Source organism: Coloeus monedula, assembly GCF_965178545.1.
Source record: "Coloeus monedula genome assembly, chromosome: 6".
Taxonomy (NCBI): Eukaryota; Metazoa; Chordata; class Aves; order Passeriformes; family Corvidae; genus Coloeus; species Coloeus monedula.
In genome coordinates this window covers 3121499-3261246 of record NC_138786.1, presented here as the reverse complement: position 1 = coordinate 3261246, position 139748 = coordinate 3121499, and the positions used below count along the sequence as shown (strand labels likewise).

General features: G+C 47.3%; 6 protein-coding genes and 2 long non-coding RNA genes across 12 annotated transcripts; 7 read left to right on the top strand and 1 right to left on the bottom strand.

The window, feature by feature from the left end:
* Positions 1-16045: 16045 nt before the first annotated feature.
* Positions 16046-17882, top strand: LOC309573871. The gene is made up of 3 exons (XR_014226469.1): positions 16046-16071; positions 16586-16719; positions 17101-17882. It is a non-coding gene; the product is annotated as an uncharacterized lncRNA (long non-coding RNA).
* A 9662-nt stretch (positions 17883-27544) lies between these two features.
* On the top strand, positions 27545-28897 carry LOC309574614 (serine/threonine-protein kinase pim-1-like; the record flags this gene model as incomplete). Its single annotated transcript, XM_082284395.1, has 3 exons — positions 27545-27890; positions 28293-28469; positions 28794-28897. 3 exons carry the CDS (start codon positions 27545-27547, stop codon positions 28895-28897), a joined length of 627 nt encoding a protein of 208 aa, XP_082140521.1.
* Positions 28898-32249: 3352 nt separating this feature from the next.
* On the top strand, positions 32250-34086 carry LOC309573934. The gene is made up of 3 exons (XR_014226475.1): positions 32250-32275; positions 32790-32923; positions 33305-34086. It is a non-coding gene; the product is annotated as an uncharacterized lncRNA (long non-coding RNA).
* A 9103-nt stretch (positions 34087-43189) lies between these two features.
* Positions 43190-45096, top strand: LOC309574613 (serine/threonine-protein kinase pim-1-like; the record flags this gene model as incomplete). Its single annotated transcript, XM_082284394.1, has 5 exons — positions 43190-43252; positions 43354-43404; positions 43723-44089; positions 44492-44668; positions 44993-45096. Exons 3-5 carry the CDS (start codon positions 43744-43746, stop codon positions 45094-45096), a joined length of 627 nt encoding a protein of 208 aa, XP_082140520.1. The 5' UTR covers positions 43190-43252; positions 43354-43404; positions 43723-43743.
* A 3357-nt stretch (positions 45097-48453) lies between these two features.
* On the top strand, positions 48454-50579 carry LOC309573808 (palmitoyltransferase ZDHHC13-like; the record flags this gene model as incomplete). The annotated part of the gene is made up of 4 exons (XM_082283011.1): positions 48454-48474; positions 48989-49122; positions 49504-49626; positions 50087-50579. 4 exons carry the CDS (start codon positions 48454-48456, stop codon positions 50166-50168), a joined length of 360 nt encoding a protein of 119 aa, XP_082139137.1. The 3' UTR covers positions 50169-50579.
* Positions 50580-55972: 5393 nt separating this feature from the next.
* Positions 55973-63952, bottom strand: DHCR7 (7-dehydrocholesterol reductase). The gene is made up of 8 exons (XM_082283298.1): positions 63855-63952; positions 62767-62870; positions 61688-61910; positions 61028-61118; positions 60141-60354; positions 59467-59671; positions 58787-58918; positions 55973-58195 (listed from the first exon to the last, which is right to left on the bottom strand). The coding sequence occupies exons 2-8, from the start codon at positions 62862-62864 to the stop codon at positions 57731-57733; spliced, it is 1428 nt and encodes a 475-aa protein (XP_082139424.1). The 5' UTR covers positions 62865-62870; positions 63855-63952; the 3' UTR covers positions 55973-57730.
* Positions 63953-65770: 1818 nt separating this feature from the next.
* Positions 65771-82221, top strand: NADSYN1 (NAD synthetase 1). Of its 3 annotated transcripts, none has more exons than XM_082283297.1 (21): positions 65771-65864; positions 66016-66076; positions 66542-66658; positions 67492-67545; positions 69220-69309; positions 70166-70217; positions 70945-71033; positions 71874-71991; positions 73061-73192; positions 73703-73777; positions 73944-74068; positions 74285-74333; positions 74898-75000; positions 75654-75822; positions 76190-76325; positions 77081-77187; positions 77954-78085; positions 78233-78302; positions 78892-79020; positions 79494-79670; positions 81796-82221. In XM_082283297.1, exons 1-21 carry the CDS (start codon positions 65780-65782, stop codon positions 81847-81849), a joined length of 2124 nt encoding a protein of 707 aa, XP_082139423.1. In that variant the 5' UTR covers positions 65771-65779; the 3' UTR covers positions 81850-82221. The 3 variants fall into 3 exon arrangements, 2 of the variants coding, with proteins under 2 accessions (XP_082139423.1, XP_082139422.1); XM_082283296.1 differs by having other exon boundaries at positions 74874-75000; XR_014226482.1 differs by lacking the exons at positions 78233-78302; positions 81796-82221 and having other exon boundaries at positions 74874-75000; positions 79494-79514.
* A 3645-nt stretch (positions 82222-85866) lies between these two features.
* Positions 85867-109769, top strand: TPCN2 (two pore segment channel 2; the record flags this gene model as incomplete). 3 transcript variants are annotated; one of them, XM_082282739.1, is made up of 25 exons in its annotated part: positions 85867-85972; positions 87953-88017; positions 89228-89304; positions 89926-90103; positions 90731-90847; positions 92279-92385; positions 92927-92999; positions 95305-95404; positions 95712-95777; positions 96153-96217; positions 97375-97472; positions 97759-97840; positions 98909-98995; positions 99766-99885; positions 100199-100258; positions 100346-100474; positions 101124-101173; positions 102991-103090; positions 103391-103462; positions 105387-105460; positions 105831-105921; positions 106044-106126; positions 106608-106689; positions 108140-108225; positions 108940-109769. In XM_082282739.1, the coding sequence occupies 25 exons, from the start codon at positions 85867-85869 to the stop codon at positions 109016-109018; spliced, it is 2247 nt and encodes a 748-aa protein (XP_082138865.1). In that variant the 3' UTR covers positions 109019-109769. The 3 variants fall into 3 exon arrangements, with proteins under 3 accessions (XP_082138865.1, XP_082138866.1, XP_082138867.1); XM_082282740.1 differs by lacking the exon at positions 106608-106689; XM_082282741.1 differs by lacking the exon at positions 85867-85972 and having other exon boundaries at positions 87984-88017; positions 89206-89304.
* Between the last annotated feature and the right edge of the window lie 29979 nt (positions 109770-139748).

The following is a 139748-nucleotide window of genomic DNA, read 5'->3' as shown; positions in this document are numbered from 1 at the left end:
GGTGCCGCCGGGGTCTGGCGGGCGCTGCCGGGCAAGAGCCGTCCGTGTCCTGCCCTGCGTGTGCCTCGTCTGTTGCCTCGCATGGGCTTTCAGGCTGCACGGGCGGCACTGCGGCTCCCAAGTGCGTTTAAAACCCTCCGCAAGGCCGTAGCTGTTGGTTCTGGTGTGGCAGCGCTGTTGTGGCTGAGGCTGCTGTGTCGAGAACCAGCTCTGCAGGCTGCTGAATAGAAGGATTGGTCTCTTGCCAGGTGGTTTTACCCGTGCTTTGAATTAACCTCTTCGTTTGTATTGACAGAAGCTGACACACACAGTGAGTGCTTCTGGTAAAGAGGGCGGTGTGTGTGGTGTGCAGCCGATAAATACCAGCGGTTAATAATTGTTTTGTTAACTGACAGTGTACAAGCCATTGCCACGGGCCTCATCGACCCCATATGCACAACAGGCAGAGCGCCCGTGGAGAGCAAGGTCTCCCAGGCCCATATCCCGTTGCTGAAGACCCCAGCAGCTGTGATATTGTCAAGGCTACACAGTAAGTACATATTCTGAGGGTGCAAAGTGTTGCAATGGATGGGAGTGTCCTCACATGTGAGCCAGGCTGGATATTTTACAAAGGAAACGTTTTCAGTTTCGTTTTCTCCCAGTAGTGGAAGAAGAGAAGTCACTTACAGTTGCTATTGTAAATAAAAGCATTCCAAGCAGCTTTCTTTAAATAGAAACTTCTCATCAAGGCACAGCCTCATTCTTTTTACAAGCCTTCCATTGAATGCAATGTGGAATTTGCTCAAGTAGGAGCTGCTGGGTGATCTTTCTCATATGTGTTTTTCCTCTAGGATGCAACTGTTTCCAGACTGGAGAATACTGAAGAGATGATAAGTAAATTGATTTTTTTTTTTTTTCCCCTCGTTTAAGGTATGGAATGCTAGAGCGATGCAAAGAATTGGTAGAAGCAGGATACGATGTTTGCCAACCAGACAAAGAAAATGTGACTCTTCTTCACTGGGCAGCAACAAACAACAGACAGGAGCTGGTGAAGTAAGCCGAGAGTCCCTGTGACAGTAACAGAGCGTATTCTGCCACTGTTACCTATAATCACTTTGTTGCTTTTGTACTGGAAAAGGAAGCCGGTGCCTGAGAAGAAAAGGGTAGAATTCAAATTTTGATGCGCTTAGCTTTGCGTCGATGTCACTGGAATGTAAAGACAGTGCGGTTTCTTCAGATGTGAAATCATGTATTGCATGAAATAATTTTATTTTCGTGGGTTTTTTTAACAAAGGTGAAAGCTGATCTTAGAAGTACCTTGCTAAAGACTGTATTGTTTCTTCAGCATTTTCTTGAAACAGTGTCATTTACTGCAAAAGCACTTCTGTCCGTTTGCTTCTCTAGTGAATTTTTTATTAGGAGTCATTTACTCCTTTAGCTGTGTTACCATTCGTATCATGTTTTGCTATTTTATTGTGCCTGTTCCTGACCTTCCTGTGTTGCTATTACACAGCTACTACATTTCCAAAGGTGCGGTAGTGGATCAGCTCGGTGGAGATTTGAATTCTACGCCCCTGCACTGGGCCATTAGGTAATGCTGCTTGCAACCGCTACTTGCAAATCTGTCGGTATTGACAGCTGTGGTAGCGTTTCCTGAGATCCGCAGAACAAAGCAGTGCTTGGCTGCAGAAAACATATGCTGAAATAATTCTTCTGGGAAAACTTGTCCCAGTGCAAATTCTCCCATTGGAAGATGAGTGCTTCCTTCTGGACCATCAGTCTTTTGCCAGAGTCAGAGACTTGGCTGACTGCTCAGAGGAGAAATTACTGTAGAATAACCTCTGTATTCTAAATGAACACTTTGCCCTAGGCTCAATCATTAAGGTATATATTGAATATGATTTGCTGAAAAAGCCATGAGAATCTGAGAGAAAACTGTTTTTTGTGCAGTCTCTAGGAGAACTCTAAGGGCAATGCTTTCAATAAAATATCAATTTTTAAAATCATCTCTATAGTTTCATTTCACGCCTCGTTATAAACAAGGACACCTTCCCAGGGGAAGGCAGCATCCAAAGGAGCTGTGCAGGGACGTGCAGATGCCAAAAGGGACTCTAGGACAGTTGGACAAGCTCCAGTGGGCTCAGCCCCCCGTGCTGGGGCAGGGAAAGAGCGCGAGGAGACCCCACTGCGGAGGAAGGAGCGGCAGGGACGGGGGATGAAGTGATGGCAGCAAATGTCGGGAAGGAGGGGACAGAGGGATATTGGTGGGGAAAAGGGAGACACAAGAGCTCTTGGGGGCCTGAAACCATTAACGCTGTCCTGAGAAAGCCCAGCACACTCCCCCCTGCATAGCCCAGCCCCTTACCCAGGGGAAGCCGTGGCTAAAATCCCAGAAAAACGGTGCTGTGGATCCAAGGAATCAGAAGCAGGATCTGTGTGGAGGGTGTCCCTCACGGGAGGCACAGGAATCGAGCTGAGCGAGGCTGGGACAGGAGGGTCACGCCCAGCAGAGAAGGGAGACCCTCTGTCCATGCCAAGGCCCAGGGCAGCCCTATCCCGGGAAGCGCGCAGGGAGCGGATCCTTGAGCCGCTGCACGTTCGCGCTGCCCTCGCTCGGCCGGGAGCCCCCTCGTTGCCCAGGGGGAGCTGGTGGCAGTGGGGAGTGGGAGAGGGAAAGAAGCGGACAACAAGGACCTGTCCTACACCTCCATGGACTCCGAGGCCGCGTTCATGGGCTGCGCCAAATGGCTGCCCTGTTGGGAACAGAACCAGAGACCTCCATCAACATCCTGATTTAGTGCTCCGGAAAAAGAGAAAAGAGAAAAGGAAAAAAGAGCAATAAAAACAAAGGAGGAAAAAAATTAGGAAGAGAAGATAAATAAAAAGACTGAGAATAAGACCTGGAAGGAGAAGAAGGAGGAGAAGAAAACCAGGGAGGTGCAGACAAACAAGAAGAAGGAGGAAGAAGAACAAGAAGGGGAGAAATGAGCCAGAGGACCAAAGCCCAGGTCAGAGCAGTGATCCCCACCACAAGTGCTCAGCACCCTCTGCCTGATGCCCAGTCAATCCCACCAGGGTTCAGCCTCTCCTGACCAGCTTCCCCAGTTGTTAGACTCAGCAGGACATCCTGCGGTCTGGAATATCCCTCTGGCCAGTCTGGGTCGGCTGTCCTGGACATGATCCCTCCAGGCTCTTTGGCACCTCCTCGACAGCAGAGTATGGCACATGCAGGGGCTTCTAGGACCCTGCAGAGTCCTTGAGGAGGGCAAGCCCTGCTTAGCAACAACCAAACTATCCACCTGTGATCCACAGCATTCCCATCCTGCATGCAAAGGCAGCGCTGTGCCAGTTGCTGGGAAGAAAGGAATCCCACTCAAATCCAGAACAGTGGGAACACTCAGACAGTTCTCTGGGAAAATCCAAATCCATTTAACACACATGCTCCTAAGAAGATCTGACCGCCATCCGTCAACATTTTCCTGGAAGTCAGAAGCCATGTCAGGGGAGCTTCCTGAAGATGGAGGAACCTCCTTGGTTTCATGTGGATCATGTCTGCTGCAAAGCACGGAGTGTTCCCTCCTTGGAACAGCCACAGTGCCACGGGAGCGCTGCGCTGACAATTAGTAGCTCCAAGACTCTTGCTACTGGGACACTTGTCCAGTAGCTCCCAGACATCTGGCACTGGCCTGACCTCTGCGTTTACTTCCAGGCCTTTCCTGGCCATCTGCATCCTCAGCCACAAGCAGGTTCTGCAGATGGACGTGGCTCTGGGGGAGCAGGGACTCCTGTCTGTGGGCAAAGAAAACAAAGACAACTTGTAAGAAGAGAACCTGGAGCTTCTAGTTAGAAGAGAAAGGACTATTCAATCAAGGCAGGGGCGACGGAGGAAACTTTCTAAAATGGAACAAGCAGCAGAAGCACAGTAGTTTTGCAGAAGAAATTCCCCTTCCAGCACTTGGCTTAGGGAAAAAGCCTGATGTTGCCATGAGAGACATGAGTTCGTGTCTAGTATTGGGTAGCAGACATCGGAACATTTAGACTATTGGCTGTCCAGGCTCACGCTATTCGAACCTGAGAGTGAAACTATTCTAAAAGCCAGAGATGCTTGGAAGAAATGTTTCTGCTCACACCACGACTGGGGACCGTGCACCATTCATACCTTGCACCTGTCCAAAGGCCTTCCTTCCTCCGTCTGTGCTCTGGAAGCCCTCACTGAGGCTCTGGCAGGGATGGAGGCTCTTGCCAGAAGTATCGCAAGCGTGGAGATCTTCCTCATCCTGCTCCTCCACTGCCGACCTCAGGGAATTCCCTGGAGCTGCCAACATCTGCCTTTCCTGCTGGAGGATCTTGTTTGGCAGTTCTCTGACGCTCTTCACCTTTGGCAGCGCCGCAGCCATGGAGGTGTAGGACAGATCTTTCCCTCTCCCACTCCCCACTGCCACCAGCTCCCCCTGGGCAACGAGGGGGCTCCCGGCTGAGCGAGGGCAGCGCGAACGTGCAGCGGCTCAAGGGTCCGCTCCCTGCGCGCTTCCCGGGATAGGGCTGCCCTGGGCCTTGGCATGGACAGAGGGTCCCCCTTCTCTGCTGGGCGTGACCCTCCTGCCCCAGCCTCGCGCAGCTCGATTCCTGTGCCTCCCGTGAGGGACACCCTCCACACAGATCCTGCTTCTGATTCCTTGGATCCACAGCACCGTTTTTCCAGGATTTTAGCCACGGCTTCCCCTGGGTAAAGGACAGGGATACATAGGAGGAGCGTGTTGGGCTCCCCTCCACCACTGTTAGTGGTTTCAGGCCCCCAAGAGCTCTTGTGTCTCCCTTTTTCCCAACGATATCCCCTCTGTCCCCTCCTTCCCGACGCTTCCCCTCAGCAGCACCCAGCCTTTTCCCGCCCTTTTTCCCCTCAGCGCTGGCCCCGCCCCCGCTCCGACCACGCCCCCTCGGCGCCGCCTAGGCCCTGGCCACGCCCATCGTCCTGGCCACGCCCCCTCGGCTGGGAACGGCTCCCCGCCCTCCCCTCCCTAATTAGCGCCCTTAGCTCCTCCCTCCTTAATACCTCACTAATTAGGCCCCTGGCGGCCAAGAGCAGGCCTTGGGAGGGGCTCTGTGGGACACCCTGGCTGCGTGGGGCAGGCCAGAGACGCCCAGTGTTGGCCCTCCCCTCAGGGCAGGGATCCGGGGCACCGCGGCCACCCGGGGAAGATGCTCCGTTGCCAGCCCACACCTCCACGGAAGGGAGAGGAGGAAAGCAGGCTGCCAGAGACACAGAACCCCTCAAGACTTCCCCGGCTGGCTCTTCTCCGCCCCGCCCCGCCCCGCCCCGCCCCGCCCCGCCCCGCCCCGCCCCGCCCCTTCCGGCTCCATGCCGTGTTTACAGGAGCTCAGTAAGAGGAAACAAAAGACAAACGAGCTCCACAGCGAATTCCTGAAAGAAAAATCCATCAATGGCCAGGAGGCTCCTGTGGCTCCTTCGTGAAAATCAGGGCTGTGGGGAACAGGGCGCAGGGTGTCCCAGGACACAGAGCTGGACACTGATCCCTCCTGGATCTCCTTGGCAGCCCTGTCCCAGGCAAGGATGGTCCTGAAGATCCTCCTGGAGCTGTCCCGGGAAGGTCCCTGCTCCCTGGTGCGGGATGGGAGGGGTAGAGGTGGTCCTCTCACACTCATCCCACTCATTCCCCCCTGCGCTGGCTTTGGCCCTGGGGTGTTGACCCCCCTTTTTAGGGTGTCCAGCCCTGTTCCCATGGGGAACCTTGGCAGCACCCGTGGGCATAAGCAACCTTTGTGGGAGGCTGGGAGCACTGGTGAGGGAGGGGGCTGTTCCTGGTGACCTGGAACTTGGCTCCTGCTGTGAGCCACGGGCTTTCTGCCTGCTGGGCTGCGGGAACACCCTCTCTGAGCTCTGTGACACCCCCAGCCCCACACCCACTCCTTGCCACAGCTCCTCCCAGACGGCATCCGCTACGGACACGTCCCCCGCTACCGTCCCTTGGCCAGGGGCCTTGTGGCTCATGCCAGACCCTTCTTCCTCCCCAGGGAGTCTCCTCCCAGGAAAGGGGGAAGCCCCCCACAGCCCAGGACTCTCCAGCTCAGCCCCCCTGGAGCCAGGCCGCCGTCTGAGTCCCACGTGCCCTGAGCCAGGTGGGGACTGGCGGCCGTCTTGGCCACAGCGACCACAGATAAATCGAGTTTCAAACCTGTGACAAGAGGAAAAGGGCCAGCAAAACCTCAGCTCGGGGCATGAGGAGAGCAGACTTCAGACTGCTCAGGGAACTGGTAAGCAGGGTCTCCAGGGACAATGTTTTTGCAGGTGCTGGGGTCCATCAGTGCTGGTCAATTTTGAAACATCACCTCCTAAGGGCACAGGAGCAGGCGATTCCCAAATGTCGGAAGCCAAGCAGGCGACGCAGAAGGCATCTTCTCTGGGAAAGAGGATGGAAAAGGAAGCTGTGTGCCCAGTGGAAGCAAGGTCACAAGAAGAATACGGATGTCAGGAAAATGAGTCCTCAAACACCACAGGTTTATGTCCAATCAAGAGACAGAGCAGTCCTGTTCCTTTAATCGAATAAAGGGAGAGGTCATGGGCATTTCCCACGGGATCTCTCAAGTTGATAGAGGACGCAGCTTCCTTTTTCTCCTAATTTCCCAGTTGCATTTCCCTCTCTCTTTCCCCACTGGCTGAGGTACTTGAGAGGTACAGACTTCCCGAATGGCTTAATACAAACCCCCTTTCTAATGTGTACCCCCCCCACCCCCATTCTTTTCCTCGTGTCTCTGTTCTTTTTCTCTAAATCCAGGGATTAGCAGAGTCTTGGGTGAGTAACAGTCTGTGTCAATTAGTGGAATTCCTATGGAGTTTATGGTTCCTCCCTTTGCTTCTTTCACCTATCAGTATCTGGCTTTATCTACCATCAGGCCCACAGATAGTTTGTAAAGACGCCTCCTTCTCATTCCTTCCACAGAGATGTTCCTTGCCACTGTAGGGAGAACTTTGGTGCGGTGAAAGCTCAGCTGGAGAGGAAGGTGGCCAGAAATGTGGGGCACAATAAAAGGAGTGTTTTAAAATATATTCATGGAAAGAAACATTGTAGAAATAATATTGTCCCCTTCCAGGATGTGGATGGTGTAGCGGGTTGAGTTCGAAAACCGGGCAGAAAACACCAATTAAATGTAGTGGTTTTGGTTCAAAATATTCATTACTTACTCATTTTCCTTCTGTGAGATAAGAATTAGGAGAAAAGCAAAGCAGGCACAAACCTTAAACAGTTGCAGTACAATGAAAGAGTTTTATTACTAATAGAATTAAAAGTAAAGAGACAATAACAAAACAAAATTAAAGCAAATCCCCCCCCCCCCCAGCACTTCTCTCCTTTTACCTAGCTCACACAAGGGATAACAGAACATGGGATGTTAGTCAGCGTTCCAGTTCTTGAAAAGTCTCTCTCTTATGCTTAAGGGAAAAAAGGGTTTTTCCTTCAGTTGCACGTGGTTCCCAAACTGCCACTAACAGCAGATCCGCCCGGAAACAATCAATCTGCTGTGTGTAGAACATCTCTCCCATGAAAAATCTCACAGTTCCTTCACACTGCAAAACATGGGCCATCACATGGGGTTATTCATCTTTTTTAAGGATAAGTTCTTTTGGCCTGCACACAAAGGCTCTTCTTCGCCACAAGTCTCTAACAGCCTCTTACTACTATATAGCCTGGCATCGGGCATTCTTCACAATCTTCACAGGCACACGAAGATACTCCATCCCCCCATGTTCTTCAAATGGATTAAAGAGACAAACAGTTTGTGGTATTACAATTTCTTACCACGGCATGCAAGAAGGTTTCTTTTAAGCTGCGCGCCAGAATCGCGGCACCGCCCTCTTTTCTCCCGCCGCCATTTCCAGCTCCGTCCCACGGGACTCACTTCTCTTTCTCTCTGACTCTGACGCCGCCATGCTGAAGGGTGTTCTTGTTCGGCCTTTACGGTGGGGAAAGCCTCGCTCCCTCTGTGCTGCTGGCTGCGTGGTGTCTTCTTCAGTTCAGCACGAAGTGTGCTGGCTGCGGACAGGAGGCTCTGCCGGCTCCCGTTGACTCCGCCGGCTTCGCATGGAGAGGAGAGGGACCCGCCGGTCCCCAGAAGCCGCGCTGGATGGGTTTAGCTGTGAGCACTCCATGGCTGGTTTTAGCTGTGAGCACTCCATGGCTGGTTTTAGCTGTGAGCAGTCCATGGCTGGTTTTAGCTGCCTGTGGCTCTGAAGCAGTCCCCCCCCAGCCACCCAGGGTCCGTGCCACAGCGTTGGGAAAGGGGGAAAGGGGCAGTGGCCCCGGCCCGGCCCGGCCCGGCGGGGCCGGGAGGCTCCGGAACCCCCACCTCCCAGCAAGCGAGCTCCGACCAAAGGGGAAGTCCCGCCTTTCTGTGCAGTTTAAATATGTAAATTGTGAGAAGCGTAATTGGTCTTAAAGACTGTCCATCAACTCAGGGTCAACCCAATACAGATGGTCACCTCACAAACAGGGACAGGGACACAGCACAGGTGTTTAATGCATTCTTTGCCTCTGTCTTCAATACTCCTCCCTCCCTTCCCAGTGGAAAACATGCACTGTACCAAGGGACACTGCAAAGTCCTTGAAGAGGGCAAGCCCTGCTCAGCAGAAACCAAACCACCCCTGTTTGATCCACAGCATTCCCATCGTGAAGCTGAACCCAGCGTGTGCCAGCAAGTGGGAAAAAGGGAACCCTATGCCCGTCAAAACCAGAGCAGTGGGAGCACCATGAGCGCTCCTTGGGAAATCCTGACTTGTTTAGAACAGAGGCAAGGCAGAAGTCGGTGAGCTGTTACACAAAACTCTTCCTGCCCTCGACAGCCAGCTCAGGAGAGCTCCCCAGAGACACAGGAACTTCAACTCCCTTTGTCTCTGGAAGATCTTCTCAGGCACAGAGTAGTGGGTGTTGCCAGTTGGTACCGCTGCAGCGTCCTGGGAGCCATGGGCTTGACACTGGTGGCAGCAGCACTCTTCCTGATGTGCCACTTGCTGCAGGGAACGATTCGCTGCAGCAGGCTGAGCTCCTGGTCTTACTGCCAGGCTTTTTGTGGCCATGTGCATCCTTAGGCATGAGCTGGTTCTGCTGCTCCCTGAGGTGGGCCCAGGGCTGTGACGGCACAAAGGGGCTGAGCGCTGGCGAGAGGCAGGGCTGGGATGTCACACGGCTGTCCTGGCCCACAGCACTGTGACATCACCGCGCAGTCGCTGTGTAACACGGGCCAGCACCTGCAGCTGCCAGTGCAGTCGCGATGGGACGTGCCGGAGCCATGTGTGACGGTGTTGTCCCGGTGATTGTGCTTGTCCTGCTGCTGGCCACTGTGGCTGTCTGGTGGGCCGTTGGCCACTGGCAACCACGGAGGCGGCAGACAAGGACAGCGAAGAGGCGCAAGCGCCCCGGGGTGCAGCCCAGAGGCTCACGGAGGAAGCGAGGAGCCCCTGCGGCTCCCAGGTCCTCCAGGCCTCGGGCGACCCCTGGCAAGCGGCCACGTGCTCCCGCGAGCCCCCTGCACAGCCCCTGCAGCTGCGGCCCCTGCGTGGCAGTGGCCCAGGAGCTGCAGGAACTGATGCTGCTGCTCTGGGCTCGCAATGGGACATGGGTGCCGCTCTACTCTGGGATGTGGCAGGCGTTGTGGAAAGAACTGGAGGAGCTGCTGAAGCGAGGCCACCTGCCCTGCTGTGGCTCGTCCAGCTCCTCCAGGAGCCTCCATCCCTTCAAGAGGCTGCTCCCAGCAAGATTCTCCATCCCTGGGAGAGCCTCAAGCCCTGCAAGGACGGCACACCATCAGAGACCCGCCACCCAGGCAAGAAGCTCAGGCTGTCAGAGATCCTCCATCCTGCCAGGAGCGTCCGCTATCTCTGACAGCCTCCATCCCCCGCAGACGCTCAGTGAGACCTGTCAGCCTGCAGAAGGTGCAGAGCCTGTGCACAGGTCTCCCAGCTCCCTTGGACTCAGGGACTTCGACAACACGGGCGCAACCCTGACAACTGACGTTGCCACGGAAAGCCCAGGAGTCCAAGTGGGAGCCCAGCCCGATCCAGGGGAGCCTTCTCAGGAGCAGGTGGCGGAGCAGCGAGTGAGCTGGAGCCAGCAGTTGCCGGCCCACAGCTCCCAGGACGCTGTGCCGGCTGTGCCAGCTGGCAACAGCCCGTGCCTGGTGGCGGAAACGACCCTCAAGACACCCAGGAGGTCCCTCCATCTCCAGGAAGCTGCTCCGAGACGGCCACCGACTACCACGAAGGCCTTTTTGGTAGCAGGTGAGATCTTGTGAGGAGCTGTCTGAGGCTCTCCCAGGGCTCTTGAGGGGCATGCCCAGGCCAGGCCAGGGCCCTTGAGAGCAGCCGAGTCCCTGGCTGCTTCCAGTGCTTCTGATGCCACGGCTTCAAAAAACCCCTCGCTGGTTTGCAGCTGCTCCTGACACCCCCCTGTGCGAGTCCTCGGGCTGTAGCCCCGGCCGTCCTCAACAGCAGAGTCCAGCCCACGACGCCGGGGACAGCGACGGTGCCGCCCTGCCCCGCTGCCCTCCGGCTCCTGCAGCCGCCTCTGCGCGCTCCCCTGCCCCAGCTCTGCCGCTCGCCAGCCCGACGGCTGCAAGGCGGTGGCCGCTGCCCGGCGCGCAGCAGCAAGCAGGTCAGAGCAACGTGGCCCGCGCTGGCTCGGCCCGCTTCACTCGCGGGCACTCGGCCGGGGGGGCCCTGGGCGCAAGGCTGATGGCTCGGTCTCGGTCGCAGGGCAAAAGAAGAAGCTGCAGGAGCTGTACCAGCTGGGCCCGCAGCTGGGCAGCGGTGGCTTCGGCACCGTTTTCTCGGGCATCCGCCTCTCGGACGGGAGCCCGGTAGGTGGCCGGGACGGCGGGGCGCGGGAGGAGGGCCAGGGGCGGGGCGGGGCGGGGCGGGGCAGGGCTTGAGCTCAGCCCCGTCTCTCGTGGCCTTGCAGGTGGCCATCAAACGCGTGGCCCGGGAGAGCGTCCTGCAGTGGTACGAGCTGGTGAGTGAGCGGGGCCACCGCGACAGAGCGGGCCGTGGCGGGCGGGGATAAGGCCGGGGCCCCGAGGGCGGGAGGCGGCGCAGGGCGGGGGGAGCGGGCGTGGGCTCAGCGTGCGAGCCGGAGCATGGCGGGCCCGGGGATGCCAAACACCGGAGGTGGGGCCGGGCAGGGGGGCACCCCCCAAGCATCCCCTGGGCGGGAGGAAGCCCAAGCACCAGGGAGGCTGCCCGAGGGGGGGCACTGGGGCATCCCAGGCACGGGGCAGCGCAGCCACAGGGCGGCATCAGGCCTGCTGCAGGCACTGTCTCCTCCTCACAGCCCGACGGCACCCGTGTTCCCATGGAGATTGTGCTCATGGAGAAGGTGGGCTCTGGCTGCCACAACATCATCCAGCTCCTCGACTGGTTTGAGCTGCCTGACAGCTTCCTGCTGGTGATGGAGCGTCCGGAGTCATCGCAGGATCTCCTGGCCTTCCTGCTGGAGCAGGGGTTCCTGTGCGAGGAGATGGCGCGCTGGCTTTTCTGCCAGGTGCTGGAGGCCGTGCGGCACTGCACCGCCTGCGGCGTCCTGCACCGGGACATCAAGCCGGAGAACCTCCTCGTGGACCCGGAGAGTGGCGACCTGAAGCTCATCGACTTCGGCTGCGGCACCTTCCTCCAGGAGCAGGCCTTCACGCGATTTGCCGGTGAGCCCACAGGCCGGGCCCCGCTCCCAGTGCCCGGCACTGCACGGCCCCGTTCCCTCCTGGGCTGCGGGGTGCGGCATTCAGCCGGCTGCCGGCTGCCCTTTGGCACGGGCCAGATGCTGTGCCCCAGGAGCCGGCTGCCGGCCCTGCCCACAGAGGGGGGCTGCCAAAGCCAGGCCCCGGCCGCTCGGCTTGGCAGGCCCGCAAGGGCTTGGGCTGCTCCGCTGGCCTTGTTTGCCTCGCAGAATGGTTTCCTGGCTTTGGCCAATTGGCTGGGGGACGCCGGGCGGCCCCGGGGGGAAGTTGTGGCCACCGGCGCAGCCCCTGCTTCCGCCAGGAGGCTGGCACCAGGCTCTGGAAGGCAGCAGCCTGCGCCTGGACAGCGCCGCCTGTGTCTCCTAGGAACACACATGTACAGCCCGCCCGAGTGGATCTGCCTTGGCTGCTACCACGGCCATTCGGCGACCATCTGGTCCCTGGGCGTGCTGCTGTACGTCATGGTCTGCGGGAACACGCCCTTCCAGGAGGACCGTGCCATCGTGTCGGGGCAGCTCTTCTTCTGGCAGCAGGTCTCTCCAGGTTGGTGTCCGGCCTCAAGAAGGCAGGCTTTGGCAGATGGCACCGCGCAGCCCAGCGTGGCCCTCACGCAGCTGCGCGGGAGGTCGATCTGCCCTCAAGGGCTGGCCGCAGGCGGCGGCCCGTGACCACGGGGTCGGCGTGGCCCGCTCGGCTGAAGGAGGTGGCGCGTGTCCTGCCGTGCCGCTGTCCCGCAAAGGGCAGAGTCAGCCGGGAGGCCGGCACAGCTCTGAGCACACGCAGCACGGCCCGGGCCCTGCGGGCGCCGGGAGCAGCTGGGCAGGAGCCTTCTGCAAGTGACGGGCGCTTTCTGGCTTCTCTCCCCAGAGTGCCAACATCTGATCCGCTGGTGTTTGTCCAAGCACCCCGCGGACAGGCCAGCGCTGGAGGAGATCTTGCGCCACCCTTGGGTGCGGGGCAGGCGTCTTTGATGCCTTGCCGGAGCCTCTGCAGCGCCCGGTGACCGAGTCCCACGCAGGACTGAGGACTCGAGTGTCATACCTGAAATCCCTAATTAGCTTCGTCTTTGCATGTTAAGTGCTTTAATTAGTTAATTTTGAGTTAAATATGTTTTAATTGAATGTTAAAATTAACCCATCAGCCCGGGTACAGAAATCAAGTTCTGTTATTAGTGTTCTAAATGGTTCAAAGCAGTTTATTTGCACCATTCCCAGTTAAAAATCCCCCAGTTAAAAGTTTCCCAGTTAAAACCCCTTTTCAAACTGTAAGCCACTTGTACACGATAAGAGTTATTTTTCCCATGTTCATTGTATACTTCTACAAATGTTTTAAGATGTATGAGATGTATGTTAATATTTTTTTAAGGCACGCTTCAGAGCAAGCGCAGAGATCACTGCAGATTAGATGTAGTGGACGCCAGTGCTGGGTGTTAAAGCCTTACTCCTATTAAGGAGCTTTTAATAGTTTTTCCTTGACTTTTGGATTAGCTAAAAGTCAGCCCAGCACTGCAAGTTCTTCCACCAGAGGTCCAGTGCTGTCTAAGCCTGAAGATCTCTAATCCCTGCGCTCCTGGGGCATACCTCCTGAGCCACTAGGACCCCAAATTTTTATAGTTTTCTAATTTTTGTAATTTTTCAATTTTTCTGTTTTTAATAAATTATTTTAATTTTTCTAAGAGTTGTCTCGTTCCTCACACGAGAAATAAAAGCACCACAAAGCCATGCGGGGGTGTCAAGGCTGGTCCTGGTTAGCAACTTCAGCTAAAGAACCCTCTTGGGAAAAGGGGTAATCAGAGTGTTCCCTTCAGCCTTTGTCAAGCTTTTGATGCCTTTCCTCCAGGCATCATGGCAGTTTTGTGTCTTCAAGCACAGGCTGTAGTACAGGCAGGAGGGGCTGTAACAAGCCAAGAAATGAAACAACAGTGAAACAACAGCCGCCCTGTCAAACTGACGCGGCCACTTGGGTTCACCTGAAGTGATAGCTGGGCTCGTGTGTGCATTCCAAGGGCCAGCGGGTGGCAGGCACAGAGATGCTGCTCCTCTCCAATGCTGGGAGAAGAATCAGAAATGGCAAAAGGTCATTTCAGGTTGAGCCCTGACAAAATTCTTCCTCTTTCCTCCACTGAAATGGGAGGCAGGGCTGGGCCTTTGACCAGCTGGGTCTGCAGCCTCGTAAGCCATGGGCATGGAGCCCATGGGAAATGTTGAGATGCTGGAGTTGCTCCCATGGTGCTGGGCTCATTGTAGCCCCCAAGTAATCTTTCTCTACCCTCAAAACAAATGATGGCCCCACCTCCGGTGTTTGGCATCCCCGGGCCCGCCATGCTCCGGCTCGCACGCTGAGCCCACGCCCGCTCCCCCCGCCCTGCGCCGCCTCCCGCCCTCGGGGCCCCGGCCTTATCCCCGCCCGCCACGGCCCGCTCTGTCGCGGTGGCCCCGCTCACTCACCAGCTCGTACCACTGCAGGACGCTCTCCCGGGCCACGCGTTTGATGGCCACCTGCAAGGCCACGAGATGGAGATGGAAAGTGCAGTAACCAGTCTAGCCACAGGAAAGCACCCAGGTGCCTTCCCTGGCCCTGTGGGCAGGTGCCAGCTGCTAACCTGCGCCACCTTCTGTCTACTGCCCTGACCTACCAATACAGGCTTTGGGAAAAAACCATCCTTTTTCATAAATGAGGAAGGGGCAGTCAATAGCTAACTCATGTAAGCACAAGTTAACTATTGGGAGACAGCAAATGTTAGTTCAGACAGCAGATGTTAATTACAAAACCTAAGAAACCGAAGTCGCCCTAATCTTGTCAAGATTGAGGGCACAAGGATTATCTCAGAGCCCGCTGAATCATTCCTCAAAGGACTACGCATGCCCAGGGAGAAAGCTGAAAAGTGCACTGTGAGGAGGACTAGTGGTCTTCGTCAGAAAGACCCCCGAGGAAGAGGAGAGGCCTTCCTCGGCGCGACCACCAGGACACACAGCGCATGCGGGACCCGTATGCTAATGATATTAATGACTCCCGAGAAATCATTTGTACAACCATGCCTGTCCCAAGGAATGTGATGAATATTCATAATTTAACCCATAATACTGTGTTGTAGGGAGCACCGGTGTGCGTGTTTGGAGGAGCGATCCCCACACACCCGGCGTGCGGAATAAAGCAAATACCCACTTCTCTGACTCTGTCTCTGAAGTGTCTCCTGGCCCGGTTTTGGCACGATTCATAAATGTGCCTGCTCTTTCAATTTTCTTCCCTTTTATTTGGGCTGCTGACCCTCTTGTGCCTTGAATGGCTCTCCAAGCCTCTACCTGAAGGCCTGACCTGAGCTGTGATCCTTCCAGCCAGGACCCCGCTGTGAGGGGATGGCGAGAGTCCTGTGTGTCAGCCCTGGTCTGGGGGCTGAGCTGGGGGTGATAATTACCCCTTTTCTGATGGCCTGTGAGTGATGACTTCCAATTCTCCAAGAGCCATGGTACGTTTCCTCCAGGAGCAGGAGGCCCCCATGTCCTCCACAGCCCTGGGACACCTCAGGCCCTTCCCTGCTCTGCCCAGGCCCAGAGCCATCGAGAGCTGGCGGTCTCCGGTCACCCCATGCCGGGGTTTGTCCTCAGGCCAGAGGAGCTGGCATCGCTCTGGGGGCTGCCAGGGTCCCACCTCACCTGGGAAGCTTGTGGGTGTTTGACACCTGTGGGTGTTTTCCCAGGTTATCCCCATTTCTTCGCGGGGTGACCACTTGCCCCTCACAGACTGCCCTAAAATGGCAGCTCCTCCCTCACCCTGCGCTCATTATGAGGGGACACTGGGGCTCGGCCACGGGTGGAAACGCTCCCAAATGGCCTTGAACTCCTGTGGCAACCGTGCCAGCAGGGAGGTGGCACTACTACTCCTTGCAGGGAATTGTGGAGAGCCAGGAGGTCCCCCTTGTACCTCCTTTTCTCCAGGCTGAGCCCCCCCAGCTCCCTCAGCCGCTCCTCATCAGACTTGTGCTCCAGAGCCTTCACCAAGGGACCGCTTCCAGCTGCAGAGGCACAACCCCCCGAAAACTTCGCCAGCAGAAAAGGGTCCTTGTCTGACACAAGCCGGGGGGATCCTGTGCAAAAACGAGAGAGTTTTTCGCTGTGGCTGCCTCGGTAAAAGGGAAGGAGCCATTTCAGGCACAGCTCAACAAGCCTGGCAGCCGCCGATCTGCCCGCCCAAGCGGCTCCGCAGCGGCCGGGGCAGCTCAGGAATGGCTCCCCTGGGCTTCCCCGGTCCCGCCCCGCCCGGGCCGTGAGTGCCCGGCCCCGCCCCGCAGGCGTGCCCAGGAAGCGGGAGCAGGAAGCTGCGGGGCCGCGGGGATGGCGGGCAGCGGCCCGGCGGTGAGCGGGGAGCCCGCGGGCAGTGCCGGGGCTGGAGCGGGGCTGGGACCCGGCGCTGCCCGGGCCGGGGGTGCGGAGCGCGGCCGCGGGCCCCTGGCAGGCGGCGAGGGCCGGGCCGCGGTGCCGCCGGGGTCTGGCGGGCGCTGCCGGGCAAGAGCCGTCCGTGTCCTGCCCTGCGTGTGCCTCGTCTGTTGCCTCGCATGGGCTTTCAGGCTGCACGGGCGGCACTGCGGCTCCCAAGTGCGTTTAAAACCCTCCGCAAGGCCGTAGCTGTTGGTTCTGGTGTGGCAGCGCTGTTGTGGCTGAGGCTGCTGTGTCGGGAACCAGCTCTGCAGGCTGCTGAATAGAAGGATTGGTCTCTTGCCAGGTGGTTTTACCCGTGCTTTGAATTAACCTCTTCGTTTGTATTGACAGAAGCTGACACACACAGTGAGTGCTTCTGGTAAAGAGGGCGGTGTGTGTGGTGTGCAGCCGATAAATACCAGCGGTTAATAATTGTTTTGTTAACTGACAGTGTACAAGCCATTGCCACGGGCCTCATCGACCCCATATGCACAACAGGCAGAGCGCCCGTGGAGAGCAAGGTCTCCCAGGCCCATATCCCGTTGCTGAAGACCCCAGCAGCTGTGATATTGTCAAGGCTACACAGTAAGTACATATTCTGAGGGTGCAAAGTGTTGCAATGGATGGGAGTGTCCTCACATGTGAGCCAGGCTGGATATTTTACAAAGGAAACGTTTTCAGTTTCGTTTTCTCCCAGTAGTGGAAGAAGAGAAGTCACTTACAGTTGCTATTGTGAATAAAAGCATTCCAAGCAGCTTTCTTTAAATAGAAACTTCTCATCAAGGCACAGCCTCATTCTTTTTACAAGCCTTCCATTGAATGCAATGTGGAATTTGCTCAAGTAGGAGCTGCTGGGTGATCTTTCTCATATGTGTTTTTCCTCTAGGATGCAACTGTTTCCAGACTGGAGAATACTGAAGAGATGATAAGTAAATTGATTTTTTTTTTTTTTTCCCCTCGTTTAAGGTATGGAATGCTAGAGCGATGCAAAGAATTGGTAGAAGCAGGATACGATGTTTGCCAACCAGACAAAGAAAATGTGACTCTTCTTCACTGGGCAGCAACAAACAACAGACAGGAGCTGGTGAAGTAAGCCGGGAGTCCCTGTGACAGTAACAGAGCGTATTCTGCCACTGTTACCTATAATCACTTTGTTGCTTTTGTACTGGAAAAGGAAGCCGGTGCCTGAGAAGAAAAGGGTAGAATTCAAATTTTGATGCGCTTAGCTTTGCGTCGATGTCACTGGAATGTAAAGACAGTGCGGTTTCTTCAGATGTGAAATCATGTATTGCATGAAATAATTTTATTTTCGTGGGTTTTTTTAACAAAGGTGAAAGCTGATCTTAGAAGTACCTTGCTAAAGACTGTATTGTTTCTTCAGCATTTTCTTGAAACAGTGTCATTTACTGCAAAAGCACTTCTGTCCGTTTGCTTCTCTAGTGAATTTTTTATTAGGAGTCATTTACTCCTTTAGCTGTGTTACCATTCGTATCATGTTTTGCTATTTTATTGTGCCTGTTCCTGACCTTCCTGTGTTGCTATTACACAGCTACTACATTTCCAAAGGTGCGGTAGTGGATCAGCTCGGTGGAGATTTGAATTCTACGCCCCTGCACTGGGCCATTAGGTAATGCTGCTTGCAACCGCTACTTGCAAATCTGTCGGTATTGACAGCTGTGGTAGCGTTTCCTGAGATCCGCAGAACAAAGCAGTGCTTGGCTGCAGAAAACATATGCTGAAATAATTCTTCTGGGAAAACTTGTCCGAGTGCAAATTCTCCCATTGGAAGATCAGTGCTTCCTTCTGGACCATCAGTCTTTTGCCAGAGTCAGAGACTTGGCTGACTGCTCAGAGGAGAAATTACTGTAGAATAACCTCTGTATTCTAAATGAACACTTTGCCCTAGGCTCAATCATTAAGGTATATATTGAATATGATTTGCTGAAAAAGCCATGAGAATCTGAGAGAAAACTGTTTTTTGTGCGGTCTCTAGGAGAACTCTAAGGGCAATGCTTTCAATAAAATATCAATTTTTAAAATCATCTCTATAGTTTCATTTCACGCCTCGTTATAAACAAGGACACCTTCCCAGGGGAAGGCAGCATCCAAAGGAGCTGTGCAGGGACGTGCAGATGCCAAAAGGGACTCTAGGACAGTTGGACAAGCTCCAGTGGGCTCAGCCCCCCGTGCTGGGGCAGGGAAAGAGCGTGAGGAGACCCCGCTGCGGAGGAAGGAGCGGCAGGGACGGGGGATGAAGTGATGGCAGCAAATGTCGGGAAGGAGGGGACAGAGGGATATTGGTGGGGAAAAGGGAGACACAAGAGCTCTTGGGGGCCTGAAGCCATTAACGCTGTCCTGAGAAAGCCCAGCACACTCCCCCCTGCATAGCCCAGCCCCTTACCCAGGGGAAGCCGTGGCTAAAATCCCGGAAAAACAGTGCTGTGGATCCAAGGAATCAGAAGCAGGATCTGTGTGGAGGGTGTCCCTCACGGGAGGCACAGGAATCGAAGTGAGCGAGGCTGGGGCAGGAGGGTCACGCCCAGCAGAGAAGGGGGACCCTCTGTCCATGCCAAGGCCCAGGGCAGCCCTATCCCGGGAAGCGCGCAGGGAGCGGATCCTTGAGCCGCTGCACGTTCGCGCTGCCCTCGCTCAGCCGGGAGCCCCCTCGTTGCCCAGGGGGAGCTGGTGGCAGTGGGGAGTGGGAGAGGGAAAGAAGCGGACAACAAGGACCTGTCCTACACCTCCATGGACTCCGAGGCCGCGTTCATGGGCTGCGCCAAATGGCTGCCCTGTTGGGAACAGAACCAGAGACCTCCATCAACATCCTGATTTAGTGCTCCGGAAAAAGAGAAAAGAGAAAAGGAAAAAAGAGCAATAAAAACAAAGGAGGAAAAAAATTAGGAAGAGAAGATAAATAAAAAGACTGAGAATAAGACCTGGAAGGAGAAGAAGGAGGAGAAGAAAACCAGGGAGGTGCAGACAAACAAGAAGAAGGAGGAAGAAGAACAAGAAGGGGAGAAATGAGCCAGAGGACCAAAGCCCAGGTCAGAGCAGTGATCCCCACCACAAGTGCTCAGCACCCTCTGCCTGATGCCCAGTCAATCCCACCAGGGTTCAGCCTCTCCTGACCAGCTTCCCCAGTTGTTAGACTCAGCAGGACATCCTGCGGTCTGGAATATCCCTCTGGCCAGTCTGGGTCGGCTGTCCTGGACATGATCCCTCCAGGCTCTTTGGCACCTCCTCGACAGCAGAGTATGGCACATGCAGGGGCTTCTAGGACCCTGCAGAGTCCTTGAGGAGGGCAAGCCCTGCTTAGCAACAACCAAACTATCCACCTGTGATCCACAGCATTCCCATCCTGCATGCAAAGGCAGCGCTGTGCCAGTTGCTGGGAAGAAAGGAATCCCACTCAAATCCAGAACAGTGGGAACACTCAGACAGTTCTCTGGGAAAATCCAAATCCATTTAACACACATGCTCCTAAGAAGATCTGACCGCCATCCGTCAACATTTTCCTGGAAGTCAGAAGCCATGTCAGGGGAGCTTCCTGAAGATGGAGGAACCTCCTTGGTTTCATGTGGATCATGTCTGCTGCAAAGCACGGAGTGTTCCCTCCTTGGAACAGCCACAGTGCCACGGGAGCGCTGCGCTGACAATTAGTAGCTCCAAGACTCTTGCTACTGGGACACTTGTCCAGTAGCTCCCAGACATCTGGCACTGGCCTGACCTCTGCGTTTACTTCCAGGCCTTTCCTGGCCATCTGCATCCTCAGCCACAAGCAGGTTCTGCAGATGGACGTGGCTCTGGGGGAGCAGGGACTCCTGTCTGTGGGCAAAGAAAACAAAGACAACTTGTAAGAAGAGAACCTGGAGCTTCTAGTTAGAAGAGAAAGGACTATTCAATCAAGGCAGGGGCGACGGAGGAAACTTTCTAAAATGGAACAAGCAGCAGAAGCACAGTAGTTTTGCAGAAGAAATTCCCCTTCCAGCACTTGGCTTAGGGAAAAAGCCTGATGTTGCCATGAGAGACATGAGTTCGTGTCTAGTATTGGGTAGCAGACATCGGAACATTTAGACTATTGGCTGTCCAGGCTCACGCTATTCGAACCTGAGAGTGAAACTATTCTAAAAGCCAGAGATGCTTGGAAGAAATGTTTCTGCTCACACCACGACTGGGGACCGTGCACCATTCATACCTTGCACCTGTCCAAAGGCCTTCCTTCCTCCGTCTGTGCTCTGGAAGCCCTCACTGAGGCTCTGGCAGGGATGGAGGCTCTTGCCAGAAGTATCGCAAGCGTGGAGATCTTCCTCATCCTGCTCCTCCACTGCCGACCTCAGGGAATTCCCTGGAGCTGCCAACATCTGCCTTTCCTGCTGGAGGATCTTGTTTGGCAGTTCTCTGACGCTCTTCACCTTTGGCAGCGCCGCAGCCATGGAGGTGTAGGACAGATCTTTCCCTCTCCCACTCCCCACTGCCACCAGCTCCCCCTGGGCAACGAGGGGGCTCCCGGCTGAGCGAGGGCAGCGCGAACGTGCAGCGGCTCAAGGATCCGCTCCCTGCGCGCTTCCCGGGATAGGGCTGCCCTGGGCCTTGGCATGGACAGAGGGTCCCCCTTCTCTGCTGGGCGTGACCCTCCTGCCCCAGCCTCGCGCAGCTCGATTCCTGTGCCTCCCGTGAGGGACACCCTCCACACAGATCCTGCTTCTGATTCCTTGGATCCACAGCACCGTTTTTCCGGGATTTTAGCCACGGCTTCCCCTGGGTAAAGGACAGGGATACATAGGAGGAGCGTGTTGGGCTCCCCTCCACCACTGTTAGTGGTTTCAGGCCCCCAAGAGCTCTTGTGTCTCCCTTTTTCCCAACGATATCCCCTCCGTCCCCTCCTTCCCGACGCTTCCCCTCAGCAGCACCCAGCCTTTTCCCGCCCTTTTTCCCCTCAGCGCTGGCCCCGCCCCCGCTCCGACCACGCCCCCTCGGCGCCGCCTAGGCCCTGGCCACGCCCATCGTCCTGGCCACGCCCCCTCGGCTGGGAACGGCTCCCCGCCCTCCCCTCCCTAATTAGCGCCCTTAGCTCCTCCCTCCTTAATACCTCACTAATTAGGCCCCTGGCGGCCAAGAGCAGGCCTTGGGAGGGGCTCTGTGGGACACCCTGGCTGCGTGGGGCAGGCCAGAGACGCCCAGTGTTGGCCCTCCCCTCAGGGCAGGGATCCGGGGCACCGCGGCCACCCGGGGAAGATGCTCCGTTGCCAGCCCACACCTCCACGGAAGGGAGAGGAGGAAAGCAGGCTGCCAGAGACACAGAACCCCTCAAGACTTCCCCGGCTGGCTCTTCTCCGCCCCGCCCCGCCCCGCCCCGCCCCGCCCCGCCCCGCCCCGCCCCGCCCCGCCCCGCCCCGCCCCGCCCCTTCCGGCTCCATGCCGTGTTTACAGGAGCTCAGTAAGAGGAAACAAAAGACAAACGAGCTCCACAGCGAATTCCTGAAAGAAAAATCCATCAATGGCCAGGAGGCTCCTGTGGCTCCTTCGTGAAAATCAGGGCTGTGGGGAACAGGGCGCAGGGTGTCCCAGGACACAGAGCTGGACACTGATCCCTCCTGGATCTCCTTGGCAGCCCTGTCCCAGGCAAGGATGGTCCTGAAGATCCTCCTGGAGCTGTCCCGGGAAGGTCCCTGCTCCCTGGTGCGGGATGGGAGGGGTAGAGGTGGTCCTCTCACACTCATCCCACTCATTCCCCCCTGCGCTGGCTTTGGCCCTGGGGTGTTGACCCCCCTTTTTAGGGTGTCCAGCCCTGTTCCCATGGGGAACCTTGGCAGCACCCGTGGGCATAAGCAACCTTTGTGGGAGGCTGGGAGCACTGGTGAGGGAGGGGGCTGTTCCTGGTGACCTGGAACTTGGCTCCTGCTGTGAGCCACGGGCTTTCTGCCTGCTGGGCTGCGGGAACACCCTCTCTGAGCTCTGTGACACCCCCAGCCCCACACCCACTCCTTGCCACAGCTCCTCCCAGACGGCATCCGCTACGGACACGTCCCCCGCTACCGTCCCTTGGCCAGGGGCCTTGTGGCTCATGCCAGACCCTTCTTCCTCCCCAGGGAGTCTCCTCCCAGGAAAGGGGGAAGCCCCCCACAGCCCAGGACTCTCCAGCTCAGCCCCCCTGGAGCCAGGCTGCCGTCTGAGTCCCACGTGCCCTGAGCCAGGTGGGGACTGGCGGCCGTCTTGGCCACAGCGACCACAGATAAATCGAGTTTCAAACCTGTGACAAGAGGAAAAGGGCCAGCAAAACCTCAGCTCGGGGCATGAGGAGAGCAGACTTCAGACTGCTCAGGGAACTGGTAAGCAGGGTCTCCAGGGACAATGTTTTTGCAGGTGCTGGGGTCCATCAGTGCTGGTCAATTTTGAAACATCACCTCCTAAGGGCACAGGAGCAGGCGATTCCCAAATGTCGGAAGCCAAGCAGGCGACGCAGAAGGCATCTTCTCTGGGAAAGAGGATGGAAAAGGAAGCTGTGTGCCCAGTGGAAGCAAGGTCACAAGAAGAATACGGATGTCAGGAAAATGAGTCCTCAAACACCACAGGTTTATGTCCAATCAAGAGACAGAGCAGTCCTGTTCCTTTAATCGAATAAAGGGAGAGGTCATGGGCATTTCCCACGGGATCTCTCAAGTTGATAGAGGACGCAGCTTCCTTTTTCTCCTAATTTCCCAGTTGCATTTCCCTCTCTCTTTCCCCACTGGCTGAGGTACTTGAGAGGTACAGACTTCCCGAATGGCTTAATACAAACCCCCTTTCTAATGTGTACCCCCCCCACCCCCATTCTTTTCCTCGTGTCTCTGTTCTTTTTCTCTAAATCCAGGGATTAGCAGAGTCTTGGGTGAGTAACAGTCTGTGTCAATTAGTGGAATTCCTATGGAGTTTATGGTTCCTCCCTTTGCTTCTTTCACCTATCAGTATCTGGCTTTATCTACCATCAGGCCCACAGATAGTTTGTAAAGACGCCTCCTTCTCATTCCTTCCACAGAGATGTTCCTTGCCACTGTAGGGAGAACTTTGGTGCGGTGAAAGCTCAGCTGGAGAGGAAGGTGGCGAGAAATGTGGGGCACAATAAAAGGAGTGTTTTAAAATATATTCATGGAAAGAAACATTGTAGAAATAATATTGTCCCCTTCCAGGATGTGGATGGTGTAGCGGGTTGAGTTCGAAAACCGGGCAGAAAACACCAATTAAATGTAGTGGTTTTGGTTCAAAATATTCATTACTTACTCATTTTCCTTCTGTGAGATAAGAATTAGGAGAAAAGCAAAGCAGGCACAAACCTTAAACAGTTGCAGTACAATGAAAGAGTTTTATTACTAATAGAATTAAAAGTAAAGAGACAATAACAAAACAAAATTAAAGCAAATCCCCCCCCCCCCCCAGCACTTCTCTCCTTTTACCTAGCTCACACAAGGGATAACAGAACATGGGATGTTAGTCAGCGTTCCAGTTCTTGAAAAGTCTCTCTCTTATGCTTAAGGGAAAAAAGGGTTTTTCCTTCAGTTGCACGTGGTTCCCAAACTGCCACTAACAGCAGATCCGCCCGGAAACAATCAATCTGCTGTGTGTAGAACATCTCTCCCATGAAAAATCTCACAGTTCCTTCACACTGCAAAACATGGGCCATCACATGGGGTTATTCATCTTTTTTAAGGATAAGTTCTTTTGGCCTGCACACAAAGGCTCTTCTTCGCCACAAGTCTCTAACAGCCTCTTACTACTATATAGCCTGGCATCGGGCATTCTTCACAATCTTCACAGGCACACGAAGATACTCCATCCCCCCATGTTCTTCAAATGGATTAAAGAGACAAACAGTTTGTGGTATTACAATTTCTTACCACGGCATGCAAGAAGGTTTCTTTTAAGCTGCGCGCCAGAATCGCGGCACCGCCCTCTTTTCTCCCGCCGCCATTTCCAGCTCCGTCCCACGGGACTCACTTCTCTTTCTCTCTGACTCTGACGCCGCCATGCTGAAGGGTGTTCTTGTTCGGCCTTTACGGTGGGGAAAGCCTCGCTCCCTCTGTGCTGCTGGCTGCGTGGTGTCTTCTTCAGTTCAGCACGAAGTGTGCTGGCTGCGGACAGGAGGCTCTGCCGGCTCCCGTTGACTCCGCCGGCTTCGCATGGAGAGGAGAGGGACCCGCCGGTCCCCAGAAGCCGCGCTGGATGGGTTTAGCTGTGAGCACTCCATGGCTGGTTTTAGCTGTGAGCACTCCATGGCTGGTTTTAGCTGTGAGCAGTCCATGGCTGGTTTTAGCTGCCTGTGGCTCTGAAGCAGTCCCCCCCCAGCCACCCAGGGTCCGTGCCACAGCGTTGGGAAAGGGGGAAAGGGGCAGTGGCCCCGGCCCGGCCCGGCGGGGCCGGGAGGCTCCGGAGCCCCCACCTCCCAGCAAGCGAGCTCCGACCAAAGGGGAAGTCCCGCCTTTCTGTGCAGTTTAAATATGTAAATTGTGAGAAGCGTAATTGGTCTTAAAGACTGTCCATCAACTCAGGGTCAACCCAATACAGATGGTCATCTCACAAACAGGGACAGGGACACAGCACAGGTGTTTAATGCATTCTTTGCCTCTGTCTTCAATACTCCTCCCTCCCTTCCCAGTGGAAAACATGCACTGTACCAAGGGACACTGCAAAGTCCTTGAAGAGGGCAAGCCCTGCTCAGCAGAAACCAAACCACCCCTGTTTGATCCACAGCATTCCCATCGTGAAGCTGAACCCAGCGTGTGCCAGCAAGTGGGAAAAAGGGAACCCTATGCCCGTCAAAACCAGAGCAGTGGGAGCACCATGAGCGCTCCTTGGGAAATCCTGACTTGTTTAGAACAGAGGCAAGGCAGAAGTCGGTGAGCTGTTACACAAAACTCTTCCTGCCCTCGACAGCCAGCTCAGGAGAGCTCCCCAGAGACACAGGAACTTCAACTCCCTTTGTCTCTGGAAGATCTTCTCAGGCACAGAGTAGTGGGTGTTGCCAGTTGGTACCGCTGCAGCGTCCTGGGAGCCATGGGCTTGACACTGGTGGCAGCAGCACTCTTCCTGATGTGCCACTTGCTGCAGGGAACGATTCGCTGCAGCAGGCTGAGCTCCTGGTCTTACTGCCAGGCTTTTTGTGGCCATGTGCATCCTTAGGCATGAGCTGGTTCTGCTGCTCCCTGAGGTGGGCCCAGGGCTGTGACGGCACAAAGGGGCTGAGCGCTGGCGAGAGGCAGGGCTGGGATGTCACACGGCTGTCCTGGCCCACAGCACTGTGACATCACCGCGCAGTCGCTGTGTAACACGGGCCAGCACCTGCAGCTGCCAGTGCAGTCGCGATGGGACGTGCCGGAGCCATGTGTGACGGTGTTGTCCCGGTGATTGTGCTTGTCCTGCTGCTGGCCACTGTGGCTGTCTGGTGGGCCGTTGGCCACTGGCAACCACGGAGGCGGCAGACAAGGACAGCGAAGAGGCGCAAGCGCCCCGGGGTGCAGCCCAGAGGCTCACGGAGGAAGCGAGGAGCCCCTGCGGCTCCCAGGTCCTCCAGGCCTCGGGCGACCCCTGGCAAGCGGCCACGTGCTCCCGCGAGCCCCCTGCACAGCCCCTGCAGCTGCGGCCCCTGCGTGGCAGTGGCCCAGGAGCTGCAGGAACTGATGCTGCTGCTCTGGGCTCGCAATGGGACATGGGTGCCGCTCTACTCTGGGATGTGGCAGGCGTTGTGGAAAGAACTGGAGGAGCTGCTGAAGCGAGGCCACCTGCCCTGCTGTGGCTCGTCCAGCTCCTCCAGGAGCCTCCATCCCTTCAAGAGGCTGCTCCCAGCAAGATTCTCCATCCCTGGGAGAGCCTCAAGCCCTGCAAGGACGGCACACCATCAGAGACCCGCCACCCAGGCAAGAAGCTCAGGCTGTCAGAGATCCTCCATCCTGCCAGGAGCGTCCGCTATCTCTGACAGCCTCCATCCCCCGCAGACGCTCAGTGAGACCTGTCAGCCTGCAGAAGGTGCAGAGCCTGTGCACAGGTCTCCCAGCTCCCTTGGACTCAGGGACTTCGACAACACGGGCGCAACCCTGACAACTGACGTTGCCACGGAAAGCCCAGGAGTCCAAGTGGGAGCCCAGCCCGATCCAGGGGAGCCTTCTCAGGAGCAGGTGGCGGAGCAGCGAGTGAGCTGGAGCCAGCAGTTGCCGGCCCACAGCTCCCAGGACGCTGTGCCGGCTGTGCCAGCTGGCAACAGCCCGTGCCTGGTGGCGGAAACGACCCTCAAGACACCCAGGAGGTCCCTCCATCTCCAGGAAGCTGCTCCGAGACGGCCACCGACTACCACGAAGGCCTTTTTGGTAGCAGGTGAGATCTTGTGAGGAGCTGTCTGAGGCTCTCCCAGGGCTCTTGAGGGGCATGCCCAGGCCAGGCCAGGGCCCTTGAGAGCAGCCGAGTCCCTGGCTGCTTCCAGTGCTTCTGATGCCACGGCTTCAAAAAACCCCTCGCTGGTTTGCAGCTGCTCCTGACACCCCCCTGTGCGAGTCCTCGGGCTGTAGCCCCGGCCGTCCTCAACAGCAGAGTCCAGCCCACGACGCCGGGGACAGCGACGGTGCCGCCCTGCCCCGCTGCCCTCCGGCTCCTGCAGCCGCCTCTGCGCGCTCCCCTGCCCCAGCTCTGCCGCTCGCCAGCCCGACGGCTGCAAGGCGGTGGCCGCTGCCCGGCGCGCAGCAGCAAGCAGGTCAGAGCAACGTGGCCCGCGCTGGCTCGGCCCGCTTCACTCGCGGGCACTCGGCCGGGGGGGCCCTGGGCGCAAGGCTGATGGCTCGGTCTCGGTCGCAGGGCAAAAGAAGAAGCTGCAGGAGCTGTACCAGCTGGGCCCGCAGCTGGGCAGCGGTGGCTTCGGCACCGTTTTCTCGGGCATCCGCCTCTCGGACGGGAGCCCGGTAGGTGGCCGGGACGGCGGGGCGCGGGAGGAGGGCCAGGGGCGGGGCGGGGCGGGGCGGGGCAGGGCTTGAGCTCAGCCCCGTCTCTCGTGGCCTTGCAGGTGGCCATCAAACGCGTGGCCCGGGAGAGCGTCCTGCAGTGGTACGAGCTGGTGAGTGAGCGGGGCCACCGCGACAGAGCGGGCCGTGGCGGGCGGGGATAAGGCCGGGGCCCCGAGGGCGGGAGGCGGCGCAGGGCGGGGGGAGCGGGCGTGGGCTCAGCGTGCGAGCCGGAGCATGGCGGGCCCGGGGATGCCAAACACCGGAGGTGGGGCCGGGCAGGGGGGCACCCCCCAAGCATCCCCTGGGCGGGAGGAAGCCCAAGCACCAGGGAGGCTGCCCGAGGGGGGGCACTGGGGCATCCCAGGCACGGGGCAGCGCAGCCACAGGGCGGCATCAGGCCTGCTGCAGGCACTGTCTCCTCCTCACAGCCCGACGGCACCCGTGTTCCCATGGAGATTGTGCTCATGGAGAAGGTGGGCTCTGGCTGCCACAACATCATCCAGCTCCTCGACTGGTTTGAGCTGCCTGACAGCTTCCTGCTGGTGATGGAGCGTCCGGAGTCATCGCAGGATCTCCTGGCCTTCCTGCTGGAGCAGGGGTTCCTGTGCGAGGAGATGGCGCGCTGGCTTTTCTGCCAGGTGCTGGAGGCCGTGCGGCACTGCACCGCCTGCGGCGTCCTGCACCGGGACATCAAGCCGGAGAACCTCCTCGTGGACCCGGAGAGTGGCGACCTGAAGCTCATCGACTTCGGCTGCGGCACCTTCCTCCAGGAGCAGGCCTTCACGCGATTTGCCGGTGAGCCCACAGGCCGGGCCCCGCTCCCAGTGCCCGGCACTGCACGGCCCCGTTCCCTCCTGGGCTGCGGGGTGCGGCATTCAGCCGGCTGCCGGCTGCCCTTTGGCACGGGCCAGATGCTGTGCCCCAGGAGCCGGCTGCCGGCCCTGCCCACAGAGGGGGGCTGCCAAAGCCAGGCCCCGGCCGCTCGGCTTGGCAGGCCCGCAAGGGCTTGGGCTGCTCCGCTGGCCTTGTTTGCCTCGCAGAATGGTTTCCTGGCTTTGGCCAATTGGCTGGGGGACGCCGGGCGGCCCCGGGGGGAAGTTGTGGCCACCGGCGCAGCCCCTGCTTCCGCCAGGAGGCTGGCACCAGGCTCTGGAAGGCAGCAGCCTGCGCCTGGACAGCGCCGCCTGTGTCCCCTAGGAACACACATGTACAGCCCGCCCGAGTGGATCTGCCTTGGCTGCTACCACGGCCATTCGGCGACCATCTGGTCCCTGGGCGTGCTGCTGTACGTCATGGTCTGCGGGAACATGCCCTTCCAGGAGGACCGTGCCATCGTGTCGGGGCAGCTCTTCTTCTGGCAGCAGGTCTCTCCAGGTTGGTGTCCGGCCTCAAGAAGGCAGGCTTTGGCAGATGGCACCGCGCAGCCCAGCGTGGCCCTCACGCAGCTGCGCGGGAGGTCGATCTGCCCTCAAGGGCTGGCCGCAGGCGGCGGCCCGTGACCACGGGGTCGGCGTGGCCCGCTCGGCTGAAGGAGGTGGCGCGTGTCCTGCCGTGCCGCTGTCCCGCAAAGGGCAGAGTCAGCCGGGAGGCCGGCACAGCTCTGAGCACACGCAGCACGGCCCGGGCCCTGCGGGCGCCGGGAGCAGCTGGGCAGGAGCCTTCTGCAAGTGACGGGCGCTTTCTGGCTTCTCTCCCCAGAGTGCCAACATCTGATCCGCTGGTGTTTGTCCAAGCACCCCGCGGACAGGCCAGCGCTGGAGGAGATCTTGCGCCACCCTTGGGTGCGGGGCAGGCGTCTTTGATGCCTTGCCGGAGCCTCTGCAGCGCCCGGTGACCGAGTCCCACGCAGGACTGAGGACTCGAGTGTCATACCTGAAATCCCTAATTAGCTTGGTCTTTGCATGTTAAGTGCTTTAATTAGTTAATTTTGAGTTAAATATGTTTTAATTGAATGTTAAAATTAACCCATCAGCCCGGGTACAGAAATCAAGTTCTGTTATTAGTGTTCTAAATGGTTCAAAGCAGTTTATTTGCACCATTCCCAGTTAAAAATCCCCCAGTTAAAAGTTTCCCAGTTAAAACCCCTTTTCAAACTGTAAGCCACTTGTACACGATAAGAGTTATTTTTCCCATGTTCATTGTATACTTCTACAAATGTTTTAAGATGTATGAGATGTATGTTAATATTTTTTTAAGGCACGCTTCAGAGCAAGCGCAGAGATCACTGCAGATTAGATGTAGTGGACGCCAGTGCTGGGTGTTAAAGCCTTACTCCTATTAAGGAGCTTTTAATAGTTTTTCCTTGACTTTTGGATTAGCTAAAAGTCAGCCCAGCACTGCAAGTTCTTCCACCAGAGGTCCAGTGCTGTCTAAGCCTGAAGATCTCTAATCCCTGCGCTCCTGGGGCATACCTCCTGAGCCACTAGGACCCCAAATTTTTATAGTTTTCTAATTTTTGTAATTTTTCAATTTTTCTGTTTTTAATAAATTATTTTAATTTTTCTAAGAGTTGTCTCGTTCCTCACACGAGAAATAAAAGCACCACAAAGCCATGCGGGGGTGTCAAGGCTGGTCCTGGTTAGCAACTTCAGCTAAAGAACCCTCTTGGGAAAAGGGGTAATCAGAGTGTTCCCTTCAGCCTTTGTCAAGCTTTTGATGCCTTTCCTCCAGGCATCATGGCAGTTTTGTGTCTTCAAGCACAGGCTGTAGTACAGGCAGGAGGGGCTGTAACAAGCCAAGAAATGAAACAACAGTGAAACAACAGCCGCCCTGTCAAACTGACGCGGCCACTTGGGTTCACCTGAAGTGATAGCTGGGCTCGTGTGTGCATTCCAAGGGCCAGCGGGTGGCAGGCACAGAGATGCTGCTCCTCTCCAATGCTGGGAGAAGAATCAGAAATGGCAAAAGGTCATTTCAGGTTGAGCCCTGACAAAATTCTTCCTCTTTCCTCCACTGAAATGGGAGGCAGGGCTGGGCCTTTGACCAGCTGGGTCTGCAGCCTCGTAAGCCATGGGCATGGAGCCCATGGGAAATGTTGAGATGCTGGAGTTGCTCCCATGGTGCTGGGCTCATTGTAGCCCCCAAGTAATCTTTCTCTACCCTCAAAACAAATGATGGCCCCACCTCCGGTGTTTGGCATCCCCGGGCCCGCCATGCTCCGGCTCGCACGCTGAGCCCACGCCCGCTCCCCCCGCCCTGCGCCGCCTCCCGCCCTCGGGGCCCCGGCCTTATCCCCGCCCGCCACGGCCCGCTCTGTCGCGGTGGCCCCGCTCACTCACCAGCTCGTACCACTGCAGGACGCTCTCCCGGGCCACGCGTTTGATGGCCACCTGCAAGGCCACGAGATGGAGATGGAAAGTGCAGTAACCAGTCTAGCCACAGGAAAGCACCCAGGTGCCTTCCCTGGCCCTGTGGGCAGGTGCCAGCTGCTAACCTGCGCCACCTTCTGTCTACTGCCCTGACCTACCAATACAGGCTTTGGGAAAAAACCATCCTTTTTCATAAATGAGGAAGGGGCAGTCAATAGCTAACTCATGTAAGCACAAGTTAACTATTGGGAGACAGCAAATGTTAGTTCAGACAGCAGATGTTAATTACAAAACCTAAGAAACCGAAGTCGCCCTAATCTTGTCAAGATTGAGGGCACAAGGATTATCTCAGAGCCCGCTGAATCATTCCTCAAAGGACTACGCATGCCCAGGGAGAAAGCTGAAAAGTGCACTGTGAGGAGGACTAGTGGTCTTCGTCAGAAAGACCCCCGAGGAAGAGGAGAGGCCTTCCTCGGCGCGACCACCAGGACACACAGCGCATGCGGGACCCGTATGCTAATGATATTAATGACTCCCGAGAAATCATTTGTACAACCATGCCTGTCCCAAGGAATGTGATGAATATTCATAATTTAACCCATAATACTGTGTTGTAGGGAGCACCGGTGTGCGTGTTTGGAGGAGCGATCCCCACACACCCGGCGTGCGGAATAAAGCAAATACCCACTTCTCTGACTCTGTCTCTGAAGTGTCTCCTGGCCCGGTTTTGGCACGATTCATAAATGTGCCTGCTCTTTCAATTTTCTTCCCTTTTATTTGGGCTGCTGACCCTCTTGTGCCTTGAATGGCTCTCCAAGCCTCTACCTGAAGGCCTGACCTGAGCTGTGATCCTTCCAGCCAGGACCCCGCTGTGAGGGGATGGCGAGAGTCCTGTGTGTCAGCCCTGGTCTGGGGGCTGAGCTGGGGGTGATAATTACCCCTTTTCTGATGGCCTGTGAGTGATGACTTCCAATTCTCCAAGAGCCATGGTACGTTTCCTCCAGGAGCAGGAGGCCCCCATGTCCTCCACAGCCCTGGGACACCTCAGGCCCTTCCCTGCTCTGCCCAGGCCCAGAGCCATCGAGAGCTGGCGGTCGCCGGTCACCCCATGCCGGGGTTTGTCCTCAGGCCAGAGGAGCTGGCATCGCTCTGGGGGCTGCCAGGGTCCCACCTCACCTGGGAAGCTTGTGGGTGTTTGACACCTGTGGGTGTTTTCCCAGGTTATCCCCATTTCTTCGCGGGGTGACCACTTGCCCCTCACAGACTGCCCTAAAATGGCAGCTCCTCCCTCACCCTGCGCTCATGAGGGGACACTGGGGCTCGGCCACGGGTGGAAACGCTCCCAAATGGCCTTGAACTCCTGTGGCAACCGTGCCAGCAGGGAGGTGGCACTACTACTCCTTGCAGGGAATTGTGGAGAGCCAGGAGGTCCCCCTTGTACCTCCTTTTCTCCAGGCTGAGCCCCCCCAGCTCCCTCAGCCGCTCCTCATCAGACTTGTGCTCCAGAGCCTTCACCAAGGGACCGCTTCCAGCTGCAGAGGCACAACCCCCCGAAAACTTCGCCAGCAGAAAAGGGTCCTTGTCTGACACAAGCCGGGGGGATCCTGTGCAAAAACGAGAGAGTTTTTCGCTGTGGCTGCCTCGGTAAAAGGGAAGGAGCCATTTCAGGCACAGCTCAACAAGCCTGGCAGCCGCCGATCTGCCCGCCCAAGCGGCTCCGCAGCGGCCGGGGCAGCTCAGGAATGGCTCCCCTGGGCTTCCCCGGTCCCGCCCCGCCCGGGCCGTGAGTGCCCGGCCCCGCCCCGCAGGCGTGCCCAGGAAGCGGGAGCAGGAAGCTGCGGGGCCGCGGGGATGGCGGGCAGCGGCCCGGCGGTGAGCGGGGAGCCCGCGGGCAGTGCCGGGGCTGGAGCGGGGCTGGGACCCGGCGCTGCCCGGGCCGGGGGTGCGGAGCGCGGCCGCGGGCCCCTGGCAGGCGGCGAGGGCCGGGCCGCGGTGCCGCCGGGGTCTGGCGGGCGCTGCCGGGCAAGAGCCGTCCGTGTCCTGCCCTGCGTGTGCCTCGTCTGTTGCCTCGCATGGGCTTTCAGGCTGCACGGGCGGCACTGCGGCTCCCAAGTGCGTTTAAAACCCTCCGCAAGGCCGTAGCTGTTGGTTCTGGTGTGGCAGCGCTGTTGTGGCTGAGGCTGCTGTGTCGGGAACCAGCTCTGCAGGCTGCTGAATAGAAGGATTGGTCTCTTGCCAGGTGGTTTTACCCGTGCTTTGAATTAACCTCTTCGTTTGTATTGACAGAAGCTGACACACACAGTGAGTGCTTCTGGTAAAGAGGGCGGTGTGTGTGGTGTGCAGCCGATAAATACCAGCGGTTAATAATTGTTTTGTTAACTGACAGTGTACAAGCCATTGCCACGGGCCTCATCGACCCCATATGCACAACAGGCAGAGCGCCCGTGGAGAGCAAGGTCTCCCAGGCCCATATCCCGTTGCTGAAGACCCCAGCAGCTGTGATATTGTCAAGGCTACACAGTAAGTACATATTCTGAGGGTGCAAAGTGTTGCAATGGATGGGAGTGTCCTCACATGTGAGCCAGGCTGGATATTTTACAAAGGAAACGTTTTCAGTTTCGTTTTCTCCCAGTAGTGGAAGAAGAGAAGTCACTTACAGTTGCTATTGTGAATAAAAGCATTCCAAGCAGCTTTCTTTAAATAGAAACTTCTCATCAAGGCACAGCCTCATTCTTTTTACAAGCCTTCCATTGAATGCAATGTGGAATTTGCTCAAGTAGGAGCTGCTGGGTGATCTTTCTCATATGTGTTTTTCCTCTAGGATGCAACTGTTTCCAGACTGGAGAATACTGAAGAGATGATAAGTAAATTGATTTTTTTTTTTTTTTCCCCTCGTTTAAGGTATGGAATGCTAGAGCGATGCAAAGAATTGGTAGAAGCAGGATACGATGTTTGCCAACCAGACAAAGAAAATGTGACTCTTCTTCACTGGGCAGCAACAAACAACAGACAGGAGCTGGTGAAGTAAGCCGGGAGTCCCTGTGACAGTAACAGAGCGTATTCTGCCACTGTTACCTATAATCACTTTGTTGCTTTTGTACTGGAAAAGGAAGCCGGTGCCTGAGAAGAAAAGGGTAGAATTCAAATTTTGATGCGCTTAGCTTTGCGTCGATGTCACTGGAATGTAAAGACAGTGCGGTTTCTTCAGATGTGAAATCATGTATTGCATGAAATAATTTTATTTTCGTGGGTTTTTTTAACAAAGGTGAAAGCTGATCTTAGAAGTACCTTGCTAAAGACTGTATTGTTTCTTCAGCATTTTCTTGAAACAGTGTCATTTACTGCAAAAGCACTTCTGTCCGTTTGCTTCTCTAGTGAATTTTTTATTAGGAGTCATTTACTCCTTTAGCTGTGTTACCATTCGTATCATGTTTTGCTATTTTATTGTGCCTGTTCCTGACCTTCCTGTGTTGCTATTACACAGCTACTACATTTCCAAAGGTGCGGTAGTGGATCAGCTCGGTGGAGATTTGAATTCTACGCCCCTGCACTGGGCCATTAGGTAATGCTGCTTGCAACCGCTACTTGCAAATCTGTCGGTATTGACAGCTGTGGTAGCGTTTCCTGAGATCCGCAGAACAAAGCAGTGCTTGGCTGCAGAAAACATATGCTGAAATAATTCTTCTGGGAAAACTTGTCCGAGTGCAAATTCTCCCATTGGAAGATCAGTGCTTCCTTCTGGACCATCAGTCTTTTGCCAGAGTCAGAGACTTGGCTGACTGCTCAGAGGAGAAATTACTGTAGAATAACCTCTGTATTCTAAATGAACACTTTGCCCTAGGCTCAATCATTAAGGTATATATTGAATATGATTTGCTGAAAAAGCCATGAGAATCTGAGAGAAAACTGTTTTTTGTGCGGTCTCTAGGAGAACTCTAAGGGCAATGCTTTCAATAAAATATCAATTTTTAAAATCATCTCTATAGTTTCATTTCACGCCTCGTTATAAACAAGGACACCTTCCCAGGGGAAGGCAGCATCCAAAGGAGCTGTGCAGGGACGTGCAGATGCCAAAAGGGACTCTAGGACAGTTGGACAAGCTCCAGTGGGCTCAGCCCCCCGTGCTGGGGCAGGGAAAGAGCGTGAGGAGACCCCGCTGCGGAGGAAGGAGCGGCAGGGACGGGGGATGAAGTGATGGCAGCAAATGTCGGGAAGGAGGGGACAGAGGGATATTGGTGGGGAAAAGGGAGACACAAGAGCTCTTGGGGGCCTGAAGCCATTAACGCTGTCCTGAGAAAGCCCAGCACACTCCCCCCTGCATAGCCCAGCCCCTTACCCAGGGGAAGCCGTGGCTAAAATCCCGGAAAAACAGTGCTGTGGATCCAAGGAATCAGAAGCAGGATCTGTGTGGAGGGTGTCCCTCACGGGAGGCACAGGAATCGAAGTGAGCGAGGCTGGGGCAGGAGGGTCACGCCCAGCAGAGAAGGGGGACCCTCTGTCCATGCCAAGGCCCAGGGCAGCCCTATCCCGGGAAGCGCGCAGGGAGCGGATCCTTGAGCCGCTGCACGTTCGCGCTGCCCTCGCTCAGCCGGGAGCCCCCTCGTTGCCCAGGGGGAGCTGGTGGCAGTGGGGAGTGGGAGAGGGAAAGAAGCGGACAACAAGGACCTGTCCTACACCTCCATGGACTCCGAGGCCGCGTTCATGGGCTGCGCCAAATGGCTGCCCTGTTGGGAACAGAACCAGAGACCTCCATCAACATCCTGATTTAGTGCTCCGGAAAAAGAGAAAAGAGAAAAGGAAAAAAGAGCAATAAAAACAAAGGAGGAAAAAAATTAGGAAGATAAATAAAAAGACTGAGAATAAGACCTGGAAGGAGAAGAAGGAGGAGAAGAAAACCAGGGAGGTGCAGACAAACAAGAAGAAGGAGGAAGAAGAACAAGAAGGGGAGAAATGAGCCAGAGGACCAAAGCCCAGGTCAGAGCAGTGATCCCCACCACAAGTGCTCAGCACCCTCTGCCTGATGCCCAGTCAATCCCACCAGGGTTCAGCCTCTCCTGACCAGCTTCCCCAGTTGTTAGACTCAGCAGGACATCCTGCGGTCTGGAATATCCCTCTGGCCAGTCTGGGTCGGCTGTCCTGGACATGATCCCTCCAGGCTCTTTGGCACCTCCTCGACAGCAGAGTATGGCACATGCAGGGGCTTCTAGGACCCTGCAGAGTCCTTGAGGAGGGCAAGCCCTGCTTAGCAACAACCAAACTATCCACCTGTGATCCACAGCATTCCCATCCTGCATGCAAAGGCAGCGCTGTGCCAGTTGCTGGGAAGAAAGGAATCCCACTCAAATCCAGAACAGTGGGAACACTCAGACAGTTCTCTGGGAAAATCCAAATCCATTTAACACACATGCTCCTAAGAAGATCTGACCGCCATCCGTCAACATTTTCCTGGAAGTCAGAAGCCATGTCAGGGGAGCTTCCTGAAGATGGAGGAACCTCCTTGGTTTCATGTGGATCATGTCTGCTGCAAAGCACGGAGTGTTCCCTCCTTGGAACAGCCACAGTGCCACGGGAGCGCTGCGCTGACAATTAGTAGCTCCAAGACTCTTGCTACTGGGACACTTGTCCAGTAGCTCCCAGACATCTGGCACTGGCCTGACCTCTGCGTTTACTTCCAGGCCTTTCCTGGCCATCTGCATCCTCAGCCACAAGCAGGTTCTGCAGATGGACGTGGCTCTGGGGGAGCAGGGACTCCTGTCTGTGGGCAAAGAAAACAAAGACAACTTGTAAGAAGAGAACCTGGAGCTTCTAGTTAGAAGAGAAAGGACTATTCAATCAAGGCAGGGGCGACGGAGGAAACTTTCTAAAATGGAACAAGCAGCAGAAGCACAGTAGTTTTGCAGAAGAAATTCCCCTTCCAGCACTTGGCTTAGGGAAAAAGCCTGATGTTGCCATGAGAGACATGAGTTCGTGTCTAGTATTGGGTAGCAGACATCGGAACATTTAGACTATTGGCTGTCCAGGCTCACGCTATTCGAACCTGAGAGTGAAACTATTCTAAAAGCCAGAGATGCTTGGAAGAAATGTTTCTGCTCACACCACGACTGGGGACCGTGCACCATTCATACCTTGCACCTGTCCAAAGGCCTTCCTTCCTCCGTCTGTGCTCTGGAAGCCCTCACTGAGGCTCTGGCAGGGATGGAGGCTCTTGCCAGAAGTATCGCAAGCGTGGAGATCTTCCTCATCCTGCTCCTCCACTGCCGACCTCAGGGAATTCCCTGGAGCTGCCAACATCTGCCTTTCCTGCTGGAGGATCTTGTTTGGCAGTTCTCTGACGCTCTTCACCTTTGGCAGCGCCGCAGCCATGGAGGTGTAGGACAGATCTTTCCCTCTCCCACTCCCCACTGCCACCAGCTCCCCCTGGGCAACGAGGGGGCTCCCGGCTGAGCGAGGGCAGCGCGAACGTGCAGCGGCTCAAGGATCCGCTCCCTGCGCGCTTCCCGGGATAGGGCTGCCCTGGGCCTTGGCATGGACAGAGGGTCCCCCTTCTCTGCTGGGCGTGACCCTCCTGCCCCAGCCTCGCGCAGCTCGATTCCTGTGCCTCCCGTGAGGGACACCCTCCACACAGATCCTGCTTCTGATTCCTTGGATCCACAGCACCGTTTTTCCGGGATTTTAGCCACGGCTTCCCCTGGGTAAAGGACAGGGATACATAGGAGGAGCGTGTTGGGCTCCCCTCCACCACTGTTAGTGGTTTCAGGCCCCCAAGAGCTCTTGTGTCTCCCTTTTTCCCAACGATATCCCCTCCGTCCCCTCCTTCCCGACGCTTCCCCTCAGCAGCACCCAGCCTTTTCCCGCCCTTTTTCCCCTCAGCGCTGGCCCCGCCCCCGCTCCGACCACGCCCCCTCGGCGCCGCCTAGGCCCTGGCCACGCCCATCGTCCTGGCCACGCCCCCTCGGCTGGGAACGGCTCCCCGCCCTCCCCTCCCTAATTAGCGCCCTTAGCTCCTCCCTCCTTAATACCTCACTAATTAGGCCCCTGGCGGCCAAGAGCAGGCCTTGGGAGGGGCTCTGTGGGACACCCTGGCTGCGTGGGGCAGGCCAGAGACGCCCAGTGTTGGCCCTCCCCTCAGGGCAGGGATCCGGGGCACCGCGGCCACCCGGGGAAGATGCTCCGTTGCCAGCCCACACCTCCACGGAAGGGAGAGGAGGAAAGCAGGCTGCCAGAGACACAGAACCCCTCAAGACTTCCCCGGCTGGCTCTTCTCCGCCCCGCCCCGCCCCGCCCCGCCCCGCCCCGCCCCGCCCCGCCCCGCCCCGCCCCGCCCCGCCCCGCCCCTTCCGGCTCCATGCCGTGTTTACAGGAGCTCAGTAAGAGGAAACAAAAGACAAACGAGCTCCACAGCGAATTCCTGAAAGAAAAATCCATCAATGGCCAGGAGGCTCCTGTGGCTCCTTCGTGAAAATCAGGGCTGTGGGGAACAGGGCGCAGGGTGTCCCAGGACACAGAGCTGGACACTGATCCCTCCTGGATCTCCTTGGCAGCCCTGTCCCAGGCAAGGATGGTCCTGAAGATCCTCCTGGAGCTGTCCCGGGAAGGTCCCTGCTCCCTGGTGCGGGATGGGAGGGGTAGAGGTGGTCCTCTCACACTCATCCCACTCATTCCCCCCTGCGCTGGCTTTGGCCCTGGGGTGTTGACCCCCCTTTTTAGGGTGTCCAGCCCTGTTCCCATGGGGAACCTTGGCAGCACCCGTGGGCATAAGCAACCTTTGTGGGAGGCTGGGAGCACTGGTGAGGGAGGGGGCTGTTCCTGGTGACCTGGAACTTGGCTCCTGCTGTGAGCCACGGGCTTTCTGCCTGCTGGGCTGCGGGAACACCCTCTCTGAGCTCTGTGACACCCCCAGCCCCACACCCACTCCTTGCCACAGCTCCTCCCAGACGGCATCCGCTACGGACACGTCCCCCGCTACCGTCCCTTGGCCAGGGGCCTTGTGGCTCATGCCAGACCCTTCTTCCTCCCCAGGGAGTCTCCTCCCAGGAAAGGGGGAAGCCCCCCACAGCCCAGGACTCTCCAGCTCAGCCCCCCTGGAGCCAGGCTGCCGTCTGAGTCCCACGTGCCCTGAGCCAGGTGGGGACTGGCGGCCGTCTTGGCCACAGCGACCACAGATAAATCGAGTTTCAAACCTGTGACAAGAGGAAAAGGGCCAGCAAAACCTCAGCTCGGGGCATGAGGAGAGCAGACTTCAGACTGCTCAGGGAACTGGTAAGCAGGGTCTCCAGGGACAATGTTTTTGCAGGTGCTGGGGTCCATCAGTGCTGGTCAATTTTGAAACATCACCTCCTAAGGGCACAGGAGCAGGCGATTCCCAAATGTCGGAAGCCAAGCAGGCGACGCAGAAGGCATCTTCTCTGGGAAAGAGGATGGAAAAGGAAGCTGTGTGCCCAGTGGAAGCAAGGTCACAAGAAGAATACGGATGTCAGGAAAATGAGTCCTCAAACACCACAGGTTTATGTCCAATCAAGAGACAGAGCAGTCCTGTTCCTTTAATCGAATAAAGGGAGAGGTCATGGGCATTTCCCACGGGATCTCTCAAGTTGATAGAGGACGCAGCTTCCTTTTTCTCCTAATTTCCCAGTTGCATTTCCCTCTCTCTTTCCCCACTGGCTGAGGTACTTGAGAGGTACAGACTTCCCGAATGGCTTAATACAAACCCCCTTTCTAATGTGTACCCCCCCCACCCCCATTCTTTTCCTCGTGTCTCTGTTCTTTTTCTCTAAATCCAGGGATTAGCAGAGTCTTGGGTGAGTAACAGTCTGTGTCAATTAGTGGAATTCCTATGGAGTTTATGGTTCCTCCCTTTGCTTCTTTCACCTATCAGTATCTGGCTTTATCTACCATCAGGCCCACAGATAGTTTGTAAAGACGCCTCCTTCTCATTCCTTCCACAGAGATGTTCCTTGCCACTGTAGGGAGAACTTTGGTGCGGTGAAAGCTCAGCTGGAGAGGAAGGTGGCGAGAAATGTGGGGCACAATAAAAGGAGTGTTTTAAAATATATTCATGGAAAGAAACATTGTAGAAATAATATTGTCCCCTTCCAGGATGTGGATGGTGTAGCGGGTTGAGTTCGAAAACCGGGCAGAAAACACCAATTAAATGTAGTGGTTTTGGTTCAAAATATTCATTACTTACTCATTTTCCTTCTGTGAGATAAGAATTAGGAGAAAAGCAAAGCAGGCACAAACCTTAAACAGTTGCAGTACAATGAAAGAGTTTTATTACTAATAGAATTAAAAGTAAAGAGACAATAACAAAACAAAATTAAAGCAAATCCCCCCCCCCCCCCAGCACTTCTCTCCTTTTACCTAGCTCACACAAGGGATAACAGAACATGGGATGTTAGTCAGCGTTCCAGTTCTTGAAAAGTCTCTCTCTTATGCTTAAGGGAAAAAAGGGTTTTTCCTTCAGTTGCACGTGGTTCCCAAACTGCCACTAACAGCAGATCCGCCCGGAAACAATCAATCTGCTGTGTGTAGAACATCTCTCCCATGAAAAATCTCACAGTTCCTTCACACTGCAAAACATGGGCCATCACATGGGGTTATTCATCTTTTTTAAGGATAAGTTCTTTTGGCCTGCACACAAAGGCTCTTCTTCGCCACAAGTCTCTAACAGCCTCTTACTACTATATAGCCTGGCATCGGGCATTCTTCACAATCTTCACAGGCACACGAAGATACTCCATCCCCCCATGTTCTTCAAATGGATTAAAGAGACAAACAGTTTGTGGTATTACAATTTCTTACCACGGCATGCAAGAAGGTTTCTTTTAAGCTGCGCGCCAGAATCGCGGCACCGCCCTCTTTTCTCCCGCCGCCATTTCCAGCTCCGTCCCACGGGACTCACTTCTCTTTCTCTCTGACTCTGACGCCGCCATGCTGAAGGGTGTTCTTGTTCGGCCTTTACGGTGGGGAAAGCCTCGCTCCCTCTGTGCTGCTGGCTGCGTGGTGTCTTCTTCAGTTCAGCACGAAGTGTGCTGGCTGCGGACAGGAGGCTCTGCCGGCTCCCGTTGACTCCGCCGGCTTCGCATGGAGAGGAGAGGGACCCGCCGGTCCCCAGAAGCCGCGCTGGATGGGTTTAGCTGTGAGCACTCCATGGCTGGTTTTAGCTGTGAGCACTCCATGGCTGGTTTTAGCTGTGAGCAGTCCATGGCTGGTTTTAGCTGCCTGTGGCTCTGAAGCAGTCCCCCCCCAGCCACCCAGGGTCCGTGCCACAGCGTTGGGAAAGGGGGAAAGGGGCAGTGGCCCCGGCCCGGCCCGGCGGGGCCGGGAGGCTCCGGAGCCCCCACCTCCCAGCAAGCGAGCTCCGACCAAAGGGGAAGTCCCGCCTTTCTGTGCAGTTTAAATATGTAAATTGTGAGAAGCGTAATTGGTCTTAAAGACTGTCCATCAACTCAGGGTCAACCCAATACAGATGGTCATCTCACAAACAGGGACAGGGACACAGCACAGGTGTTTAATGCATTCTTTGCCTCTGTCTTCAATACTCCTCCCTCCCTTCCCAGTGGAAAACATGCACTGTACCAAGGGACACTGCAAAGTCCTTGAAGAGGGCAAGCCCTGCTCAGCAGAAACCAAACCACCCCTGTTTGATCCACAGCATTCCCATCGTGAAGCTGAACCCAGCGTGTGCCAGCAAGTGGGAAAAAGGGAACCCTATGCCCGTCAAAACCAGAGCAGTGGGAGCACCATGAGCGCTCCTTGGGAAATCCTGACTTGTTTAGAACAGAGGCAAGGCAGAAGTCGGTGAGCTGTTACACAAAACTCTTCCTGCCCTCGACAGCCAGCTCAGGAGAGCTCCCCAGAGACACAGGAACTTCAACTCCCTTTGTCTCTGGAAGATCTTCTCAGGCACAGAGTAGTGGGTGTTGCCAGTTGGTACCGCTGCAGCGTCCTGGGAGCCATGGGCTTGACACTGGTGGCAGCAGCACTCTTCCTGATGTGCCACTTGCTGCAGGGAACGATTCGCTGCAGCAGGCTGAGCTCCTGGTCTTACTGCCAGGCTTTTTGTGGCCATGTGCATCCTTAGGCATGAGCTGGTTCTGCTGCTCCCTGAGGTGGGCCCAGGGCTGTGACGGCACAAAGGGGCTGAGCGCTGGCGAGAGGCAGGGCTGGGATGTCACACGGCTGTCCTGGCCCACAGCACTGTGACATCACCGCGCAGTCGCTGTGTAACACGGGCCAGCACCTGCAGCTGCCAGTGCAGTCGCGATGGGACGTGCCGGAGCCATGTGTGACGGTGTTGTCCCGGTGATTGTGCTTGTCCTGCTGCTGGCCACTGTGGCTGTCTGGTGGGCCGTTGGCCACTGGCAACCACGGAGGCGGCAGACAAGGACAGCGAAGAGGCGCAAGCGCCCCGGGGTGCAGCCCAGAGGCTCACGGAGGAAGCGAGGAGCCCCTGCGGCTCCCAGGTCCTCCAGGCCTCGGGCGACCCCTGGCAAGCGGCCACGTGCTCCCGCGAGCCCCCTGCACAGCCCCTGCAGCTGCGGCCCCTGCGTGGCAGTGGCCCAGGAGCTGCAGGAACTGATGCTGCTGCTCTGGGCTCGCAATGGGACATGGGTGCCGCTCTACTCTGGGATGTGGCAGGCGTTGTGGAAAGAACTGGAGGAGCTGCTGAAGCGAGGCCACCTGCCCTGCTGTGGCTCGTCCAGCTCCTCCAGGAGCCTCCATCCCTTCAAGAGGCTGCTCCCAGCAAGATTCTCCATCCCTGGGAGAGCCTCAAGCCCTGCAAGGACGGCACACCATCAGAGACCCGCCACCCAGGCAAGAAGCTCAGGCTGTCAGAGATCCTCCATCCTGCCAGGAGCGTCCGCTATCTCTGACAGCCTCCATCCCCCGCAGACGCTCAGTGAGACCTGTCAGCCTGCAGAAGGTGCAGAGCCTGTGCACAGGTCTCCCAGCTCCCTTGGACTCAGGGACTTCGACAACACGGGCGCAACCCTGACAACTGACGTTGCCACGGAAAGCCCAGGAGTCCAAGTGGGAGCCCAGCCCGATCCAGGGGAGCCTTCTCAGGAGCAGGTGGCGGAGCAGCGAGTGAGCTGGAGCCAGCAGTTGCCGGCCCACAGCTCCCAGGACGCTGTGCCGGCTGTGCCAGCTGGCAACAGCCCGTGCCTGGTGGCGGAAACGACCCTCAAGACACCCAGGAGGTCCCTCCATCTCCAGGAAGCTGCTCCGAGACGGCCACCGACTACCACGAAGGCCTTTTTGGTAGCAGGTGAGATCTTGTGAGGAGCTGTCTGAGGCTCTCCCAGGGCTCTTGAGGGGCATGCCCAGGCCAGGCCAGGGCCCTTGAGAGCAGCCGAGTCCCTGGCTGCTTCCAGTGCTTCTGATGCCACGGCTTCAAAAAACCCCTCGCTGGTTTGCAGCTGCTCCTGACACCCCCCTGTGCGAGTCCTCGGGCTGTAGCCCCGGCCGTCCTCAACAGCAGAGTCCAGCCCACGACGCCGGGGACAGCGACGGTGCCGCCCTGCCCCGCTGCCCTCCGGCTCCTGCAGCCGCCTCTGCGCGCTCCCCTGCCCCAGCTCTGCCGCTCGCCAGCCCGACGGCTGCAAGGCGGTGGCCGCTGCCCGGCGCGCAGCAGCAAGCAGGTCAGAGCAACGTGGCCCGCGCTGGCTCGGCCCGCTTCACTCGCGGGCACTCGGCCGGGGGGGCCCTGGGCGCAAGGCTGATGGCTCGGTCTCGGTCGCAGGGCAAAAGAAGAAGCTGCAGGAGCTGTACCAGCTGGGCCCGCAGCTGGGCAGCGGTGGCTTCGGCACCGTTTTCTCGGGCATCCGCCTCTCGGACGGGAGCCCGGTAGGTGGCCGGGACGGCGGGGCGCGGGAGGAGGGCCAGGGGCGGGGCGGGGCGGGGCGGGGCAGGGCTTGAGCTCAGCCCCGTCTCTCGTGGCCTTGCAGGTGGCCATCAAACGCGTGGCCCGGGAGAGCGTCCTGCAGTGGTACGAGCTGGTGAGTGAGCGGGGCCACCGCGACAGAGCGGGCCGTGGCGGGCGGGGATAAGGCCGGGGCCCCGAGGGCGGGAGGCGGCGCAGGGCGGGGGGAGCGGGCGTGGGCTCAGCGTGCGAGCCGGAGCATGGCGGGCCCGGGGATGCCAAACACCGGAGGTGGGGCCGGGCAGGGGGGCACCCCCCAAGCATCCCCTGGGCGGGAGGAAGCCCAAGCACCAGGGAGGCTGCCCGAGGGGGGGCACTGGGGCATCCCAGGCACGGGGCAGCGCAGCCACAGGGCGGCATCAGGCCTGCTGCAGGCACTGTCTCCTCCTCACAGCCCGACGGCACCCGTGTTCCCATGGAGATTGTGCTCATGGAGAAGGTGGGCTCTGGCTGCCACAACATCATCCAGCTCCTCGACTGGTTTGAGCTGCCTGACAGCTTCCTGCTGGTGATGGAGCGTCCGGAGTCATCGCAGGATCTCCTGGCCTTCCTGCTGGAGCAGGGGTTCCTGTGCGAGGAGATGGCGCGCTGGCTTTTCTGCCAGGTGCTGGAGGCCGTGCGGCACTGCACCGCCTGCGGCGTCCTGCACCGGGACATCAAGCCGGAGAACCTCCTCGTGGACCCGGAGAGTGGCGACCTGAAGCTCATCGACTTCGGCTGCGGCACCTTCCTCCAGGAGCAGGCCTTCACGCGATTTGCCGGTGAGCCCACAGGCCGGGCCCCGCTCCCAGTGCCCGGCACTGCACGGCCCCGTTCCCTCCTGGGCTGCGGGGTGCGGCATTCAGCCGGCTGCCGGCTGCCCTTTGGCACGGGCCAGATGCTGTGCCCCAGGAGCCGGCTGCCGGCCCTGCCCACAGAGGGGGGCTGCCAAAGCCAGGCCCCGGCCGCTCGGCTTGGCAGGCCCGCAAGGGCTTGGGCTGCTCCGCTGGCCTTGTTTGCCTCGCAGAATGGTTTCCTGGCTTTGGCCAATTGGCTGGGGGACGCCGGGCGGCCCCGGGGGGAAGTTGTGGCCACCGGCGCAGCCCCTGCTTCCGCCAGGAGGCTGGCACCAGGCTCTGGAAGGCAGCAGCCTGCGCCTGGACAGCGCCGCCTGTGTCTCCTAGGAACACACATGTACAGCCCGCCCGAGTGGATCTGCCTTGGCTGCTACCACGGCCATTCGGCGACCATCTGGTCCCTGGGCGTGCTGCTGTACGTCATGGTCTGCGGGAACACGCCCTTCCAGGAGGACCGTGCCATCGTGTCGGGGCAGCTCTTCTTCTGGCAGCAGGTCTCTCCAGGTTGGTGTCCGGCCTCAAGAAGGCAGGCTTTGGCAGATGGCACCGCGCAGCCCAGCGTGGCCCTCACGCAGCTGCGCGGGAGGTCGATCTGCCCTCAAGGGCTGGCCGCAGGCGGCGGCCCGTGACCACGGGGTCGGCGTGGCCCGCTCGGCTGAAGGAGGTGGCGCGTGTCCTGCCGTGCCGCTGTCCCGCAAAGGGCAGAGTCAGCCGGGAGGCCGGCACAGCTCTGAGCACACGCAGCACGGCCCGGGCCCTGCGGGCGCCGGGAGCAGCTGGGCAGGAGCCTTCTGCAAGTGACGGGCGCTTTCTGGCTTCTCTCCCCAGAGTGCCAACATCTGATCCGCTGGTGTTTGTCCAAGCACCCCGCGGACAGGCCAGCGCTGGAGGAGATCTTGCGCCACCCTTGGGTGCGGGGCAGGCGTCTTTGATGCCTTGCCGGAGCCTCTGCAGCGCCCGGTGACCGAGTCCCACGCAGGACTGAGGACTCGAGTGTCATACCTGAAATCCCTAATTAGCTTGGTCTTTGCATGTTAAGTGCTTTAATTAGTTAATTTTGAGTTAAATATGTTTTAATTGAATGTTAAAATTAACCCATCAGCCCGGGTACAGAAATCAAGTTCTGTTATTAGTGTTCTAAATGGTTCAAAGCAGTTTATTTGCACCATTCCCAGTTAAAAATCCCCCAGTTAAAAGTTTCCCAGTTAAAACCCCTTTTCAAACTGTAAGCCACTTGTACACGATAAGAGTTATTTTTCCCATGTTCATTGTATACTTCTACAAATGTTTTAAGATGTATGAGATGTATGTTAATATTTTTTTAAGGCACGCTTCAGAGCAAGCGCAGAGATCACTGCAGATTAGATGTAGTGGACGCCAGTGCTGGGTGTTAAAGCCTTACTCCTATTAAGGAGCTTTTAATAGTTTTTCCTTGACTTTTGGATTAGCTAAAAGTCAGCCCAGCACTGCAAGTTCTTCCACCAGAGGTCCAGTGCTGTCTAAGCCTGAAGATCTCTAATCCCTGCGCTCCTGGGGCATACCTCCTGAGCCACTAGGACCCCAAATTTTTATAGTTTTCTAATTTTTGTAATTTTTCAATTTTTCTGTTTTTAATAAATTATTTTAATTTTTCTAAGAGTTGTCTCGTTCCTCACACGAGAAATAAAAGCACCACAAAGCCATGCGGGGGTGTCAAGGCTGGTCCTGGTTAGCAACTTCAGCTAAAGAACCCTCTTGGGAAAAGGGGTAATCAGAGTGTTCCCTTCAGCCTTTGTCAAGCTTTTGATGCCTTTCCTCCAGGCATCATGGCAGTTTTGTGTCTTCAAGCACAGGCTGTAGTACAGGCAGGAGGGGCTGTAACAAGCCAAGAAATGAAACAACAGTGAAACAACAGCCGCCCTGTCAAACTGACGCGGCCACTTGGGTTCACCTGAAGTGATAGCTGGGCTCGTGTGTGCATTCCAAGGGCCAGCGGGTGGCAGGCACAGAGATGCTGCTCCTCTCCAATGCTGGGAGAAGAATCAGAAATGGCAAAAGGTCATTTCAGGTTGAGCCCTGACAAAATTCTTCCTCTTTCCTCCACTGAAATGGGAGGCAGGGCTGGGCCTTTGACCAGCTGGGTCTGCAGCCTCGTAAGCCATGGGCATGGAGCCCATGGGAAATGTTGAGATGCTGGAGTTGCTCCCATGGTGCTGGGCTCATTGTAGCCCCCAAGTAATCTTTCTCTACCCTCAAAACAAATGATGGCCCCACCTCCGGTGTTTGGCATCCCCGGGCCCGCCATGCTCCGGCTCGCACGCTGAGCCCACGCCCGCTCCCCCCGCCCTGCGCCGCCTCCCGCCCTCGGGGCCCCGGCCTTATCCCCGCCCGCCACGGCCCGCTCTGTCGCGGTGGCCCCGCTCACTCACCAGCTCGTACCACTGCAGGACGCTCTCCCGGGCCACGCGTTTGATGGCCACCTGCAAGGCCACGAGATGGAGATGGAAAGTGCAGTAACCAGTCTAGCCACAGGAAAGCACCCAGGTGCCTTCCCTGGCCCTGTGGGCAGGTGCCAGCTGCTAACCTGCGCCACCTTCTGTCTACTGCCCTGACCTACCAATACAGGCTTTGGGAAAAAACCATCCTTTTTCATAAATGAGGAAGGGGCAGTCAATAGCTAACTCATGTAAGCACAAGTTAACTATTGGGAGACAGCAAATGTTAGTTCAGACAGCAGATGTTAATTACAAAACCTAAGAAACCGAAGTCGCCCTAATCTTGTCAAGATTGAGGGCACAAGGATTATCTCAGAGCCCGCTGAATCATTCCTCAAAGGACTACGCATGCCCAGGGAGAAAGCTGAAAAGTGCACTGTGAGGAGGACTAGTGGTCTTCGTCAGAAAGACCCCCGAGGAAGAGGAGAGGCCTTCCTCAGCGCGACCACCAGGACACACAGCGCATGCGGGACCCGTATGCTAATGATATTAATGACTCCCGAGAAATCATTTGTACAACCATGCCTGTCCCAAGGAATGTGATGAATATTCATAATTTAACCCATAATACTGTGTTGTAGGGAGCACCGGTGTGCGTGTTTGGAGGAGCGATCCCCACACACCCGGCGTGCGGAATAAAGCAAATACCCACTTCTCTGACTCTGTCTCTGAAGTGTCTCCTGGCCCGGTTTTGGCACGATTCATAAATGTGCCTGCTCTTTCAATTTTCTTCCCTTTTATTTGGGCTGCTGACCCTCTTGTGCCTTGAATGGCTCTCCAAGCCTCTACCTGAAGGCCTGACCTGAGCTGTGATCCTTCCAGCCAGGACCCCGCTGTGAGGGGATGGCGAGAGTCCTGTGTGTCAGCCCTGGTCTGGGGGCTGAGCTGGGGGTGATAATTACCCCTTTTCTGATGGCCTGTGAGTGATGACTTCCAATTCTCCAAGAGCCATGGTACGTTTCCTCCAGGAGCAGGAGGCCCCCATGTCCTCCACAGCCCTGGGACACCTCAGGCCCTTCCCTGCTCTGCCCAGGCCCAGAGCCATCGAGAGCTGGCGGTCTCCGGTCACCCCATGCCGGGGTTTGTCCTCAGGCCAGAGGAGCTGGCATCGCTCTGGGGGCTGCCAGGGTCCCACCTCACCTGGGAAGCTTGTGGGTGTTTGACACCTGTGGGTGTTTTCCCAGGTTATCCCCATTTCTTCGCGGGGTGACCACTTGCCCCTCACAGACTGCCCTAAAATGGCAGCTCCTCCCTCACCCTGCGCTCATGAGGGGACACTGGGGCTCGGCCACGGGTGGAAACGCTCCCAAATGGCCTTGAACTCCTGTGGCAACCGTGCCAGCAGGGAGGTGGCACTACTACTCCTTGCAGGGAATTGTGGAGAGCCAGGAGGTCCCCCTTGTACCTCCTTTTCTCCAGGCTGAGCCCCCCCAGCTCCCTCAGCCGCTCCTCATCAGACTTGTGCTCCAGAGCCTTCACCAAGGGACCGCTTCCAGCTGCAGAGGCACAACCCCCCGAAAACTTCGCCAGCAGAAAAGGGTCCTTGTCTGACACAAGCCGGGGGGATCCTGTGCAAAAACGAGAGAGTTTTTCGCTGTGGCTGCCTCGGTAAAAGGGAAGGAGCCATTTCAGGCACAGCTCAACAAGCCTGGCAGCCGCCGATCTGCCCGCCCAAGCGGCTCCGCAGCGGCCGGGGCAGCTCAGGAATGGCTCCCCTGGGCTTCCCCGGTCCCGCCCCGCCCGGGCCGTGAGTGCCCGGCCCCGCCCCGCAGGCGTGCCCAGGAAGCGGGAGCAGGAAGCTGCGGGGCCGCGGGGATGGCGGGCAGCGGCCCGGCGGTGAGCGGGGAGCCCGCGGGCAGTGCCGGGGCTGGAGCGGGGCTGGGACCCGGCGCTGCCCGGGCCGGGGGTGCGGAGCGCGGCCGCGGGCCCCTGGCAGGCGGCGAGGGCCGGGCCGCGGTGCCGCCGGGGTCTGGCGGGCGCTGCCGGGCAAGAGCCGTCCGTGTCCTGCCCTGCGTGTGCCTCGTCTGTTGCCTCGCATGGGCTTTCAGGCTGCACGGGCGGCACTGCGGCTCCCAAGTGCGTTTAAAACCCTCCGCAAGGCCGTAGCTGTTGGTTCTGGTGTGGCAGCGCTGTTGTGGCTGAGGCTGCTGTGTCGGGAACCAGCTCTGCAGGCTGCTGAATAGAAGGATTGGTCTCTTGCCAGGTGGTTTTACCCGTGCTTTGAATTAACCTCTTCGTTTGTATTGACAGAAGCTGACACACACAGTGAGTGCTTCTGGTAAAGAGGGCGGTGTGTGTGGTGTGCAGCCGATAAATACCAGCGGTTAATAATTGTTTTGTTAACTGACAGTGTACAAGCCATTGCCACGGGCCTCATCGACCCCATATGCACAACAGGCAGAGCGCCCGTGGAGAGCAAGGTCTCCCAGGCCCATATCCCGTTGCTGAAGACCCCAGCAGCTGTGATATTGTCAAGGCTACACAGTAAGTACATATTCTGAGGGTGCAAAGTGTTGCAATGGATGGGAGTGTCCTCACATGTGAGCCAGGCTGGATATTTTACAAAGGAAACGTTTTCAGTTTCGTTTTCTCCCAGTAGTGGAAGAAGAGAAGTCACTTACAGTTGCTATTGTGAATAAAAGCATTCCAAGCAGCTTTCTTTAAATAGAAACTTCTCATCAAGGCACAGCCTCATTCTTTTTACAAGCCTTCCATTGAATGCAATGTGGAATTTGCTCAAGTAGGAGCTGCTGGGTGATCTTTCTCATATGTGTTTTTCCTCTAGGATGCAACTGTTTCCAGACTGGAGAATACTGAAGAGATGATAAGTAAATTGATTTTTTTTTTTTTTTCCCCTCGTTTAAGGTATGGAATGCTAGAGCGATGCAAAGAATTGGTAGAAGCAGGATACGATGTTTGCCAACCAGACAAAGAAAATGTGACTCTTCTTCACTGGGCAGCAACAAACAACAGACAGGAGCTGGTGAAGTAAGCCGGGAGTCCCTGTGACAGTAACAGAGCGTATTCTGCCACTGTTACCTATAATCACTTTGTTGCTTTTGTACTGGAAAAGGAAGCCGGTGCCTGAGAAGAAAAGGGTAGAATTCAAATTTTGATGCGCTTAGCTTTGCGTCGATGTCACTGGAATGTAAAGACAGTGCGGTTTCTTCAGATGTGAAATCATGTATTGCATGAAATAATTTTATTTTCGTGGGTTTTTTTAACAAAGGTGAAAGCTGATCTTAGAAGTACTTTGCTAAAGACTGTATTGTTTCTTCAGCATTTTCTTGAAACAGTGTCATTTACTGCAAAAGCACTTCTGTCCGTTTGCTTCTCTAGTGAATTTTTTATTAGGAGTCATTTACTCCTTTAGCTGTGTTACCATTCGTATCATGTTTTGCTATTTTATTGTGCCTGTTCCTGACCTTCCTGTGTTGCTATTACACAGCTACTACATTTCCAAAGGTGCGGTAGTGGATCAGCTCGGTGGAGATTTGAATTCTACGCCCCTGCACTGGGCCATTAGGTAATGCTGCTTGCAACCGCTACTTGCAAATCTGTCGGTATTGACAGCTGTGGTAGCGTTTCCTGAGATCCGCAGAACAAAGCAGTGCTTGGCTGCAGAAAACATATGCTGAAATAATTCTTCTGGGAAAACTTGTCCGAGTGCAAATTCTCCCATTGGAAGATGAGTGCTTCCTTCTGGACCATCAGTCTTTTGCCAGAGTCAGAGACTTGGCTGACTGCTCAGAGGAGAAATTACTGTAGAATAACCTCTGTATTCTAAATGAACACTTTGCCCTAGGCTCAATCATTAAGGTATATATTGAATATGATTTGCTGAAAAAGCCATGAGAATCTGAGAGAAAACTGTTTTTTGTGCGGTCTCTAGGAGAACTCTAAGGGCAATGCTTTCAATAAAATATCAATTTTTAAAATCATCTCTATAGTTTCATTTCACGCCTCGTTATAAACAAGGACACCTTCCCAGGGGAAGGCAGCATCCAAAGGAGCTGTGCAGGGACGTGCAGATGCCAAAAGGGACTCTAGGACAGTTGGACAAGCTCCAGTGGGCTCAGCCCCCCGTGCTGGGGCAGGGAAAGAGCGTGAGGAGACCCCGCTGCGGAGGAAGGAGCGGCAGGGACGGGGGATGAAGTGATGGCAGCAAATGTCGGGAAGGAGGGGACAGAGGGATATTGGTGGGGAAAAGGGAGACACAAGAGCTCTTGGGGGCCTGAAGCCATTAACGCTGTCCTGAGAAAGCCCAGCACACTCCCCCCTGCATAGCCCAGCCCCTTACCCAGGGGAAGCCGTGGCTAAAATCCCGGAAAAACAGTGCTGTGGATCCAAGGAATCAGAAGCAGGATCTGTGTGGAGGGTGTCCCTCACGGGAGGCACAGGAATCGAAGTGAGCGAGGCTGGGGCAGGAGGGTCACGCCCAGCAGAGAAGGGGGACCCTCTGTCCATGCCAAGGCCCAGGGCAGCCCTATCCCGGGAAGCGCGCAGGGAGCGGATCCTTGAGCCGCTGCACGTTCGCGCTGCCCTCGCTCAGCCGGGAGCCCCCTCGTTGCCCAGGGGGAGCTGGTGGCAGTGGGGAGTGGGAGAGGGAAAGAAGCGGACAACAAGGACCTGTCCTACACCTCCATGGACTCCGAGGCCGCGTTCATGGGCTGCGCCAAATGGCTGCCCTGTTGGGAACAGAACCAGAGACCTCCATCAACATCCTGATTTAGTGCTCCGGAAAAAGAGAAAAGAGAAAAGGAAAAAAGAGCAATAAAAACAAAGGAGGAAAAAAATTAGGAAGATAAATAAAAAGACTGAGAATAAGACCTGGAAGGAGAAGAAGGAGGAGAAGAAAACCAGGGAGGTGCAGACAAACAAGAAGAAGGAGGAAGAAGAACAAGAAGGGGAGAAATGAGCCAGAGGACCAAAGCCCAGGTCAGAGCAGTGATCCCCACCACAAGTGCTCAGCACCCTCTGCCTGATGCCCAGTCAATCCCACCAGGGTTCAGCCTCTCCTGACCAGCTTCCCCAGTTGTTAGACTCAGCAGGACATCCTGCGGTCTGGAATATCCCTCTGGCCAGTCTGGGTCGGCTGTCCTGGACATGATCCCTCCAGGCTCTTTGGCACCTCCTCGACAGCAGAGTATGGCACATGCAGGGGCTTCTAGGACCCTGCAGAGTCCTTGAGGAGGGCAAGCCCTGCTTAGCAACAACCAAACTATCCACCTGTGATCCACAGCATTCCCATCCTGCATGCAAAGGCAGCGCTGTGCCAGTTGCTGGGAAGAAAGGAATCCCACTCAAATCCAGAACAGTGGGAACACTCAGACAGTTCTCTGGGAAAATCCAAATCCATTTAACACACATGCTCCTAAGAAGATCTGACCGCCATCCGTCAACATTTTCCTGGAAGTCAGAAGCCATGTCAGGGGAGCTTCCTGAAGATGGAGGAACCTCCTTGGTTTCATGTGGATCATGTCTGCTGCAAAGCACGGAGTGTTCCCTCCTTGGAACAGCCACAGTGCCACGGGAGCGCTGCGCTGACAATTAGTAGCTCCAAGACTCTTGCTACTGGGACACTTGTCCAGTAGCTCCCAGACATCTGGCACTGGCCTGACCTCTGCGTTTACTTCCAGGCCTTTCCTGGCCATCTGCATCCTCAGCCACAAGCAGGTTCTGCAGATGGACGTGGCTCTGGGGGAGCAGGGACTCCTGTCTGTGGGCAAAGAAAACAAAGACAACTTGTAAGAAGAGAACCTGGAGCTTCTAGTTAGAAGAGAAAGGACTATTCAATCAAGGCAGGGGCGACGGAGGAAACTTTCTAAAATGGAACAAGCAGCAGAAGCACAGTAGTTTTGCAGAAGAAATTCCCCTTCCAGCACTTGGCTTAGGGAAAAAGCCTGATGTTGCCATGAGAGACATGAGTTCGTGTCTAGTATTGGGTAGCAGACATCGGAACATTTAGACTATTGGCTGTCCAGGCTCACGCTATTCGAACCTGAGAGTGAAACTATTCTAAAAGCCAGAGATGCTTGGAAGAAATGTTTCTGCTCACACCACGACTGGGGACCGTGCACCATTCATACCTTGCACCTGTCCAAAGGCCTTCCTTCCTCCGTCTGTGCTCTGGAAGCCCTCACTGAGGCTCTGGCAGGGATGGAGGCTCTTGCCAGAAGTATCGCAAGCGTGGAGATCTTCCTCATCCTGCTCCTCCACTGCTGACATCAGGGAATTCCCTGGAGCTGCCAACACCGAGGCACTTCACCTTTGGCAGCGCCGCAGCATCCTTGGAGTCATGGACTGGAACTGGCACCTCCAGGAAAGTTGCTGCTGGGAAACATCCATCAGCCATTCCCTGACTGCCATGAGCTGGCCTCCTATTCCTCTGCAAGGCTCTTCCTGGCCAGCTGCATCCTCAGCAATGAGATGGTTCTGCTGAGAGCCGCGGCTCTGAGGGAGCAGCGAGTCCTGTCCAAAGGGCTTCCTCCGTCTCCAGTCCTGTACCTCTCACAGGGGTACCAGCTATGGTCAAGTCTCCTGCCAGGAGTATCCAACGTGTGGAATTCATCCTCATCCTGCTTCTCCATTGCTGATGGCTCTAAGTGCCCTGCAGATGGGAACATCCACCTTTGCTGCTGGAGGATTTTTTCCAGCACCACACCAAAAGTCTTCTCCTATGGTGCTGCCACATCATTCTTGGAACCTTGGTCGGGGAACTGGCGGCTCCAGGACAATCGCTGCTCTGCCTCTGGCTTCTGGGAGTGCCTTACTGGAGGCCTCCTCTTTTCTCTATCCTGCTTAAACAAGAAAGGCTTCCTAACTTGACTGCTCTATGCCAGCTATGAATACATCATCTCTTCTGTAACTCTTTTCTAGTGGACACAGCGTTTGTTTAAGCTCATTCTCACAACTCTTATCGTGACTATGCCTCATAACTCTTACAACTCTTATTAGTTCATAACCCGGATTACACATCGTCTCTGTCCAGATTAGAATTTTAAAATATACAATTCTCAATATCCTCTAGCTGCAAGATGTAACCACACATATTTGTCCTTTTTTGCATTTTTAATGGAAAATATATTTTTAAAGTTTGGATAGCATAATTTAAAAAAAATAGTTTCATTACCTGTCCAGTAGCCATAACATAGATCTGTAGCCATCATCTAAAAGTAAAGCCAGCTTTTGATTTGATACACACATTGGGACTTTATCCTGTATGAAATAAAGCAGAAAACATATGCTATTACAGTTTTATCTTCAACTGCACATCACTTCTAACCTTGAGTGAAGGCTCTGCATTATTGAATAGAACCAGTTGAGGCAGTGCAGCTCTAGGTTAACACATGATCAGAACCTTAGACTGCTAAGTAAGAGCAGGAAATAGTTTGGCTGCCACCACGAGGCAACAGCACATTCTCCTGTTGACATTCTCACTGTCAGAGGGAAACTGGAACCGAGCAATCCCATTCCTTTACAACCACCCTTACGCTGCAGAGATGGAGCCCTGAGCTCAGAAATGCCATTTGTGACAGAGGTTTCCCAGGTGGGAAGGCATCGTCCCTTCCCAGAGGTATTGCAAGTTCCCCTCTCTCCACTCCATTCCATCCGTAAACGGAATGCTGTAGGTACAAAAATGCTGTTAGTGAGGATCTTCTTGTTATTTTTCTAAGTCCGTGAGAGACTTTTCTCCCTCACAGAAGAGGTAGCAGGGAATGTAAACAACCAAGCCACCTGCAACCTTGGAAAGTCTTGTTTATGGTATAGTAGAAAATATTTTGATAATGGATGTTTTAGGATTTTGGCCAATCACCCCCAAGGGTTGGCTGGTCCTTTGTCCAATTAGACTATGAAGAAAAAAGTCTATAAAAGAGTTTGTAAAATAATTAAATAAATGAATCTTGCTGCACAATTCCTGCCTGCTGGATCTTCTCCTCCTCCTCCTCCCTGTGGCTGCGGGACACGGTGATATACCGTAGGAACCAGGCCTGCGGTAATGGAATGCTGACAATCCATAAAGGTTATACACTACAACACTGGCATGGATTGTTTTTCCTTAGGTAGCTCTAAGGCAGTCTGGGAGTCGCTCAGCCTCTTGTGCCCTCTCCAAGGGAGCATTTGTAACTTTTCTTCCTACAATAATCCAACCCATTAGATTTTATTTAACCCAATATTTTGCAAATATTGACACTTCTATATTTGAAATTCCCAGCATACTACAGAGATTTCATAGGTGATCTTCAACCTTGAGAAGTGATATTGACCACAGAGTAGCAATAAGTAGGAAATATCAGGACAAAAGTTAATCCAATACACACCCTCAACAATCCTCTGATTTTTAACTTTTTTTTTTAAATTCCGGAAGAAACAAATTTAACAGCACTGCCATGCATGCAACAAAGCGACCCAGGCATGAAGATGAGCAAGCTGTTGGTCCTTCACATTGGGTGACATTAGTGGGACACTGCTTGGAGCAGTGCTTACACAGTGCTTATGTTAATACAAAGCTTACAGAATAAAATGGTTTTTTTATTGGTCTTGAAGGGGTAATTTCTTCCATGAAACATCCAAGATTTCTCAGAGAACAGAAGGGACCGCACTGTGCTGTGCAAGGCTACCATGATTTAAGAGTCCAGATTATCTTGCAATATTTAAATAACCTTGGCATTAACAGCAAAGTGGCAGTGCAAATTCCAAGGCTACATAAGAAAAGGATGTGTGTTGATCTAGCTCTGAAACAAAGCCCAGCTACACGATACATTTGTTTTCTAGGTTTGCAGAGACCCTTCTTCTCCTGCCCAGACCATCCTCTCCAGGATGACTGCAACAAAACCAAAACACACACTTGCCTACACAACTCATCCAAACTTGCCATGAAGATCAGTGCGTTCAGCTGCATCCATTTACACACTTTTCTACTTACTCTAAAACCTAACAGTATATTTATGTACAATCATTTTTTTTAAAGTGTTTTAGCTTGGACATAACTACCGAGCTTGTTACAAGCTCCATAGTTCATACTATGATCCCTCTTTCTTTTTATTTGTTTCACCTTGGAAAACAGAATTTCAAGGAGCTCTTGAAATCAAACTTTTTGAAGAGCTCCTTTTGTATCCTTTAGTTATTCTGAAAGATAACCATGTAACAAGAAAAGAAATAGCTGAAGGAAAATTAGCAGTATTTTTTTATTTGTCCTGAAAGAAAGAATTGATATCTTAAATTTTTACAAACATGATTTTATACAAACAATAGGGAATGAAGTTTTCCATCCACACTAAAGAAGTGGATGTGGCCTTACCCACAGATGCAGTCCCCCCAAGGCTGTAACTGCTCTGCCAGGGGTTTATCCATGGCCCTGGCTCTGAGGTGCTCCAGCACAATCCCATGCACAGGCACTGATGTTTCAAGGGGTACCTGCTGAGCGTGGCCTTATCCACAGCCACAGAGGCTTCAGGCTTATCCTTGGGCCACCATCCCTTCCTGGGCACGGACATACCCACGGCCACAGATGCTCTGAGAGGTTCCTGCTCTACCACGGGCTTATTCCCAGCCGCTGATGCCTGGGGGTGTCCTGCTCCCGTGTGGGCTCATCCACAGGTCACAGTTCCCTCGACTCGAGCTCGCACTGGAGTTCCAGCAGCACAGAAACAGCAGCGATGCCCTGGCCAGCTGCCAGCCCAGGTGTGTCACCAGGGCTGTCATCAAAGCGTCCCCAGGCACGGCCCAGGAAGAGGAGAAGCACTACAGCTAGCAGCAAAATCAAAATGAATGAGCCCTGCAATATACAGAGAGTGAGCCCCATGGCAAGCACAGGAGCCTGACAGCTCAACAGCACCAACAGCTATAAATCCCATCCCGCACATTCCAGTCAATCTGGAACAATGCTGTTATCTCAAACCTTTCGAGCTCCATGTTAGGCACCAAAAAGGACTGTCATGGTTTAACCCCAGCTGGCAACTCAGCCCCACACAGCTGCTCGCTCACTCCCCCACAGTGGCATGGGGGAGGGAATCAGGAAAGGGAGAAAACTCACAGGTTAACATAAACATATTCATTTAATAGGTAAAGGGGAAAACTCTGCAAACAAACAAAGCAAAATAAGGAATCTATTCCCCACTTGCCACCTGCAGGCAGATGTTCAGCCATCTCCAGGAAAGCAGGCCTCCATCCCATGGAACAGTGTCTTGGAATGACAAACACCATCACTCCTGACATCCCCCACTCCCTTCTTCCTCCAGCTTTATGTGCTGACCCTGATGCCATATGGAATGAGATATTCCTTGGGTCAGTTGGGGTCAGCTGTCCTGCCCATGTCCCCTCTCCCAACTCCTCGTGCACCCTCAGCCCACTCGCTGGTGGGTGGGGTGAGATGCAGAAAAGGCCTTGATGCTGTGTAAACACTGCTCAGCAACAGTGAAAACATCCCTGTGTTATCAACACTGTCTCAGCTCAAATCCCAAACTACGCCCATACCAGCTACTAGGAAAAAAAACCAATTAACTCTACTCCAGCCAAACCAGCACAGTTCAGTAGCTTCAATAAGTCTGCTTTCAGTATCACAATAATACTCAATTGGTCATGTTCCATATAGTCAGGTGCTGAACATGTCACTAATTTATAACAGTTTTCACTTTTGGTTTTGATGATAACAATCATTTCAGACCAGGTCCTGCAGTTCAGCATTTCCACCGTTCATCTCTTGGCAAGCACCCAACAGTCAAACCTCCTTTGTCATTGTTCCTGATTGTAGGTTTTGGTGGTCACAACTGCATCAGACAACTTCTTTCCTAAAGAGATGACAGAACTCTTTTCCTCCTCTCCTGAGCCACTGCAAACTGCTTCCAGGACCCTGCTGCAATCAAGGGTAAGGCCACCTGCCAGCTTTGGGATTTCTCAGGAATCTCAACACATGCAACTTTTCTCCAGCTCCAAGTTAATGTGGAAATGGGGAGATTCAGAGGGGTATTCCAATTAAAAGGATCTTCTAAAAAAATGGGACATTTCAGTGCCCCACTTCAGTTTAAACACTTTAAACATGGCATGCCTGCATGTTTCTTCTTTTTTCTTTCCCCTGGATCCTGCATTAGCCTTAAAATATGCCGGGGAGGAGCCGGTAGGGCACTGCAGCAGTGTAGTGCTTCCAGTCCTTCCCATATTTGCTGCAACAACGGTGCTCGTCCCGAATGCAGCGGTGGGTGAGCAGAATGGTCATGTACACGATGTAGAAGTAAGGCAGGATGTGCTCAAAGCCACAAGCCAGGCAATAGGCCAGCGAGCCCATCAGGTCTCCCGTGTAGTTGAAATGACGTGCCCAGCCCCAAAAGCCAGAGGTCATCAGCTTGCTGTAGTGCTTGGTCCCATCCACGGACACGTAGGAGCACTCGATGTACTCCGGCTTCTTCCCCCAGATCCTGCAGTTGCCATTGGTACGACGGAAGAGGTCCTTCTGGTGGTTGGTCATTCTGAAGATGGAATAGCCCAGCAAGCCCAACATCAAGACCCCTACGGCATGGGCTGTGCACAGCTGGACAGGGTGGTAAACCAAATACAGACCCTGGGGAGCACAAAAACAATCAGACATTTACTTCCAACAGAGGCTCAGCGTGCCAGACCAATTCCTTGACTACAGTGGCCCACAACAGACGAGAAGAAAGAGTAGAAAAATCGACTGCAACAGTAAAACTGCAGAAAACTTTCAAAAAACTCTGCATCCAGCAGTTTCCTTCTCTCTTTCTCTCTCCAAAATTGCACTTCTTCGTGAAACAAGAAGAGAGAAGTTGCAAGGATGCAAACCGAACAGAAGGAAAAAGCAAGGAACAAAACACAAACAAACCACCACTAACCAAAAGACCCTCAACAAGCAGGAGTAAAAAAAAAAGGAAACTGAAAGGATTCAGAAAAGTATACAGACACAATAGACAGTGACAGAAAGAGGCACAAAAGAAGGGCAGGAGAGGAAAAGATGTCCAATCTGTGCACGGACAGGAAGCCTTCCTACACAGGAATTGGTACAAAGAATGTTGCAAGGATTTCTCAACAGTCAAACTGCCTAGAAACATTTAAGGTACACATTAACCTGCTGAGAAGAATGCTTCTGCAAAGTTCCATTCCCGTTAGCCCAAATACACAGTGTACACATTTTTACCTGCAAAGTATAGAGGTAAGGCAACCAAACACAGTCTCCCCAGCCCAAATACCATCCAAAATGATCATGGCAGATATCAATGGTTTTCAAGTACCAGGCTTCATTCCAAAAGAAGTCCAGAACATAAATACCCTGCAACAGAATAATTTCACATTCATAACAGAGCACTGTCACCAGTTACCCTGTTTAACAGCATCAGCTTCATGTCTGTGCTGTCTTGTGATGTGATCTCACAACTCATTGGTGTTTTGATGTTAGCACTTCAAAACCAGACATTTCTGAACACAGTTAGGAAGAACTATCACATAAATACAATCTATGTGGATACACAATATCTATCTATCTATCTACACAGATAAAGCAACAGTAGGATGACTAAGGCAAGTGTACAACTCAAGGACAAACGCTTGGGAAGTGAACTCACAATTGATCACCCCAATCTCTCTTCAGCTTAGAGTCACAGGGTTACAAAGAGGGGCGATGGAGCTCCCATTGAGCAGGCTTCCATTTACACAGATCAGGCAATAAATCCAAAGAAGTCCCAGCACACCATCACTGAATGAGCTTGTTTCAGGCCAGGAAAAACCACTTCATTTTCATTCCCATAGAAGGACTTCTTTTCCTACTTTAATATTAGTTTACTTCCCACCTGGTTTCCTAATTTCCTCCTTGGAGTTTACCTGAAGGACATTGACAAGGATCATGGAGTTTGTCACTTCGCCATACAGCTCCTGTTGTTTGGCAGCAAAGGAAAGGTTGATCAGAGTCCAGGCCACAATCCCAGGGCGCCCATTGAAGAACAGCTTGAAATCAAACCACTTCCCTATTCGAGGGTTAAATTCAATCCCCATCATGTAGTCGTAAAAGAAGTTTCCAGTGAATTTGCTGTAAAACATCAAAAGATTAGAAATGGATGGAGTTATACACAAATACAGGTAATTACTACTCTGACTACACAATTCAGATTAATTTGAGGTAGTGATAATAAAAATCATCAAACCATGTAACGCTGTGCAAGGTAGCACAAGCTGACCCAACTGAAGTATTACATTCCTAGACATAAGTTGTAGAGTTTCAGAAGTGCCCGAGTTTACTCTTGCTAACACTTCTGAACAGTCTAAGTATCACTATTTCTAGGATGGGTGTATCTGTGACACTGAGGCTGCCAGTCCCATGGTGTGCAGCATGAAACACAGGGGATGGTGCTAGTGAAGCAAAGAACCACTGTCATACACTGGCTCAGCTCTCTCTGCCAGTGAAATATATTCTGTCATTCAGTTCATAGACCCGGTTTTTATTTAACAGTTCTAATCTCTGATTACCTCATATTCTCTCATTACTAAAATTCACATACCAGTCTTTGGCATTGGTAGGGAAAAAGTAGCCTTTAATCATTGCAAACGTGGACACTGCATATCCCAAGATGTTGGCACACCACAGGAGAGGAATCCAGTTGTCAAAAATGATGGTAGGTGAGAAGAAGTGGAAGCAAGAAGCATTTGCAAACCAAAGCACATGGGTGATGATCCAGGCCTGAAGTCCATTGATTTCATATTTATTCACGACACCTAAAAGATGAAGAAAAAAAATCGAGTGTTACTGACCCTGCATTACTGCAGCCTTTAATTAATATGGGTATGCACAGAATACACAGAAGCTCAATCAAGTGCTCATGAAACAACTTCTCTCTCCTCATCCTCCCAATTAAATACCTTAAAGCACATTTCTGAGTCTTCCATTAGACTCTGCTGTACCCATTAGGCTTTGTTAGGCTGAGTTTTTCTCCTCACAAAACTGAATTTAGACTTTCCCCCAAAACTGACTAGAGTAACAAACCATTCCTTCTAACAGTTCACATCACACATTTTGTTCAAGTCCCTGGGGTTAATGGAGCTTGAGCAGGTAAAACTATCTTGTCGAATACCAGCAATAGTCCTGACAACTATAGGCAACTGACAATTTCAAGTGCCAAAATTATCAACCAGTACTTTTTCACTGTTGGTATGGTGCCTACCAGATCAACAGTTATACTAATTATAAGAGATAGAAATGCTATAACTTATTCTAAAAGATGACATAGATTGCTTTCTATTTTTGTTTGAACTGAACACGTGAGGAAGGTGAGAGCACTTCTGTCCACGTTTCCTCTGGCTACACATGGGTTATCAAACACTCTAAGTACAGAAATACTATCATTTCAGAAGACTGCACGGTGTCCATGTATTCCAAGGAAAACCTTACCAGCAGGGGTGACAGCACCTTCTTGTACACCTCCCACATATCCAGGGAGAAATTGATGGCAGAAGTCAGGAATGGACATGTACAAAACCACCTAGAAGAGAGAGAATGTATTCACAGGAAATACAGACAAGACAAAATCCCTCAAAACACTATTCCTTACATACATATACCAAATAGAATGTTTCTATTAAGTTTCTATTAAGTATTGGGTAAGCAAATATGGCAAGATTTAGCTGTTGTGATTTTAGACTAGTAATACATCTAAGCTTTGATACAGCTCAAAGATGTATTTCATGTAAGGCTGTCATCCTTCTTTGGTGGGGAGGCAGGACAGTTGGTAACTAGATTCAGGTCCTCGTTGTTTTATTTTTATCTATTTCTTGTGTATTAATTTAAAACAAACGGATACTGCTATAAAGTTGCTTTTTCTTAAAAACCTCATTAAGGAATATGTCACACAAGGAATATTTGTATATATTCCCCACATGCTTATTTTCCAAGTACATAAGCTTCATTTGGATTCCAAAAAGCCTTGGAAAGTGTGAAACACCAAAGAGTAAATGCCAGTTCAACATTCCACTATCCTTTGTGCAAAAGGATTCATCCAACAGCTGTGTGAGAAACCAGACACGGCATCCAGATCATAACTCAGTCATGTACCTGGAAAGTGACCCAAAGGGAATAGATGCCAGCAGCCCTATAGGTCAGTGTGGGAGTCCTGTTCCAGATGTCAGACAGATGTTTATTCCCTGTCAGCAAGTCCAGGAGTGGGTCAGTCAGAGAGCACTGGTACTGGTCACAGGACATGATGAAGTAATACACGATCAGTGGTGCAAACATGAGCAGGAAAAGGATGCTTGCCAAGGAAAACCAGTCCACCTCCCTGTAATCCAAAACAGAGCATTTGGTTTGCCCACGTTTCAGATAGATGAGTTACATCAAATAACTTTTTCAGTGGACCTTCTAGACTAACTGGATGAAAACTGAAAATGTGTTCAAGGCACAGACATGTCTGGTGGTCAAACAGCCATTAAAAAATCAGCACAGAACATACTTTACCACAAACTCCTCTAAAACTACACTAGCTGGTCAGAGCAAGAGATTAGATAAAATCTCCCCTCCAAAAACCAGATTATTATTACAGACTTGACGGTTTTGATGGCAATCATGGCTCTAACTGGTAGAGTATTCAGTTGAAAGCGATAATGGAATCCCAAGAACATTATGCAAAGCTTGGAAACTTGCAAAAGACAGACCTTGAACAGCCATAAATTGAACTTGCTGTACCAGCCATTTTTGCTGTTCCCAGCTGCAGTACAATGCCCTGCTAATACCTACTCAGCTCTTTGAGAACTGGGATATGCGTCCTAAATCTTGCTACAGCGGGACTGATCAGCTGGGAATACCACAGATGCTGGGATGCTTGTTTTCCAGATCTCATGAAATATTTCTTTCCTTGAAGGAACTGGAATTGTTACGAATTGTTATGATTTGCTTTTCTGTTTTGCAAGGACTGTGTTTTAACCCAAACAACCTGGCAAACTCTCTGCCTTAAAAAACTTGAAGAACTCTTCTTCAGCACCTGTTGCTACAGCAAATGATCCACGAGCTTTCGGAGTAGGACAAGAAAACAATCTGTTATTAACAGAGGGAAGTTTAAAAGGAATACAGCATCTCTAAGAGTAAGAATGAAGCAATTGGAAGTACAAGGACTGCTTAGGATCATTGGCTTCTCTCACCATGCTCTTCCCCATTGGCCTTGAGATGCTTTAGTATCATTCTGCATGTTTTGGTGTTTTCTTTCTTCAGCAAGTTTTTTCTCCTGATGGGCTGCCATGATGCCCTGTAGGAAAGAAAATATGAATCCTATTACTCCAGCTGGTTCACAGTAAGTCTTATGTCTCTACAAGACAATCACAAATAAAAGTTACTAAAATCTATTATATAGCCTATAGACCATGTGAAATTTGGGGGTGGAGGAGAGGAGGCAAAAAATCCTTACCAATTCCTTATGAACTTACATTTAGCAAAAGATAACCAAAACAATTATATCAAAGTAATCCATTAAACTTTTTGCTAATTGGAAATTTCTTTTAAGATGCATGGATAATATATGGCTTATTACTTGCACATAGATGTAAAAGAAAAAAAAAGTTTCACCACATTCTCATAAACCTCTGGAAATAAAGTTCTGTAACTTAACTGCCTTTCTCAATTTGAGAAATTGCTACTGCTTTAACATTACCTGTACTGGACCTTGTCAATTGGATGCTTTTGCCCAGACTCTTTGTTCCATATATGTCATTTACACCACAGAAAACAAGACAGAATCCTATCCAAGCGAAAATTCAGTGGGAATGGAGAATGACTTACTCAGCAACACCTGATTCTCTCTGTGCAACATGCACTACAGCTTTCTTTCGGTCTGATGAAACACTTCTTATGGTAAAGATCATCATCCTATAATCTGGAATACGAACTGACTTCCCAGCTCGACGTGCCTCATCGCCGCCAACCTGATCCATTACCTGGACATTGGCTGAGCCTGACCGTACCCTCTGCAACCACCACCTCCCTGGGCAACCTGTGCCAACGCCTGACCACCCCAACAGCGAAAAAAAATTGTCTCGTATCTAACCTGAATCTCCACTACCTCGCCATAAGGCCGTTTCCCTTAGTCCTCCCCCCGTGGACTTCTTTTCAGAAGCGATGTGAGGGGAAGGCGGCTCGCCGCTCCCCTTTGCCCACACGGCTGGCTCCCTTCCAGGCCCGATCCCACACACGGTAAGGAAGGAACGCACCCACCCACACGCCCGGGGCCACTCACCAGGGCTCTGTCAGTCCCCCGCCGGGGGCCGGTCACTCCCTCGCCGGGGCTCACTCCCCCCCAGAACCAGAACCAGAACCAGAACCAGAACCAGAACCAGAACCCGCTCCCGCTCCCGCTCCCGCTCCCGCTCCCGCTCCCGCTCCCGCCCCGCCGCCGCCGCTCCCGCTCTGCCGCACCACCGGCCCCTCAGCGGCCCCGGCCCCTCCGGGCCCCGCCCCCGCCCCACGGCCCCGGCCAATCCCCGCCGAGCTCCGCCCGTCCCGCGGCTCCCCATTGGTGGCGCGCACTCATCCCATGGGCCGAGGAGCGCGAGCGACGCAGGCTCCGCCCCCCGTCCCGCTGCGCGCGCGGAGCGCTCGGCCGTGCCCTGGGCAGCGGCGGCCGCGGGGCCGCGCGGAGCGGCCGTGATTCCGTGGCTGCGCCGCCAGCACGGCCGGCAACGCGGGCGCGCAGAAGGCGCTTCGGCCACCGGGCAGGAGGGATCACCGCAGAAACCCAAACGTTCTGCAAGAGTGGGAATTGGTGTCCAAGGACATAGTTTACACCTGCACTTGGCTCGCAACATCCCCCTGCAGCGCTACGGGCTGGTTACTTTAGGCGGCCACAGAGCCCTTAAAGGGAACTGGGCCGCCTTGACTTGTTAGCAAAGCGGCCCCAGAGTCCCTAAATCAGACTGGGCTGCCTGGAGTTGTTACTAAACTCCCCACATTGCACTGACCGTTCTGTGCAATTTCCAATGGCCCTGCAGAAAAAGACCTGGGGGTGGTGGCCAAGAGCTGCTGAACACGAGCCCAGGTGTGCCCAGGTGGCCAAGAAGGACATTGGCATCCTGGCCTGGGTCAGCAACAGTGCGGCCAGCAGGACCAGGGCAGTGACTGTCCCCCTGTTTTGGGCATCGCTGAGGCCCCACCTCGAATCGTGGGCTAAGTTTTGGGCACCTTAATCCAAGAGATTGAGGAGCAGGAGTGTGCCCAGAGAAGGGAAAGGATCTGGGGCAGGTTCTGGAGCACAAGGAGAGCAGAGGGAGGGGCCTCAGCCTGGAGAAAAGGAGGTTCAAGGCGGGGGGGGGGGGGGGGGGAGAGAGGGGGGATCTTCTTACACTCTACAACTCCCTGGAAGGAGGCTGTAGCCTGTAGGCTCTTCTCCCAAGAGACAAGCGACAGGACAGGAGGAAATGGCCTCAAGTTATGCCAAGGCTGGTTTAGATCGCATATTAAAAAGTTTCCTCATGGAAAGTGTTGCCAGGCATTGGAACAGACTGCCCAGGGCAGTGGTGGTGTCACCACTGCTGGAGGTAAAAGCCGTGTAGAGTGTAGATGTGGCGCTTGGGGACATGCTTTAGTGGTGGGCTTGGCAGTGCTGTGTTAGTGGTTGGACTCAGTGATCTTAAAGGTCTTTTCCTACGTAAACGATTCTGATTCTAGTACAGAAAGAAGTTAGAATTCTGTGTGTAAGGCGGCTCACGGCAGCCAAGTATGTGATGAGGGACATAGGAGATTGGACTTTGAAGTCACCCTCTCTGGGGTCAGCACCCTGAGAGCTGCCGGGATGATGCTGAAATGTGAACACGCAGAACATTGGCACCCTGTTCCAGTTACTTTCAGCACTTACGCTCTGAACTCGGTTTGAGGGACACCTCTTAAAAAGGGCTAAGAAACGGGCTAAGGCTGCACTCCCGTTATTCAGGGCTCTGGGGAGAAAAAACTGCGAAAACCGCGTACGGGTGTGCAGCAGCACACGCCGGCGGAGGAGCCACACCGGGGGTGGATACCGGGTCTGGATGGAGTCGATTCTTGAAGCGCTGACAGTGCAAGTGCTGCTGCCGGGGCCGGAGGAGGGACCGGGAGCAGCGGCCGGGGGAGGGACCGGCAGCCCCGGCCTGGCTCCGCCCCGGAAGTAGCGGGGAAGGCGGCGGGGCCGCCATGGGCCGGGCAGTGACCGTGGCCACCTGCGCCCTCAACCAGTGGGCTCTGGACTTTGAGGGCAACCTGGAGAGGATTTTCAGAAGTGAGTGCCGAGATGGCTGGTTGCCCCCGGCCGTCAGGAAGCCTCTCCCGCTCCCTCCTTCCCTCCTTCCTTCCTTCCTTCCCTCCCTCCCATGGGCGCAGCAGCGCAGCCCGTGCCTGTTTCACACACTGCGCGCCCAACACTCTTCCAGGTATCGACATCGCCAAGAGAAAAGGAGCCCGGTACCGGCTTGGTCCAGAGCTCGAAATCTGGTAAGGGCGCTTTGCTGGCGCTGGATTTGGTGCGATTCCACTTAATTGTGGAAGAACAGTCAGGAAGAGCATCAGCCCCGTGGTGCTGCAGTGCATGCGGCTGTCGGTGCAAAGAAAGCACTGTAGTTGTGAGCACAGGATTGGGTCTCTTGTCTTGGAAACCTGACTGGTAGCGATAATTTTTGACCTATTTCAGTGAGTTTTCCTTCAGGGAAACTGTAGTGCTTTGATTTCTGCCTGGGCCCAGGCTGCTGTCCTTTAAAGGAATATATCACCCCCATGGGGCGATAAAAAACGCTGCAGAGTTTTAAATGCTGTTAAGTAGGGATGATGTTGACAGCACTGCTTCTTCATTTTCTATATAAATTACCCGTGTGGGTGAAATGTTCCCTGTCTGGAGTAGTTTTGGTTCTTTGGCTCTGATGCTGGTCTGGCTGAATTTTGATTTCTTGTTTTTGTTTGCAGTGGTTACGGCTGCTCAGATCACTATTATGAGTCAGACACACTGTTGCATTCGTTTCAAGTTCTGGAAAAGCTCTTGGAGTCTCCAGCTACTCAAGATATTATCTGTGATGTGGGAATGTAAGTTTTTTTTTTCTTGTGTACCTGTGATAAAGGGGTAAGTCCTTAGGGAATGCTGCTTGTGCCATGCTCTGGATAGCAAGGGCTCTGCACCAAACTTTCAAACATACCTTAGGAACTGCACTACTTTTCCCCTTTTAATTGCCATGACCAGGACTGCAACATGCAGAACACTTTCTGAAAGATAATCCTTTCAAAGACTGCTGGTGGCTGAGCCCTTCAAGAGAGAAATAGAATAATTACAGTTATATTTTGGAAACATTAATGGCTGGGCCCTATTGCCACAGGTCAGACTTTGTGTGAGGTGTAACTCAAGGGGCTTTATAAATTGACTGTCTTGGAGGAATGTGGGGGCTTCTTTGACTGACAGACATCTTAAAGCAACATAAGTGTATGCAAAAATCACTGAAGCCACTGTACGTCTCGTGCTGACAGGGAAGGGTGGTAAATTATGTCTGTAAAATTATCGTGTCAGTATTGATATAAATGTGTAAAACTAGTTTGGTTTTGAACTGGGTTGGCAGTATCACAGGAGGTCATGTTTGATTAAATAACCTGGCCCAGCCATGGGGAATCTTCTGGTCTGCTCATGTTCCTAAGGCTCAGGTAGTGGTTGATACATCTGAGACTGACAGCACAGTCACTAACTCTGATTTTTTCAAACAACTACTTTAAGTAAAAAATTAGAAGCTAAAACTTGATGTATTGTTTTGCTTGATTCCCTCTAGTGAGGTCTTACAAATAGTTTTTATGCAGTAAAGTAGATTCTGTAGCTTTTTATAATTTCATTTAGTGAGTGTAGTCACTGCTAATTTTGCTTCTTATTTTCACAGGCCTGTTCTGCACAGGAATGTTCGTTACAATTGTCGAGTGATCTTTTTAAATAAGTAAGTAGTTCTTGATGTGTTTTGTGAAGTAACACATTATCTTTTCAGACACCAGTTTGGCCTTCAAGCAAGATTCTTCAGTGCTACATTAGAGTGATGGATTTATCTTCCTATTTGCTAAATTTTGAGAAAGACAAATAAGGTTTTTCATTATCTGTTTTTTCTTTTCTGAATTTGTAGAAACTAAATTCCCACTGCTTTCTGAAAGAATTCAGAAAAACCCCTTGAGTCTGCAAACAGAAACTTTAAAAATGTTACATTATAAAAGAAAAAAAGGGGTAAATCAGTGTTCGTATGTAGCCTTGTGTAGCGGGTTGAGTTCGAAACCGGGCAGAAACACCAATTAAATGTAGTGGTTTTGGTTCAAAATATTCATTACTTACTTGTTTTCCTTCTGTGAGATAAAGAATTAGGAGAAAAGCAAAACAGGCACAAACCTTAAACAGTTGCAGTACAATGAAAGAGTTTTATTACTAATAGAATTAAAAGTAAAGAGACAATAACAAAACAAAATTAAAGCAAATTCCCCCCCCCCCCTCCAGCCAGCACTTCTCTCCTTTTACTTAGCTCACACAAGGGATAACAGAACATGCGATGTTAGTCAGTGTTCCAGTTCTTGAAAAGTCTCTCTCTTATGCTTAAGGGAAAAAAGGGTTTTTCCTTCAGTTGCACGTGGTTCCCAAACTGCCACCAACAGCAGATCCGCCCGGAAACAAACAATCTGCTGTGTGTAGAACATCTCTCCCATGAAAAATCTCACAGTTCCTTCACACTGCAAAACATGGGCCATCACATGGGGTTATTCATCTTTTTAAGGATAAGTTCTTTTGGCCTGCACACAAAGGCTCTTCTTCGCCACAAGTCTCTAACAGCCTCTTGCTACTATAAAGCCTGGCATTGGCATTCTTCACAATCTTCACAGGCACACGAAGATACTCCATCCCCCCATGTTCTTCAAATGGATTAAAGAGACAAACAGTTTGTGGTATTACAATTTCTTACCACGGCATGCAAGAAGGTTTCTTTTAAGCTGCCCGCCAGAATCGTGGCACCGCCCTCTTTTCTCTCAGTCGCCATGCTCAGCTCCGTCCCATGTGACTCACTTCTCTTTCTCTCTGACTGACACCGCCATGCTGAAGAGTGTTCTTGTTCAGCCTTTACGGTGGGGAAAGCCTCGCTCCCTTTGTGCTGCTGGCTGCGTGGTGTCTTCTTCAGTTCAGCACGAAGTGTGCTGGCTGCAGACAGGAGGCTCTGCCGGCTCCCGTTGACTCCGCCGGCTCTGCATGGAGAGGAGAGGGACCCGCCGGTCCCCAGAAGCCGTGCTGGATGGGTTTAGCTGTGAGCAGTCCATGGCTGGTTTGAGCTGCCTGTGGCTCTGAGGCAGCCCCCCCCCAGCCACCCAGGGTCCGTGCCACAGCGTGGGGAAAGGGGGAAAAGGGCAGTGGCCCCGGCCCGGCCCGGCGGGGCCGGGAGGCTCCGGAGCCCCCACCTCTCAGCAGGCGAGCTCCGACCAAAAGGGGAAGTCCCGCATTTCTGTGCGGTTTAAATATGTAAATTGTGAGAAGCGTAATTGGTCTTAAAGACTGTCCATCAACTCAGGGTCAACCCAATACACCTTGTTTGGCTGTACATCATGTCTTAACTCAGCTTTTCTCTTTTGTTTTGTGATTTAAGGAAGATTCTTCTGATCAGACCAAAAATATCACTGGCAAATGGAGGAAACTACAGGGAACTTAGATGGTTCACCCCATGGAGTAAAGCAAGGTATGCTGTCAACTGTTAAAATTGTGTTAAAAAACACAGCTTGCTGTTTGCAGCCACAGCAGCAGGGTTGAAGTATCTACAGCAAATCATCATTGGCTGCTACAGGGAGACCAGCAGAGTCAGCCAAGCTACATGGTTGCAGCTTGGTTAGGAAGCTTATTGAGCAGTCAAACTCTGAGTTGCTGAGCTGGAAGAAAAAGTGGGGCTGCTTTATCCTACAACCAGTGTAAAGTGTCATTTTCCTGGTGTCTGCTTTCTGAGAACACCCAGCTCAGGACTGGACAGGGTTGTGTTTGTCTGCTGCATTGCTGCAGCCCAGTACTGAACTGGCAAACATTGAAATGGATGAGCTCTGTCAGAGCTTTAACAACTGCAGAGAGTAAAAGTTACCTACCTTATGATGCTGCAGAATGCGCCTGGCACTCATCTCTGATGCTGTGCACTTGTCCTGCAGTCAGGGAATGCCTCCAAATTGATGGTCTCAGTAATGCACTTCTGGTCCATCCTCTGAGCCCCAGTCAGTTCTGAGTTGCTCATGTAGCAACCCTGCAAAAAGAGAAATTTCCCTCTGGCATTTGACTTGCATGGTGTGTTCTTTGTTAGGTCTGGTTTCTAGCCAGGAGGGAGCATTGCTTACCATGCCTTTCTGAAGCATAGATGTTGCTATCTTAAAATGTTGGCATTTCTGATAAATTCCACAGAAAATATGACAGTATTTTTTTCATTTTTTAAACACACACAGCCCTGTACAGCTTCAATACAGTTTCTTTAACCAACATTAGAAGGTGAGATGAGAACCAGTTTTTATTCTGTGCTTTATGTAATGATATATTCACAATTTGTAAACTTGTTTTAGGCACGTGGAGGAATATTTTCTACCCAGGATAATTCAGGAAGTGACGGGACAGGTAAGTTGTTTTTTTTGACTTTAACATCTTCCAGATCCAGCAATTAAACACTGTAGTTCCCAAAATTCTGCTGACAGTCGTGTTGTAGATTCATATGTTTCAGAGTTGGTTCTAAGTTATATTAAATGAGAGCATAGTTAACCTTATTTGTGTTAGTATGTGGCAGCAAAGCAAGTAAATTTTAAATCTCAGTTGTTTGTACATACAGAACCTTGACTGCCATATTTTGCACAATTTTGGTACTGAGTTTATCTGTGCTTGAGACTAGAATTGGGTATGTGTTTTTAGGTTAAAAAAAATTAAAAAATCATTTAAACCTTCAGGAAGGTTTAAATTCAGAAAAATTCAGAAGGATCTAAAATTTATGTTAGTTCCTGCTAAGGCATGAGTGTGATTCCTAGCAACGGACAGTTTCTGTTTTGTAGATTGTTTAATTCCTGTCCTTAAGCAAAGCACTGGATCTGAATACTACTGAAATTAAACCACAAAATTTCAATCAGTCCAGAAATTTGCATTTCAGAGCTTTTTTTTTTTTTTTTTTTTTTTTTTTTTACACAGACTTGGTATAAAATGAAAGAAGGTATAATGTGATTGATACTGTGTCACTCACTAATTTCACATAAATGAGCATTCGATTTTTATATTTTCTTAGGATTTGTAGTTGAGTTTTTGAATTGAATAGCTTGTTCTACTTCATGTGTGTAAGAATGTTCTTGTTTTTCCTCAGGAAACTGTTCCTTTTGGGGATGCAGTGCTAGCAACCAAAGATACCTGCCTAGGGGCAGAAATATGTGAAGAACTTTGGGCACCAAACAGGTAAAGGAGAAGAGAGAATAAAAAGTAAACTAAAACATACCCTTGAGCTGCCTGAAGTAAATGTTTGAGAAGATCTGCTTATTATTCTTCTATGTAATTTATCGTTCAGAAATTGCCAGTAAAATAAAATGTAATTGGGAGCAATGAATACATCATGGGAAAGACCTCACTAGGCTGGGTGCAGGATGGCAAAGAAATGTAGGTGGTTAAACGAAACCAATTCAAAACAGAGGCTAGGGGAGAAATACCAAAAAGAAGCAGAATGAAAAGAGTGACCTAAGGAAACAAATGACAGGAAACTACAGTGCTCACATTCCTGATATTTTTCCAAGTCTCCCAGTTACATTGATTTCCTTGTAACTGCAGAAGGTGTGGCGTGTCAAAGATGTGATTTTTTTTTTTTGCATTTCTTTCTTATGACATTGGAAAAAGAAAGAAAGCAGTAAAAATCTTCTCCTTGTGGTTTTGTTTTTGGATTTCCTAAGAGAAAAGGAAAATGGGACAGCTGACATTGCAGTGTATATCCATGTTGCCCTTTCAGACCAAGATTTTTTAATTCTCTCTTTCTTTGAGACCTGGCCTTATACAGAGTAGAAGGCATTTCATTTAGAACAGAATGAGCAAAAGCCCTTCTGACCTCTGCAGCCACTGCTGGTCTTTGACAGAAGAGTTGTGCAATGCAAGAAAACAGATATTTTTGAAATCCCTATCCTTGTTTGAGCTAAGGCATGCAGAAAACTGACAGTGCCATAGATGTTTCTGTTTGTCAGTGATTTTTAATAATATTTGCAGTTTTCACAGCACAGTAGTGATTTATTTTTGTGCCTTTTGCTTTGACAGCCCTCACATTGAGATGGGACTTGACGGCGTGGAAATTTTCACCAACTCTTCCGGGAGTCACCACGTGCTGCGGAAGGCTCATGCCCGGGTGGACCTGGTGAATTCTGCCACAGCAAAGGTGTGCACTTTTCTACTTTGAAAGTTCTGTTTGTTTTAAAAATGAGAAGACATTAAGTAGTTGGACTGTAATCCTATCTAACAGTGATGGGGACAAAAATAAAGCAACGAGTGTACATTACACTGTGAAAAAGCTGCTGCTTTGTCATTGTAATTTAACATGCTTTGCTTATATTTAACAGTATCTGCTCTCTCCTCTGATACCCGACCACAGCTTCTGTCATCACCTTCCTGCTTTTCCCAACCTCAGTTTGAACTCAGAATTTCAATTTAGAAGTGCAGCCCTCTGTTTGGGTTGAGGGAATTGATGCCATGACGATTTTTTGCCTTTTCTTTTATATACCTTTTATATACCCTTTTTATATAGCTTTTATGTATCCTCAGTGCTTTTAGCATGCACATTTGTAATTCCTTAAGCTTGATAACTTAGCATAGTCCTAATATTCTGTTAAGCCAGGAGACCAAACATCCTGGAGGCCTCACAGTTGGGGCCAGAAAGTCCTACGCTATCCTGAGAAACCAAGGTCCTCTCTAGAACACATCCTGCAAACTAAGATAGGCCCATCCAAGGGGGAATTCCTCGGGATGGGGGGATATCACGCTATTCATTTAAGCTTCTCATTGGGGAATCTTTGTTAGATATGCTAATTTGCAAGGTCTATACATTGTATACACAATGTGTGCATTTTGGGGGCTGCATTTTGGGTGCATTCCGGGGGGTGCATTTCGGGCGCATTTTCGGTGTGCATTTCAACACATTCCACCTGGACGGAGTTGTGCACCTAAGGATCCTTAATTAAATACTTAAGTAAAAACCCCTTTTCCCTTAAACTGTGTTTGGTTCTTAATTTTAAGACCAGGGAAAGGCAACAGAATGACTCTTGCTACTAATAGAGACTCCTGTCAAGAGAGAATCCCAGCCATAAATCATTTATGATGTACAGGGAGAGGAAGTTTGTAAGAAGAGCAGGAACAGAGAAGGAACATTTTGATTTTTGACATCCTGTCAGGTGCTATATTCTGAACTGCTTTTTTTTTTTTCTTTCTCTGTATGTTTGTGTCCCTGGCAGAATGGTGGGATATATATTTTAGCAAACCAGAAAGGCTGTGATGGTGATCGTCTATATTACGATGGCTGTGCCATGATTTCCATGAATGGAGAAACAGTTGCACAAGGATCCCAGTTTTCACTCGATGATGTGGTAATGTATTTACCCTATAGCTGCTAGTACATTTATGCTCAACACTTCCCAGACATTCCAGACTTTAGGTCCATGTCTCTAGACTAAAAAGGGTGTATTCTAATTATGCTATTCAGCTAGATCCAAGTGTTTTTCTAGTTAAATTACCTACAGTAGCTCTCCTGCTTTTGTGAGGAAGGAAGAACTGTCACTGTGGAAGAACTTGATGAAAACATTTTTGTTTGCAATCACCATGAGGAGGAGAGACCCTGTTAATTTACATTCCCTTATCTAAAGGAAGAAAGGGCAAAGACTGCAATGTTCTAATTTTGACCCAGTTTTGTAGACACAAGGTTTCACTTTGATTTCAGAAAAAAGTAGATTTGTCATCTAGGTTTCCTCACAATATATGCCAGATCCCTCACTTTCCCCAGTAAAGTTTCTTGCCTTTTCCTTTGCCACAGCTGTTGCTGAATCTATTGCCAAGCATCGTTTGTGTAGAGTGATTTAATGTTGAAAGCCTTTTCATAGGAGGTGCTGGTTGCCACTCTGGACCTGGAAGATGTTCGAAGTTACAGAGCAGAGATTTCATCTCGTAACTTGGCGGTAAGAACTCCTTGTGTTTGTAAGGTGTGCCAAGTCTGAATAGTTACTGAATGTAAAAAGTATTTGTGTTGTCTTGATTTTCACAGTATCTTAGAGATGTTATGTGTTATACGTATATGCTACATTAAAATTGGTGTCTTCTGAATTCTTCTGTGCTATTGCTTAGGCAAGTAAAGTGAATCCTTATCCCAGGGTAAAAGTGAATTTTGCTCTGTCGTGTCCTGATGATGTAGCTGTTCCTACTTGTGTGCCAATCCAGTGGAGACATCACAGTCCTGAGGAGGAAATCAGGTAATCAAACACTCAATCTGCTGCTTGAAAATTATTTTGATTAAAAAAAAAAAAAAACCAACCAAAATTTAAACAATCCAAAGAAAGAGGTAAACATAAGATGTTGTTTAGATTTAAATAAAGGAAGTCTCTCATTGGAAGACCACAGTAAATATGTTGACTTGCTTAGGTGTTATTCCCTAACCTTCTTAGAACAATCATGTTCTGTAATTTCAGCCTTGGACCTGCATGTTGGCTCTGGGACTATTTAAGGCGTAGCAAACAGGTAAGAACAACTGGGTTTGTTTTTCCCTTGGCATACACAGCTTCTTTTGTGCCACAGGGACAATCCAAATTGTCATCCTGTGCTACTGGTAACCCAAACTGATGTTAGTCCAAGGTGCAAAGTTTGAGTTTTTAAAGCACCTCATTCAGACTTAAAGATCGTGTTCCAAGTCTGACTTCAGAATGCTCTGTGCACCCTTCCCTTAGGAATTGTGCTTTCTTGAGTGCGCCAGAGTGGTGTGAAGTAGTAATTCAGTGTAATAGTAAAGTATATATGAAAAATGTAATCCTTTTTGTTAGCTTTTCTGTCTTACTAGAGGGTGAAGGCAACTGGAATTTTTTCTAGCCAAAGGGCTTTACACTGACTACTTGTTTGATTACCCAGTTAATGAGAGTTTAAGAGGATTTGCTCTGGGTGGTTTGTTCTGTTTTTCCCCAGTAGAATATAAACAGACTTGAACAATGCACCTGTCACTCTTCTACAGGAGTGTGTTCCTGAGTAGTACAATACATATTTTTTTTCTAATTTTGCTATGTGGAGCCTCTTCCTTGCTCTGTTTTCAAGGCAGGATTTCTCCTACCTCTGAGTGGTGGAATTGACAGCTCTGCTACAGCTTGCATCGTGTATTCCATGTGTCACCAGGTTTGCCTGGCAGTCAAGAATGGCAGTAAGTAGATCTGTGTGTCTGGCCAGCCATACCCACTAATGGTTGTGGACAAGCTAATATTAGCTGGGTGCAGTAGCTGCAAGAGCTTATTAATGGCAGACCTTTTTCCTGTTGTTCTAATGGAGTTCTTTGTATCTCTTCAGAAATTCCAGCAAAAATGTGTGTCCAGATTCTCTGAATTGGCTTAATAGTTTTTGTTTTGGGTTTAAGAATTGGATGTGGAACTTAGACTAGTTTCTGTCTAGAGTATTGTTCAAATGTTGGCTGATGTAGTTTTCAGTTTATTCTGAAAATTTTCCCCTTCTATTAAAACCAGCACTACATGGTTAGGGATGGTTGAAGTTCTTAAACTGGTTTTAAGCAGACTTTATGCTTTTAGCTAAGTCTTTATACATACTGGATTATGTTTTCTGTGAAAATTCTTCAGTAGATCAAATGCATTTAATATTTCTGTGCTCAAAATCAGGAGCAAAATCAGTAATTCTTTTATTTGATAGATGAAATTTTTTTTTGGAGGTAGATATAGTCATCTTATTTGTCAGGGGCACTGTAAAGCTTAATTGGAATACAAGGGATGCACAAGATATTTGCATATCCTTGGTAGGAGGAGCACCATAATTTCCACTCCTGTGTTTCTTTTGCTCTGTCCTCAGATGCAGATGTGCTGGCTGATGCACGCAGGATTGTGAATGATGAGACCTACATCCCTCAGGATCCTCGGGAATTGTGCAAGCGTGTCTTCACCACGTGCTACATGGCTAGTGAGAACTCCTCCCAGGATACCTGCAACAGGGCTAAACTGCTGGCTGAGCAAATAGGCAGGTACAAGCTGCGAAGTGCTGGGAAAAAAAATCATGTTCTGGCAAGGACTCGCATCTAAAATGTTCAACCTTGAAAATGGGAAAAAATAAGAGAGCAATAGGAGGTGGGTTAAGTAGGAATGTTACAGATATTACTACTTAAGTGTTAAAGTTGGGCAAACTTAGAAGCATTTGGCAAAGGACATGGAATTTTGGAAACAGACTCTGAAAAGCATTATTCTTTCCTAAGTTTCTTCGTACCAGATCTGAGATTTTAGTGGCCTTAAAACCTCATTTGATGGGTGGATTTGTTTGGTTTTTTTTTTTTAATGGTATTTTATATAGTCAGATTGTGCTAGTTGAGTCACTTGTGCTTGAATTCTTCTCAGCTACCACATCAACCTGAACATTGATGCAGCTGTGAAAGCTGTTGTGGGGATCTTCAGTGTGGTGACAGGTCGAACTCCCCGTTTTTCTGTCTATGGAGGGAGCAGCAGAGAGAGCCTGGCACTCCAGAATGTGCAGGTGTGTGCCCTGTAGGCTGAATCAGGTCAGACTCCTTTGGTTCTGTGGGTTTTGGTTTGTTTTTTTTTGTTTTTCCAACCTAACCAGCAACTCTGCTTTAGTTCTGAGTGTTGGTTATCCTGTTTGATAGTTTTTGTTAATTTGAGGACTTGGTCTTTTTCCCTCTGTTACTGGAGAAATCCAGCTGTTTGCTCTGTAAGCAAATATTGAATCCTTTATCAGCATTTTGGCAACAGGAGAGGCTTTAGTCACAGAGGAGTGTGGGTATTTCCTTAATATCACCCACAATTGTGGCTGGAGCTGGAGGCTGGATCCAAGGTTGGTTTTGTATTACTGCCATCCTCAGAAAAAGCTGAGTTTCAGAATGGGGACAAAAGCAAAGTGAACTTTTTACAAATGTTGTGTATTAGACCAGAGGGATTTATTTACTCCATAAAAAAGTACGGTTTGTCTGCATACTTCATCCCTCATGGTTCCTTTTTAGTGCTTGTAGGAGATAGAAAATGGCAACTACTCCCCAGCTTGCAGGTCAGACCAGGAGAAACTTCCTCAGTCTGTGGCAGTAGCAGATACTGAACCCGGATTTCCTGTGCGTGTTCAGCATTTTCTCCACAAGACCATCCTTCTTGAAGTTACACTTACCCTGCCCACAGTTTGTTCTTCATGAGTTTGTTTAGACAATTGATAATAAAAGTGACTGGGGAGAAATCGCTCTGCTATGTAAATTTTGCTTTCCTTTTCATTTTGCTTTGCAGGCTAGAATAAGAATGGTCATTGCCTACCTCTTTGCTCAGCTGACACTGTGGGCTCGTGGAATGCCAGGGGGACTGCTGGTGCTGGGATCAGCCAATGTGGATGAAAGGTTGGGGAAAATTAGGAATCCAAACCTAGGTGGAACAGGACACTGTCATTTCCTTGCAACTCTACCAAATCCCAGTGTAGATTACTACTCAGAAGCGGTAGCAACCTAAGAATAGACCGGTAACAGTGAAATTAGTGAAAACAGTTGAATCAGCCTGAATGGGAAATTGTGTGTTTTTCAGAGGTTTAGCCAAAGTATTGCTATAGCTCTGCCATAAAATGCTGTTTTCAGTAGAGCTTACTTGTGCATTCACTAGGCTAACTTCCCAAATTGTTGTATTTTCAATTACTGTATTAGGAATTAAGATGTGAACTTTGAGCTGAAAAACAGACTTTAAAATCTGGAGTACTGTTATTAGAGCTGAGTATTTGAAGGTTAGAGCAGTCCCTGTAAGACTGTGGGAGTGGTAACCTCTAAAGCTGTGAGACTACTGTGTGCTGGTTCTGTGGGTGTTTTGAGATTTACTGTTTTAATTGGTCAGCATAGTATTTTAGTTGTTTTGCACATACTGGCTCATCATGGACAGTTTTGCAGTGCTTTATGATTGTTCAAAGTATCATCTTCTGGAAATTTCATGGCTTTAGGATAGCCTTGTTGCAATTAAATATGTTTGCCCTTTAGGTATAAATATGTTATACCAATCTGCAGTCTGTTTCTCCCTTTCTTTATGCTACATATAAATTCTCTATAATGTCAAGGATTATATATTATGCTGCAGTTACATTATTATTTACTGTTGCTGGATAAAATTTCCTATCTTGCTCAGTCTCCGTGGTTACTTGACCAAGTACGACTGCTCCAGTGCTGATATCAACCCCATCGGTGGCATCAGCAAGACTGATTTGAAGAACTTCATTCAGTATTGCATTGAAAACTTCCAGCTCACAGCCCTCAGAAGGTGAGCAGTGATTCAGTGACTGAGTTTGTTAATTCCACTGCAGGAACTGTCTGAGCCAGGTGCTTTGTTTTGGCGATGAAGCACTGTTGTAACAAACCAGCACTCGTATGGCTGCATAGAATCCATGGTTTTCCCTCTCCCTTACAGTATCATGTCAGCTCCACCCACTGCAGAGTTGGAGCCCCTGGTGGATGGACAGGTGGCTCAAACTGATGAGGTAATGGGCAGTGCCTTTAAAATGATCTTGTAAGCCTTACCCCAAAATCTGGGTTTTGTCCAATAACTGTTGTTTACTCTTGTATGTATCCACGCTTATTGACAAGCATGTTATAAACAGTCTCAAAGCTGCCAACAAGGCATTAGTTTTCCCACACTTGCCCTATCTGTGTTGACAATAGTTTCCAAAACAGCAAATTCACATTTTTGAATTATTTTAGATTTTTGGACACTTAGAAGGACAGGTGTTATAAAATTCAGTTTGTTTTAAGTTTTTTTAATATCAGAAGAAAGTCAGGGCCTTACTGCTATGGACTAAGCCCTCTTCTTCCCACACCCTTCTCTTTGCTGTCCCTTTGGAAAAGAGAGGACTGAGAAAATTACCTCTGTAGGCTCCAGTCTACCAATTTGGAGAGATTCCAGTGGGGTTTTTTATTTCTGCTCATAATATTACTATGTCTTTTTGACATTGACAATTTCATTTTGGTGTTTCTTTGATTTAACTGGGTTATTTTAATTGCCCCATAAAAGAATTAAAATTTGCATAGTTAAGATTTTCAGTGACTTTCTCTGTGTGTGTGTGTTTTCAGGCGGATATGGGGATGACATATGCAGAGCTCTCAGTCTATGGGAAATTAAGGAAAATTGCAAAGGCTGGACCATACAGTATGTTCTGTAAGCTGATTACTATGTGGAAGGAAATTTGTACTCCAAGAGAGGTAAGATACCAAAGAGGGAAAAAAAAATCAAATAGTTTAATGTTTTTGCCAAAATAGAGTATGTTTGGAGAAAGGTCAGGTGCCTTTTAACTGAAAGGAATAGTTTCATTATTTTGTGTTTAGAGAGTATTCTACAGCTGCAGCAGAATATGGTGGAAAAGCTGGTCTGCATCTCTTAAATGGAGTTTGTTGTCTTGTGTTGCAAATTGTTAAAACAGTAATTGGGTAGTTTGAAAACAATTACTTCAGAACTATACCTCAAGGGGAAAATTGTTCTCTGAAATACAGATGACCAACTACTCTTGAAGCCTTTGGTTATATGTTTTGAGACAAAAAATGGCTCTTGCTTTGAAAGAATATCTAGACTGTGTAAAGGGAGAAAACAGTCTCAAAAATACTGTTCTCCTCTAAATCTTTTAATTAAAATACTAAGAAACTTCATCTGATTAAAACCTACATTCTTTGTACACCAGGTGGCATCCAAGGTTAAGCATTTCTTCAGGATGTATTCAGTCAACAGGCACAAAATGACCACCCTCACCCCTTCCTACCACGCTGAAAACTACAGTCCAGACGACAACCGATTTGACCTGAGGCCTTTCCTCTACAACACCTCATGGTCCTGGCAGTTCAGGTGTATAGATAAACAGGTGAATGCCCTCTGCTTCTGGGATGGTTTTATACTTAAATTATTCACAGTGGGTCCAGCTTGGTTCCAGTGAATCTCCAGCAAAACGCAACTAGCATTTAGGGTAGTAGTTACTACAGAAATAACTGTGATTGTTCTTTTCACATAACTGTGAGGCTAAATCCTCTGATTTCAGTGTAGGCTGTTTGGGTTCTTTTTCATCATCCTGCTATGAAAACAAGAAAAAGAAAAAATAAAGGAATAGATGTACTGAGGCCAGAAACTAATAGGTGTACCCAGACTCATGAAGTCCTGTGCTAATGGGAAAAACAAGCTTTTGTGTTTTGGTTTCAGTTCAGGACCTGTCTGAAGGGATCTGCTTAATTGCAGAATTAAGACTTGACCTACATCAGCATGGGGAAAGCCACTGTAAGAGGCAGCAATTCACTGTGAGTGCTTCTCCCACCTCCTTCTGCAACAATTCCTTTTTTGAATCTCAAGGTGGTTGACTCTCAAATACATGTTTGCTCAAACACAGCAGCAGTAATGGTACCGTGCTCAGTTTGAGCACTGTGAGGTGGGGAGGGGCTCAGGCAATTATTGGAACCATGCTTAACTTTTTGTAGTTTTTAGTCACCCCTTCAAACTTATTTTAATGCCTCTTTTATGGCAGAAGTGCTGGGTGAAGAATTTTAGCACCTTGAAGTTTTTTCTGCCAGAGATTTTACACCCCAGTTGCTTTTAAGAATATGTTTATACATGTAATAAAATATTAATTCCTTCATCTGAGAAATGCCAGACATGTTGTAATAGTGTTTTACTACCTTGAAACCTGGGATAAAAGCTACCATGTGCAGTACTTTATTGTAAAGTATGAATGGTGGGAGATTTTTTTACATCATATTGGACTTTTTCCCACTGAAGTCCAGGACAAAAGTTCTTTTGGCCTCTGTGGGAGTCAGGCAAAATGTTTTTCTAGGGTCTGGACCAAAATGTAATTATATTATGCTTACAGTAAATTTGATTAAGGTCTTTTAATGATGCAGGGTATTGTTATACTCTTTAACTAGATTTGTATGTAATAGCAGTTGTGCTATGCAAGGGTAGTGGCCATTGCAACTTATTCCTGAAAACTGGGAGACAAGTTTGGGGAAGATTTTATTGTGTAGGCAACAGTAACCTGAACTGATAACTCCTGCAGCTCTTTGCAAGACTGGAAAATAATAACTTGCAATGGTTCAAGTCAAATCTGCCCTATTCAAGAAATGGAATATGGTAAGAGCTGCCTCTGATCGTAGGTGTTCAGCACAGTTGTAATTCTGAAGAGAATCACTCTCTTGGACAGTGTCTCACTCATCATTCTGCTCCTGGGACTCAATCTGCACTTAAGATTTTTCTGGCGTAGTAACAGGACTGTGGAAATATAGCATAAACTTGACATAAAACCCACCTTTAGTTAGGTAATGCCAGGTTTTCCTGTGGGAGAGTCATGTTACAGCTTGAGCTCATTTGTAAATGGAAACAATTTGGAGTGCTAATGATAGAGAAATCTGTTGGATTTGTAGAAAGAGCTTTTCTGCTTTGGATGTCTGTAGTGTAGTCAAGCCAGTTTAGTTATCCACTCATTTTTAGTGCAAAATTCCCTTTGTATTTGCTGCAGGAGGAACAGGGGTAAAAGGAAGTTGAGATCATAGCATTTACTGGGAATTGCCAGATTTGTTCTTGGAGTCTTAATGTCATTCAGCTCTGCCTGACTGAGGGGACTTAGAGCAACCCTAGGAACTCCAGCAGCATTGTCTGTAGCTTCTGCCTTGGAGTTGTGTCTGAAGTGAAGGATTTGTGGTTAGAGCATGCACTTCCAGGTGCCAAAATGTTCACTGGGATTTTTATAGCTGGCATAATTTGAAGGAACTGTGATGCAGCTCAAAAGAAAGCTGGCACATCTACCCAAAGGATGAGTTATCTGCAGGCTGTCTTCTGCTCTTTCCAGTGTCACACCACAAGATTAGCTGCATTTGGACAAACCAAAAGATTTATCCACTTCATAAAAACCTGATCTTTGTGTGTCACTTTTACAACCAGTAGCAGATGCTGATGGAAGCATAAGCTTATTTTTGCTATTGAATTGGTTTCATTTTTACTTGCAGGTATCCAAGCTAGAAGAAAAGGAAGGAATTTCTGGAGTTGAAGACATGGACTGACTTCCTGTCTTGTTTAACTGTGGTAATTAATTTGCCAAACAGAATGTTCAAAACTGGATTATACTGTGATGAGCAGGGATGACCTACTCAACAATTCTTGAGCTGACTATCGTAATCAGTTTTTTTTTATTGACTCTCTGTTTTACTCCCAATATACTTAAACTGTAGTTTGGCTAAGGAATAATTTATTAAGGATTTTCTTCAACTTCTTGAGTTAATTGCCTTTCATTTAAAATATTTGGATAAACCCATCATAAATAAATCCAGGGTAGTATTTTGTTTGGTTCTGATAATTTGGATATGACTTTTGAGCAACATTCAACTGAATGTGTAAAATTTTAACAGTTCTGGCATGTGCTGTTGAGGGGGAAATACTCACCTTACTTTGCAATAAACTTGTAATTCTGTCATGCTAATTGACTCAGTTCTTATTTTACATGTTTTTTATTTACCTAGCACTGGCTTTGTAGACTGGTCCAGTGTTTTGAATGGCCACATAATGTCTAACTCAGCAATGCATTGGAAACATGTCTATCTTGAAGCAGATTGGTAATCTCCATGTTAATGGGATCAAAATTAGGGTTCAGCTTCTTGTTTTGTTTGAATATTGCAGAATGAAGTATAAAACCAGCATCCTCTGAGCTCAATTAGAGTGTTACCCACATTCCACCTAGAGTTTGCAAAAACTTTATTTTTAGCTTCATGACTTCAACTGATCTTTTAAATGTGTTCAATGCTGTGGAGCAATAAAAAAGGATAGGCTTGTTCCTTTGCCTGAGTCCCTTTTCTGCTTTTTCATTTAATGTTTGGCTGTTTCCATTTCTTTTTTAAACCTTGATTTGAAAGGTGCAGTTTTAATAGGGAAGACTAGAAATGCATTTCTGCAGTTCTGGGCAAAAAACATTTTAACTGCAACAACAGGAGATCTTAGGTCCAGTGAGACTTCTGTTAAAATAGTCCTACATTGTGCTAGTGGAAAATGTCTGCTAAAAAGGGCACATTCTCCACATTGGTTTTCCACAACTCAGGAGTGATTCACTTGGAGTTAAAGATGCTGCATTGTTCATTGTGTGTTTGTTATATGCTACTGATTTAAATGCACAGCTAACTTACCTTAATGGGTGCTGCTGGTACAAAGAATGGAAAACCCCAGCTGAAATTTGCCTTCCTTCACAGTTGGTTGGGCACTTCCACTTCCCATTCCATCCTGAGGGAGTGGATGAATTTTGAGCAGAAGACTTCTTTCTTTCTTCCAGAAGTTACTGGCTACTTTTTCTTGACAATCACAGAAGAGGAAAGATGAGACATTTGCTTTCATTCAAATAAAAAATAATAGCAAAAAAATACAGTATTTACATGTGTTTCCTGTTAGTGTTGTTACCCTATTTCAGACACTTAGTGAAAGGACACTTGTCTCTCTTAGCAATACCATTTACAGCACGTGTACCAATTATATGTTATTTCTTGCCTGCTAATGCTGGCTACAGATTGTACCAGCCCCCCCCCATTCTCCTTTTACTATCCGGAAATCCTCACTGTGTCTGTTCCATCTGATGCCTCTAGTTCAGCTGTTACCAACACTAACTCCAATTTTATCAGTGCATTGTTGCCCACTGAGAATGGGAAATAATTCCAAGGTGTAGCTGCTGATGTTCTCTTTTTACTGGGGACAACTTGTATTGGGTTTGTGTGGCCAGGTTTTAGCGGGGGAGGGCTACAGGGGTGGCTTCTTTGAGAAGTTCCTGGAAGCTTCCTCTGTGTCCAGCAGAGCCAATCCCAGCTGGCTCCAGGATGGAGCCACTGCTGGCCAAGGCCAAGCCGACCAGTGATGGGAGTAATGCCTCTGATAACAGATTTAAAAAGGAGAATGTGGTATTGTGCAGAAGTAATTGCAGCCAGAGAAGAGCAGGGTGAGAATATGTGAGGGGAACAGCGCTGCAGACAGCCAGGTCAGTGAAGAAGGAGGGGCAGGAGCTGCTCCAGGTGCTGGAGCTGAGATTCCCCTGCAGCCCGTGGTGAGGCAGCTGTGTCCCTGCAGCCCATGGAGGGGCACAGGGATGCACAGATCCACCTGCAGCCCATGGAGGAGCCCACTCCAGGGCAGGTGGATGCTCAAAGGAGTCTGTGAACCTGTGGGAAGTCCATATGGAGCAGGGTCCTGGCAGGGACCTGCAGACCCGTGGAGAGAGGAGCCCATGCTGGAGCAGGTTGCCTGGTAGGACTTGTGGCACTGCGGGAAACCCACAGTGGAACAGGCACTTCCTGAAGAACTGCAGCCTGTGGGAAGGACTCATGTTGGAAAAGTTTGTGGGGGACAGTTCTGTGTGGGAGGGGAAGGACTTGTTGCCCTGAGGAAGAAGCAGTGGCAGAAACAATGTGAACTGACCATAACCCCGCTCCCTGTCTCGCTATGCCACTGAGGGAGAGGGTTAGAGAATCAGGAATACATTTAAGCCCAGGAAGGACGGAGGGCTGAGGTATTTTTAGAATTTGCTTTATTTCTCTTTATCCTTTTCTGATATGATTGGTAATAAATTCAAATAATTTTGCTATGTCAGTTCTGTTTTGCTTGTGATGATATTCGGTGAGTGACCTCTCCCTGCCCTTAACTCATATTTTCTCTCCATGTCCAGCTGAGGAGGGGAGTGATGGAGCAGCCCAGGTTAACCCACTGCACAACTCTTACAGTAAAGATAACATCAAAGAGTTTTTTTTTTAATCTTCAGCTGGATATTGCCCTGACTTATTTGAAAGTCAGTGTAAAACTCATTTTTGACCCATCAGTGGTGCAGCTGAAGGCAAAAGCTACCCCATTGCTATTTATGAAACATATATAAAACTATGCATGTTCCTGAGTTAAATAAAGGTGGCCCGTAGAGATCAGTCATTTTTTTGTCGTTTGGCTGAATTTGTGACACATCATGACTATGAGCCTGTTGTTATCCCTACATACCACCAGCTCCCTGAAAGAGAGCTGGCCTGTGTCAACACCACTGTCCACAGTGAACATTGCTCCCTGGCCCGTGATTTTATTTGCAATTCAACTAGTTCTTGCATTTAAGAGTTACCTTGTAATAGTCTTGACTAGTAAATGTGTAAAATATTCACTGAAGTAAAGAGCACCCAGTTTGATAAATGATGTGTAACCTTCAATTAAAGAGTGAAGGATGGGTCTACCTTTACTTCCCAGGTTGGAATACTAAAATGAGGGATTGATACACTCTCGTGTTCATCATTATGCTGCCATAGATCCCAGTATGTGGCAGAAAAGTATTGTTAAATTTTCCTGATGCCTCTTTTGAAATTGTAGCTTTATGAAACTGAACAGTGGAAGGGCGTGTGAAGGGGACCATGAGAAAAGCGGGCAAGTAGCACAAGTGAAGCATCTTTTAACAGTAAAAGCAACATGAGTGAAGTTCACAGTTATGAATTATGGAATGCCCGGGTGATTAAATACAAATAAAGTACTTTCTGCGACCAGGGATGTCAATGGTTATCTAGGACTGTGATACATGCGGGAAGCGGTAATTTCTACCCTCACGGCCCCGCAGCTGCCCTCAGGCACCCAGCCAGGAGCCTGCAGCTGCCGTGAAGCAAAAAAGCTGCAACTCCTCGTCAGGGATATATTTTTTTAAACCATAAATGTCGCTGGGACTCCCCCCTCGGAAGTTCAGGTGAAAACCCAACACTTTTCTACCCCACACGACCACGTGCCTCTCATCACACCCCGCCTGCTTCAGCACCCCAGTCCGAGAGGGGCGGGCGGGCGGACAATGGCGCCCCGGGAGCAGCGCCGGGGCAGCGCCGGGGCAGCGCCAGGCCCCGCGGCGCGGCGGGAGGAGCCCGGTGGGGCCGCGGATCCCGCCCTCCCCCGCAGCCGGTCACATGCGGCGGGCGGAGCCGCCCGGGGCGGGCCGAGCCCCGCTCCCGTCCCGCCCCCGGTCCCCTCCCCTCCTACCCCGTCCTGCCCCATCGCAGCCCGGCGGCGGCGCGGCGGGAGCGCGGTCGGTGGTGCCGATGGAGGCCGGTGCTGAGGCGGAGCCGCTGCTGCCCCCGCGGCGCTGGCGGGCGGGCCGGGGGCTGTGGCGGGAGCGCGGCGGTGCCCGCTCGGCCGCCGAGGACGGTGAGTGCCCGGGGCGCTGGAGCGGGCGGAGCTCTCGCCTTCCCCGCAGAGCTGGGGCGCTCCCGGGAGCGGGAGGAGCGGGAGGGGCAGGAAGCCCCCCGGGCTGCTCTCGGGGCTCGGCTGCCCTGCCCGGGCTGCTCTCGGCAGCTCTGGCGGGGACGGCTCTGAGGGAGCCGCTATCGCTGGGCTCAGGTGCGAGCTTTGCGCTGCTGCTGCAGCCCCAGGCGTCCTTAGTTCCTTATGTAATTTTAGGGTTTTTCTCTAAAGTGCTGACAAGTTTTTCTCGAACCCGGTGACTGTCGTAGGTCTGACATCTCAATTCCCCCAGGATGGAATCCTTTGGAGACCTCAGGTTGTCTCTTTTCAGGGTATCGCATCACCTAAGAGAACCTTCGCTTTTTGTTGCTCTTTTGTGCAGTGCCAGAAGTGCAGCGGGGTCTCGGGTGGATCCTGTGTGCCCAAACCAAGCAGTGCTTTAATCATCACTTGTGACTAAGTGTCACTTGCTGTGACTAAGATTTGCAGAATAAATTGGATATCCGTGGTAGAATGCATGGAGAAATTGCTAAAGTAAACATTTTTGGCTAATTTCCCTGTTTTATTTTTATACTCTGAACAGTCGCTTAGATTCTGCCCTTCCAAAATCCTTGGCATCAACACCAGTGGCTTGGTGTGTGCTTCAAGTACCTAAAGCTTTTGCTGTCCTTGCAGTCCTTTAAACTAATAGTTCCTATAAGCAACTTTTATTTTTATCTCACTAGTGTGAGATGTCATGAAAAAAATAATGTCTTTACTGCCTGGCTTGTCTCCTGTTTATGCTCAGGTCTTTCTTGCACCATGGTTCATATCAGGATCAGTACAAAGCTGTTGTTGCTGATGCTCAGATAAAGGGCGACATTTAAAAACTGTTTGCAGTCTTTGTAGGAAATTGATGCTACTGAATCATGTGGAACATAAAATTGTCTGTGACTCTGATCAGTGGTGTTGCTGGCATTGCTTGGTGTCTGGAGGGGAGCACTGTGCTACTGCTGGGATGGACTCTTTCCTGTTGTATCCTGGGTTGTGATTGCTGTCTCCTCGGTGGAGATGGTATGAAGTGCTCCTTGGGACTCTTCCCCTCTGTGGGAAGGTTACAGTAGCATGTATTTTTCATATCTTGGGTCCCCCTCAGTTTTTTTATCTCTTTTTGAATCTCTTTTTTTTTTCTTCCTTGTTTTGACCTTAACTGCCTATGTTTCTCTTTTTGGCTTAATTGCCAGGTTAGTTCCTGAAAGGTCTTACTTCAAGTAAATGCAAGTGGCTGCCCTTTATTTTTCATGTGTCTATCTTCACATAGACTTCTTAATACTGGGTTTTGAAAAGTGTCATAGTAACTAATTTAGTAGTATTTTATTTTAATCTGTGTTCTTTCATCCCTTGCTGTGTCTTGAGCTCTGATCTGTTTGCTATGGTAATAGTAACTGTCAGAACAAATTAAAAAAGCACTTAATTTAGTTCTCATATGACTGGAGATTCCTGTTGGTTTTGGAGGAACAAGATCACTTTAAACCACAGTATCTTTATTAAACAAAAATAAAAATTGCTATAATATAGTGCCTGATTTTTCTGGCTTCACTTGACTGTACACTCTTTCACAGAATAATTTAAATTCCATTATTTTGCCTGTTAGGACTTGTCTCTGTGTAGTTTTGTGTTACTTAACTACCAGTGTAGTCTGGCTACTTAAACCTAAAAGAGAACCTTTTAACAAAACACAGAAAGATGCACGATGTGTTTGGTATTATTATTACTTATTTAACGTAATGCACAGTGCTGCTAACAGAGCAAATGTGGCAGGAACTCTCTTTCTTTGTGTGTGTACAGTGCCCTTTGTCATGAGAACCATGATTGTGCACCTTCTGTTAACTGATAAGCTGTTTTATCCGAAGTTTATTTGTCCAAAATACAGCAAGTGATTCTTACTTCTTTTTAACTTCATAGGTGCTGGAGCTGATAATGACCTTTATATAAATCAAGCCATAGTATTTATTGAAGATGCAATACAAGTAAGTATTAATTTTTTCTTAGCTGTTATGCTTCCCATGCTGGATGTTTGTCACACACTGCCAGTTTTTAAGTTTTTCTGTGTTCAGGCAACCTTTGTAAACCATCATCTTGATTCACAAAGCAAAATCAGAATTTCAAATTCCTGTGGTATGCAAGTCTCAGTGAACTTCTGCCTAGGAGAAATATATTTTTCCGCACAATGAAGTAATCTCTTTAAGGGTTCAGAAGAGATGCTGGTTTGTGGAGTGAATTTCATGGTAGTTTTTTGTTTATTTGTTTGGGTTGGTTTGAGTGTGAATGTTTTGACAGTGACTAACCTACTGCTAAGAGAAACTATTTGAGCAAACCCTGTAATTTGCCTCTCAGTCTGACTACTTGCACATCTTAAGAGATGGTAAAAGCTCAAGAGTTTAAGGCTGGCTTCAAGTGTGAAGCTGGAACCCTTCAGCTGAACTTGGTGCCTTTGGAAGTCTTGATGCCCTCTTTGTCTCTCCTTTACTGGCTGTTATTGCAGGTTCCTAGGTCCTGTAATCTCCCAGCTGGTAGATGCAGGCAGTGGGAATGCTGAAGGGCAGTTCTTGAGCTCTCTTGCTGCCTCTAGATGGCTTTTGGTTGGGAGATTTCTGGGAGTCAGATGTATTTAAGGTGTGGAAGCAGGTACGTCTCAGTGGTGGCAGAGTAAGAGCAGCCCAGCAGCTGTTGCAGAGGGAGGATGGAGCAGATTTTGTGGATTCCTGAAGAATCACACTTCCTGATCTTAAAGCATGTTTTATTCAAAGACATAGGTTGAGGTCTCTTCTATTCAGAATTAATTTGTTTGCATCTTATGGCTTGTTGGAAGAGAAAGACAAAATGAGATCTGTGAGCGGAATGAATGTTGGAGAGGGGAATTAAGTGGGTGGACCATTTTGGCAAGTACATAGAATAGTCACTGAAACATTACAAATGCTGTCATTTGAAATGATGACAGAGCTTGCTTCAGATGACTGCCACACAGTTTAATTATCTGAGCAGCTGTGTGGTCCTTAGATAGGAGAACTTCTTTAAAACCTTTCCCTTTTCACACACATGTAGAGTAGCTCTGTGGTCGTGGGTGACCTGATACTTTAATAACATGCACTGATTTGCTTTGCTTTGGTAACTTGATCTTTGTCTTTGAGACAGAGTGGATGTAATGTTTAAATTAGCCTTTTTGCTTCCTGCCTTCAGTATCGATCTATAAATCACCGTGTGGACTCCAAATCCCTGTGGCTTTATCGATGGTACTATTCCAGGACTTGCCAGTGGTAAGAACTTGGTTATTCTCTTTGCTTTTTTGTTTAGGAGTTAGTCTTTTTAAAAAATTACTCTTCATCTTTCTTGCTTATTTGATAATTGTGCTTTTATCTTCATAAGAACTTACTGTGGGAAGCAAGGGGATTGACCACATGTGAACATGATAGAAGTGGAAAGCAGCAAGTTCTGTCGAAGTGTGATGACGTAGATGGCTCTTTGGAACAGCCACAGGGCTGTTGCATGAGTGGACTAATTAGCATGATTTACAGCACTGTGCATTTAGAGTTTTCAAAGTGTCTATTTCTAAACATGTTGGCTAACAGCAAGACTGTTTGCTGCTGTAAGTTTCAAAAGGACGCCACCTCAGGTTATTTGGTGGTCAGCAGTTACATCACCAATGCAGGCAACAACGTGCTAGGCAAGTGCTGCCGTGTGGTCTAACCCATTTGAGTGAAGTATGGTATCATAAAGCTTGGTTTACTTCAAAAAAAACTGCTTTACTGGAAGTATTTCGTTATTCTTTTGACTCATTTTGTGGCTGGTTTTGGGGTTTGTTTTGGTTTCTTTTTTTTTTTTTTCTTTTTTTTATGGTTTTGTTGGTTTTATTTTTAATTTCATCTCTCTTCAAACAGGATTTTGAGCTTAACCATTACTGTAATCTTGGCTTTGGCTTTCATTGAAGAACCTTCCTCGCTCACCGTCACGTCGGATGTCCGGTACCGCCTTCCCGCCTGGAATCCTCCCTGTGGCCTCACGGAGAGCATTGAGCTGCTCTGCTTCCTTGTGTTTGTGGTTGATGTATCTGTGAAGGTGAGCATCTCCTTCATCTGGTATTGAATGAAACAGTAGGTGTGTGGTAGGATTGTTTTTCAAATCTTGTGTTTGCAGGATGAAATTGCCTTGCTTTATTAGAGCCTCATTTCAGGAGAAATTAGCAAGTGTATATGTATTAAATTAAGGCATTTATTCCCTTTTTTTAATGTAATTTTCCTAATTGTCTGGAATAAGGGAAATAAATTTTGCTAAGAGTGCAATTATTTTGGCTTAGCTGCTTGTATTAGGCTATAAAATTGGGGTATATAATAAATATATGTCAGTTCATTTATACAAAATAAAAGTAGTCAGAAACTGACCTTTCTTGGGATACTTATTTCTGGAAAATCCCTTTTTACGTTTATTAAGTGGTGATTTTTCTTGCGTTCAAAGGATTTCTCTCTCGTGGCCTATGTGCACCTCTCACTTTTACTGACCTTTATTTAGTTTTTTGTAGAAAAAAATCTCTCAATAATGTATTTTTGTTTGGATTTTGGAGAGCTTTCTAAGAGCAGTGATGTAAAATTACAAATACTTGGGAAAAACAAGTGGTGCTGACTTATTAGGGGATTTGATTTTATTATTAAAGTAAATTATGGTTGTTCTTTTTTTTTCCTTGTCCAGAGTTATTTAATTGGATGGAAAGAATTTTGGAAAAATAAATGGCTAATGGCTTATATACTGACATTAATTGTTTCCCTTACTGATTGGATTGTGTCACTGAGTTTTTTCTGCAAAGAGGTAAGAACTGCTTTCTGCAGAAATAATGAGCAGCTTAATTGTGGAGAGTGGCAGAGGAGAAGAACCTGCAAAGGGAGAGTCAGCAGGGTGTATGTGGTGTATTGGAGAATTAAAAGAGGAGGGTGAGATGGTTCACTTTGGTCTTTGATAGCTGGATAATGCACTGAAACACAGAAAAAGTTTGATGTAATGTAGCTTAGCAAAGAATTCTGCTTGATTCTTAATGTAAATTTTGTGTTTGTTGGTAAAATTAAATAACACTCATTGCTTTAGTCTCAACAGTCAAAGAGGGCAGGGAAAACTAATTGCCTGGCACCAATTTTGGTGTGCCGTTGGAGAATTATATTCTTAACTTGACTGAATGGCAGAGCCTCTGTAGTGCTGTATAAGAAAAAGTTAATTATGTAGTTTAACAGCTGCTTTCTAACATGAAGCTGTGCTGTGTTCAAAACAGTTGTGTCCTGAGAGGCACATCAGGTGAAATGGTTTTAGACATGCCCTCCTTGATGTGATAATGCACTCTCCCAGTTGGTTTTGTTTGCCATAGATTTACATTAAATTAGTTGTTGTGCACCTGCAACCTTGTTAAGAAAATATTAATGTGGTAAAAATGCTGGGAAGTGAATGAGAAAGAGATGATCTTAAAATGTTGTAAAATCTTGAGGTGTGGTAGTGGACAGGTGGTTTGAACAGGAGCCTCCCACACAAAGTGGTGGCAGAAGGAGCAGTTGAACTGCTGGGATGGATGAACAAGACAATAGCAATAAAGAAAGGGATTTTTATGTTTCTTTGCTGCTAAGTGTAGCCCACAGAAGACTAATCCTGAAATGCAGGATGCTGAAACGCTTCAAGTAGCATATAAGTAACAGGAATAACTTGAAGGCTTGCAAATGTCTTGACTGCAAGAATCAGATTATTTGCTGTAGTGTTGTGGGGAAAAGAAGCAATTACAGTTGGGGTCTTGTCAGAGACAGAAATTGCTAAGTAATAAGCAGGCCCTTTGGTTATAAAACAAACAGCCTGAAAATTGAAGTCAAGCACTTATATTTTAGAATGTGTTATTTGCTTTTATGGAGAGTAGCTCTCTGTTAATCCCTTTCTTGAGATGGACCTTGGCAGAAAATACAAAAATAGCATCTCTTGCCAGATTGTTATGTCTAGTGAGCAATAAACTTAGATTGTTTCTAATTAGTGGCCTGATGAGACTATTGAAATGTCAATGTGTGTTTTTAAAGCAATCTCTCATCATTTTAATGAGGTATGGAATCGCTTTTGGTGTTTTGTGAGCTCAGAAGAGCAGAGCTCACTTCTTTTCCTATTACACTGTTGACTTTGTCAATGTGTGTCAGTGCTTTTTGACAAACTTGCATTAAAAGTATTTGTGCTGCCAGTCTTGTGGGAGCTCAGTGTCTGATCCGTTGGTTTTTGCAGAGTGTGAGAATAAGAAGAATCCTTCGCCCCTTCTTTCTTCTCCAGAATTCTTCTATGATGAAGAAAACGTTAAAAAGTATCAACAGCACATTGCCTGAAATGGCGAGGTGGGTAATGGCGCAGGAAACATCCTGTCACAGCAAGTCCCTGAATTCCCATGTTACAGAATCTCTGGAATTAGAAGCAGAGCTCTGTTTTCCCACTTTGTTTAGTTGCCTTCCTTTGTATTATCTCTATTTGTCTTCTGGTGTGGGGCATCTGAGCAGCTTCCTTCTGGATGGGGTACCTAAGAGATCAGTGAGATCAGGTCACGGTGGGTGGAGGCTGTGGTAACTTTCTGATTCCCTTTTGTCTGTAAAGGATCTCTAGACTGTGACATGACTGTGTATGTGACATAGGTTTTTTAGTCCTAGTCGAGTGGGAGGTTTTAATTCTGCTCTTGTAAGCCCTCTTGTAAGGGAAGAACTGAGGCACACAAGTGTTATTTTTATTTTGAATCGAAACTCACATCTCCTCCTGTTATCTCCATATAACTTCTTAAAAATACCCCTGGTTCTCTTCATCTGGCATCATTCTGCATTTTTAGCAGGGGATGTTAAGAATAAGATTAAGTTACTATTAACCTGTGATATATTTTCTCTCCAACAGTGTTGTTCTACTGCTGGCTGTTCATTTGTCTCTTTTTACCATGTTTGCCATGCTGCTCTTTGCTCGAACAAAGGTAATCAATTCTATTGCTGCTTTGGTAGATCTGGGTGCCTTTTATCTGTACTTGCACAGCTGCTTCTTGCCTAGTTTTACAGTCAAACTAGTGAAGCTCATTTCCCCTGAAAAGGTCGTGTTACCTTGTCAGACTTGCTGAGTTGAGTTTGAAGTCCATTTGGAGAGTTCTAACATGTGCACAGTATTCATGCATGCTGGGGACTTCCTTATGCATTTACCTGATTTGATCCTTTGAGTTACTTTCTCTGCTTTTGTTGAAACCCTCTGTGCTGTTTTGTCTCCAAAGCTCTCGTCACTTTTTCATTTATATTATCACTCTTTTTTTTTTTTTCTCTTCCCTATCTAGCTTTTTTGCTAACTTTAGTTTCTTCTGTGCTTTCTCACCTTTCAATACTGGTATCCCTGGCCATGCCCTGGTAGGTTTTTGCCTGTATTAGCTTTGGTTTCTGATCTCTTTGGGTTTTCCTCTCGTTTTTCTCTTCCTGCTTTTGAAAAGCAAATCTGAAATTTTGTGCTTAAAATAATTTTTGTGTTCCAGTAATCTTGGTATGTTCCTTCTCTTCTAAACTTCCTGTATCTTAATTTATCACACTCAGATTATTTGGGGTATTTTTTTTGTTCTTACTTTTTAAGGCCTTCCATAAATATATTACTGTGAACACAAAAATTTCTTGCATATTTCTCCCAGTAATTTTGGTCCTGTCCTTAATCTCAGTTTTGCACCTTCATTTCCACTGTAATTTGCACTTGGGCCTTCTTCTAGTCTTCCTTATGATCAGCAAATTCCCTGAATTCCCATGTTACAGAATCTCTGGAATTAGAAGCAGAGCTCTGTTTTCCCACTTTGTTTAGTTGCCTTCCTTTGTATTATCTCTATTTGTCACATCTAATTTCATTTATGAGCTTCCCCAGCAGATGTATAACTTGTATACCTAAACCAGTCACTTTTGTGTACATTGAGGTAAAAAATAACAAATTAGAGAGTGGACTTTCCTATTTCAGTGTGCTGCTCTGACATTCATACAAATTAATTTTGTCTAACACGGCAAAATACCGCAGGCAAGTTCTAAAAGTAGGTTTATTAATGAAATTCATGACTCTGCATTTTTGCTTTGTCTTGTGTATGTCCTCTAGGGTTACATATTCCAGTCATTGCAGCAGATTCAAAAGCTGCTTGTCCTGTGCTGCCTGACTCATGTTTCTTTTGTTTGCACTCTGCATCTTTTTTACCCGTCTCTTCTTGACCTCAGGAAAAAAAGCATTTGTGGAGGATCCAAGATCAGCCTCCCAGTGTGTCTTTGATGAAGGTTCTGACACTATCTGAGCCTTTTGCAGATCATTTGATGTTTCCACTGAGCCACAAAATAATTTTGATGACCTTAGTTGCCAAAGTAATTGCAAATATATTTTTGGGTGCTGTAGCACTGATCTTTTTTTCCTAATTTCCTTTCCCCAAGATGTTGAAGCTTTATGTGATGTTTTCATTGATACTAAACACAGCATTTTAAATCTTCATTCTTTTCAAAACAGAACAGTTGTCTGTTTCCTACCTGCCCAGCAATTCCTGGGCTGTGCATAAATGTTAGTTACAGCTAGTTACAGTTAGTTACAGATCTCAGGGGATAGCAGGAGGAAGGGAAAACCCCTGTTTTGAGTAGTGGTGGTAACTTCTGTAACTTTAGTAACAAAAAACTAATTCAGAGGATGTTAAGTTTTCTATTTGGAAGTCAAAGGGGTAGTGAGAGACACTCTGAGTATGGTGGTAGAGCTGCAGGTGTTTGAGAGGAGTTTATAGGCAGGATATTTTGTGGTTATTGAGGCCCCTCTTCATTAGTGAGGAAGTTGCTTTGTTTCTTCGTTTTTTCTGTTTATTTTTTTTTTGAATCATATTCAGGGAGTCCTTTTTTTCTGCAGTGTGTCAGTATCTCTTGCAGACTGAGGTGATGCTTTTTCTATCAATTCAGGCTTACTTCAGAGTCCTATGCTGTGAGTTTATGATGTGATTGTTCTTCCTGGGTCTGACGTACTAACTAGGCACAACTTCCATGTGGAGCTTCCTGTTCTTCCTTGTGTTTTTAAATTGCTATTAATAAGTGGTGGGATTGCTCTGTATTCATACACATTCTCTTAATTTTTATGTTTGGCTTTTGCTTTTTCCACGGGGTAGATTTGATATGTGTGTAAGAAATTGATTGTTGACTGATGTTAATTTTTAAAAAAAAAAATTTAATTTTTTTCTCTCTTCCTTGGTAAGACAGTGATTACTTGGTATTTCTCTTAACAATGACAATCTTTTTGCCTAGGATAACCAGCAGGATAAGGAATGGGTGGTGTATTTCCGGAATTTGCCAGAATCCCTGACGTCACTGCTGGTCTTGCTGACTACTGCAAATAATCCTGATGGTGAGCAGTCTTTCTGAAATAACTCTTGCCTCTCCTTTTGAAGAACAACAGAGTAAGATCACTCTGTTCAGCCTACTGTAACCATTCTTTCAGCTGGTAGTTCTTAGTACAGCCAGAGGAAGGTTGTGTAAAGGTTTTTCATGCCTTTAGTGACTTGATTCTTGCCTTTCTGTGGTGTAATTATATATGCCACTCTAAAATCCAGCTGTATGAGAGCTTTTACCAATTGCCAAAAGTTCATTGATGTCTCCACTGTGCATCTCAAGCATTAAAGTATTATTTCCTATTTTTGTTAAATTTGATACAGTGATGATACCTGCATATTCTAAGAATCGAGCATATTCAATCTTCTTCATCCTCTTCACTGTATTAGGTAAGTTACCTCTTGTCTTCAGCAAAGTTAATGCATTTCAACTTTGACACTTGTGCATGCCAGCTACAGTGTTTTATTTTTCTAGGAAAGTTTAATCATGAATTTCTCTGTTTTTGTGTTTCTTCCAATGATTGTGTAGTGTCTCTAAGATCATTGTCATGGAAGGGACTTATGGTTTGGAGATTTTTGGTAACATGGCACAGGGGAATGGATGCATTACAGTGTATTCAAACATTAAAAACATTTTGGAAATCAAACATGAGAAAACCAACCCTTTTTAAGTTTTCTATCTGGTTTACTGCATACATTGAAACTTCTTTCCACAGATAAACAGATATTTTTCAGTAAATTTTACTGCCTCTTTTTCTCCAATAGGCAACTTGTTTTTGATGAATTTGCTTACAGCAATAATATACAACCAATTTCGAGGGTACCTTCTGGTGAGTAAAGCATTCCTGATTTCTGTGTTCTGCTGTAACCTTGAACCTTTGAAGTATTTTCATCTGTTTATTAAAGCAGCCCTCCCATTCTGGTTGCAGATACAGTTTTAAGGTACTAAATGTTCTTTGATGCAGGTACTTTTCCCTTTATGTGCTGTTACAGCTTGATCCCCTTCCGTGACAAAATGACCTACTTGCATGCTTCCACGTATGCTGTGGATCTGCAGTTTTGACTATTACAGGGGGAAAAAAAAAAAAAAGGAACTGTTGTATGACTGAATAAGGACAAGAGTAACTTAAACTTAGTCTCTGGGAAGGAAAGAAGGAAATCTGCTGTGCTGCTTAAATAGCTGTTGTTGCAGATCATAGAATATTAAGGAGTTGGAAGGGACCTTAAAGATCGTTCAGTCCCAACCCCCCTGCCATGGGCAGGGACACCTCTCACTGCACCAGGTTACTCAAGGCCTTACCCAGACTGGCCCAGTAGCCTCTCCAGTAGAGTTCGAGAGAGAAGGTGAAGTTTGTTGGATAATGAGCCCAAGGCAATATTACACAGAAGGAATGGCCCCCACCCTCTTGTGACAGAGGGGTGTGTAAACAGAATAGGTGCAGAGAGGATTTTTGGTAATCCTTTCCTTGTCCTCTGTTTCATCCCTTCTTTCTCAATTTTCTGCTTTGTCACATGACAGCATGGCATAATCTGACTGCTGATAAAGTAACTGAGTTTGAAAGTGATTACTGTAATAAAAAAAAAGCATGAAAAACCGTGGCTCTGGAATTGTGCTTTTAGGCAAGAAACTGGAGCTGGACAAGCTCTCTAATCTCCTCCCTGCACAGTAGTGTGAATTTCTGTAAATGCTTGAGCTTTGCTGTTGCCAGTGTCTCTGGAACAGGCATATGCCTATGCACTCCATAATTGAAAATAACCATAACCTGGATGTTTACTTGAATTCCAGGGAGTTGTTTGCTAACTTGCTTCCTTCCTCCTTGTACACAGAGTTCTTGGAGGGAGTGAGGCCTAGGGCAGTCTCCTGTTCTGATCTCTAATCACAAATCTGGGATGTGTGCCCAAGGATCAGTATATTATCTGGCCATAGGACACAGTAGTGCCTGAAGTGTGAGTAAATTGTTTCCTCTGTGGTGTTTTTACTGCTCAGAAATCAGTTCAGTCCTCCCTCTTCAGGAGGCGGCTGGGAATCCGGGCTGCGTTTGAGGTGCTGTCTTCCCTGAAAGAGACTCCTGCTAGTGCACAACAGTAAGTGAAGAGTCTTGAAACAGTAGATTATCTAACAAAAAAAAAAGAGTAGATTTTTGGTCATCTTGTTTTAATATATTTACTTAGGATCCATTCTTGAAAGTGGCACTTTGTTGCTCATCTCATTTATTTATTTTTTCTTTAACTGGGTGTTCACTGTTTGGGACTCTAATGGAGTCTGTTTCCTTTTTTTCCTACTTGTAATTTTTTCTGCTTTTCAAAAGAAGAAAAGGGCAGAAACGCATTTGGAACTGCTCATTTTGCCATTCTGTTTTCTTTTAAATAGGTCCTGTGTCAGCGTTGGGGCCTTATTACAGGTGCTTCAGAAAGCTGAGATGGATTCTCGCTGCAAGCAAGCCATCATGAGAGTAAGAACTGGATTTTCTTAGCCTTTACGTTGGTGACTATCAATCCTGACTAGCAAATCCAGAGATCTGCCCTCTGTTGCAGCATTCCTTGGATCATAACAGAATAGTGGCATTACTACATGGGACTGAAGATTTAAGTTTGCCAAAAGAATATGTGATCCCAGAGAGGGAAAATAGAAAAGGGCAAACGTTGAGCTTTTGATGGGGCATCATTCCTTCTCGGACCAGGGTAAAAGAGCAGAGGAGGCTGCTGTTCTGATAAGTTCTTTATTTTGTGGTCTCACAGCTTTCTTGAAGGCAGAGTTCGAAGGGGGTTACATGATAAAGGCAAGCAGCAACAGCAACAGCAGGCAAAACCGGCTTCTTCTATATGCTCTATATGCTCCATATACTCTATACACTCTATATTTTTTCTCACAGAAGTGTGGATTATATTTGTTAATTGACCAGTAAGATTAACACACGATTCTAGTTTTCCTTTTCTTAACCCATCCTGGTCTAATTCTAACAGTGGTAAGTCATACACAAGTGTTACACAGGTATTACACAGATTTGCTTATACAGTTTCTATCAGCTCTTACTGTTTATGTGAACACTCTATCTAAAAAAGTGTGAACAGTATTAATTCTATCTATATTTTGTCTAAAGTAAAGAATTCTGTGAAAAGGTAACACTGCTGCAGTAAGAACTGTATTTAAGGTCTCTGCTACAGCTTTTTAATGTTTAAGGTACTTAGCATATATTTCTACTAAAAGTTAAAAAATCTGTATTTCTATTTCACTTTGGTGTGTCTTCATGTATCTCAGCTTATCCAAAGGTTTTAATTCAACCCCTGTGCTTTGGCTTCCCTCTGGGGCTGAGTCCAGAGGAGCTTTCACTCCAACAGCCAGACACGTCCTCCAGTCATGTGGCAGCGTTGTGTTAAAGCAGAGCAATACTGAACCTTACTCTAACAGCTTGAATTACATCTTTATTCCTAGATTTCCAATGTAGTCTGAGGGGTTTTAGCAAACTTTGCAGATGTACCTATTGCAGATGTTAAGCTGAATGTTTCTCTTTCATGTGCAGTCGCTCAAAATGCGCTCCTGTGACCAACTGTCAGCTGCCCAGTTCCAGAAGCTCTTTGAAGAACTAGACAAAGATGCCATTAAGCAAGTATGTATGTGACCATCATTTATAAAGCATCAGAAGTTGCCTGGTCTTGTGCAATAATAAGTGAGAGTACTCTTGTGTAAAGTGTGTGAACACACTTTGCAACACGTGAACACAAGGTGTGATCACATGGCATTGATTTTGAGCTTTTTATGAGCTGCTTTTGTAGCCACAAACAAAATTGCTCTGGGGGCTTTTGCATCTTTGCTTATTCTTTCATCGTTTTTAATGCTGAGTTGGTCAGGCAAAATAGCTCATTCTTTTTTCTCCAGTCCCTGAAGGAAGAGCAAAATGTGGATTCTCTGTCAGTGTTCAGGTCAAGATGGGCAGAAAGCAGTTTTTTCTTTCTCTTGGAGAGAGAGAAAGGAAAAACAAAACACTAAACTATTTGAGGGCTAGGAAATGTTCTCTTCTATGTTTGCATGTAATTAAGACTTCTAAATTAAATGTTGGGAAATGGGGATGGGATGTATACTATTAATAGCTTCATGTTAATTTATCTGCTTGGGGCATTGGAGAGAGGTTGAGTTATCTCCCTTCTCTGCCATTACCTTGTGTTGTGCCATTGTCAGGAATGGTCTCTTGCTGCTAATAGCCACAGCTGGAAAACATTTTCCAGATGCAGTGTCAAAATTAGCCTGTGGCCCTGAAGTTTTGCTTTGAAAATGTTTGGGGTTTTTTAAATCTGAGATGGGGAACGTTTTTTAAATTATTTTATTATTATTAAAATGCTTATGCTTTATGACTCAGCAAATCCTTTGTGTTCTTTTCAGCACCCTCCCAGTCCAGAGTACCAATCCCATTTTATGCAGAAAATGCAGTTTGCCTTTGGCCATCCTTACTTTGGCTACTTGGGGAATGTGGTAGCCCTTGCAAACATTATTTCTATTTGTGTAAGTAAAGGTTTTTTTGTTGTGGGGCAGTGGTTTTTTTTTTCTTTTTTGATTGTTTTTCGGTTTTTCTCTGCTACAAATTTAATTTCTGCTTTTGTTCTTTAATTTCTCTTTAAATAACTACTTTTTCTAGCAGTTGGGTTTTTGGCATGCTTTAGACATGCAAAGTCTTAAGAGGAAATACCTGCAGTTAAAAATGTATTTTGAGCTGCTTGAAAAGGTCTGTTCAAAGCAAGAAAAACTGTTCTTGTGCTTAAAAATGTATTTTATGTAGCAGTAAAGCAGTAAACCAATAAAATATTTTTTGTTTAAGGTGGTCTTGGTGATGGATGCAGATAAGCAGCCATCTGAAAGAGATGACTTCTTCCTGGGGGTAAGATGCAACAGTATTCCATGAAGTTATTGCTGTTCCCTGAGATGTCAGTAATTCTAATGGTTGTTTTTATTTTGGGGGGTGAAGGCTATCAACTGCTTCTTCATCCTATACTATCTGCTGGAAATGTTGCTGAAAATCTTAGCAATGGGCTTGAAAAGATACTTGTCTTACCCAAGCAATAGATTTGATGGACTTCTGACTGTAATTTTGCTGGTAAGTGTTTTGTTAGCTTACATATTCTTGGATTTGTTGGCTAGGGAGGTTAGGGAACTACAAGAGCTGGTGGGATTGCTTTTTTTTCAACACTGATCTGCTGAGCTGATCAACACGAGCCAGTGCCGTGGGTTTATGTGGCTTGAAAGTTTATGTGATGGTGCATGGTTCTCTTAGGGTCTGTGTTCTGTAGATAGGCTTATTTAAATCCATGGAAAAGGTGCTTTTCCTGATAAGAAGCCTTTTAAATTTCATTTGGAAAAATTCAGCTCTTGGAATAATTGCATGAGGCATTCTGTTTCATGGTTTAAAACCACTTTTCTCTTTAAATTAAAAAAAAAATTATCAGGCTATTATAATAATTATTTGGTAAAAACCTGACGCCCCTGTGGCAGATGAGGTCAAATTCATGGTTAATGGTATTCACTGTGTATCCTTTTTTGTGTCACTATTGGATGCTCTGTGTACATTTGGTTGATTTGGGGAATAACTAGGCAAATATGTCAATTCAGAGCTTTAAAGTGAGTCAAATTAGTGGCTTAAAGCTCTTGAAAATGTTTCCTGTTGAGAGGCTTATATAATTTCGGGAACTCAGAATTACAAAGTAAAGTTTTGACATTTTTTTTTCGTTTTTCTTTCCTGACTACAGGTACTGGAGATTGCAACTTTTGCTGTGTATGGATTTCCTCACCCTGGCTGGTGAGTAACCTCTGTGACCTGCTGCACTTTGCTCAGTGGCTGGGGTGGGTCAGGAAATACACACACACTGTCATACTCACACATGTCATCATGCTGTGACTGTCAGCCCAGTCTTTAATTTACCAAATTTGATAGAATTTCTCACCCTTGTAGTCCCTAGAGGCATGCAATATGGATAAGTGAAAGAATTCTTTTTCTTCCATAGTATTTTAGAGTTCTGTATAGCTCTTCTGAGAAGGTGCATTCGTTTTAATTGTAATCTCATCTAAAATAATATCTTGGCAGATCTGTGCTTACCAGGGGTGCAGGAGTGGGAATTTGATACAGCATACACAATCATCTATAACCTAATATGTTTCAGTATCAGATTGTCCATAAATCCAATTATATGAACTCCCAAACAGCTGATGAAACCTCTTAACCCTGTATGTAGATTGAAGGCTGAGGTTTTCTTCATGATGCAAAATGTAGTAAGAAAATTCCCATGGACTTACACTATTTGTCTATATTAGAAAGCAGGCAGTTGTACTTTGATTTTCTTATGTTCAAACAGCTTTTGGATAATTATCCTAATTTCTTTTTTGTTGTAAAAAACATAAAAATCATTACTTCATCTGAAAATTTGAAAACTGCCTCCACAAGAAAAGAGGAAAGCAAAGGAATTCTGGAAGATTTCCTGAATCTTCACGGGTGATTCATGACACATTCTGTTACTTTGTGTCTTTGTACAAGCTCATGCTTAAGACGCTGGCAGTCCATGATTTTTCAGGATATTTGTTATGTTGCCATCAAGAAGTTATCTTAATTTACACTAGAATCTCTGAAGAGGGTTAGACAGGTCAGATCTTACGGTTTTAGAAGGGTTTCTGTTTGAATACTACTTGTATTCCTATCACCCAGCAGTGATGGTTGCCAGAAGAGTAATTGCTACAGACTAGTGACGTTAATTGTTGATGTTATCATTATGTTTGGGTTTGATTTTGTCCTTTTATTCTTAAATGTAGGCAATTGTTTGCTCTATCATCTCGGAGCACCAGTAATTCTTGTTAGGTCTTTGTGTCAGTCACTGCAAACAGATTACAACCCAGATGAGTCACTCTGAGTCCTGATGTGTGGTATTACACCCACAGACCAAGCAATCACCACCTTCAGGGCAGGACAATGATGTTGCTGTTATCTAGAATATACCTTCTATGCAGGGTTATCGTAAATGATTTCTTTCGTTATTAGAGATGAATATATTGGAGGTACAAATCATGATTTAGCATCCCTGTTACCAAGGTCCTTTGTCATTAGCTGCTTTAGTCCCCCACCACCTGCCCTCCTTTCCAGCCAAGAACCATTCAGCATGCTCATGTAAAAGCTAAAATTCAGGCTGAGTTTTGAAGTGTATGCCCATTTCCCATGATATACACATATAAGGAAGAAGGTTGACAAGACAGTCTTTTTAACTTCATGCTGTTTTCAAAGCCCTTCTTCAGGCAGGCATACCCCGAAGGATTAATGCCCATCTTTGCATGAGTTCCTGAAGTATCTCCCTCTAGCAGTCCTTTTGATTCACTTTGTTTTCTGAAAGGACCCTCTTTGGTGCCTCCTCCCCAGCAGAAGGCACGAACGAGCACTTCAAAGAGCTCTCTAGGCACACTTAAGAGCCCAGGCTAAAGGGGTTCCTTCCTTCATCAGTTATTAGTTTACTGTAGCTGAGATTCCTGCTAAGTAAATCAGTGCACTTACATTTCCTGTAACCCAGTAGAATGAACTGTGTCTTTCTGTCCTGGGCTGTTTCTCTGATTTGTTACTTTCTTCCCTTGTTCTAGGAGACCTGAGTTCATGGGCTTGTTGTCCCTGTGGGATATGGTGCGACTGGTGAACATGTTGATTGTGTTCAGGTTCCTGCGGATTATCCCCAACATGAAGGTGATTGCTTTTCCCTCCACAACACGGATTTCTTTGTTGGTCAAGCTATAAATTTTGTTAGAGCCTTTCAGAATAACGTGTAGGTTGCACTTCTCTTGCACACGAGTGGGATGGCTCCGCTCTAACTGTCCTGACTTTTGCACAGCCCCTCACAAAATCACTGTCTCTTGAGCTGGTTTTCTCTGGTGAGGGGGGGGCAGGCAAGTTCTCTGGATGTGATTCTTTGTCCTTTTAGTAAAAATTTGATATGGGTTGGAAGTGTGGTGGATGTCATATGTACAGGATTCTGCTCTGTTTCAGTTCATGGCTTTGGTTGTTACTACATTGCTGGATCTGGTGAAAAACTTAAGAGCCTTTGCAGGAATCCTTGTGGTAAGTCATGATGCAAGACTGTAATTTCCTTTGTTATGGTATAATAAGGGTATGTCACCAACAAAGTTAACTAGGTTCTTGTACAATCACCATGAGCAGTAACATTTCACCTTAACCAGCTAGTTCTTCCCCAGGGCATGTCTTGGAAAGCCACAATAAACTGCTGTTTTGTGGTGGCAAGCACACAGTGGCAGTGCCTCATTTAGCAGGAGTATCTTTAAAAGATTGATTAAAGCTTCCTTTGAGCGTTTGCCTCAGCTTGGGTAGTGTGGGTTCAAATACAATTTCATCCATGCTAAAAGTAGACCAGGTTTCCTTACCCTGATTTGCTTATGTTAAATTAAATAGCAAAACAACTATATACTTGTTTTTGGTTGAGAAGGTCTTGAGATGGCATGTTTGGACAGGATTTTTTAAGAGCCTCAGCTATCCTGTTTTAGGTGTGTCTGTGTAGAACATAGACTCAGCAAACATGTGATTAAAGGGTGGATCACAATGTGTGATGTCCATTACATAAATTCTCCCAACTCTTGAGCTGGCTTTGCAGCCACGTCTTCCTGGTAGGGTAAAGAAGTGCCTGGGTGGGTTTGGTTTTGCTATTGTTCATGGGTTTTTGTAGGGTCCCTTAATTGGAGTGGTTGAAGACCAATGATTTGTTTTTCTAGTCTATATACCTAGCATGCAATTTAACCAGAATACCTATTTTTGTCATTAATAATCTGTGCTTTTATATGTAGAGGATAGGCCTTAAACTGGCTTATGTTGCACTTTGAAATAAAGATCTTGACTGGGGCAAAACTAAGGTGGTAAAAACTTTGTTGTGCTGTTCAAGTCACACTTATGAGACAAGTCTGCCACAGTGTTTGCCACTTCCATTGATTTAATTTGCTTTTAATTTGGGCTACGTGGAAACTCCCACTGAGCTTCTGCTGTAGTGAAATCCAACTCCATTGCCAGCTGATGCAAAATATCTTTCCTAAAGTTAGCCTGGGACACACATGCTGATAAAATAATGTAACTGATTAGCTAATTTCCCAGTCAGTGAGTGTTTTAAATATATCCTTTTTCAAAGAATAAAATTAATTTTATTGCCAGGCCAGATACCCCATCTTCTGGCAGGCTGTGAAATGTCAGCTTCAGCTTACTCCAGTGGTTTTCAGAGTTCGTAGGCCAGGACAGTTCTCTTCTATTCCTTCCAGACTTCCCATTCTTGGGTTTGTTTTGTAGCAAAATACAAAAAAAAAAAAATTCCTTTTTGTGTGAAGACTCAGCTTGCTTCAAGGTTTCCTGGGACAAATGGCTCCTTCTCAGAGGAGCAAAGCTGTAGGTTATTTCTAGAACAATGTTTTTAGGATAAAAATTGCAAAAATCACTTAGGCAACTGCTAAAGACTGAAAGGTGTCTCTTTAAAAAGAAGTTTGCATTTCTAACAATTAAAAGACAGAAGTTCCCAAATCCTTTGTTATAGAAAACTTTATTTTTAGAATTTTTAAAGGAAGTTGCTGATGGAATATAAAATACTGACTTAGTTTTGTCTTTCAGTTAAACTTAGTAAAAGCCTACTTTTATTGAATCTAGCAGAAAACTCAGATATTTATATTATTCTCAGTAAATACTGGTACTGAGTTTTGGTTTTAAGTTGCTGTTCTGCAACATTTATAGTTAAATATCAGCATTCTGAGACACAGAGAAGTAAAACAGATGATGAAATGAAATGATTTAATGCATTTTAACAACTTAAAGGTAAGTAGAATATTAAAAAGAGTGAGCAGTTGAGAAGTACTTTCGCTTTAAAAGCTTCAGGCTTTTCTTGGTGCAGTTACCTTAACTGTGGTACTAATGTAAATTCTGTGTTAATTGCATTTTGCTTTCTTATTTAGTGACAGAAATATTCAAAGCTAATGGTTGGTTGTGTTCCTTCCAGGTGGTTTTCTATGCATTTGCTATAACTGGCATAATGCTATTTCAAGGTGCTGTTGTTCCCTTGGGAAATACCAGGTAACATTCTAAACATCACTGCTCAGAAAGAATCTGTTTTTCAAAAGCATCTGCAGCTTTTTACCTCTGATCTGTTTGTGGTTGGTTTTGTTGGGTTCTTCTTTTCTCTCATTCTTGGAGCCACCCTACTTTTTATGTTAAATCACAAGACTTCATTATCTGTTGCTCCTTCTGTTTCTTCTTGCTGCATTGAAGTTGCAGGAATGCTTATCTGTAGCTTGAAATTTTACCCCGCTTAATCTGAAATGCTTTTTTGAACTGTTTCCCTTGTTTTCTGCCCGTATGAAATACTCTTAACTTTCTCCAAGAAGAATTCTAAAGCAGAGCTCACAGGGAGCTGTGTTCACATCAGCCTGTAATTCTCTTGCAGTGCTGCCAACACAACAAATGACAATGGCACTCTGCAGTGTGGGACCTACGAACAGCTGGAATATTGGCCCAACAACTTCGATGACTTTGCTGTGAGTCTGATCATGGATGAAATCCCTCCTTCTTCCCCTCTCTGCTTGTCTTTCCTCCTCATTTTCTGGGGCTTAAATCTGTGGTACAGCCACTTAAGCTCTGTTCTACTCACGTTATTTAGGCTGCAGTGGTAACCCTGTGGGATGTGATGGTGGTGAACAACTGGCAAGTCTTTCTGGATGCATTTTCAAGATATTCAAGTCCGTAAGTAGCAGTAATCATAATGAAGAAGTCCTGTATAAATCCAGCTTGTAAGGTACCTGAACAAGAAGTATACCCTGCTTTCCTTTCTTTTGCATCAATTCAGGTATATAGGAGATAAACCTAATGCTTCTGTGTTTTCTCTGTGGGTGAACAATTTCTTGTAGATGTAAAACCTTGGACATATCTTTCATTTGTATTTACTGACTTCATGGGAATGCTTGAATGAACTGGATGGTGCCTGGGTTGAGCTGTTCCAGTGATCCTTAGCTGGTTAACCCAGGAGAGTGAGTCTGTTTGGCTAACTTAATGAAAAGCAAACATTTTTTATTTTTAATTTTTTGATCCATACCCCCTTTTCCATTAAGAAAGTAGTAACATTATATTTCAAGGAAAAAAATGTGATTTCATGGTGCTCTGCTGACTTTCAGGCTGAGGTTATTTACGACCTCCTTTATATATTGTCTGTTCATCTGATCTGCAGGTGGGCAAAGATCTATTTTGTAGCCTGGTGGTTGATCTCCTCTGTCATCTGGGTTAATCTCTTTGTAGCTTTACTTCTGGAGGTAAGGAAGTGTGTTTATTTGGTGTGAGATCCTGAAAATGGGTTCTAATTTGTGCAGGAAATGAAAAGAACCCAGAAAACTTTATGCTGGGTTTGTGTGTACTTACTTTACCTTTCTCCTTGCTGCCCTATGCCCAAGGAGCTGAGGAAATATTTTCTTTTTCCTAGAGAATTGTATGTTTTATTTGCAATTTTGTCACAAAACTGGTTGTGTCTCATTGGCTGTGTACAATTTCATTGTATCACTCTCTTTATTATAAAGGAGAGAAATATTTAAAGTATTGTAAAATTGCTTGTCTCTTGTACCTTAATATTTAAATTCAGCATTAGTTATTCAAGCTGCAGGCTTTTTGCATTTTAATTTGTCAGCAAATGAAGGGGGCCATTTAAATTTAAAATTTCTATTTTATGTGGTTCTCCTGTGTTTCTTCCCACCCCTGTTTGAATCGCCACCATTGTTCGGTTCTGCGCTAGAGGAGTGGAACTGATTACTTATTTTCAAGAGATCATATTCTAGAGTTTTTCAGAGAAGCTGTGGGAGTGCAGTTGCCTAAACAATGCCATGAAGAACATATGGTTCTGCTGGTTTCTCATTGCATACTTCCCTGCAAATACAAATTTCCGATGGTGAAGGGAATGCTAATCATAACCATCTCCTCTGGATTCATCATTGTAGACTTCTCTTGTAGGTAGTGGGGGGAACTGAGAACCTGTAGAGGGCACTTCACCCCGTCTCAAACCCTATGAAAGTTTCTTTTGGAGCTGTTCTTGCCATTGCTGACTCTACTGAGAATTAAAATTTATTGCAGTAGGAAGAGTGGCAAACTTTCAGTCTAGGACATCTTCTACCTGCTTGCTTCTGCAGGGCTATGGCCAAAGGTTGGTTGCAGAGCCAAGATGCAGCATTCCATAGCAGGAGAGCAGGAGATCACTGTTTTTCTGCCTTTTTTTTTTTCTTTTTGCCTGCGCTGCATGTCTACTCCCTAGGTATTCATTTGTCAGAGTTATTCAAAATGGGTGAGGGAACATGACAAAACCAGTAGCTGAGTTTAAGTTGTGATGCCTGGACTGGCAGTATGTTTATATATTGTTGGGTTTTTAAAGAGGAAGAAATGCAAAGCAGGTGAAGTCTCGTGGGTAGTTCACACGGTTGTCTTGGGGAGGCAGTCCTTGCTAGGAGCTGAAGGCAGCAGGGCTGTCTTCTGCTCTGCTGTTCTTTCAGTTTGTGATGAGAAAGTTATTTCATTGCTGAGCAAAGGTCTGAGTAAAGTAGTGACCTGTAGCAAGTAAATAAGGGGATGCCTGAATAAATCAGTGTTCTGATACTGTGTAAAAACAAATCTCACCCCCCTCCCAAACCTTATCTGCAAACATAGTGACCAGATATAGCCTCTTTTCTGGTGCCGTCAGAAGAAGCATTTATGGTTTTTGCTGTTCCTTTTATATTTCAGAACTTCATTCACAAGTGGGACCGTCGCTGCCAGCGGGAGTCTCTTTCAGATATTGAATACCAGAGGACAGTTGAACTCATGTTCAGGTGAGTTGGGCTGGACTTGATAATCACTGTAGTTTTTTATGTTTGTCTGCTTTAAAAAAAGTGTGCTGGCTGCAAGAGGTCTTCTGTTTCCTCCCTCTGAAGCAAACTGTTTCATCTGTTAGTTTGGAGAAATTCAGCAAGGGCTTTAGTTAGGCCTGCTTTAAGCTGATTTGGTAGCTTAACCTTCATATATTTTGTGCTTATAGCAGGATGGGAAAAGAGGTGCTGGGGGTGAGGGGAACAACTGCTGAGGGAGGAAAAAACAAGGGAAAGAAGAAAAGGGATGATGAGGAAAGTGATGCATGTTCTTGGCTTATTATGAAATTGTGGGTGGTGAGTTGATACTCGATGATTGTGCATTAGTGGAACTTCTGGTGCACGTTGGATACTCAATAGTAGCACTGGGAGCATGTTCTCATTTGGGAGTTTTTTCAGGAAAACAAATCCACTGACCTCCAGTTGTATTGTACTGTGTGCAGGAAATTGCTTCCCTGCTTCTTGTGGGAAAACAGCTGCTGGTTTCCATGACACATCTGTAGAGGATGGATCACTTGCAAGTAGATGCATCTTTAGGGAGCATCAGCTTATTGTAATTTTAATTCCTTGTTTCATTCTTGAAACAAGCACACGTTACATCTCAGAATGTGCATTGCAGAAACAAATACTGGGAAGATCCCTTTGCTGCCCCTAACAACTCATGCTTTTTCTTTGTAGAGATGTTTTGGAAGAACCTACAGAGGAGGAGTTGATGGAAAAACTGCACCAGCACCCACACCTGCAGTTATGTAGGTGACTGGTGGGAAGGACTGATTTATTTAGACCTCTGTTTTCTTGAGGTTGTCAGCTGGAAGAAACTGAATGGATTTTCTGTGAGATGCTTTTAGGAGAGGGGCTTGTAGGACAGTATGTGAGGTTTTGCTTCGCAATTCTCTGCAGAAAGATTTTTTATTTTGGGTTCATATCTTTTTTTGGAAAAGATTTGGATCTGGCTAACTTGATTTTAAGTTGCAATTTTAGAAGGAGTATTGCAGCTGTTATTTTTATAGAGTGTTGATATCAGAAGGTTTTATTTTCTTTTTTTTAATAGGGAAAGTCTGTTTAAAATGACAGTGCACTTTAAGACACGAACTTTATAACCACTAAGCCTGCTACTTTTTTCAGCACAAGAAAATGGAGCTGCCTTTTCTGGCAGGCAAGTGTGGCAAGGGCTGTGCCCTGCAATTCATGAATGGATTAGGCAGGACCAGAACAAAATCCTTAATCTTCCTGTAGTGAGAGTTGAAACACTATTTTTATTGTAATGTGACACCAGCATATCTTACCAAATTTTCAGGAGTTAATCACGTCGGAACACAATCGATTCCAGCTTAGCAACAGGGGCTGCCTGCTTTGCACATCCCCTGTTTTTCTTTGTTTTCCATGAGGGTTCATGCTGGCTGTGCCACTCTGGTCACTGAGAGCAGCTAGAACGTGGGCTGGAGCAATTGCACTCGTGGTTTTCAATGTGGTAAAACTGAGCTCTCTTTTAGAGTCAATGTTCTCATGTTGCTCTTTACTGAACCTCTTCCTTTTACTTTTTTCCAAGTCCTGTTCTACACTGTGTCATATTCCATGAAAAAGCTAAGGGGAATGAACTTTGGCTGGAATGTTGTACCATGGTCACTGGAGTCGACCACTTAAAGGGGGAAGGGGAGGAAAAAAAGGTTGAATAGGATAATCGAAGTGCTTAACAGTTGAAATTTTAATTTGAGCCTGTGGGAGTTGAAGGTGCTCAACCAGTATTGCAGGATCACATTCTTTTATGGCTTAAGGACCACGTGCTGTGGACCACTAACTTTCACCTGGGTAAAACTTTTTGGGTAAATCAGCTTCTCAACAAATCCAAAGTGGAGGATTCACAGTAAGCTGTGTCCACATGCTTTTCATTATCCCATAGTGTTCCTCTAAAATGGTGTTTTTGCTTGAATCTCTGTCACAACTAGTAAACTGCTATGAAGAATAGAATCTACCACAACTACTGTTTTTATGTGTAAAAATGAAACTGCCCTTTGGGGCACTGCCTTCTCATTGAGACACTTGTCACCAAAATACACATTATTGTGGTCATCTCTGTATTGACAAAGGCTTGGGGGAGGTAATTGGCTACTATTCTTAAGTCCCTTGATTTTTTTTTTTTTTAGTTAAAAAACATTTTTCAAGAGTGCCAAGCAGTCATCCTGTGTACCTTTCTTCTTCTTTTTTCATTGTTTGCCTTTTCTCTCTGTCCTGGATGGAGAGGAAAATATCCAGGATGATGATGTGTTTGAGGTCTCACTGTTCAGAAATTACTTAGTGATTCTTGTCTGTTTCTTTATCTTTTGCTTGTATTTTCTTTGTGCTGTGGAGCAAAACGTGTTGTTGCTTTCGTATGTGTAGAACAAATGTGAGCTGAGTTCTGAGCTACTCCTGCAATCTTTACTTCTGCAATCCTGCCTCTTAAGACATGCCCTTGTCTGTGTGCAGTCTCTTGTCTCTGTTCCTGGTTTCAGTGGCATCATCATGCTTGTTTTCAGTCATGCACTTAAAACACTCATCACAGCAAGCTGGTAAAGGCATCAGCACACGGTTTTTCTAGTTTTGAGCTTGTTTTGTTCAGTATGGCTTTATGTCAGGATGGTTTCAGTTCCTTCTAGCATGATTTATAATCACTCCCACCAGTGTATTGGGACTTATTAAGCAGTGGTTGAACAGTCTTATTTTACCTTTTCATCGGAAAAAAAAAAATTTTTTTGTTTTCCACTTTTCTGAATACTTGAAGTAGCTTTGCCTTGCCAAAAAGGAAGTGTCCTGTTCTTATCAGCCTGCAAGTTTCAGTATTTTTTATGGCCTCTTAAGGTTGTTTGGGATTTTGTGGTTGATTTTTTTTTTGTTGTTTGTTTTTTGTGGGGTTTTTTGGGGTTTTTTTTGCCATTACATTACACTACAATCTACCAAAGCAACACAAATTGGTGTGGGATTACCATAAATATCACAACTGTCTCCATTATGCCATCTTTGCATCTGGTGAAATGTGGAGAAGGCATTCTGAAGGGACTAGTCTGTCTTGTTCTTGTTTCACACTTGTGTAATTAACTGGAAGTGTAACTAGAATTTAATATAAAATTGTGCTACCTAATGTAACTTGAACTGGAAGATGTAAATGACCACAAATCTTATGCAATAATTGTATAAATCATGAAAATGAATGTACATCATTAGGTAAAATTTGAGGTTTGCATTATTAAAAAAGTTTTTTCTTCTTAAACTTGAAAATAATTGGGGTGTTGAAGTGATTCTTGTGGTTTGTTTCTGCCTTTCTACTTGCTACACCTTGCTACTGATTCCTGCAGCGCTCGACATCTCTGTTCCCATTGTTTTTGCCAGTTAAAGGCTGGGCCCCTGGAGGAGGTTACAGGCAAGTGGGATACAAGTGCTTGGTTTCAATATGCAGACCTAAAGGATGCTGCTCTGTTCCTTCTCAATTCTAGAGGCACATAGCATCCTCTGTGGGTACTTGATACACTCAGTTTTTAAGGTGAAATCTCGTTGGAACTGAGCGTTGGTGGTTTTGAGCAGGTTGATTTTAATTTGCATTTCCAGTCTCTGCAAAACAGGTATTCCTTCATCTCTCTTTTCCCCAAGAGATCAGTGCAAAAGCATTCTCACAGCATTTCAGCTGGGGCAGATTTTGCACATAATTCAGCAGAGTCTGTGGTATTCTTTGGTAGCATGTTCTGGTTTAGAAGGGGTTTTATGAAGGACAGAACAAAATCAGTTCTGGAACAAGCTGATGTTTCTGACAATGGTTGTTGCAGATGCTTAGGTGGAGCATGTGAAAGCCAAAGCAAAGAGAAGATCATCTTGTGTTATTAAAGCAAGGATCAGATTTTTCTAGCTTCTGAAGGAAGACCTTAATCACCTAATTAAAGCTAATTTGAGATTCCTCATGTAATTTTTTTTCCCCCTTCCTGATTTGCTATGAATTTTTATTGCTTAAATATTTAGGAGTGGAAGGAGAGGAAGGATTCAACTGAAGTCTTCTCAATTCTTTTAGTAAAAATACAGAAATACAGTGGTGAACCTCACAGGCACACTTAGCTATGAACTTGACACATTTTGGGGAATATTGCTTTGCATCCCTCCAACACTTCTTAAAGTGCAGGGAAAAAAAATAAAAAAGAACATATAAAGCTAGAAGAAAAAATAGGCCCTATAGGAAAACGATGCAGGTTATAGATTAGTTACCTTCACCTCACGTTTCAGAGATCTCTCTTGTCTTACTAGATGGTTTATCTTTTCACTTGCCTGTGTATTAGGAGTACCACAGGGTGTTACCACAGCTTTTGCAGTTTAACATTGTGCTGTAGTCAGATCCAGTCATTCCAGTGCTCTGTCTTGGGGTTTTATTGAAAACAATATAAAAATAGGTGTTTGCCTACATTGTTTATGTAGGTGTTAATGATTTTTTTTTTCTTTCACTAGACTTTTGTCTAGTTAAAAATGCATACAGCTCTTAGGAGCTTTCCACAAGTCAATGATTCAGTGAACCAATGGTTTTGACTTAATCTGCAGTCTTTATAAACATTCAGAGCCGTTTTGTTATGTGAACTCTGGGTAGGAATAATTTGGGGTTCATGGGTGGAGGGGTAAAAGTGGCTTTGTAATCCATCTCTAAGCAATACACTCTGACACTGTTTCAAAATGACCTTAATAAACTGGAGGAAATTACCGAAATTACTGAAGTGAAATTTAAGAGATAAATATGCAGTTACAATTTAGCAGTACATGGCAGGGAAAAAGTGGTATTAGAAGACAAATATTATGGACTGATAGTGTACTGCAAATTGAATGAGCTAACATCATCTGAAAGAGCTCAAAAGGAATTGCTTTGCTGTAATTTGTAATAGTATTTCCCTTTGGTCCCCACTGTTTCTGTTTTGGGACCTGCATTTTAAATATTTGGGAGAAGGTGTTCATCACGGGTCAGTAACAGAGGTCTTAAAGACAGTTGAAAGGTGTGAGTTTAGAAGAACTTCAAAGGAAATAATTTGTTCAGATCAACAAGAGACAGGCAAATAGTTTTTTATACAATATTCAAATATGTAAATGGTTGAGAGGAGCAAACTGTTGATGCTGTGTAATCTCTGCTGGTTGTAGGAGAAGCTGTAGTTTGGATTTGAGGCTGCTCCCTAACGCTGACCACTGTATCTGGGAGGTTGCAGACTCCCCTTCACTCGAGAGCTGTTTTAGGAAGAATTTGATGGTCACCTGCTATAGCTTTGTCTGGATGTTTGTGAACCTGCCCCTGCGTGGTGGTGGTTCTGCTGCTCCCTGAGATCCTGTCCCGCCTACCTCTCTCTGGTTTCACTGGAAGGAATTCCCATGGCTGTAACAAACCTAGCTTTTGTTGTTACAGCATGTGCTGCTGGATCCAGCTAATGGCTTACAAATGTTTACAGCGTGCAAGTGTTGTACAAGTAGGGATAGCAAAAACAAAACTATGGTCCTTCAGCTTCTCATTACACACAGGAAGATGAGCTTGAGCTGTGTGTGCTGTGTTGCTGGTAGTTGACCTTGCACTAGCTCCCCGTAGTTCTCCATGCAGTTCACTCTGCTGGGTTCCCTTTAATCTCATTTCTACATCCCTTAGCATTTTGGGCAAGAAGAGGGTATGTGTTGCCCTTCTCCCAGTTTGTGTTGGCTCACTGACAAGCCAAGTAGGTCGGATAATTTGATTTTTCCCTTGGTAAGAACACTTAGTTTGAGCACTCTGCTCTGCCTGCTACCAGATGTCACAAAATGCATGACACTCGTACCTCTGACACTTCAGGTCTTCTTTCAAACTTGATTTGGTGGATGAATTCAAGAGTTATTACCAGGGGACTGATACTGCAAAAATCCTAGGAGAACTAGAAAACCTTACAAAAAGCGATGATGTAGTAATTAACCTTAATATTACAAAACCTTACCTTAACAAAGGTAATGGTGAAGTAGTTAACAAATTTAATTTTGTTAATTGAAGTTGGTCTGATGTTTCCCTGGATCCAAGGCAGAGTAGAATTTGAAGCCTCTCTTGATTTCTTTCCTGCACCCTCCAGACATACCATCTCTTTTTTTTAAAAGATAAAATAGATCATGAAGTCTCTAAATGATGAAGTTAAAGTCACGGGAAATCTGTTGCTAATTTAGGAATAGACACAAGATCATCAGACTTCCTTAATCATAAACTTCATATTTCATTATGAACTCAAGTCCTCTTCTATATTTGTAGACCTACAATTTTCCCAGCATAGAGGGAAAGAAGATGGTCAGAAAAAAGCCCCCTCAAGCTTGAGCTGGCATTTTTCAAATACTAAGTACACAGGGATATGTCCAGCAAACCACTGGAAGAGCCACCTATCATTATCTTTCACAGAGAATATGAGAAGAACTTCAAGCCTGTATAAAATAGAGTCACAAGGCATAATGAATGCTTTTCAAAAGTGTCTTAGTTAACTAAAATGGTTGCAATTCTGGAGGAAGAACTGTGATGTGCAGTTACCTCCATCATCTACGCACTTGTTTGCCAAAGGAAGCAAAAGGATCTTTTGTCATGAGCTACCTGTGTTACCCACTATAAACCTAAAACCTAAATGGTGCCTTTGATGTAGAATTCCAGCCATTTATGTAGTTTATTTGCATTATTTTCTCATCTAGTCTTATACTCAATTTTTTCCACAGTAATTGTACAAAACAAATGGTTCACTGATGCTGAATTTCTTAACTGTAAGCCAGAGGCAATTGCAGCTTGTCCTTTAATGCTAGCAATTCCTTGTAACAGGCTCAGTCATCTTTTTCCCATTAACCAGTTGAGCAGGTGTTGTCTTTGTTGTGTGCAGAGACTTTCAAGGCCCCCATCACTGCAGCGAGTGCTTCCCAAGCACTCTTCTGAAAACATCCTGCTGGGATAGGAAAATATTGCTATCCTTATTTTGTAGATGATCAGCTGAGATATTTGGTGATCTGCCCACAGCCGAGCTTGAAATCTGTGGGAGAGTTAAGAATAAAACCTGCAGTCCCTGCTCACTGCCTTTGCTAACACACAATACTGCCTTCTTTTTTTTTTTTTCACCAGCTGTGAGCTTCAGTTGCATGTTTAGAAGATGATGTTGACTTTTCCACACCAATTGGTTTATAATTTTGCTGCTGCCTATTGTTTTATATAACTTTTTTACTTTGTTTTAAAATTTAAAAAAAATCCAAACCAAACCAAAATCCCGGAACCTCTAAACTTCTAACTCTACTTATTTCCTATCTTATCAAAAGAGGAGGGAGGACTATTACTGATTAGCCATCTTATTTATAAATATTTAGTAGGGATGAGCTGAGGCTGGCATGTGTGCTGGAAGTTTGCTAAGGGGGAGTAAACTGATAGATTCTAGTTGTTAAGTCACTACTTCAGCTGTATAAACTAGAGGAAAAATACTGGATGACCATCCTAAACGACAGCTTCAGTCTTCTGTCGGACCTGAAACACACTTCAAAAATGCTTTTAGCCTCATCTTCCTTTGTACTTCTTGTATTTTGTTCTTTGAGGTGAGTGAACAGTCTTACTTGTCAGAGCTGGTGAGCGCTTGCAGCATCATACTGAATTTGGAAAACTGCCCAGGAGGCCAATTGCCCTGCACAGTCTCACTGGCAAAGGATCATCAGCATTTGAGAAGGTGGAAATTCATGTCAAAATAGAAAATTGAGTGCATTTTTAAGACCAAGTTCTGCTGTGTAGCAGGTGTGTGTGTCTGTGTAATGTGAAATACAATCTCTAATACAACCACAGGTTGCTGGGCTGGATGCAGAAATTACTGAGTTGAATTGTGAGGATTGTGTTACACAGCCTGTCACGTTAGGTAAGACCAGAAGGGATTTTGATTTTTATGCTTAAAATTAGGGTTATTGTGGAGGATTCTGGCTAAAAGCAGAATGGATTCGTTAGCTCCCAGGAAAGAACTGCTTTTGTGTCTGCTGAAAAACTGTAACACTATAGCATTGAACTGGCTAGTGGTGGTGGTGTTAACAATGGCCTTGTACATCGAGCTTTCCTTCTGAGGTGAGCTGGGAAGCCAGTCTGGTTTCATTATGTTAGGTCTCCTTGCCTTTAGGAGTGAATTGGTTCCTCACAAAACGTGCTGAGCTGCTGACAGTGCTCTTTTTTTTTTTTAGCAAGTACTGATCTTAGAAAGTAAAACTTGAGTCTTTAGTGTGTCTTCCCATACCTGTTTAATACCAGTGAGAGTAATCTTGTGTTTCACCAAAACTACAAGTGTTTAGTTCCCAGCATCCTGGATAATTGGTGGTTCCTCTGAAAAGACTTGGACAACTGCTATAGGAAAATGCCTCTAAAGAAGTTCCCTGTGAAATCAAAGGTGAAGTTGTTAAGCCCAGACAATAACTCTTAGATCAAAGTAGCCAGCAGAAGGGGCCATAGAGGAATAGGATGTCCTTTAAGATTCACTATGTTGTGTGAGGTGTTGCCCCTTTCTTGCTGTAATCAGATTTCGTGAAGAAAGCAAAGCTATTCTTTCCTGATGTAATTGAATCAGAGCCCTCAGCTGGATGATCAGCAGGAAAAGTACCTGCCTTCCTTGCTTTAGATTTGGTGATAGACCCCAGTTTTTGATAGGAGTTGGTTAATCCATAATCCAAGTGTGTGCCCACAGCAACACCTGCCACGCAGGTGAGCTTTTAATCTTGTTAATATACAAATATAGTATAGATTTTTGTATTAACCTCACACACATACACACCCAATAGTAAATGCCACGAGGAGGAAAATTTAATAAAATGAGATTATAAATGTCTAATGTACTTTTTGTTGGGCAATAAAGTTGCCCACATGTAATTGAGGTCTGAAGTTAACTTGCTTGCTGAGGCCTCTCTAGGGTAGATTACACAGACTAAGAAAGCATGTGAAAAAATGTTTTTCATGCTCTGCTTTTCTTCCTGTTTTGTCCACTAGCCTTTCCTCCTTAGCTCTGTCTTGGGTTGGTGCCCACTGTAATATCTACTGCCATCAAACTCAGCACTTAAAAATTAGGCACATGTTTGAAACATCTGCTTGTTTGAGACCCTCCACAGTGACTATTAACTTTTGCCTCTGACGTTTTCCAAAGCCCTTGGTTCTCTTCTCGTCTCCTGAGTGACCCTGATGCAGTCCTCTGGAGATCTGTAAAACAGCATCCTCTACTTCTGAATAGCCTAGACATTGGAAAGTGAGGTATGAGGAAAGTTTGGGTTCAAGCTTAAATATTCTAAGGCTCAAATGCATTGTATAGGTGTACATTGTGGAATGTAGGTCTGAGTCACCTCATATGCAGTTCTGCACCAAGTTTTCATGCGTGTCATTTCTGATCTGCACAGAGAGGTGTTACCTGGCTTTTCACCAGACACTCATGAACAGGTGTTTGGGGAGGACCACATCTAGTTCATTAAAGGAGGAAGAGCTGAATTAAATCCCAATCCCACACAGATAAAATGGTGTCTTGGATTAAAAGGTTTGTGACCCATCAACGTATGTCTGAATCCCACTGAGAGGAAGGCAATTCCATTGTGTAAAGGAATTTTGAAAGATTTGTCCCAACTATGTTACATGACAGCTACATTTTCTGTGGCCACCAGCGGGTTGGTGTGGTGACAAACTTGCCAGAAAGCAGAACTAATGTTTTAGGGACCACTGTGCTGTATCATTTTACAGAACAAACTGTTGATAGAATATTTGTGAGGATCTAGCTCTGTTATTTCATTGCTACAATTAATTTCTCCTCCAGCAAATTTACACTAGTTTGTGTCCTTAGGAGGGGCTATGGAGGGGTGTTATGGTGCTCCTTGACACTGCTTTTCCGTAACTTTTGGTAATGCCTCCACTGTTATATTATATGGCTGAGGGAAATACTGCAGCCATCAAAACATGGAAACATAAATCTGTCTTGTACCTTGTGGTGGTGTTCAGGCTCAAGTAGAGTATGTGTAAAATATTGCCATTTGAATTTGCTCCCTGCAGAGCTGGGCTGACCAGTGGGGTTAATGGGATGGAGCCCCCTGTCCAGCAAGGGCTGCTTTGCTTTTTATGCTTTAGGTCATTTTATAGGGTTGCTGTCACAGTCTTTCTAACTGTGCAATATCATCTTGGCTGGTTAATTGTGACGTGGAAATGAATACTCCTGTGCAAGGTAGTGGTAGGTCAGATGAAGTGCTCTCAAAATAATTTTGGAATAAGTTTTAAAAAACTGGATTATCTGACCTATCACAGAAGGGACCGAATCTGCTCTGTAGGCTCCTTGGGGCAGAAATCCTCTCTCTGGAAATTGAGATAGATGAAGACAAGGAACACTTTCCAGGGAAGAAACCGAGCCAAAATGACTTTAAGCACAAAAAATTATCTTAGGATTGGCAAATTGAACCCCATTTGCCACTCCATTACCTCTAGTAGACCTTTCTCCTCAGTAAATTTGACCTAAATTTGTAATTTTGGTTCTTGTCAAATACATCTTAATTTGCTACTGTGTTGATGGATTTTTTTTTTCCCAGCAGTTCTCCCATCTTTTTTGTACAGACTGGTTGGTGTTTCATCACAGCTGCGATCCCCTTTGTGATCTGTTGACAAAGAAGGAAGTTGTGCAGGATTCATCTGCAGAGCTTCCCAGTCACAGAACGGTGTTTCATGGGAGCAACAAATGGGAGGTCAGGAGTTTTCTTTTCAGGTAGTGCAAAATCATTTTGAGATGCCAACAACTAAAAAGATGAAAATTCCCAAAGAAGAGATAAAGATTATCTTTATTTTATTTTTTAAAAAGTTTTTTAATGTACTATTTTTTCCCCCCCTTTTTTTGGACGTGGGAGGCTTTTTTAAAACTCTCTAGCTGTGTTTTTAGCCAGCAGAGGGAGTTCAAGCCCCCATTTTACACTGACCGTGCAAGCTGGGCTGTGTGGTCAGCACTTCTGGATGCACTTAATGGAACATTCTCAGCATAGTTAAGTGCTGGGGCCTGAATCAAGGGGGTTGGAATACAATCGGGTTTTGTTTTTTAATGGCAAAACATAAAAAGGTATCTTTTGAGGCAGTGAATTATCAGTAATACACATCTGTTTGTACCAAAATGTTTGTATCTGTAACACTTCTGCACAGTGCTTGGAGTATGAAAATGTAAGAGTATGAAAGTGGCACTTCTTATAAAGTGCCAAGTCTAGTTTTGTTGTCACACAGTTAAATACCATTAACCACTAATGAGTCTCAGGACAATCTGTGATCTTTGAGAGCCCCAGAGAGCAGCAGCGGACAGAACGTTTTGGAAATAATGTCTAGCTTTTAATGCAGTGATCACATTTTCTTGTAGATGTTTATTGGGAAAGAAGTTAATTCTTCCTTCCTGTAGGTTTTTAGTGTATTACTCTACAACCTGTATGTTCTGGTGAGAGGAACATCCTTGTGTGCCAAAACAAGAATAGTAATGAAATAGGTGAAAATAAATCAAAGACTGCTGGGCTTCCTTTAAACCTGTAATTGTGGTTCCTCTGTGACAATAAACTCTCAACTGAGCAGTCAGGGTCTTTTATACTAGCTCAAGCTGATAACTGAAAATGTAAACCACATTTGAAAGTATACTCTGGGCTGACAAATGTTAAATAATACTAATTTGAGCAGATGCACATGTTGCTGCCGTGGAACTCTGGGCAGATTCTTCAGAACTGAACAGCTTGTTCTTGTGTGCAAATACATATTGATAAAAATTACTTGGCTAGTTTCTTGGATTTCCTTAAACTGGCACTCTACAAATGTCTATTTTTACTGCAAGGAAAGCTGAAGTGTTCAAACTTCTGAGGACTTAGTTATAGGTGGGGTGAACCTCAAGACCCACTTTACAGCATTTCCCCTTTTCCACTTAAACCTGACGGGCTCCCACTTGTGTTTATACAGCATTGCAAACTAAATTTAGATGTAGTAGTAAGGACTAAAACAAGTTGTGCTTTGTCAGGAGGGCACAGAAAGGAGCTGAGCAGTGGAAACAGCGAGGGGAATCGGCGTGTCTGGCATTGACACAATGCTGCGAAATCAACGCTTTGATGGCCTATAAAGCATAGTAACAGCTGGGTGAAAGGTTTGCTGTGCTTAGCTGGCATTATCTCTTGTGCAAAGGAAAGTACATTGTAAACCAGTAAAAATTAACTGCCACAGCACAATGATGGTTTTGTGACTGGGAATTCAGATAAAGTTTTGCCGCTGTTGGCGGAATGATGAAAAGGACTGGGGCCATTTGCATACAGGTGAAGAGAGGCGGAGATGTCCCGTGTTCTCCAGAGGCCAAGCCACCACAGGTATGCAAAGTGCTTCAGCTTTAAGTGCTGCCTTTAATTTAACCAGATTTTTTTTTTTTTTTTAACCTGGTTGTAGAGTAGGAGAAAAGGGTCTTGGGAAATGGACAATCCCAGGAAACGTCATTGGGTGGCAGCAGAGCATTTACCACTTGCCATGGCATCCCAGCAAAATAAAGCCAGAAAGAACTGAAGTTCTGCATGTTTGTGATATAGGTGACTGCAGATGAGATCTCAGAATCGTACTTGTGGTGAGACAGCCTTTTGTGTTTGAGACACAAGATTTCTCTCCAAAAGCGTGTTTGCATGTGAGTATGTGTCTGTGTATATATGTAAAAATACATATTTATACATAAACCTGCATGTACATGTAAACATAAAAGCTATGTCTCTGCAGGTGAGGTTTGCTCTGTGATAGTGAGGAGCTTTAATGTGATTACTGCAGCTATCCCTGACAGACCAAGCTTGTTCCCAAGAGATACATCTTGGTGCTGGTGTGAATAAAGCCATGTTAAAGTTCTAAATTAATTTTTTTACGGGGAAGAATCAAGTGGGTCTGTGAATGTGGCCAGAAGAAGTGATTGATAGTTTTTATTAGTAATTTTTGGTTTTCTGTAGTAAAAGTATGACAAACAAGACAGTATTTGTTATCCTTTTAGGAAGAAGTTCATCTCTCCATATTTATTCTACAGTGTGAGTACTTAGGCTTTCTGGATAATGTGGATGGTGCTTGAAGCACTTCAAAAATCTATCCTAATTTTGGAACTAGGAGCTAAGTGTGTTTTGGGTGTGTTCATTTCAGTGAAGAGATAGAGCATTTGTTTTTTTTTGTTTTTTGTTCTCCTTTAGCACCTCACCATGTAGCTAACACAAAGGAATATGTCATGGCTGTAAGGAGAACACAAACTGCAGCAGGCGTACATAGGAAGGTGCCTGTTTCCTTTATGGAGTTATATCTTTGTTTGCTAGCTTTTTAAAAATAGTGAGTTGCTGGCTATTGTAAGGAAATCTCTTACCTTCTAACTGCCCATTCTGCTGTCACCACCATGGAAATGCCATCAATCTCCTACTTTATGGGCAGTGTCACTGCAAATGTGGAAACTCGGTGACTGGAAGGAATTTCACATCTTTCTCTTGCTACTTTGCCTGGGAATAAGGAAGTTAAAACTGTCTCCATGGACTTCCTGGAGGCATCAGGGATGGACTGGCTTTGGGAATTGCTTGTCCCTGAAATAGAGAGGGACCTCTGTGGTTCACTGCTCCTAATGAGCACCGAATGTCAGGTATCAGTCCTTACAGTCTGGCCTGAAGATCTTGCCTTAGTAATGCTGAGGTTTTTCTGAACTACACTGATTTCTGTTTGGTTCAAGCCCAAGGCTCACAGCCCATAGAAACAAGAACAAGCTCTGAACAAGAGCTGCCCTGTTTCCAAGCTCTCACTGAGCTCAGGATTCAGTGCTTGCTTCTGGATCTCCAAAAGTTATGATCTTGCACCAGTAAGAGGCAGCATTTTCTGGATCCTAGCTCCCTAGAAGCCCTAAACCCTTGTTCACTGGTGGCATATGGCCTCTTCAAGGAATAAAGGCTTTTGGCTCCTGCAGAGTTTAATAAAGCCTATTTTTGTACCATGCGTGAGTACTGTTGGGAACTCTCTGAAGAAAGGTATCTCTAAAATTATATTGCTATTTTGTTTGCACAGATTATTGCAAGAGATTCTCAGCTTTTAGTAACTAAGACGTCCCTTGTCCTGAAAAGCTTGGAAAATTAGGTAAGAATCAATGTAAGAAAAGAAACCTGTTCAGTCATAGGAAGGCTCTTTGTATTTGGACCGGATGTCATGAGGTTATTACATTAGATCATCCTTGTTCTATCTGCAGTGATTTAATTACAGTGGATCCAGTTTGTTCCTGAATTTTTCTCTTACTAGTTTAAGTAAATCCCTTGTTAACTGTTGCACCCACACAGCTCTGAGGTTATTTTTATTTGCCTATACATGGGTGAAATGTCCCCTTATGCAGTGTTTTGTTATTTGCTTCCATGCTTTGTATACCTTTTGCAGAGCATTCAGGTGTTGGACTGGAAATGACAGGAACTGTGGTACTGAAGGTCAAATGTACAAACTCTTAGGATACCCCACTTTGGCACTAATGTCTAACCTAGGAATGCAGTAATCCGTGAGAATGTGACGGTAGAAACAACATCTGAGCTTTTTATCTGAAGAGAATTTATTAGAGGCCACTTTGGGATTATGGTGATAGAAAATGTACCAATGGGAGTGTTCTCATTTTTTCATTTGGAGTATATGTAGCAAAATTTTCTTATTTTCTTTTGGACAAAGACACTGCTTGAGAAAGAAGCTGATACTGGAAAAACTTCTTTTATTAGAGAAATACATTATACCTGTTCTAATACTGAGGTTTCATGTTGTTTTCAAGACTCTGCTGCTTCTGTCTCTTTGAGGAGTCAGCTGTCTAAATCTCAGCTTTATAACCCTTAGTTAATTAATAGTTCTTTGGAACACACTGCCTCTGGCTTTCATTTTCTTCACATTCAAGGATTTGCCAACCTGACTGCAGAAAAATCATGGTGCCTATTGTCCTGTGTCTATTTTGCATGCTGACAATGGGAAAACTTGCTTTTTCTCACATATTTGCAATAACATCCTCATCTTCTCTAGGGGTTACTTCAAGAGGATAACCACCATTTCCTCCCAGTTCAGCTTCCCCATGTCAAAGATATTTGATCATTTCCAGGGGCTGGGGGAGAAGGGCAGTTTGCCGGCTGATAATTCCATGTGTACCTGTTTCAAAGGATGTATCTTAGGGCAAATCTCCAAGAGACATGAAACCATCATGTTAACAAAACAACATGAGGATCTGTAAGGTCAGCACTGACTGCAGAGCCCTTACAGCCTCTGTAAGTGACTGCAACCAAAGGCCATTCCTGCTAGTAATGCTAGCAGGAATTTCTGGAGGTTCCTTTGGATCTGCTGTGGATTCAGCAAAAGTACATCCAAACCTCACATGTTTAAAAGGCTGAATTTTGGGCTCAATGACTTGCCCATTTTTACAAAAGTTCGTTTTAGCTAGAAAGCTTTCAGTTAGGAAAGACCCTACCCAAATTCTTGAGCAAACGAAGAGGGAAAAAGGTACTTGTGAAGGAGGGCACCTGAAGTCATCAAAGCATTCATGCATTTTTGGGGCACTTTGTTACAAATCAGGGGTTTACACCTCTTTTCCAGTGTACCACAGACCTCTGGAATTTCAAGTAGTCCTATATAAAAGGAAATGATTATGTATTATTCATAAAGTTGTGCTTCAATCATTTTGTCTGTTTTGTTTCCCTCAATTCACCTGCAGAGGGCTGAAAGATTGATCACTTACTTCATTTAGCTTGAATTCACAGCTGAAGTACTCAAACTGTGCTGTTCCTGCCAGGGTTTGTCACTCTGTGCTATCTGAATTCATGTTATGGGCTGCAAACCTTGCTGGTCCATCATCTCCAGAGCTGAGTAGTGCTCACAGCAAAATTGTCAGATGTCCCTTCCCAAGGAAGTGTGGCATTTTGAAGCACTGTTGTTTTACTGCAGAGCTGCCAAGTGGATGCCTTTCTGGAATGTGCAGCTTTAAGCTTTTTAGATCTGCCTGATGGTTTCTGGTCTGTGTGAGGGATGATGATTAGATAAGGTGGCTGTAATGGCTCATCTTGATCTGAAACTGATGTCTCTTTCCACAGAAGCCTTGGCTGACTGCTCGGTGCACATTCAGGAAAGTTCTCCCACTCTCCTCGTTGCATGCCCTACTGAGTTGGGTTGAAAATAGAACTTTACATTCTGAGAACGTAGCCAAAGGTAGAAACCTGAGCTTCATGGAAAGAAAATAGATCCTTTTGGCATGTCAGAATGGGTTAGTTCTTGCAATAAAATAACCCCATGCTTTCCCTGCAACAAGAAGGCTGGGATTCTGAGTTCCCACTTCCTTAGGAGTGGTAGAAATTCAGCTCCTACTCTGCAGAATTTGTGGTTAAATTGCCTTTTATCTGTTCTGCAGCAGAGTGAATTATTTCTTCATTCTGACTCCACTTAAAGGTCTGAAAGATTTCTCCTGGTTTCAGTGGCCTTTGGTCAGGCCTGGGATGTGTTATGAAAACAACAGGGACTATCACTGTGGCTTTCTTTGACCCTAAAGCAAACTTTCAGGTGACACCAAGCTCAGTGTGGTGACACACCTGAGGAGTGGGATGCTATCCAGAGGGACCTGGAGAAGCTTGAGGAGTGGGTCCTTGGGGATCTCATGAGGTTAAACAAGACCAAGTGCTGGTGCTGCACCTGGGTCAGGTCAGCCCTTGGTGTCAATCCTGACTGAGGATGAACAGATCCAGACTTGCCCTGCTGGGAAGGATTTGGGGGTGCTGGTGGGTGACAGCCTGGACATGAGCTGGGAATGTGCAAGTGCAGCCCAGAAAGCCACCCATGTCCTGGGCTGCATCCAAAGCCCTGTGGGCAGCAGCAGAGGGAGGGGATCCTGCTCCTCTACTCTGGTGAGCTCCCACGTGCAGTGCTGCATCCAGCTCTGCAGCCCCAGCACAGGAAGGACATGGAACTGTTGGAGTGAGTTCAGAAGTGGGACACCAAGGTAATGCAGCACCTCTCCTGTGAGGGAAGGCTGAGAGAACTGGGATTTTTCAGTCTGGAGAAGAAAAGGCTTAGGGATGACCTAATTGTGGCCTCCAGCACCTGAACAGAGCCTACAAGAAAGATGGAGAGAGACTTTTTACAAGAGCATGGAGTGACAGGACAAGGGGGAACGGATTCAGACTGAGAGTGAATTTAGATTAGATATTAAAAAGAATTCTTTACTGTTGAGTGGTGAGGGCCTGGCACAGGTTGCCCAGAGAAGCTGTGTCTGCCCCATCCCTGGAAGTGTCCAAGGCCAGATTGGATGGGGCTCTGAGCAACCTGGGATAGTGAAAGGTGTCCCTGCTCAGAGCAGGGAGCTTGAAATGAGATGATCTTTAAGGTGCCTTCCAACCCAAACTCTTCTAGGATTCTATGATAAACACAGATTGGCAACATACATGTAGCCTAACCTTCTGGATTTTCCAAGAGCTTTGCCACTAAGAAAATGAAGTAAATTGTTGCTGTCAAATTATCAGTAAAAAAATATTTAGATGCTAAACGTGTTCAGAAGCAATTTTTAAAATGTTTTTATGGGTGTCTGCCTGAGTATTTTGAAATTTTTCTATATCCAGTTATGGTCTTTCATAGGAAAATTTTTGCAATTTGTATGTTTTTCTAATTGTATTCAGGCAGCTCAATGAAGAGAAAGGAGTAATTGTGAACAGGTAGAATTTACTCCTAAGTACCCTGAAAAGATAAATGATCAACACCCAAAAATAAGATTTCCACCATGATTTAATATTTCAGAGATGCCTAGAATAAATGTGATTCCATTTCATGCTACAGAAATTGTTTAAAATAAATATTTTTCAAAAGAACTGGTGATTTAGGTTCTATAATGTTTGGCATGTTTGTTATGTGCTTTCTGGGGTTCCTTTTGCAAAGATGGATAAGTATGATTGATATCACTCTGGAGAGCATTTACCTAGGACAAAGGCAGTCTCTTTTTATTCTCAATTTCTTTCGGTAGTGCTTTGAGGCTGGTTAAGTTCCAGCCTGTGGTGTAGGAGTACACAGAACAGTAAATAATCCCTGTCATAAAGAAACTTTAACCTAAAAAGGCAGCATGAGGAGAGGGACATACAGAGAAGACAAAATAACATTAATTCCAGTGTTTTGTTTTCCTGTTGAGATAAGGTATGTTCTGGGGGAAACTAAGAGGATTGATGGAGGAAAGAAGCTGAACCTTCACAGGAGGTAAAGGATGTTGGAAGGAAGCTGAGGTAAAAGACTGAGAAAGGAGGGGAGAAAGGTGGCTCTAAACTGGATGGACAGTGATGAGTCAGAGCCTCTGGATGAGCTCTGACTCGGGAACGATTTTCTTCCTGTTGAGGAGCATAGGGTGTTTTACACATTTGTGTAAAACATACGTGTTCATGAGTGCTTAGGAGCAGACATCTGCATGAGCTTCACTAGTGGTTTCTCAGGAAGAGCACCTATTTGAGTATTTAGCAACGTTCTTTTCACTAGGTTTTGATGCAAAGGTTATAAAGCCCATTCAGGTTTTCCTCTGTTCCATGGAGCACAGCAACAACTTTGGATTCTCATATCCCCAAATCCTTTTTAAAGCCGTTTGCATTTTGTGTCTCTCTTTAGACACGAGCTGTTTCCTGCACAAGGTTCGCCATTCAGAAATAAATTTGAGGTGTGAGGGTTCTTGTTTTCAGTATATCAGGTGTTACAGTCTAGCCTCAAAATTTCAATTAATCTCCTCCTCATTCGTTAATGGGGAAAAAGAACAGGTAAGTTGGGAGCTGCCTTGATTTTTAAAACCCAAAGCACACAAAGGCCTATTCTCTTTGCAGTAGCATCTCTGCTGAAGTGATCAGAAAAAAAGTGAGGGGTGAAACACTAGATTTCTTTTTTTTTTTTGCTGCTGATTGGAGATAGGTTTTGAAAAGGTTTTGTTTTTTTTTTTTTCATTTAGCCAGGAAAGTTGATTATTGTTAATAATGCTACCTCTAATATTTCATTGTAATCTTATTTTAAGGAAATGTTTGAGCAATAAGCATTTTTCCCACAGCAATGAAACAATGTACCTTTCCCTGCCAAAGATCACATTCACATATATCCTCCTCATTCCTGTAGTTGGAAGGTGAAGCCTGGAATTTTTCCAGTAGCCTGGCTGCCAATTTGCCATCATTGATCATTATCAGGAGTCATTTAGCTGAGGTGTCTCAGGTATAGCAAAGCATGTTCTTGCTGTGTGTGATGCATTTATTACCTCTGTCAGGTCTTGGAGTCCTGCTGGGACTGGTTTTCAGGTTTTTTTGCACTCCATACCTGTCTGTAGTTTGCTAAGAGGTGGCTCCTATGGAATAATTAAATCATAGTGCAGTGATTGGTTAGGGGGGTGTGTGTGATGAAGCACAAAGAGTTTGCTGGCACCCACACTATAAACAGACCTAATTCAGTCCCCTAGCACTCAATGGAAGTTCAGCTATTGAACTCAATGAGAGGAGGCACCTCTCCAGTGCTCTTTTGACTTCATGTTCAGCTCTGCGCCCCCAAAATGTTGCAATGTCTGTTAAGAAAGTTATGAGATCATGTCATTCACATGCATTTGGTATAGTCCTCAGTTAAGCAGAAAGAAGAAAAAAAGGGGAGGGAGGTAGGTGAGGGCGGAAGAAAGAAAAGCCTATCAGCAGCTCTTGCTTCAGTTGCAAAGAAATCAGATTTTTGTCATGTGAAGGTGCCTCACAGTATTTACTGCCTTAGGGTTTATCAGGGAGTGACACTGCAAGAACTCATCACATCGAGATCGTACACAAAATGCTGTAAATGCTTTGCATGCTGATTCATTTCTAAACCCCAAATTTTGTCCCAAATGAGATGAAATTTATTTTCTGTGACAACTAGGTGCTTAGCATCATGCTTTGCATCAATGCCTTGTTTTAGCAGCGTAGCTATTAAGCTGAGGTACAAATAACAGAAGGAATTTTAAAAATTAAATTTGCCTTAGTATTTTATGATCCATTTAGTGATGCTTGTTGCATTTTGAGTTTTTCAGTTCTGTGTTATTGGCATTACATATGCCATATGAAAATTTGTGTAAATCTCATTTTTATTGAAAGTAAAATAAAAACTGGAAATTTTTCTAGTAGCCTAAGGTTTTATAACAGCTTGTTTGTTCAAAGTCTAAATTCAGAGACAGGTTTGTCTAATAGCCTCAGAACACTACTAATAAATGCTGGAGAACTTGTCAATGCTCAAGCAAGCTTGAAGATATTTGAATTATTTGCCAGGCTTGGCCTTCACACTGATGGAGTTTGGGCTAGAATGTATGTCCTAGATGGCTGATTGGTTAGTATTGAGTGTCAGACAGCTATTCTTAGTGTTTGTAGTTGTCCATAGTTCTTTGACATTTTCATAATCTATTAATCATTTATTAACCCTTTATAAACCATTTATAAACGTACCCTGAATAAAAAAGTGTGACCATTCAGGATTTTTTTCCTCAAGTTTAATATTAAAGGCGAGTCCAAGGCCCAGATGGGCACAGGGAGGGTTTAGGGAGCTGTTGTAGTTTATATTTTGGACAGTCAGCTGAGGAACCACGCGGAACTAAAATTAGTAAAGTGTGGGCAGTGAAGAAAGTTCACACGGTGTAATATGCTGTGGGCAGTATTAATGTTGATTTACCCAATCTGTTAATGGCATGGTCTGTCCAGACCTTTGGAACATTCCTCAGCTCCTTATTTAATGTAGGAGGAATCATTTCTGGAATTAGCATATAAATTGTCCAGAGTCAGCAGCCCTTTAAAGCAGTGTTCTACCCTTGTGTCACGGCACAGTAACTGTTCTAAAAAAATAAAGTTCCCAGTCAGGCACGTTCTCATGAAGAAGCTCTTGACTTTACGTTGCATGCTGAAAAAGTGCATAAACCTGAGAAAGTTCATTAAGATTAAAAGGGGGAAATGGTCAGGATTTGATTTGGTTAAGTTGTATTTATTTAGTCACGTTAACAGGGGGAAGTGCATTGTGATAAGGAAACACCTGGCAAGGTCTGTCCATGTAGGTTTACGTGTATGTATTGAAACTGGAGGCTTTTCTGACCTTGACATCAATTTTTTTTTCCTTTCCTTGTTCTTCCACATGGCTTGTATACAAGCCATGCTGTAGGGTGCCCTCATTCCAGGGCTCATTCTGACTGGCCCTCGTGTGAGAACAAGTCTGCTCCTGGTACCTGGTGCTGGGATGCTGCCAAAACAAGGTGCCAGGAACCTGATGGAGGCAAACCCTCCTCCCTGGCTGTTGTTCTTTGGTTGCATCTTCTCAAATCCTGTACTTACTCCTTTCCACTTTAGTTGCCAAGAGTAACATGCAGTGCTGTCTTCTAGGTTATCATTTTCCAGGGGAGATGATAAAATATTCAGCTTGGGAATTCCTGCAGGAGTCGGGAACTTGCTTTTTAGAAGGAGTAGATGTGTAGCCAGAGATGAAAAATAAATGTCAATATGGTGTGAAAGGTTTATTTGGCATGGATCTGAGATGACCACACTGAGCAGCGAAGCCAATAAAATCTTTGTACTAGGAAATCATGTGTTCTGAACATGCCATGTACTTTACAGAAGAACTATTCCAGGAATGTTGCTTGAGAGTTTTATATGTTTATTTGGTACTTATTTTTTGTCTCCCTTGCTCAAAAAGCCAGGTGCTTTAATCACAATGAAATCCACTGCCCAGGTCATGGAGAAAAAGAAATGGAAAATAATGCAATTACAGCAAGTCCTAAAAATGATCTAAAATAGCATTTTTATATGCAACTGAATAATAATTTTAAGTTGGGGTATTTCCTTACCTCCCCAGGGTTAACTAATGAATTTCTTACTGAAAATGCCATATTAAAAAGCTTTTTTCCATTCCAGAAAGGTTTGGTTTATGACCAGGAAAGCCTCCAAGATGCTGGATCTTAAATTTGCCGTAGTCCCAGTGTCCATCCTACATGTTGCCCTAGTGTTCTGAAGAAAACATGTGTATCAGAGGAGGGGGGGAGATAAGATTTTTTCCTGATTGAATAATGAAGAACTGTTCAAGAAGGTAAAAAAACCCCCAACAAAACAACAAAAATCAGCTCCCTCAAAGCAATTAAAAAATATTTTATTTAAAAAAAGCAAAGCTCACGTGGCTAAACACAGGAGTACTGATAGATGCATACTACGTGCAGCAAGCAGGGTTTGTGTTGTGTGCTAGAACAGGGAGGCCCTGGCTGGTGTCTGTGGGCCCGAGCTTGACAGAAACCAAAAGCCACGGTACAAGGTGACAGGCAGAGGGGTATGGCTTGAGGGGGAACATGGGAGTCGTGGCTTGTGTTTGGATGTTCCAGCTGGGGTGGGATGGGCACGCTGAGCCTTCCCTCCAGAGCGAGCGATAGCAGCTATTTTGTGATGTGAGCTTAGCAACCCAAGGCTTGCGTGTATTTCACAGGCTTCAGGGTGTCTGACCCAAAGATAACCGTGCTCAAAGGTGTCAGAATGTACCAGAAGAACCAGTGCAGGCTCGTGGGTGTAGTGCTTTGGGACAGGCAGGGATTTTGGGAGGTGCCCTGCGACATCTCAACGCGCTTCTCTGCCGTTCCGGGGAGCTGCCTCTGCCAAGCTTGGGGTGGTGGTTGTGCTTTTGACAGGTATCTCTGAGGGACCAGTCTCGGGATTATTTCAATAAATTTGTGACCAAGTCAGCCCCAATCCTGTGACACAAAACCGTGGTGTTTGTGGGGCACAGAGTCGCATTCTTATGGTCTGCATTAGTTTGAGTGGTCCCCAGTGGAAAAAGGGCTTTGAATTTTCTTATCTATGCTCCTCCGATATTCTGTAGCTTGTGGTAAAAGATGTATGCTTGTTTTTATGTTTTCCTTTTAAAATATTTCTGCTTCAGTGGCACTTTAAATATTTGAAGGCTTTCCCCCTCCCTTATTACTCAATTTAATTGGAATTATGGTGCCTATCAAAAAGTATTACTGCAAGGTGACCTGGAAATAATAATTTCCTTTCATCTATACCAAACATTTGTAGATCATTAAAATGTCACAAATAAAAGGAGTCTTATTCACAAAGAAATGGTTTTATATGAGCACAGTAAAATATGAGATTTCATTATATACAAAAATGTTTTGTATTCCTGGTTCACAGAGGAAACCTCCAACACATGTGGAATGCATGGCAGGATGTAGGACCCTCCAAGGGCTGTATACAGATATGTGAAGGGGAAGAGGAGGGGGAGAGGGGAGGGGGAAAAAAAAAAAGGCATAGTGGTTCTGAGGAAACGACCCCTTTCAGTAACAAATGGAGCATGTGCTCTGGGTCTCCGGGAGGATTTGTGCAGGGATCTTGCTCTGCATGTGCGCACATTCCTCTGAATCAGACAGGTGTTAAAGTGAAATGGTGCCCAGAGGACGCAGCACCCTCCCATGCTATCAGCAGCCTGACCACATGACGAATCTGAAGCCAGCCAAGCACAACTGCTGAGGGCTTTGCCAAGGGGTTTAGATGCCAAATGCTGAGAGAGAGTATCCTTGCCAGCTTGGCACCTTTAGGCCATGTGGCTGCTGCTGGCATGGAGTTGTCGTTGTAATGTGCTGGGAAGAATGGAACCAGAAACTGTCTTAATAGTTCTGTGTGAATGAAGCTCTCTTATTATTGTGAATATAAAATATTAATTGCCTTACAAATGTGTTTGAGAGGCTGTGCATGGCTTTGGCACCTGTCCAGGCTGGCAGTGGTGAAATCAGAGGATTGCCTCCTGGCAGCCAAATTTATTTATCCCCCCACCCCTCCCCAGCATCACACTGGAAATAAGAGTGGAGCTATTTGAAAACAATTGACATCTGGGGGAAGATGTTCATTGGCTCCTGGGATTTGGATCACTCCCTGAGCTGGTGCCTTAAGAGTGGATTTAACCAATGCTGTAATCTTCTGGCACCTGTTGCAGTTTTTGGCAGTGGCACAGGACAGCTTTGATTGCGCTGGGACTGGAGTAGCAAACATATGTCTAATGCCCATCCCAGAAAGAATGACTTAGTGCCCTTAATGCCTTTCCTCTTGTTTTCTTTTCCACTTTCTCTTCTCTTATTCATCAAGCTGCTGTTAGTAGTTATCATTACATGCAGGCAAGCACCCACCAGCATCTTCAAACAAACCAAGGATAACGCAAGAGGGATACAGGAACTGGGAGTTCTGTCTTCTCAGAATCCAGCTGCTTTCTGCATTTGATTTTCAGTTGTTTGTCTGGCCCTGAATCTTTAGGAAGTGTGGTAAATTAAGGAGTCCAGGAAAAATGATACATGTGCCAGTGTCTGAGATGTAATCAGAAGAAGAGTATTTGTTTTTCTGAACATGTTAATTGAAATAACCAAGCATGTGTCTTCAGGAAAAGAATTCAGAGGACCCATTAAAGGAAGTCTCTGCCTCCATGTCTCTGTACTGATTGTGGATCTGTAAATGGCTGCCATCCAGCAAAGCTCTTAAGTGCATGCTTAGCTCTAGCACAGCTTGGCTAACTTTGTTGCTAACTTTGGCATGTGTGGGGCGTTCACATGCCTGGTGAGAGGCACATGCTCGTGTGCCCTTCTGCATAACTAACTCTTCCTTGTGTCCTACAGGCCTGAGGCCAGGAGTGTGAGTCCAGTGTCCTGCTCCCATAGAAGGTACTGAAGATGGCAGTAGGGTTGCACTTCATCTACAGCTCCGGGGTTTTCTTGCTTCTCATGAACGTCACTGAAATGCAGAGGTAGAAACTCCTGAAAACTGGCATGAAGCCTACCAGCAATGTGTGTAACTTTACCTTGCCTGGTGCCTGTGCAGAATTTAGTGGTGTTTGTTTAAAGTGACTCCAAGTAACCCATGCGAAGTTGTGGCAAAGACTGAGAACACAGAGGAAAAACATCATGCTTAGATATCAAATATTCAATTAAAATCCGTGCTGCTGCATCACAGTTGTGGGTGTTTGTACAGAGGTATAGCTCAAGGGGTGCATGTGTTAAAATTTATCATTGTGTTTGGTATTTTGTGCGAAGTCAGTCTTGAGAGCTGGGGTGATTGATTAGGTTTGGAGAGAAAGTCCTTGTATACTTATGGTGGTTCTTGGAATTAGATCATGGCTTATTTATCTAGGAAGCCAACAGAAGACTTTGGGCTTCTTATCTACCCACAGATTTCAAATGATGGACACTGGTAAAGGCTCTTAAATTATAAACATGGATAATTTAATTAAATATAATCTAACCACTTGGATCTCATTAAGCACCTCTGTCAAAATACCTGATTTAGGAGAAAAAATATAAAGGGAAAGGAAAAATTCCATCAGTAACAAACAACTGTACCCATAAAGTCCAACTCGTACAGTAAAGTCCAAGCAAGCAAACTCGGTGAAAAATTCTTGTGCGTGCAGTTCAGAGTCCACTCAGATATCTTCCAGACTACCATCTGCATCAGAAATTTGCTGGACAAATAACTCTGATTCTCTCCAGTAGCTTCTTGGTATGCCTGAGGTGGAATTCCGAAAGAGGCAAGTTGTGTTTTGTTTTTACCTTCGCCAAAGCCTGTTTGAATTACAGGGATCATAGTGCATCTCTGGTTGTTGGAACCTGCACTCATTTATTTTAAGAAAGTTAATTTCTTGGGGATCGTAAAAAAAACAGATGGGAAGAAGCTATCCTGTTGTGGGAAAGTCCTTATCTGCTTCATTGAAATCATTGAAAATGGCTTTTTAAATAGTCTAAAGAAGTTCACTTATGGCTAAGACCCAAATTTGTTGGGGGAAAAAAAAAAAACCAAACCGAGTGTGAGAAATACTTTAAAGTATCTTTATCCAGCTTTTTGCCCCCAGAGGAGGAAGTGAGATATTTAGAAAGCAGCACATGTGACAGATGCTGCTCAAGATGCTCAGCACATTACTTAAAGATGCTCTGTGACCATCATGTCGCGAGCAATAAAAGAATGTGAATGGGATGGAAGTGGAACAGTCCACATTTACTGTAACCACATCTGTAGCCTCGCCACTCTCACATGATGGCCAGCAAATTCCTGCCAGTTCCTGGAGTATTCCTAAATGTATCTGGGCAGTGCAAAGCAGCACTGGACTGGGGAGCCCTCTGGTTACCTCCAAGTGAGCTGGCATGTCTGTAGCAGTTTGCCACACAGGGACAGCAGTGTTGGTGCCAGAAACAGTAAAGCTCTGTTACTGCCATACATAGTTAATTAGCTCGGGTGTCACAGCGAGCAAACACGGCTATATTGCTCCTGCTTCTGCAGCGAAGTTAATTGAGGCTGGCTTGGGGATCTTTGCCCCAATGTGCGGTGCAGACATACCCAGGAATGCACTCCTATTGTTGACTGAATACTGTATTTTCACATAAATGTGGCAGGAATATAATTGCAGGGTGGAAAGAGAAGGCCAATATACATTCACTTCACTTTAGAAACTAAATTAAACCTTTGACTTAACTCACTTCTATACCAGCTCCCTGCAGGCATTTCTACAGGCTTCATTAGAGCCAACCTAGAGGCCATGGAAAAGGTCTTACAAAAGACTAGCCAGGAAGCCAGTCACAGACCCAGATCCTGCTGCTACAGAACACAATCTGCCTCTTGGCACCTCGGGCTTGCAGCTGCCAGGCACTCTCCTTATGTGGTCACTGGTGTTGGCTCGGAGGCTGGAGCAGATAGATGAGGAGGGCTGAGGGGGAACACATTCATCACTGCCAGCAGCGAGTGGAGGCAGTGCCAAGTCACTATGTAACCAGGCACATGTGCCAATTTGCTCAGTAATTGGATTGCTATTTGAAAAATTAAAGTGGTGTCTAGAAAATTCTAACCTCTGCATTTATGAAGTATGAAGTTCGCGACTGAGAGGCTGAACAGGAAGAGTGGAGGGGATCAAGCAGAGGTGTTTAAGGAGAGCAAATGTAGGAAGTAATTTGATTACTTTCCAAAGTGTTACAGCAGCCTCAGAAGCAGCCTCTCTGTACCAGAGAGACAAAGAGCAAGACACAGTGCCGTGGAAAGCTGTGACATTACGGACAAGCCGTAACCCATTGCTGACTATGGAAAATCAGCGAGGACTTGTCAGCTGAAAGCGATTTGTATAAAGAAAACACCACTGGAAGGCAAGGCTTGATATACTTCTGCAACTAATTTTTTCCCTAAAAACAAAAAAGTTCTTAACGGGCACTATTTTGTATTTTCAGCGTTTTCTCAGAGCCTGTGAATTGTTGCTTCTGTCTACTGTATACATTGCTCTCAAGCACATTTGGTGAACAAATTCCATGTGCTAATATTAATCATAAATGATATTGAATTATCCAGCTACAGAGAGAATTTGTGATTCAGAAATATACTTCTGCCACAAATTATTTCTACTCCCATGGCAGTCAAATTCAGACTTTGCTTTGACTCCAGTAGAAGCAAAATTACATACAAAAATATAGTTACACAAGTAGTCCTTCAGGCATTTCATTATTCTTTGCAGTTGAGCTCACTGGCCACCCTTATTCAGCTGAAAACTTTGAGCATATGGGGATGATGGATTATAAATTGTTCCTAGGATAATATTTGTAGCTTAAAATATAGTCCAGTTGCTAGTAGATGTACAAAAGTGGTGCCTGTGTTCTTCATCACTCTTAAGCAGAAACTCAAGCTGGAAGCTGTGTATTTAAAATAATAAAAAATAAAAATCTATGGACTCATACTGAGGAAGAGCTATTTGGAACCTCTGCGAAATGTCTGATTATTTCTCATGCACTCAGGCCTGGTAGAATGAGGTTAACACATGTCAAAGCAAAGGCTAAGGAAATTTTGAGTCACATTTCTGCCCCTAGATGGAGTATTCTGCACACTGGGTTGGTTTTTGTATATATATTTTGGGAGAATGGAGCTGTGTTAGAGGGCTTGAAATGCCTCTTGTTCTGAATTCCCTTTACAGTGTATCAAGTGCTGCCCGTTGGGACTAGACTAACTGGGTCCCAGAGACCATTTAGAAGAGAAAAATCAAAATAAGGTTTGTTTGTATAATTGATTGGACACTGTAAAGGCCACTGCACTTTCTTAGTGTCTCCTATTCGTTGGTGATAGATATGTGAGTTAAAATGCAAGAAGCCTATGCTTTACAAAGTGTCACTAATTACTATGAAACATCTGATATTTGCAGCTTGCAGTGCTGGATGTTTCTGTGATTTTCATGGTATTTCCTTCTATGAGTATGCAGTGAATGCCATGGTAACCTTAACTGCTTGTAAAACATTTTAATAGTGACCACTGTAATATAGTAGTTGTGTGCAAACAGCATGCACCACTGCTTCAGAGGTGTTTGGAACACTTTGTTTTGGTCACAATTGGAGTAAAATGTTGCCAGACTTCAAGAACTGAATCCTAAACTTGCCAAACAGGGAGCTGAAAGTAAGGTCTCCTGTTCTCCCGCTCCTGTCTTTGATCATCTCCGGAGTTTCATTGATACATTCCTGCCCAGCACTCACACGCTTAGTGAACCATAGCTCCAGAAAGCTTGGAGTTGCTTGGGAAAAGCGCTTGGCTGCAGGCACTGGATTTGAAGGGGGTGGGTGTCAGATTAGAAGCCAGCTTTTGAAAGACCTCGCTTGTTTTGTGTGTGTGAGTGAGAATTCAGCTGCAGGCTCTTAGCTCAGGTATGTTCTCATGTGGGCTTCTGGTTTAGCCCACTCTTAACAGGAGGGACCAGCTGTAAAGTTTGTCCCTGGACTGGGAGCTGAATTCCTGCAGAATCCGGGATTTTCGTTTGGACCTTTTTAGATATGATGTAAATGCCAGCAGCTTCCCAACAACTGTTTTTGAAGCTCAGAGCAGAATTTAGAGCAGACCCTTATGAGTTAGGGAATTGCACAAGACACCCCTTCTCAGAAGAGAAAGAAAAAGCCCAACAAAACCTAAGCCATCTGACTGGAGTCCTGAGAAATGCTTCCCAGCTTTCAAATAAAGAAAGGGTCTTAATTCAGATTTGCCGGAATCGTCTAATTAGTCCCTTTAATGCCATGCACCTTATAGTCTGTGCCACCGGATTCGTCCTATAAATGAGACGATGGGCTAATTCATCTTGGCAGCAGTAAACAGACCTTGCGATTGTCCTCCGTACAAACACCGGCCTGATTTTAGGAAAACGCTTTGACCAAGCCTGTGTCCCTGCTCCCTCCCCCGCGACGCCCCCGTCTTTTTCTGAGTGCTGCCTGTGCTTCTTGCCCTCCTTCATCCCCACCACCCCAGCCCGGCCCGTCTCACACACAGTGACATACCTCACACATTTGCCACTGCTAACAACAACCTGTCAACTCTTTCTTTGCACCGTGCTAGGCGCCTTTTGTTTCTGCAGCCCAGCAAGCCTTGCAGCTGTTGTCCGAGGCCTGCTCCGACAGCCTGTGATCAGTCAGCTGCAAAATCCTCCCTGAACAACTCGGTATTCACAGCTCTAATCGGGCCAGCGGACTGTTTCCTCCTCTCTCGCAGTAAATCTTTATCACTTGCGCTCTGCTCGTCAGTTCGTGGCGCCAGCTCTTTGGGCTGCTCTATCCCTTTCCCATACTCTGCCGGGCTGTGTGCTCTGAATGCTAACTCCAGCCTTGTTTAGACTCGGTGCTGCCTCAGTGCTGCAATCCACATGTTGGGAAGGTCCGAATTCCAGCTCCCCCCACCTCCCAGCTTTTAAGCTGGATGTACATTAAGTTTGTATCGCTCCAAAGGTGAAGATATCAAAGGCTCCCTCCCTCCCTCTCTCCCTCCCTTCCCTCCCTTCGCTCGGCCTGTTTCATACTTTGTCCATATAAGTTAGTTGTGTGATTATCTTTCTGTTTCCTCCCAGCAGACTGCCGTGCTTCTGTTTAAGAGCCGTCTTTGGTGAGGAGATGAGGGTGAGCTGCCCAGCCTGGGGAAGCTGGTGATGGCAAGGGAAAGCCTGGGGGGAACTGGCACAAACCTTAATTTGATCGCATGCCCAGGGCTATTAACCCTCCTCCTAATGGTCCCCCCACAGAGGAGTCGGAAACACATTTCCCTCCATCCTGTCCCTGACTTGATGCCATCACAGTCTTTTAAAAGATTTACATCAAAGATGTTGAATTGTGAAGCAGATTTCTAGAAAAAGAGAGGATCAAAGTTTGCTTCATTAGTATCCCAGCTGAGCTGGAGAGTCCTTGGGGAGTTTAGGGTGGAGGTTTCTGTCAGCGTGGAGTTCCTGAGGATTTATACTGGTAGAGCTGAAAGCACAACTTTATCTGTGCCTGTTGCCTCTTAGGATACAGCGTGAAAACTCCTTCTGCCTCCTTTGGGAAAACGTTGTGGGTTTTATTTCCCTGTGTTTGAGCCTGTAGACGGCAGTCTAGTTAAATCTCAGTTAAACAGCATGTTTTGCAAAGAGACTCAACTAGCTCTAAGGTAAAGCTTGCTGGAGACCACTTTTAAAAGATATGAATTATTCAGGAGGGGTATTTCTGTTTATAAGGAACCTGGGAAACTTTTTTGTGAGCATTGGCATGAGGGCCAAAAACTAATGAGTTTTAATCTTCCCTCTGAAACTGAGTCCATCTCTGGAACTAGAAAATCTGTTTCTCTTTCTTCATCAGCTTTCCCCACCTTTAAGTCTTTGTTTCAACTGTTCAAGGTGTGTGCATGTGCATGTGTGAGCAGGGGTGAAAATTAACCAAATACAGAAATTCCTTCAAGAGTACAGCATGAACTGGCTTTAAAAATACGTTGTTTCTCTTAGTTTTATGAGGCAGCTGTAGAATAGATGCCCCTTGGAAAATCTGGGTTCATTTCTATTCAGACTTTCTGTGCCTCGGTTTCTCATCAGTATAGTATTTGCTTGGTCGAAGATAAGCATGTGGATATGGGATTCTTACAATTTTGGCATTGATGGTCAGTTTGAGTCTGTAGGGAGATGCCATCCTGGTAGTGCTCTGTTGGCTCCCACTCGTGCTTCCAGGTGTGATGTGTTTTGTCTCTGTGTAAACAAACAGACCTGTAAACACCCTTTAGGCTTCATTTGGGAAAATGGCTCAGGTTTTGCTGATGTGTGCCACCAAAGTGCCCTCCTCAGTGTGTTCTCTGGTGAAATGGAACGTGTGTGAACAGGATCTGAATATTGGCTCTTTTTCTGTAGGCTGTCCACAAGGGCAGCAGTAGAAATACTATCTTCAGTAGTATGGAATGCCCCTCGACTAAGCTGACTGTACCAGTTCATAGAATGGAATCATAAAGTAGATTGGAAGGGACCTTTGAAGGCCATTTTTTTCTGTCAGATAGGAAGCTACTGGACATAGTTATTTTGTGATACGATTGACTTCTATTTTATGAAACACTGGTGCTTCACCATGCTTGGGAGGAGCGGGATGGGCAATCCATCTGCTGTCCTCTGCACAAAAAGCAGTTGATTTTGAAGTGTTCCTGGAGAACTTGATATCCTTTAGACATCCTTGTATATCCTAATTTTTTATTTATTTGTTTACTTTTCAGAAAACTCA

What these genes read in the sequence shown, in the direction of transcription:
- DHCR7 (XM_082283298.1), bottom strand. Translation starts at nt 62,864, where the DNA reads ATGGCAGCCCATCAGGAGAAAAAACTTGCTGAAGAAAGAAAACACCAA. An exon ending in CCCTTTGGGTCACTTTCCAG is followed by an intron (nt 61,119 to 61,687) that starts GTACATGACTGA and finishes TCTCTCTTCTAG; the next exon opens with GTGGTTTTGTACATGTCCAT. An exon ending in AGGTGCTGTCACCCCTGCTG is followed by an intron (nt 60,355 to 61,027) that starts GTAAGGTTTTCC and finishes TTCATCTTTTAG; the next exon opens with GTGTCGTGAATAAATATGAA.
- NADSYN1 (XM_082283296.1), top strand. Translation starts at nt 65,780, where the DNA reads ATGGGCCGGGCAGTGACCGTGGCCACCTGCGCCCTCAACCAGTGGGCT. An exon ending in CCTGGAGAGGATTTTCAGAA is followed by an intron (nt 65,865 to 66,015) that starts GTGAGTGCCGAG and finishes ACACTCTTCCAG; the next exon opens with GTATCGACATCGCCAAGAGA. An exon ending in TGAATTCTGCCACAGCAAAG is followed by an intron (nt 71,992 to 73,060) that starts GTGTGCACTTTT and finishes TGTCCCTGGCAG; the next exon opens with AATGGTGGGATATATATTTT.